Source organism: Musa acuminata, chromosome BXJ3-8, assembly GCF_036884655.1.
Source record: "Musa acuminata AAA Group cultivar baxijiao chromosome BXJ3-8, Cavendish_Baxijiao_AAA, whole genome shotgun sequence".
NCBI classification, from domain to species: domain Eukaryota; kingdom Viridiplantae; phylum Streptophyta; class Magnoliopsida; order Zingiberales; family Musaceae; genus Musa; species Musa acuminata.
The window spans coordinates 12,424,931-12,569,109 of record NC_088356.1 but is presented as its reverse complement, the minus strand read 5'-3'; the positions used below and the strand labels follow the sequence as shown (position 1 = coordinate 12,569,109).

Sequence of the window (144,179 nt, the reverse complement as noted above, 5' to 3'; positions counted from 1 at the left end):
TCAAGTGGTAGAAAAATGTATACATACATTTGGCGAAACATCAGCACGTTCGATGGTCTGGTCGGTTGCTAAGTTCAACAATCCTTTTCTTTTCCTTCTCCAAGTAGAAGATAAGTCCTAGATCTGCCATAAGAAATAACTTGTTGATGGATAAAATGATGTTTCCAAAATGAAATACAACCATCACAAGTCGCTTTCACAGAAGTTAAACAGAGTTAATGTATTTTAAGGAACTTAAAGAAAACTAAAAGTAATCTGTTAAATATATTTATCTTTCAGGATCATAGGCAAGTCCAGATTCTACAAGAAAACTCTAAGAGATGCTCGTTCGTCTGTTTTTGTATAAATGCAAGGATATCATACATTCTTCGTAAAAAGCAAGGAAGTATAAAAAATTGGTTCGGTGCATAAGGCACCCACTAATGCGTGATCTAGGAAGGGTTAATCTAACAGAATTATTCCTTCAAAAGAGATGTTGTTTCCATGATGCAAATCCTGATCGGCGAGATAGCAAAGGCGCAATCTGACCCTGGTACCAAGGCCCATCCTCTAACAAACTTATATATCTCAAATAAGTGCAGGTTGCAGTGAGATAAGCTGAAGGATCATATCGGTGAAAAATATGAATATCTAGAGGAAGAGAATCCAGAAAAATCCCCTCCAAAAGAAGCATCAAATTGAGGTTCATCCAAAAAGTTATTTGGTTGCTACCTGCTCAAGTTGATAATCATATGCCATGAAGAAAACCTGATAGACCTGATACAGGACAAGTTGTGAAAGAAAGGAATACCAATGCTTAACTCAGCCAATGCATCAAAAACTTTGTAGCTTGACGATAGTCAACACCATAAATCCAAGCTTGGGTGAGTTAAAAATTTGTGATCACACATGCAGAGATACTGGAAAAAATAATGTTGAACATGTGCAGACACCCTGAGTGATTGATAACCTCAAGCAAATAAAAAGGACCCTGGAGAGCTTCTAGATGCTTTGAGTGGTAATAAGATCAGTCTTTATCCCACTAGAGTGTGCACTCTAAAAGTAAAAATTCTTTCCGCAAACAGATTACAAATTGAAGGAATCTAACTTTGTAAACACAATATTTAGAAAACCTCCTCAGCACTCTGCTGAAACAACAAACAACTGTGAATTATCGACAAGTGCATTACTCGTCTATGTCATCATGTGATCAGTTATTAGAAACATCTAAAATGAATTTAAAATCAATATAAAGCCTCTACACACAATAGACATAATAAATCTGAAAAATCATATTGGAAACAAAGAATATGTGTATGGCTTTACAACAAAAAAAGAGACTAAATATGACACCTAATATGTAAAGCCATATTTGTTAGTACAAGCATCAGTCAAGTCTTCAGTATCGCAAGTGACCTGTATACTGCTTAATATGCAATAGAGTCAGTCCCAATAAATTCCCCAGAATTAAACATCACTTCATATAAAATATACAGATTATCTATCTATGAATATTTATCCCAGAGATGGCCGGAATCATATTGGCTGTACACAGAAATGAAAAAAATAATAATATTAAGAGGTCTTTAAATGTCAACAAAGATGTCTCGTACATATCTTTTGAAGCCTCCAAGTGCAAAAGGTGACAAACAAATATCTGAGTCTATTAAAAAATGAAAAGGCGTTTTCTGAAACCAATTCTCTTGATGTTTCCAAGTTCAAAAACAACAAAAAAAAAAGCCTAGAATTCAAGTGATGTTGTCATGGAATGGGCCAACCCATTAGAAATATAAGATTTAATACATAATTTTTAAAAATGATTATATTTTCTTTGCATTAAATCTGTTTTGAGTGAACTCCTTCCGAAAACTTCCAACAATGTTGTCCAGAGGCCTTATTTTAAAATAAGCTTCGTGGGTGGACATTCTTTAACAGTAATTCCTACTACCAGATCTTGATTTGCATCCATCAATTAGTCATATTGAATTGACTAGATGTTGAAAAATCTTTGGGGGCGATATCACATGCGCAACAGAAGAACAAAAATAAAATCCTCTATTCCCAAAGAGATGTTTGTTATCGTGCGAAGATTGGTGCACAAAATTCACAAAATAAAAAACTGTGTATAGTAAAGATTGTGTTACCTAGGGAGATCGTATATCCCTAAATCCTTGCAGATCTCTAGGAGAGGATGAAGGAGGTCAAGCGCCCTCCTCTCTAGCGATGATCCACACAGCAGAGCTGCGACGATGCTCCTCAAAACTCCAGGTCTGCTCTAAGGTGGAGAGGGGGAGAATAGGAGAGACAAGCAAAAGCTCTAGCCTATGAACCACTGAATCCCTCCTATTTATAGAGGTCCCCTATCAACTTAACCATAATGGATCCAACCCTATTGGGTATTGGATCTCCATCCAATTACCCAAGCCTCTTAGATTAGTGGATCTCTATCCAATAATCTCTCATCCGCTCTTATTGGATCTCATCCATAGGATCCAATAATTCTTGGGCTTATTGGATATCCAATAAGATTAGGGCTCCGGCGGATATCTCATATCCGAACCTCTACTCATCGCATATCCGAACCTCTACTCATCGCAACGCCTACCATATGTGTGTGACCCTCTAGGCCCAATATCGAGCTGACTGTGAGTCATACCTGTCAGAATTCCTTCTAGCTCAGTGAATTATGGGCTTATTGGATATCCAATAAGATAAGGGCTCCGGCGGATATCTCATATCCGAACCTCTACTCATCGCATATCCGAACCTCTACTCATCGCAACGCCTACCATATGTGTGTGACCCTCTAGGCCCAATATCGAGCTGGCTGTGAGTCATACCTGTCAGAACTCCTTCTGGCTCAGTGAATTATTATCTTCATAATAATTTACTCGACTCATCGATTGCGGACGTACTAAGCCACTACACCGCAGTCCCTAGGCGATATAGGGGAATCCAATCAATTGGACTTGTTTGTCCTCAATTACCATGTATCTATAGTCTCTCATCCATCTAATATCCCAAAGACCGTATACCGGACATGGTGCTGTCAGACCCATACGATTTCTACTCGAGTCTTGCTCTAATCGGATTCTCCGAAGAACTCTTTCTCTCTCAATCTGAATGACCCTGGCCATAGATTTGTCTGAGCAAGAACACATAGGACATTCCTCTCATGACACCGAGAGTGGATGACCCTCTATCGACACTCAATAGCCCTCGTAAGGTTGGCTACCACTCCCAAAGACCGACTGTACTAGATCTGGGACATCCAAACATATAAGTCTGGTACCAATCAAAGAGTAGAGCACTTATACAGGATATCCTTGGTGTCTTAAGTCTAAGGACTAAGTACACCACTAGGACTACAGAATTATTGTTTGACAATAAGACATCATCAACCATCTAGCATTCCGTAAGCGAATCAATCAGTGAACTCATTCCCCAATGAGCACTTGTATTGTATCCCTAGAGTCCTCACACAAGCAGCTATGAGACCAGCTCCATCCATCATATGGACGGGTATACAACACACCAGTCTATCCGGTTATCTCGATGTCCATCTCGAGTAACCTAGGATCAGGATTATTTAGGATCCGTATTTAAATGCGAATCGGTCTCATTATCATGATTTCATTACGATCCGATTCTCATTACACAGATCCAAAAACATCACTATATATATATATATATATATATATATATATATATATATATATATATATATATATATATATATATATGTAATAGTCAATATAAAGTGATAAAATGTCAAATATAATAAGCAAAAAAGACTGCATGTCAAGTCATACGTGCCATCACTCACGTGATTGGCTTGCTGGGCACATATGACTAGCATAGCAGCTCAAATATTTATCAAGGATCAAGATGACAGTTCCTAATTTAATGATAACACCAAAACTATAATATTTGCTACAGTAGGATTTATTCAAGTAGGCCTTATACAATAAAATAAGAAAATTTCATGAGATGTGGCAACCATAGCAGGTACAGCACGACCTGAAATCTAGAAATTCTCTCTAAAAAATTAAATAAAAAAAAAAGACATCAGAAGCATTGATATTTCAGCTGTTGCTCAAGAACCATGTTGCTAGAAATATAAATGTCAACAATGACACAGTTACATTCTATAAAGGGTGCATGCTGTTCATTAAATAATCCAGGTAGCAAGCAAGGATACAAGTATTTCCAAAACACTACTGGAAAGCATATGATTAGGTAGGTTCTCGCTAGTGAAAAGATGTAATGGATCGGTATACAAATGTATGCCAAGACCTAACCTGTTGCATAAACAACACCATCAGGGTTATTAGATGCCGAAGAGCAAACCATCACCAAACAAGGCATCCAGTTACCTTCCTTTAAGAAATCCTGCAAGTTGTATTTAACAAGGAAAAGGGACGAATTATGCACAGAATCATTTCTTTAAACCCATCTGTCGATGCAGTCCACAGCTCTGCCTTAAACTTGATTGGGTTGTTCCACATGAAGTTTTTGGAAAATGGTCCGCAGAATCTACATCGCAATAAATCATAGTGATAAGCTCTACTCCACGTCCCACCCACAGTCTCCCACAGGCACTCGATTCTTCTTCCTCCGTTGCCATAAACTAGACTCCAACCAACCACCTACTAAAGGCAATCTGTGGGGATAAAGCTATAGGTGAAGTGCACAGGGATCACCTCAAGATGGCATCTTTATGATTCAAGAAGGGAATTCGATGACGCCGATCATCGAAGGGAAAGATGGCATCTTTCTCGAATGACCCTTTTGAGCAGCTTTTTGGCGTCCTCAGTCGAGATGGAAGGCTGCTAAAGGGAGACGGGATGGCAGCTCATCTGAGAGGAGATGCTGGGAATCAGGATGCGGTGCAGCGTGTAGGTATTTACAGGACGTCCCCGCGGAAGTTGTTCTCGACCTCCTCTAAGGTCGCCGAGGTCGATGCCCGTCCAGAGGGCGGAGGGGAAGGTGCCTGCGGCCCTTTCTCGACCACCGTGAAGGATTCGAGGAGGAGGTGGCGGCGCGGCTGTGGAGGAGCAAGTCGGAAGATGTTAGCGGCGGTGCGACGAAAACGAATGGAGCTGATGCCATTCCGGGCGCGACGAGAGCGCCGACCATCTTCTCGTTCGAAATTCGAGGAGGTAATACAGAAAAAATAAGATTTACAGACGCTAAAACGCAAAAAGAAATTATCACAAACATTATAACATCCGTTATATCGGTTCCCACCATTAGAGACAACATCATAACAGCCATTATATCGGTTCCCATTAAATAACGAGACAGTCACGTGCTTTCCATCATAGCGTAGACTCCGATCGCTTCTAAGGCTTCCAAGAAACCCAGTAGTCATTCAACGCCCCTTGGTCTCGCTCGCGGCGTCGTCGTCTCCCGAGCAAGTCGGAAGAGGTCAGGTCTTTGCCCTCATCCCCTCCATCTTTCTAATCCAATCGAACGTGCTTCGGATTCTCTTTAGCCGAATTCAATCTTTGTCGACCCTAATTATACCCCAATTTCATGACGATTCTGTTTTTAGATGTAATAAGCATACTACCCATGAGCCCTTTTTGTTCTTCAGCTGTCTCACTGAGGATTAATGTTGGTCGTCTTGTTTTTGTGTCATCTCTTTTCCTGTCTCACTTAGGATTGGTTTCGGAATCTTTCACCTTTGCCATTCGTTTATATCCACGGAGATCTGTAGCCTTTGGATGAATCTATCTGATAACTGCGCAAAGCAGGTTAGAAGAAAGCAACACATAGAAGGAAACAACAACAGCGTGTTGCTTCGTAGATTTTTTTTGTCTCCGGTAGTCCCTGATTGTTGTACGAAAATTAAGACTCGCCAAGTTTCATACTGTTTTGGGAAGTAGATTTACGAGGGGGAAAACGATCTCTACAAATATAATAATGACTTTCGCAATAATCCTACATGTAATCACAAGATTTTTTAAAGTGACTTTGGCATGGGTTTGATGTTCTCTGTGGCATTTCAATCTTGTGATTTGACTTTTGAAGTGGGTGTCCCTGATGAGCAAACTTTGTTGTCATCATTAGTTCGAGAGCTTACTCCAGCTGGATATTATGGTTATACCTGCTCCTTTATGTCAAGAAGAAAAGAAGTTGCTAAGCTCCCTTAGTGCTTAAGCTTGCAAATAGGACCACATAACAACCAACGAGGTTCCTGATATATGCATATATATTCTACCAGTTGGTTGGATTTTTTTCAATATATTTACTAAGATGTAAGGTTTTCTAGGGTCTCCTTTGGAAGAAATTCTAGAACTCCAAATTGGTAAGATGTTAGCCTTGTCAGGATTTGAACCCCGCAATGGAAGAATTAATTCATTAACTTGATAAGTCTGAAACCATGTGATCTAGAATGCTTGAGTACAAACTAATGGTAATAGTCTTATCCATCCCTATCAATCAACTTAGTTATCTTGTGGAATTACAATATCTCCCACTTAAGGCTTGACATTTCATCATAGCACATGGCCCAACCGTGAGGCTCGCCATGTAATGTTTTCAGATTGTGATGTGCTCTACTTTTGTGGATAGTTTTTTTTCCTACTTAGGCCCTCTCAACATTCTTGTTACTATCCACTTTGATACTAATTATCACAATGCAATCCAATGGGAGAATCAACTCATTAATTGGATAAACTTGAACCACTAGACCATTAAGCCCAAGTTATTGATAGTAGAATCTTCTAGTTTTATGAACCAACCTAATTCTCCTTCCATTTCTAGTGTTGGATGAAACTGGGATATCATGATCTTCCTCATTTGAGACTTGACATCATCGTTGAAGAACAAGATCCAATCCATAGTTTAAAATCATGTATAGGTGAGGACATACAAGACTCAACCTAATAGTGGTCTCATGTCGTAATGTGCCACCAATTTTATCCATGGGTAATTCTTTTTTCACTTGAGCCCTGATCATGCCTAGTTCTAGGTTCTCTCGAATACTATCTGTCATATTCCATCCCAATGATAAACTTGACTTCATTAACTTATTGAGCAGAAAATCACGTGGCCATAAGACTAAGTTAGTGATACTCTTAGTTTTAACTCGCATGGAATAATCTCTACATTTAATTGTTACTCTCGGGACTAACTTGTGTGTGTAACCTCTACACTTAGGGCTTGACATTCTCGTCAAATCCTAAGGCCTAACTCATAACTCAAAGTAACATGTGAGGCTTAGCTTGGCTCTACATCCCATGGATACCTCATTATTACTCGAGCCCTCTCATTATGCTTGGTATTAGGACCGCTCTGGTACCAATTTTTAAAGACCGAATCTTATGGACAAACCAACACCCAAATTGATGAGCCTGAACTGTTGATCCGAAGTACTTATAAGTTAAACTCATCTAAGGTTTAACTATTGTGTCACAAGATTCCTCTTTTACTAGTAACTGATAAGTACCACCATTGCATCAATTTTCATGGAGAAATTTATTCAGTGTGTGCCAAGCTGATGTGTTGATTAACTGATTGGAGAATGGTTATAACTTATAATCCTTAATTATTCTGTAAGGAAAATTTTGAGGTTAAGATACTGACTATTAGAAGTTTTGGTTACTAGATATGATGTGTAGGGAATAAGCCAACACATGATAGCTTATATAACCCATGATTAATTCAGAAGATTGTGAGAGCTAGCTTGTGTGACAACATTACAATTGTTCCACATATTGGAGATGGCTAGTAGTTTATACATGCATGTGATATCAAATCACTCATTCCGTTGGGCTTTGCACTTAGCCGAACTATACCTGTTGTGCACGTTTGAATTGCTCATGTTTATGACATTTCCAGACCTAACTGGTTATGGGCATTTGGTTAGGTGATAAACAACTTCTGAATTGCCATTGTGCAAGGCTAAACCATATGTGTGCACATATGCAATCATTATGTTCCTATATATGAATATACATTAATATATGATATAGAAATAAATCTGCAAGTGCAGTATATTCTCTTACAAGGTGCTTGATTTGAGTTAATATTCTTCCATACAAACTTGTATATATTAATTATTTGAGTTAAAAACATTTTTTGCAACATGTCATATATTTTTCATTAGTTGCATATACTTAAGTTTCATTCTTTGATGTATACCAAAATGTTCACTTTCCAATAATAGTACAACTATTAACTAGGTCAGTTATGCTTCATTGTCCCCCTCATTCGATTGTCCCCCTTGTGTGACCGAACTTCTCCGGCCCCTGAAACCCTATTCTCCATGCACCTGACGCCTTGAGCGTTTTGGAATGTCTTAGCACCTAGTGCCCGTGGCAACACTTACGGCCTCATGCCGATACAATATTGGCATAAAAAATCATATGTACTCCTTGATTATAACATATTGTGAACTTAACAGCAAGTATTCCAAACTGTTGATATGACTTAGCAGCATCGTGGCTGCCTGATGAATAGTAGCAGTAGGCCCTGATGAATAGCAGCAGTAGGCACGAGATATTACCAAATATGCATTTTTATCTTCCCAAAATTAGTTGCTTGAAATTTTGCAAGGCTTCCAGGATCTAACAGTTCATGAAGACTTTTGTGCCAAGGTTCCAAGTCTTTCGTGTATCTTGTCTAATTTATTCAAGTTGTTGCCACTACAAACATAGAATTTTAACTGCTGATATAAAATCAAAAAAGAATATGGGAGCTAATACCTAGGTTAGGACTGAGCTGACAGATCAATTGGGAAAAACAGGAATTTTGATGACCTGAATTGCACAGGCACAGCCATGTGCCATTTGAGAGAGAAACAGGAAACTGCATGTTATGTATTCACTAACCTTCTTGTTATTAAAGAAAGAAATTCAGTTTGTCTCATCCCACTAGCGACCTTGAAAGGGTGCTAAGTTTACTGATAGAAAGTAAAATTGTTTCTGCAAGTTTTATGTTGGTTGTAATTGTTACAATCTTACAGTGTTTGTCCCCTGCCTCCTCAACCCATCAGTCTGGCCAAACTTGGAGGCCCAACTGGACCAAACCATGACAGTTTCTTGATATATAATTTTAGTTATGCTGTTTATTCTTGGTAGAGTTGACATTGAGCTTTATCCTTTTCTGCTTTTACCCTTTCAGGTTGGAGAAGAAGCCTAGTAGTCAAAAACTATATGATAAAAGCTTAAGATGGCAGCATCAAAGATTCAAGCTCTATGGAATCACCCAGCGGGCCCTAAAACCAGTTTGTTTCTTTTTCTTCCTTTCTTTTGCTGTGTCATGACTTGAGTTTGTAATAAACTCATTTGTGTTAACCGATGGCCTGAGATGAACAATACTTGACTCTTGTATATTGTGTGTATATTGATCTTGGTAGATAAGCTTCTTGAAAAATCAACAGAAAAATTCATGTGAAGTTTCATAACCAATTGACCCAGCTTTTTCATATGAACCACGCATGCTTGCTTCATGTACTTAATTGTTTATTTCTCATGAAGAATAACATGTTCCTTAACTGCAGTCCATTTTTGGGCCCCAACATTTAAGTGGGGAATTAGTATCGCAAATGTTGCAGACTTCGCTAAGCCACCTGAAAAGATTTCTTATCCTCAGCAAGTTGGTATGTTCCTACGGTTGTCAATTTTTATTGATAATATTTGTTTCAACATTTTGCCCATTGTTTGTTGACAACTTGACATATGAGACTCATCATTGTTTTTTGTCTGCAGCTGTTGCTTGCACTGGTCTCATCTGGTCACGTTACAGCACAGTTATTACACCTGTAAGTCCTTCATAAGAGATCATGTTAAATTTCTTGATCATTTTTATATATTTCTCTATGTTAATGCTTCATAGTTGCATATAGAAGACAATTGTCATATTTCTCATTGAACTCAAAATTTAAAAGTTATGTACAAATTAACCAGGAAGAGGTAAATGGAGAGATTGAGAAAGGTTGAGACTTAGCCAAGGAGTTTATGATTGCTTTATAAAAACATTGTTTGTACTGGGAGTTATATTCTCTTTAGTCACATATTAAAATAGTGTGATATATGTACAGTGCACATGATGTTCTGATGTGACAGATTTCATCCACGCATACTTGACCAACCATATAGCTAGTTAGCTGTATATAAACCAAAAAATTGCCTTGGCTATTTGATGAGGTCACTGTTTCTGGCAGTTGTGGTGTATTCTTTAGGTTTTTATGAACTTCTTACGATACAAAAGCAATATTTTGAAGTTTTTGGGCATCCTTGTTAAGCATATTCATGGTATCCCTGCAAAGTATTTCTTGTTAGCTAAACATAAATGCTAGTTTCTGTTGATAGATACAAAATCCTGGGTTAACCCATATAAGTAACACTTAAAACTGTATCAACCAATTAAACTTTAGGTGATAGAAATGTGACTTTGCAATGGTAAAATAGGAGTTTCAATTAGTGTCTGCAAGTTTTGTTTCCTCGTATCTTGGAAATGCAAATGTTGCACCCCACAGTGATGCCTGATCCTTTTCTCTGGTGTTTGTGATATCACAGAAAAACTGGAACCTCTTTAGCGTGAATGTTGCGATGGCTGGAACAGGCATTTATCAACTATCTCGCAAGATTCGGTATGCCAGAATTTGATTACTGACAGCTTTTTCAACTATAAATTACTAAAGTGGATCTTCTTTACAAAGACACTGGTGCATATTTATACTATCACATGCATGCTCATTCTACAAGTACTCATAGTTTGATCCAGATGTGGAGACTCATATCTCTAAATGCAACATCAAATTTTCAGGCACGATTACTTCTCTGAGGTAGAAGAAGTACCAGCAAAAGAATGAAGAAGGTTCAAATTGACAATGCCCATGTGGGAGCGTCGGCGATGATGGATCCTGTCTTATGATTTCTGTTCAAATAATATGTCCTCTTTGCATCTCAAGCACTGGGGCATAAAACCCTGGCATAATTCTATGGTGGCAACCTCTCTTTTTGTCCCAATCTTGTTTTTTTTTTAAATTTGGATCTGGTTTTTCTTCCCATCTGACAACTGCTGAATTTTTAGCTTCTATAACTTGACGATACTCCTACAAACAATAAAAATAAATTTGATCGCTGTTGGTTTGACTATAAATACTACCTTATATAGTGCTCCATAGTGTGAAAAATACTCGTGTATACAACAACCCCAAGTAAAATGCCTCAATAGAAACATAAAAGATTTATCTTATGTTTTGCATGGTGATTTTGTCCAAGCGAGTGTTATAGTGGATGACTTTTCAAGGGATGCTCCGATGTTCTCTACGTGTTTATATATTTGTCTCTACTCCAAATTTGATTCGTGCGGAAAGAAACGGGCTATCGCTTTGGTTTGCGAGTTCAAAGAAGTTGAATCAAAATGTAAGTCACTTCACAGTTTTCGCGAAAGAAAAAGGGACCACTCACAAGTAAGTCACTTCAAAGTTAATGTTGTTCCTTTTTTAAAAGCATAGCTATTAAACTCCAATCTCGAAATAATAGATATCATCCACCACAAGCTTCAGAAAACTCATCACGTGCTCGTCGTTTCGCTTACGAACCACTCCAAACGATTAGCATCAAAAGAGGCGTTGGGATGCCTTCACTGCCGCTAGTAGAACCAGCCGAGGAAGAGACTACTGTGTCTCGGTAGCCCAACACGCGTCTCTCCACAGAATCCTCGCGACCGTCGAGACACTTGCTCTACTTTAAGAGGACATGAACGGAGAGATTCCAATCATGTGGAGTGTCGTCAAAGGCAAAAAAAGCCTCGCCACCTCCGACCACCACGTCTCGATGCTATGACTGGTACAAGTACTTTTCCCTTTCTCTACGTTCATTTGTGAGTGAGCGAGGGTAAACCGAGCGTATCTACACATGCTGGATCCCCGGGGAACAGCACGTGGGGCCCACGAATCTGACTCACGTGCCGGTGTTAGCAAATAAATGTGTTGCTACGTAATGCCTATAATAATTATGTTGTTGAGAAATTTCGAAGAGAATCACGTTTGCAACAAAAAAATAAAAATAAAAATTAATTTCTTAAAATAATTTTATCGAATCATCGTACGAAAATCGAAAACATAAAACTTTGAAAAATCAAAAACTGTATAAAGGGTGTAAGACATTCTCACTGTTAGGAAACTCGTATATCCTTTTAAGATCACATATTCTAATCTAATAAAGGAGCTTTTGCAAACTTCTCTCTAGCGGTGATCCACACAACGAACGTAACAATAACATATCTTATTACGCAGCATGTTCTTTATTCGCGATCGCGCATCACCACGCAGCAACACACAATGAGGGATCGATCTCTCTTGTTATCCTCTCGCACCAGAGAGAGGGCAATCAGTTGAAAGAAGAAAATGGGGGCGAGGGTATGAGGAGGGTGACGATAATAGGGATCCAACTTATAACCTTTTTAGTCCCAACTCCTATTTATGGAGAGCCTCTTTTAACTAACCATAATGGATCCTTCTTGGTGGGTATTGGATCCCCATATAATAATCACTAATTTAATGGATATTGAGTCCTTATCCAATAACCACTCTGAGCTCTATTGGGTTTCTCCTAATAATCCATTAAAACAAAGGCTTATTAGATATCTCATATTTCATCTTCTATTTATTGCGTTGTCCAACATATGTGTATGACCCTCTAGTCCCAATACCGAGCTGGTTGTGAGTTATACCTGTCAGAACTCCTTCTGACTTAGTGAATTATTATTCTCATAATAATTCACTTAAGTTATCGAATATGGATATACTATATTACTATGTTATAGTCTCAATTTGGTATAGAGGAATCTAATCTATTGAACTTGTCTATCCTCAGTTACCGTATATATATAGTCTTTCATCTATCTAATATCTCAAATATCATATATCGAGTATTATGTTGTCAGGTTTATGCGGAATCCATCCGAGTCTTACTTTAATTGGATTCTCCTAAAGAATTCCTTCTCTCAATCCGAATCTTACGTTTATCAGATTCATCACGATTTAATTGACCCTAGCTAAGAATTTACCTAAATGAAAACATATGAAATATTTTTTTTATGATCTCGAGATTGGATGATTATCTATTGATATCCAATTGCCTTCGTAAGGTTGGCTGTCATTCCCAATTACCTCTGTATTAGATCTAGAATTTCTAAACCTATAAGTTTGGTATGAATAAATGTAGTACTCAAACAAGACATCCTTAGTGTCTTAAGTCTAAGGATCAGATACACAATTGAGACTACGAAATTATTGTCTAATGATAAGGTATCATTAACCATCAAGTATTTTATAAGCGAATCATTTAGCAAACTCATTCTCCAATAAGCACATGTACTATATCCCTAGTGTCATCACATAAGCAACTATCATATCAATTATCGCAATATGGATGAATATATAATACATCGATCTATTCGATTATTTTGATTCCCTCTCGAGTAACCTATGATGAAAAATATTTAAAGTTTATGTTTAAAGACGAATCGATTATTATCATGATATCACTATGACCTAATTTCTATTGTACAGATCTAAGAATATCACAATATATTCATCATTCAATATAAAATAAAAAATATAATAATAATAATAAAAGATTGTATAACGTATCATTCATGTCATTAGCGTGTGTGCCTATAATATATATATATATATATATATATATATATATATATATATATGTATATATATGTATCTATATTTATATATATGTATGTATACATACATACATATGTATACATACATACTCATGAAGGATTCGAATCACGTATCGAGAGGAAAAATCAAAATTTTAGATCGACCTATGAGTTGAATTTTTTGCATGTATTCATCTAACGCCAAATCCAATTATTTCTATTTCCACCATATATTTGTTTAAATTAGTGCCTTCCACGCATGAACGTCGACCATTCCGATTGTACAATGCTTGTTTCACGAAAAGAAAAAATAATAATAATAAGTAATTTGATATGCATGTATGTACGGTAGATCACGAAATTTCTTACTCTTTATTCTGCTTTCTTACGACATGGTTGTGTCTGCTCACAGAAAGAGCGCAGCTTGGGACCGCCCTCCCTCCCAACACCTGTAGGCTCCATGGAACAGTCACACCCCGCAGCGATGGTGGAGTCACGAGAGCAACATGCGGAAGAGAGGGTGACCTGTACACGTCACTGAAACACGAGTAAACCTCTCGCGTTTCTCGACGTCTATTAACCCATTCAAGTCGAATTAGGATACATAATAATCGGATTTGAACATCCCGTGACAAATAAGCCATGTGCTCTTACCATTAAACTATGCTTCCCCACATGCCCCGAAAGATTTGTCATGGGATTCTGATTCCCTCGGAGCCCTTCGATTATGGCCCCATCGAATCCGGGAGACCTTGAAAGAATCAAACTTTGTGGCTCCATCGCGCATTATACTAAGCAGAACGGCGAGGAATAAAAAGTATGGGCAGAGCTTTACAACTCGGTGCACGCACCAACCGGTAGGCGACGCCTCTACGATGATCTCAGCTGCTGCTCTTCTTCCCCTCTGATCTTTTTTCTTTATTTCCCCTCTATGATTTGAGCTCGTTGTGCCGGCGAAAGAGCAGCATACTGCTCGAGAACGATAAAGCAAAAGGAAGAGGGACGCATGTTCGATGCAGAGGGGACACACGCGTGCCAGCATGCTCTTGGACGTGTACGTGTCAGCTGTGGTCCCGACGAGCTGCCGAGGAAGACATGAACGGAGCTGTCTCGTGAATTAACCTCTTTCGTTTCTTTCTTCCTTCCCTTATTTTATCTGCAAATAGAGCCAGGGGGGACATCCCATCCCACTGATGATGTTGAGATTGTAGTCAATGAACGTAACCTCTCTCTCTCGCTTGCTGTGACAGACGACGAAAGCGTACGAACAAGAGTGGGAAAATAGGCAATTGGACGCTCATGTCACATCTCCATCGTCGAAACGATGGCTCCGGCGACCGAGGATTTTATCGGATTTAAAAACATTTTATCGACTAAAGCGTGATTCTGGTGTTGCCTTTGCCATCATATTTGTCCTAAAGGAGGAGGGGGACCCACCATTCGATAGTTGCTTGCAGCTGGACTGCAACAGCCAGGGGACCGATTCACACCTCATCGCAGGGGTTGGGTTTCCTTTTATACTGAGACCCGACGACTCAAGAGGATAAATAGTAAGACGATAATTTTTTTATACTGTTTTAATTGCGATAATTAGTCGTCAGTCACGAAAGTGGCCCACCCACACATCGTTTTCTTATTTTTTTTCTATTACTAAATATCAAGCGGGCACCAAAGGTAGTGGACCGTTTCCTGCGCCTGTCATCATCCACCCTGTTTCGCTTTTATCTCATACGAACTGGGTCTCGGCAATCCAATTTAAATTCGCATCCAACTCCAAATCTACCTCAAACATCAAATTACACATATAAATTCGCCCTGACATCGATTTCCTCGATGAGACGAGAATACCTCGGCTCATCGTCCACAGGCGGTGGTCCAGCCCTCGCATCTCGGTCACGGGTCGAACGGGACTGGCGTCTCCATCGCTCGTGCCAGCGACCGAGATATTGGGCTCGCCACAACCCCCATTCGATCACATCCATCGGGTTCGGGACAGCTCATCGAAAGGACCAGCGTTTGGATCCTGGACGCCCAATTACTCAACCGTGTCGTCCCATTAATTCCTGTACCCGTCGCATCTCCACCTGTCATTAATCTCGTGGGCCCCGCGTGCCACTTACTCGCCGTGGGAGCTTTCGCTGAAGCCGACCCCTCCTTGGCGCCACACTGGTGGTGCGTAACGAGACGTTTCGCCGGACGTGGACCATGTGCGCGTGCCCATTCCCATGCCCAAACCCTGCGGAGCTAACTGCACCGTTACCTTGGTAATACGTCCATCCATGGCCAATGCACCGTTTCGCCGAAAGCCGCGGGTAGAGGAACCCACCTCTCGTGTTCGTGCCACGGCAACTGTACGGTTAATTACGCCGAATGATGTGGTAACTATCTCGCTCGACCACTTAAAAAGCATTATTAACCAACACCGACACGGTTTTACCGGTTAATCGCAGCCGTACACTGGAATCTATAAGGGCAGCTCGGATCGCGCGCCACGTTCGTCCTGCGTAACGCGAGCTGTCAGTCGACGAAGGCATCCGCGTAACGGGAATAGGCCAACGGGAGTGACCAGCCTAGGGTGTAGCGCAGGGCGCTTTCGATATTATGAGCTCGGGGCCCACGTCCCACTTGCCGCGCTCCTCACAGGTGGGTGGTGGACCCACGTGGAAAGTTTCTGGGAGAGAAAAAGTAGAAGGCCAGTACCGGACAACCCCACCCGGCGAAGGGAACGGAGACGGTGACGTCAAGGAGGTGCGGGCTACCGGGACACCTGCGGGCCGTACATCTGGATGAACCGGCTAGAGGCGGTGCGGTGCGGAGCGTGACGTAACAGGCACGGGAAGTTTCTTCGGGTGCCGGGGAGAAGGGGCCCTGCTCTCGTTTCAATTACCAGCATGCCACGACGCCACCGTCCCTCGGGAACGTTCCCGTTATGGCCTCATCGCTGGCGAGGGACCAATTAATGGTTCGATTCTATTGATCCTTAATGACTCTGGCGAGCGGTTTCTCCACGGAGGGGGACAAGTCATCAATTATTGCCCCTGAAGATGTCCTGGCCTCCTCAATTTTGTTTTGGCTGCCTACAAGATTGTGGCAATCTAGGATCGTAGCTCCGGACGGAGAACGAGTCACAGGTGACTAAAGTTTTGGACCTAAAATTCCTATGATGATGCACGGACATAGACATTTTCAAATTAACCCGGAACATGGAACTCGTTGTCTGGTTCCAGAAAAAGAAGCGTCAAATCTAGTATGTATCCGGTGAAGAGTGACGTATTACTTGGTTCTTTTATTTTTTGTTTACTACAGTTTTTGAATTCGATGATATGCTATGTCTCGTTCTCGCATGTACGAAATATAGGAAGAAGCTCATCGACCGAGCGCATGGAACCTCGGCGGTGGCACGCTGACAAATAGGGGGTGTCAAGCGGTGGCATTTGGGAACTTGCAACCCAAACACGGATGCAGCGAGAGATACATGACGCCCAAAAGCCTGGCCAATGGGCTCGCAGCGCTCCCAGGCACCACCCGTGGTTTGAAGGCCACCTGTTGCTTCTCCTTCTTGTTCCTTCTTTCGATTTCTCGCTCCCTCTTTCTCTCAGCACGATTATTTATGAGCATTTGCATTTATTTAGTCCCCCCACTTCGCTTGCTCTTTATAACAGCCACCTCACTTGCGTCTCCCCGTCTCCTCCCCACAGCGCCCTCTGCGCCATCAAGAAACAAGGAAACAAACACCTGTACGGCGACAACAGGAGAGAAAGACCTCCGAACGCCTCAAGCTGATGGAGTCCTCTTCCTTCTCTTGTTCTTCTTCCTCCTCCGCCTCTTCTTCTTCTGCTTCTGATCTCGAGGCTGGACGCGCTGCTCCTTATAATTCCGCCGGAGCGGCAGCGGGATCTCGGTCGCCCAAGGCCAGGTTCTTCTGCGACGGCCTCGACCACGAGGAGCCGCACCACTTCTTGGACTCGTGCTTCCTCTGCGGCAAGCCCCTTGCCGGCAACCGCGACATCTTCATGTACAGGTTCGCCCTTCTTTCTCCCCCTCCTTTCTCCCGCGTCGTTTGTCACGCATGACGGTTGTTATAGTTATTTCGGATGATGCGCAGAGGGGATATGCCGTTCTGTAGCGAGGAGTGCCGGCAGGAGCAGATCGAGATGGATGAAAGCAAGGAGCAGAACCGGAAGGTCCCCCCCAAGGCTTCTTCTTCCAGCAAGGACTCGAGCAAGGGTGGCACTGCCACCGGCCCATCCAAGTCCCACAAGGTCCACGTTAGGGCCGGCACCGCCGTGGTTGCAGGCTAACGGCCAACCGTGAGATATAACACGCGACCAAGAAAGATAGAGAGAGAGAGTTGAAGCAAGATGGTTCATGTGGGTGCTGGGCAACAAAAGTAGATCGCGTCCGGGGATGCTGCCTTCTTTTAGGATCCTCCATTTTGTCCCCTTTTTCCACCACCCCCCCCTCGTTTGGCTGTTTCTTGAAATAAATGATATTTGATATGAGCCTTTTGAAGGAAGGCAGGTGATCAAGTTACATGTGAAGGATAATTTACTTTCCTCTCTTCCTTTCTCCCGAGGCAGTTCACAGGTAAAACTCCTATGTAAACCATAGGAAATGGGCAGTTCACAGTAAGAGTAGCCTTAAAAGGAGGGTGGAAATAGATAGTCTATGATTCTTATGCTTGTTTGATGCTTGCACGAAGGAATCGCCTGTCGATGTGATCAAAATCGACTTTCACACATCGGTCGGAGAATAAAATTAGACAAAACCATGTTTGATCTTTTCCGCCCGTGGATTCGATACAGGTTCCATCGAACCATCGTAAGAGTGTCGTCGTGGAACGCTCATACAACAAAACTCGACATGTATTATTATATTCTTTATTATATGGGGCCAAATCATGACGATGCTTTGTGCACAACAGCGTATGTCGCCACCGTCGGCACCAACGTATCCTTCAGATGACACGGGTCGGGCCGCTTTTACCACCGCATCCATCCGAAGTAGGAAATAAGTACTCGAGTTGGACTTCAAATATGTTCCCGTAGGATGAAAAATACCCCACCATTATATCGTTTCTTAACGATTGCAGGTTTGGTGTGTTTTCTTTTTACTATGTATGTCCGATATCTTTAAGTCGGATCGCCTATTAATTAATGTTGTTAATCCATTATTATCCTAGTGAATTTCCATTTGACATGGCGACTGTCCCCATCTGATCAATGGTACGAGCGTTACCTCTCGACTCTCTTTCTGTTTGAATGAATGCGAGAAAGAAGCATCCATGGAATGGGGGCATGTTGATCCCTATGGTCGTGTTCTGCATCAATCTCGTATCCAAACCACACGCTCTTTCTGTTTTTGTGGACGAGAAAGAGAAGGTTGGAGGAGCATGAGTTGACCTAAGTGTTGGAAATGTTATAAATTATTCAAATTAAAAAGAAATTTTTTTTTTAAGATTTATTTGAAAAGGTGATTTCTTTTCTAGTTATTTTCGTAGTTATTTTTTAAGATCGTGTCTTTTGAGAAAAATATCTATAAATAAGTATTTGAGGGTAAATAATGAAGACATCTCTTTCATACTCTTCTTCTTTACTCTCCAAGTGATTGAATTAGACATTCTCTAATTCCTCTTTGAAGATTCTTTATTGTTTGCTCAATACAGATCTTCTAAAGGTTTGTCATATCCACTAAAACTATTTGCATTAAACTCATAGCAATCTTATTGAGAAGAAGGTGCAAATATCATTTTTAGGAAAGTATTTATACACGTTTCAAGCCTAAATATATTTCGTAAAGTATTCTTGATCTTGTGTTTGTTATTTATTACCATAGTGTTTTCATCGTCTTCTTTGTCGAATTTTTTCAACAATCTAAAAACGATATTTTGTGAGTTTATACAAATTCATCATGGAGGCTACAAATACCATCAAATTATTGAATCAAGATTTTGTTCGTTTGGATCGTTTTGATGGAACGAATTTTACCCGTTGGCAAGACATGAACTTGTTGACTGCTTTGAAGATCTTCTATGTGTTTGATCCAAATCTTCAACCAATTCCTGATCCAACTGATGATGACACCGATTAAGTCAAGGCTGAACAAAAGAAGAGAAATGAAGATGAAGTCATGTGTAGAGGACACATTCTCAATTCTCTTTCGAACCAGCTTTATGATCTTCATATGGTGGAACCATCTGCAAAAGTAATTTTGAATGCTTTGGAATTCAAGTATCATGTCGAGGAAGAAGGTACAAATAAATTTTTAATTTCTAAATATTTTGATTACAAGTTTGTGGATGACAAGCCAATCTTGGCATAAGTGCATAAGTTGTAGGTCATTGTTAATCAATTGAAGGCTGAAAAAATTAAACTTCCTAAACCTTTTCAAGTAGGGACTGTAATAGCCAAGTTGTCTTTATCTTCGAAAGGGTATAGGAAGAAGATTTTGCATGACTCCAACGATATCACTTTGGAGCAAATTCAAAAACATCTTTGAATCGAGGAGGAATCGAGGATGAGAGACAAGAGTGAAAACTCTTTTGGTAATATAAAAGCAAATGTTGTGAATCAGCCTAAGAATTCCAACGAAGGCAAATAAAATAAGGAGAATCATTTTGACCCCAAAAGGGATCAAAGAAAATTTAAGAAGCCAAATAGTAGAGGTTGTTTTATTTGTGAATAACTTGGTCATTTTGCTAGGGATTGTAGATTTAAAAAGGGCCAGAAACCGGAAGTCAACTCAGTTGAGGGAGATGATAATATAAGCGCTACAGTGAGCGAAGTGAATGCTATATTTGGCAAGGTTTCTGGTTGGTGGTATGATACTTGTGCTAACATCCATGTTTGCTATGATAAGACACTCTTTAAGACTTACAAAGAAGTCACAAAAGGGTAAGAAATTCAAATGGGAAATGAAGTTCGTTCTAAGGTGATTGGCAAAGGAAATGTGGAACTTACTTTCACTTCGGGTAAGAAAGTCACTCTTACTAATGTTCTTCATGTACTAGATATAAGTAGAAATTTAGTGAGTGAGAATCTCCTTGGCAAACTTGGAATTAAATTTGTATTTGAATCCGGGAAGTTAATTTTATTCCGTAATGGAACTTTTGTTGGAAAAGGCTATTCCGCTGAGAGAATTGTCAAATTCTCTATTGTTGACAATGATTCTAAATTTAATAAAGATGTTGCTTCTATTTATATTGTTGATTCTTATTCATTATGGCATGATATATTAGTGCATATTAGAACTAGCACGATTAGAAGAATAGTTAAGTGTGGCTTAATAAATTTTCATTTTGATGATCTTAATAAATGTGAAATTTATGTTAAATTAAAGATGATGAATAAACTCTTCAAAAGTGTTAGAAAGATATACTAATTTGTTAAACTTAATACATTCTGATATATGTGAATTAAATGACATATTAACGAGAGGAGGTAATAGATATTTCATTACTTTTATAGATGATATGTCTAGATTCACATATGTGTACTTATTGAAACATAAAAATGATGCTTTTAATGCTTTTAAGGCATATAAAATAGAAGTTATAAATCAAAAAATTAAAGCTGTAAGAAGTGATAGAGGAGGAGAATACTTTCCTAATGAATTTAACTTGTTTTGTGATCAACATGGCATAATTCATGAATGTTTATCACCTAGAACACTTGAGCAAAATGGATTAGCAGAAAGAAAAAATAGAACTTATCTAGAGATGATTAATGCTATGTTGTTGCATGCTAAATTATCTTATAATTTGTGGGGAGAAGATTTATTGGCTGCATGTAATATTTTAAATAGAATTCCCTTTAAAAAGAATAAGATCTCTCCATATGAGTTATGGAAAGGAAGACAACCAAACATTGGTTATTTTAAAGTATGGGGGTGTCTTGTATATTGTAAGAATAATGATCTTCAAAGGATAAAATGGGAACCTAGAGGAATTAAATATGCATTTATAGGCTATGTCTCAAATAGCAAAGCATATAGATTTCTTAATTTGAAGTCTAATATCATAATAGAATCTCGAGATGTGGAGTTCTTTGAACATTTAATGACTTCAAGTAATAATGTTCATCCTCCAACTAGTGAAGAGTCATCAGTGGAAAAATCTCAAAAGGTTGGTGAGCAACCTAATATTCCTTTGATTGGACATCAATCAAGTTCACAAGAGATTGGAGAGCAATCTTATGAATTAAGGAGAAGCCCTCGTGTACAAAAAGTAAAAACATTAAGATCGGATGAGATTGATTCTCAAAGTATTTCTTTTTACCTTGTAGAAGGAACTAATGAGGGAGTCTTAAAAACAATTCCTCTTGTTTTACAAGTGGAAGATGATCCTAAAATGTTTAAAGAAGTTATGGCCTCTCGTGATGCTGCTTTTTGGAAAGATGCTATTAATGATGAGATGGATTCTATTATGTTAAACCACACTTGGAAACTTGTCGATTTATATTTTGCCTCTAAACCTATTAGTTGTAGATGGGCATTTTGTAGGAAGTATCATACAAATGGTACTCTCCAAACGTTCAAAGCAAGATTAGTTACTAAAAGATTTTGACAAAAGAAAGGAATAGATTATTTTGACACATATGCTCATGTGGCTAGGATCACATCTATTAGAATTATTTTTACTTTAACATCAATTTTTGATCTTTATGTTCATCGTGGATGTCAAAACGGTATTTCTAAATGGAGACCTCAATGAGAAGGTATATATAGAACAACCCAAAGGTTTTGTTCTACCGGAAAATGAACATAAAGTGTGTAAACTTATTAAGTCATTGTATAATTTAAAGCAGGCTCTAAAATAGTGGAATGAGAAATTTGATGCAATAATTCTTTCTAATGAATTTATTCATAATATTGTAGATAAATGTGTTTACCTCAAAACTTGTGATGACTAAATGGTGATAGTTTGCCTTTATGTTGATGATATGCTAATAGTGAGCAACGACATAAAAGGTATTGTAGAAACAAAGAGGTTTCTATCTTCAACATTTAAGATGAAAGATATTAGGCAAGTTGATACTATACTAGTGGGGGATATGTTTTGAGTCAAACTCATTACATAGAGAAAGTATTGGAGAAATTCAGTCACTTAAAAATCAAAGAAGTAAATACCCTGTTTGACCCAAGTATCAAATTAGCCAAGAATGTTGGAAGAACAGTGGCTCAATTAGAATATTCAAGTGCTATAGAAAGTCTTGTGTATGCAACGCAGTGCATAAGACCTGATATAGCATTTGTAGTTAGTAAATTGAGTAAATTTACCAGCAATCCAAATGTAGAGCATTGGAAGGCTATTGAAAGAGTTCTTGGGTACCTTAAATGAACCAAAGATTATGACCTACAATACTCAAAATTTTTTGCTATTTTAGAAGGATATATTGATGCAAGTTGGATATCAAGTTTTGGAGATAACAAATCCACTACTAGTTGGGTGTTCACCTTGGGAGGTGGCGCTGTTTCTTGGAAGAGCAAGAAACAAACATGTATAACTCACTCAACTATGAAATCAGAATTTGTTGCTGTAGCAGATGTAGGAAAGGAAGCTGAATGGTTGAGGGACTTTCTATTAGAAATTTCATTGACTTCTAAGAGTGTGAATTCAATTTCTATACTTTGTGATAGTCAAGCCACTTTAGCTCATGCATATAGTGAATGATATAATAGAAAGTCAAGACATATAAGTCTTAGACATGATTATGTGAAGAAATTAATCAAGAGTGGGATTATTTCACTCACATTTGTGAAAACAAATGAGAATTTGACTGATCCATTCACCAAACCTATTATAAGAGAAGTTATAAGATCAACATCAAAATGGATGGGGCTAAAACTCCTTGAATAAAAGATCCACCAATGATAGCAACCCTACTCAACAATATAAAATGAGTAATGAAGAGTTCAAAGGATAAGAACAAGTTATTAACATGTAGAGTGGTTTAGCACTTTGAAATATTTTATGAGTCACATCTAAAGATGTTAATGTGCTGGTTGTCATCGAATGAGGGTTGAGTTAATTATACTCTTAATGAAGTTCAGTAAGTTAGGACAAGCATCTTAAAGAGTGACAAAGATACTATAAGAACTTCACCTATATAAACTTAGAAGTGGTGCCGCTTCGATTGAGAGTTGGAGTTTTCTCTCATAAAAGTTCATGAACTTGGATGAGCCCAAGGCTATATTAGGGCTGAACGAGATTTTATGAGGAATACAAGGATGTTGTATTTATGTGTGTGGTATCACTGGTGTTGCCATTAGGAATAATAAATTCAAAGCATTTATGCTATTTGGGATTTCGACTTCACTTTATGATGCTTAGATAATATTCAAATCGAAAGATATATTATTTTATTTATAAATACTATTTAATCGCTTGGAGAAAATTTTAAATTTGAACAAGTGGGGGGATTGTTATAAATTGTTCAAATTAAAAAGAAAAAAAGAATTTTTTTTAATGATTTATTTTAAAAGGTGATTTCTTTTGTAGTTATTTTGATAGTTATTTTTCAAAGGTTATATCCTTTAAGAAAAATATTTATAAATAAGTATTTGAGGGTAAATAATGAAGACATCTCTTTCATACTTTCTTCTTTACTCTCCAAGTGATTGAATTAGACATTCTCTAATTTCTCTTTGAAGATTTTTTATTATTTGCTAAATACAGATCTTCTACAGGCTTGCTATATCTACTAAAACTATTTGCATTAAACCCATAGCAATCTTATCGAGAAAAGGATGCAAATATCATTTTTGGAAAAGTGTTTATACACGTTTCAAGCCTAAATATATTTCGTAAAGTATTCTTGATCTTGTATTTATTATTTATTTCCATAGTATTTTCATCATCTTCTTTATCGAATTTTTCCAACCGCAAATGTACGTGAAGTTCGATCCATATCGTGTCCATTTATCGATCAACCACGTACCAGACTTTTGGTTTCCTCGAAACGATCAGGGAAGGTCGTTTGTGGTTTAACGGGCCAGATTTGTCATTGGATCCAAAATTTCGGCCTATAGATGATTCGGGCCGGTCCATCTGGATGCGACAACGGATACCAACAGTGTGGACCCATCTGTAGCCCACCACGTCGCGCCCAGATAACTGACTCAAGTGCTTTGCGTGCTGACGGATGATAATGTGGAGTGCAACGTCCCCCTCCCCATCACTCTAAATCACCACAGTACCCCTCATATATATATATATATATATATATATATATATATATATATATATATATATATATATATATATATATATATAACACTATTAAATACAATTATTAGTTATCAAATTAGATTTTTTTTAAAAAATAATATATTTATTTATATATTTGGAATTGTTATATAAACATCACGTCAATGAAATACATGCAAGTGTTAAAACACAGAATCTTTGTTCTCCAAGGTTTTGAAGATTAAGTCATAAATTTTAGCACCAGGAATTGATCAGGTTCAATAACGCATCGAGTAATAATGCATCGAACGTGTGATATAATACGATTTAAATGGTGACGTGATGTATTCGTATTTTTTTATAAAATAAAAAATATATTGATAATTATCGAGATAACACAAGATGCTATCAGTAGCAATAGTTTCTTAAGATCATCAAACATTATTCGGAAGAGAAAAGTCGATCTAATTGGTGACACGAGGTACTTGGTTGGCATATTAATTATAATCATCGGATAATATAATTAATATTTTTATACATCGTATCGACCACATAAGATTAATCGATAGTATCCTGACGGTCGCTTATTCACCAGTTTTACCTTAATAATAATAAAAAAAATATAGTTTTGATACAAAACTTATCATCACGTGAATAGATCGTTGAATATATCCAAACTGCTCATCCCCAAAACCTGCAACATGGATGTCACGTGTTTCCAAATCGCTTGGTACGACATGCACGTGAAACCAACTGTTGACTTGATTGGTAGATGGGATCATAGGGGCAGCCACATTGATAAGTGAGTTCAGTTTAATTGGGCGGGCCCGTTCACGTGATTCACAGATGTATATTCTTCATCCCCATTCGTTCAGAGGTACATCCATGAACGTTTCGTCTCTCATCTCCTACGTATATGAACAGGTGCTGCTGTCCTGAGAGGGAAACGAGATCACTCTTTTACTGTAGAGAGATATGGCTTCTCACCCTCGCACATGAGTTTTGGTCGGACATAATAAGCTTAGGCAATGGCGATCATCTTTTTTTCCTTATCCAAAGAAAAAGTAAAGAAGATTCAGCGTAGCAATCATCGCAATATAAAAGCTCGTCTGATATCCACCGATCTAACCCACAAAACTAGGGGAGACGCCAACAAATTAGCTACAAAAAGAGGGGTCTTCGAAACAAATTGAAGTCAACCTACGATAAGGCTGAATTCTTGATCTGCACAGGACCCAAAACTTGTCACTTATTAATCTGAATTTGGAGTACTGAAATTGGACATGCATTATGGATTCGGAACCCAATCGTAATCCGAATTAGCGAAGTAATTTGTCGACCTCAACTGAGGCATCCTTTCAAATTACGCCAAAATAAAAATGATTGTAGGAGCGGATAAAAAGAAAATAAAATACGTTACCAATAAGCACATCACAGGGGTATTTTCGACACTTAATACGCGCATGACGTCGGCGCCAGCCCTCCGCTTCTCCTCGCAATGTATAAGGCGGTCGCTAGTCGCAGGCCCTCTCGTCAAGCAAACTCTAAAATCTTCTCGTCTCTTCGAACCCGATCCTTCTCTCCCTTTTCCACCCTCCCATTCGTCGACGATCGCGTCGCAGTTCTCGAATTATGCGGCGGTCGGCGGGAAGTCGATGATCGACCGATCGATCGAGCGGAGTAGTAGCAGTGGAAGAAGAAGAAGAAGAAGATGTTGGAGGACAAGGTCGCCTTCTTGCTTCAGAAGTACCTCGGCAACTACGTACGCGGCCTCAGCAAGGAGGCCCTCAAGATCAGCGTTTGGCAAGGTAAATTAAATCACGAAACCTGGAAAAAAAAATGCCCTACTGTACTGGAATCAGGTTCTCGATCGCTGTTCTTTTCCTTCTTGTGCTCGTTTCTTGATGTATCATGCCCTAGAGAGAACGATTTGGTAGGGAGTAATTTGTCCCTCAATGCGTAATAAATCGAGAAAGAATAGAAACCGTACCACTTTGCGGGGATTAGGTTCTTTATTGCTTTTCTTCTCTTTCATTACTGTCTCTCCGATGTCTGATAACGATTTGCTGGGGAATAGTTGGTTGTTGCTCTCTTTCTGGAGAATTCTGCACCGCGAGTGGATTTCAAGATTGTAATTATGGGAATTATGGTTAATCTACTCTGGAGTTGTATTTGCGTTTTGATTGGGGAATTATTTCGCTGGTGGTACCAATGGCATTTGGGGTTCCAGTTCTTCGATTCATTTGTCTGTTGGTAATTGCACGTGCATTGTGTTCACCACCTTGACTTCTCTGTTTTTCAGCTTCACTAGGCCACTGTTCTGATAAAGAATTTGTTGTGCAACAAGTAAAATGTGGATTGTACCACGTTTTGCTTATCCTTTTCTTTTGAATATTAACTATTTGGCAGTCGATGAAGGCATGGTTTGTTGCCTTCATTACATCAACATCAGATAACGACATGTCAAGGATTAGATAAAAGCGAAATGCAAAATGTTAGGGTACATGTTAGTGCAAAATGTTCATTTCTTGCTTGTGATCATTGAAATTAGTTCACGTGCTTTTGCATTTCAAGCGCCATTGAATTGAGGTTTTGATGTTGAGGCTTGATCAGTCACTCAAGGATATCACCATGATACTTAAATGCACTCGAGGATGCAACCATCTACATGAACAGATCTACTGCAGCACCACCTTTTATGAGGGAAGATCTTCATGATAGATGGGTTAGACCTACTTCATGTAATTCAGCTTTGGATCTATCCATCTAGAGGATGAGACTGTCCATTGTGAGATAGAGTTTTTGGAGGATGGTTGCGGGATATGCTTCCTGGGTTTGGAAGAAATCACACAAGGCTAGATGCGATGTTAATTTAGGCAGAGAAAGGGATTGGTTGTGGCAGTTCTTTTGTTATTTTCTGTTCTTTCACATGCCGGAGGGAAACAAGTTGAGCTTCGGAACAGCTATTTGAGGCAAAAAAAAAAAAAAAAAAAAACAGTCTTATTGTTGCTTAGATGGGCACTTTTGTTGAATAATACAATTTCTAATGGTTAGCTGCAAATGCATCTTGTGAACGATGATAATATAAGGACATTAAGTTTGAACACTGGGTAATGGAGCTATTTGTGCTCCTATCACATGGTAATTTCCATTATTTCTAAAGGAGGCTGTGACAATATGACATGCATTTAAGGTACTATCAATGGATATACATGTGGCATCATAGGATGTTCAAAATGTTAATAAAGAACATTTGGAAAGGATGAACCCAGCGCACAAGGTTGTCACCGATGTGGGGTCTGGGAGGGAAAAGATATGTAGCTTTTACTAAATCAGGTAAAAGTTTGGGATGATATAACCTCAAGTGATTAGTAGAAAATCCTAATTGGAGCTAAAGGACCTATTTAGTGTTTAATATTTATTTAGCTTTTCTAGCAGCTTTATTTTCTTTCTTTATTAGAGATCTTGTATCTAGTGTCCAGCAAGTACTATTAATTTTCTTCTTTTTTAATTTGGAATGCAGGGGATGTGGAACTATCAAACATGCAATTGAGGCCAGAGGCCCTTAATGCTTTGAAGCTGCCTGTTAAAGTTAAAGCAGGTTTTCTTGGATCTGTGAAGCTGAAGGTTAGCAAAAAGAAAGTTCTCGTAGCCATTTCATTATTTTCATTTTCCTAGCTACAAAATAGACTTCTCATTTAGTGTAAGAAAGATTCGACTTCTAATGTGGATGCCTCTTTATTATTCTTCATTCAGGTTCCATGGAGTCGATTGGGACAAGAACCAGTTCTGGTTTATCTTGATCGAATCCTTTTATTAGCTGAACCTGCAACACAAATTGAAGGTTGTAGTGAAGATGCTGTCCAAGAAGCCAAGAAGAATCAAGTGAAGGTAAAAATCAGCCTATCGTCTTCATTCTTGTCAACTATGAGTTAGAAGTTCCATATGATATTTTGATTAATTATATTATCTTCTTAACTAGGAACTGGAAATGAAGCTGTTGGAGAGTGAGCAGCAGCTCAAATCTGAAATGGTGTGTTCCACTAATTTTTTTGATTTTTTGAATTTTTTTGTTCATTTTGAGATGATAAATATGTATGCCTGAATATGCACGCGCGCGCGCGCACACACACACACATATATAATATTTACTATTTATGTATGTGTATTATCAAACTTGTCACTAGTCAACCTGTTATGGAATCACTTCTCAAAGTCTCCAAGATCTTCAATAGAAGATTGAAAATCATAGTTCCAAACCATTGAAGTTAATTTAGATCCACTACAATATCTTTCTACCAAAGATTATGATCTGTGAAGTTGATTGCATTGTATATCCATTAACTTGTGAAGAACTAAATTTTCTCTATGCTATGTCACCTAGTTTGTGCTTCACTTGGTGAATGGGTAAATGAATTGGAGATCCTTGGTTATTGATATGGGAACAACTTAGAGGGGGTAAAAATCACACTAGAAGTCTGGGTTGTTTGTTTGCAAATTGATGTTCGGTCTTGATTTGAATGGAAAAATCATTTTGCTGGTCAGCCTGAGAGAAACAATGTTTATCTATATGTGTATATGGAGTAGGAGGTTCCTACAGGCAGTCTCTTGTTTAATTTGAATTTATTTCGTTCATACAATGTTTGGTAAATCATTTACATAATTGGTAGTTGAGACTTGAGACCTTACAGGTTGTTGTTACTTCTACTTTTGTATATTTTTATGATCTATGGTTGTCTGGTTTTCTATATTTTGAGAATAGATAGGCTAGGGCAGATCTCTTGAAACTGTCATATATATATATGTATGCATATACATATATGTATGCATACATATATATATATATATATATATATATATATATAGTGTGTGTGTGTATATATACATACATGCATACATATATATATGTGTATATATATATATATATATATATATGTATGCCTTGGCAACCTAGACTATTTACATGTATGCTATGTCAATCCAGTTGTGGATGATGTTATTCATGGCAACTGCTCAATTTTTTCACTAAATTAGGTTTAACTTTATAGGAAATTAGGAATTACGTCTGATGCTCTGTTGCTGGTTTGTATGGTATTCCAAATTTACCTCATTGAAAACTTATATAAAGTTTTTCAGATACAAAAAAAATATTAATGTTTTTTTTCATTGAAAATTTATGGCACATGCCATGCTGCTGCTGATGCTCACAACTTAGCATAATGATTTTTTGGATAGATCACAATTTGCGAAAAGTAAGATAAGTATGCAGTAATGTAAAATCTAAATTTCATCTTGAAAAAGACTGCTTTTGTAGTTATTATATTATTTAGGGGGCAATTTTTTTGTCAACTTGCATAGAAGTAAAAAATACTTGGTGTCCTTCGATAATATAAACTTCACATTCCAACTGTTTGTTTTTTTTAAGGAATCTAATGCAAAAAAGCTTTCATAAATGGACTTGAAATATATGTAAGTTTTTAAATTTTTATAGGGATATCCTACATATCTTCTTTTCGATTGGCAATTCTGAACAGAAAATTTTGTTTGGCGTATGTCTGAAAATTTGCTTCTGTGATAATTACGACTTTTGCATTAAAACTGGGTTTGATTGGCAAATTATTTGTTAACCACTTTGCTTGTCTATGGTACAATTAACATTGTAAGTTCATACCAAACAGTTCAAGGCATTATTGCATTATTCAATTTCAGAATTAGTGGATTTTGCTCCATCATTTGCTTTTGTAACTGACATTCGTTTTTAAAGAATACATCATGGCTAGGATCATTGATTAACACTATCATCGGAAATCTCAAGCTCTCCATTACCAATATACATATAAGATATGAAGACACAGAAAGGTACACTTTCTCGTCTTGTGATTGCTGATTTTTCAATGTATTGAGGTCTTATTGTTTATTTCCACAGCAATCCTGGCCATCCATTTGCAGCAGCTTTGAAACTTGCAAGGCTTTCTGCAGTGACCATAGATGATTTTGGTAAGGAAACCTTTGCTACTGGTGGTGCTCTGGATCGAATTCAAAAGGTAATTTGTTTGTCTTATGCTCCTGCTGCAAAATTTAATTTTCTTATCAATTAATTTTTTTATGCTCGTTAGTTGATTCTTATTCATATTAGGGTTCTTAATTTTGATGTGTACTGCTCGGTAAGTGCAGTACGTACCAGTCCGAGAGGATACTAGTACGTGGACCACCCTCTACCAAGCGATACCAGTGTTTTGACCGTTACAAGGTATGTACCGGGTGCTATCGAGCGATACAAGGTATGTACCGGGTGGTAATGGTCGAAATCCGACCGTTACCAAGGTGTACCGGCCGGTACGTCCTAAATTTCGATAATTACCGAAGTGTACCGGTTGGTACACCTTAGATTTCAATCGTTACCGATGTGTACCGATCGGTATTATTGGGAAACCTGGACAAAGCATCATATGTGCAGCGGAAGAACAAAAAAGCAAAATCCCAGATTTCTTAAAGAAAAAAGTTTCTTATCATCGTGCAAAGAATGGTGCGTAAAACAAAACGCAAAACTGAAACCGCGTGTATCAAGTGAGATTTGTTATCTAGGGAGATTGTTTATCTTTATAAAATCCTAGATCTGTAGGAGTGGATGAAGGAGGTCAATTGTCCTCCTCTCCAGCGGTGATCCACACAGTAGATGCGGCGAAGGCGGTCCTCAAATTGCTGCACGATCTTCCTCTCCACGTGCACTATGTGATCAAGAAGGGGCCGGCTCTTCTTGTTGTCAACACGCCCCAAATTGGGGCTATCGGTTAGGGAGGAGAATAGGAGGTAGCAGCAAAAAATGGTTTAATCTATGCCCCTTTGGTTCCCTCCTATTTATAGAGGTCCCAGTCAACTTAACCCTAATGGATCCTGCCCAATTAGGTATTTGATTTCCATCAAACTATCTAAACCTATTAGATTAGTGGATTTCTACCTAAGAAACTCTCATTAGCTTTTATTGGATCTTATCCACAAGATCTAATAATTCAGGGGCTTATTGGATATCCAATAAGTTAGGGGCTCCAGCGAATATCTCATATCCGAACCTCTACTCGCCGCGACACCTACCATATGTGTGTAACCCTTTATGCCCAATATCGAGCTGGCCATGAGTCATACTTGTCAGAACTCCTTCTGACTCAGTGAATTATTATCTTTTATAATAATTCACTCGACTTATCAACTATGGACGTACCAAGCGACTACGCCGCGGTCCCCAGACGATACAGGGGAATCCAATCCATTGGACCTGTCTGTCCTCAGTTACCGTGTATCTATAGTCCCTCATTCATCTAATATCCCAAAGACTGTACACCGAGTATGGTGTTGTCAGGCCCATACGGAATCTACTTGAGTCTCGCTCTAATCAGATTCTCTCGGAGAACTCTTTCTATTTCAATCCGAATGACCTTGGCCAGGGATTTTCCTGAGCAAGAACATATTGGATATTCCTCTCATAATATCGAGAGCGGATGGTTCTCTGTCGACACTCAATTGCCCTCGTAAGGTTGGCTACCACTCTCGATAATCGATTGTGCTAGATCTGGAACCTCCAGACCTATAAGTTCGGTATCAAAGAACAAAGTACTTAAACGGGACATCATTTGTGTCTCAAGTCTAAGGACCAAACATACAATTGAGACTACGAAATCGCTGTCTGAGAATGAGGCAAGGTATGCAATACCGTACTATATCGGTGTTTCGAGGTTGGCTCGGTACGGTATGGTATCGTGTACCGAGCGGTACGCTAGGGCGTACCGTGTGGTACACCTAATTTAGGTGTAAAACCCTATGAAAATACCTGAAAAAAAAAAGTTAGGATAGGTTTTTTAAGTTAGAAATAAATATAGTAATAGCATAAGTTTAGCAAAATCAATGTAAATTAGGTAAGAATAGTATCACATTCCGATCTACGTCCACTCCTGATTCCTCTTCACTTGAGGCCACTGACTTTCACTACCGATCTTCTTTCTAATGGGCGAAGATCAATTACCCTTACACCTCTTTCTCCTTTTCACAGGCTCAGGAGAAAACCTTTACACTTCTCTCTTTTGGACATCACTCCTTCCTTAGAAACTTTCTAACTCTAGGAGGAAGAGACTCACTAACTGTAGAGAGATTATAACACTTTTTTCCTCAAGTATATATTTCCCTTTTTTTACTTAATTTCGTGCTCTTGCAAGCAGAAATAACTAGGGTATTTATAGACCCCAAATGACTTAAAAAATAGAGCTAAAAAAGGTCTCATCCTAGGTTTCTTGAGTCTCTTGGGTCCTGGCGGTACCACCGCCTACAACACTGACACTGGGTGGTATCACCGCCTAGTCTGGCGGTACCACTGCCTGACAAAGTCTGGAAGACTATGTCTGGGTGGTACCACCGCCCAGACTGTCGGTACCATCGCCTGACACAGTTTGGGAGATTGTCTGAACGGTACCATCGCCCAGTCTGTCGGTGCCATCGCCTGGCCCTTTTATGAGTGATCAAATGTGCCTTCCACTTGGCCCAAAATAATCCTAACTTGGGCCTAATTGGCCTATAATTGAGTTGGCATAGTTACACCCCAAAACCGACTCAATTAGCTTTCTAAACTACTTCGATCTAGACAAATGATTATAAAGCATGAATCATTTGTTGTCCGACATGTTATTGAGTCATCCGATGCTTCGTCCGATCCTTTGACGCATCGTCCTCTCCTTCGGCGTATTGCCCAATTGACATGTTGACCTCTGCAACATTTGATCTCCTTGGCGTAATGTCTGATCTTCGGTTTGATGCTCGAACTCATGGCACGAAGTCCTTCTGTCGGTACGTTGACCGATCATCCAGCTCGACGTCCAATCTCCTGACATGTTTCACTCCGGCCTAATGTTCGATTCCTCCTGCTTTAATCGATTTGCTTTTTCTAATCGAAGTTAGTCCTGCGTCACTTAAAACACAGATTAGATTGTAAACTCATCAATTGATTGTATCATCAAAATCCGAGATTCAACATGGGCATCACTATGTCAAGGACATACGCGATTTTCTCCACCGTGAGAACGATTCTCAAGTTGTGGAGCCAATCCGTGTAGTTGGGACCAGTGAGACAGTTGACATCAAGTATACCACGTAAGAGATTTGAAAGCGAGATGTTTTTGACAAACAAAAGATGTAGCAGAAATAAATAATATATAGATTTTACATAAAGGTAAACAATCAAGATAACTAGATAAGGACTTCTATCTTAATTTACTCCCACTATTTTTTCGTGAAACACATAACCTCTGGTATGTGAATCGAAGACCCTCAGCCAGTGATTTAAAAAGCGCTAGGCGCCAAGATCCAAAAACGCCCGAGGCGCTCGCCCGAGCGAAGCGAGACGCTAAAATATAAAAATATATAATATAATTAATAAATATAATTATTTAAAATTTTAAATTAAAATATGCTATTAAATTAAGAAAATCTATTAATAGTATTGAAAATTAATAATTTCAAATAAACCTAACAATATTAACAGTATATAGTATACTGTTAACAGTATACTATATACTGTTAACAGTATACTATATACTGTTAATAGAAAAAGAAGGAAGTGTAAGGGGGTGCTGAGCCTGCTGACTGAGAAAAGAGGAAGCGGTAGCAACAGCGGAGTGTAAGGAGGCAGCGACAACGATAGCGGCGAGCAGCGGGAGCGGGAGCAGGAGCGACGAGCAGCGGGAGGCGCGAGCGGCGACAGCGGCAGTGTTTGCGAGCAACGATAGCGGCGATAGCGGCAGCATTTGCGAGCAGCGACAACGGCGAGCAACGGGATCGGGATCGGGAGCGGCAGCGGCGAGGGTTAGGGTTTGGTTGTCACTTATAGCAGTTTTAGTTGGTTCGATTGAGCTAACTAACCATCGGAGACCGAACCAGGACCGAACCAGACCTAAAATCCTGGTTCGATCGCCTTGGTTAACCCAGGCGCTCGCCCGAAGCGCCAAGCGCCTGGGCTCGGGCGAGCGTCCAGGCGGCGCCTGTTTGAAGCGCGTCGCCTATGAGATTAGCAAGGCGCTCGGGCCTTGCCTTTTTAAATCGCTGCCCTCAGTGGATCTCTAGTGGGGATCAGGATCCAATCAGAGTCTCAGTATAACCTCGAGGGACTCAACCACTTACACTAAGCCCGAAAAGATGGGCAACTCTTGTCGATCATAATTCCTTGTGATTCCCGTTCTGTTCGACCTTCGAACCATCATGGCTTCGAGGGACTCGACCAACCATGATGTTCGGTTAAGTCATCACCATCGTTATAAGATGAGTCTGATTCGATGATATGCCCTCGAGGGACTTGACCAAGCATACAACGTCCTCTGGTTACTGGTGACATCTCTATATCGTAGGTAAGATCTCAAATCGCAACATAGGTGAGCCTCGAGGGACTTGACCAACTTAACCTATGTCGAGAATCGATTCCTCCATATCACGATGGAAGGCCATGTGAGTCAATCTAATTGCCTTACACTTTCCAACAATATTATCGTGAGAGGAGATTTTGATTCGGTCTTTTAATATGACGTGTCACATACATACATATTTAATATATATCTACATCACATGTAAATATATATATATATATATATATACACGTATCTAGTAGGTGTATAAGCAATCACATATCACATGAGCAATCACACAAGATGATCATGGACCACAGCCTAATGTGATTTAGCCTGAGTCGTAGGCCCAATCATTTACATAATGATCTATGTGTGCATCAGCGCATCTCCATGCCCTATGATCGTCCATCTCGTCTTCATCGGTTCCGTCGGCATCTCTGCCCATCTCCATGCGTCGCGATCGTTCGTCTTGGCCTCGTGGGTCTTGTTGTCACCTCCACGCTCTCGTTGCGCCTCATCGTGTAATTACAACGTAATCACAAGCACGCATGCCCGATAATAAACGAGAAAAATGAAGGCTCGCAGGCCTCAATAATAATAATCACATCACAGGAAACCCTTTCCTTGAGCTGCCAAGAAACCTTGACCATTAGCTTGGTACATGCGACCAAGAATCCCTGGTCGCAGGGTCTCTTAGTCGGTTAGGAAACCATAGCCGCTAGGGGTCCCACTTGCAACCAGGAATCCTTGGCTGTAGGGTCTTTGTTCTGCCTTGCTGAGAGTAGCATGGCTGCTCTCGTTTACTGTAGGTGGCTAGGTCGAGAGCCTCTTCTAGGGCTCTCGGTCGAGGCTCTCGGCCAAGGCTGCAAGCATCCCTTTCTTCCTCTTTTGTTTCAACAATTTTGACGTCAAAAGTGTTTTTTAAAACACCTTTTAACAGCGAGAAAAGGGTGCAGTCCAGATTTGAAAACTACGACAAAAAATCACAGCAATCGCGCAAAAACAATTCTACGCGATTCATCAACACACGCAGCTTAAAAACCAATCGATCGCATGAGCAATCTGGCTCTGATACCACTGTTGGGAAACCTGGACAGAGCATCACGTGCGTAGCGGAAGAAGAGAAAAGCAAAATCCCAGATTTCCCAAAGAAAAAGGTTCTTGTTGCCGTGCAAAGATTGATGCGTAAAACAAAATGCAAAATCGAAATCGCGCGTATCAAGTGTGATTCGTTATCTGGGGAGATCGTATATCCCTGTAAAATGCAAGATCTGTAGGAGTGGATGAAGGAGGTAAACTGTCCTCCTCTCTAGTGGTGATCCACACGGTAGATGCGGCGAAGACGCTCCTCAAATCGCTGAACGATCTTCCTCTTCACGTGCACCACGTGATCAAGAAGGGGTTGACCCTTCTTGTTGTTTACCTGCCCCAAACTTAACCCTATTTTTGGTTGCTACCTCCTATTCTCCTTCCCCTCCTCGTCAGCCAATAGCTCCTTTGGTTCTCTCCTATTTATAGAGGTCCCTGTCAACTTTAACCTTATTGGATCTTGTCCTATTGAGTACTAGATCTTCATCCAACTACCCAAGTCTCTTATATTAGTGGATCTCTACCCAATAATCTCTCATTGACTCTTATTGGATCTTATCCACAAGATCTAATAATTCATGAGTTTATTAGATATTCAATAAGATAGAGGCTCCAACGGATATCTTATATCCGAACCTCTACTCGTCACAACACCTACTATATGTATGTGACCCTCTAGGCTTATTATCGAGCTGGCCGTGAGTCATACCTGTTAGAACTCCTTTTGACTTAGTGAATTATCATCTCTTATAATAATTCACTCGACTCATCGACTACGAACGTACTAGGCCATTACGCTGTAGTCCCCAAATGATACAGGGGAATTCAATCCGTTGGACCTGCTTGTCCTTTGTTACTGTGTATCTATAGTCCATCATCCATCTAATATCCCAGAGATCGTATGCCAGGCATGGTGCTATTAGGCTCATACAGAATCTACTCGAGTCTCGCTCTAATCGGATTATCCCGGAGAGCTCTTTATTTTTTTAATCCGAATGACCCTGGCCAGGGATTTGCTTGAGTAATAACACATAGGATATTTCTCTCATGACATCGTAAGGTTGACTACCACTCCCGATGATCGGATGTGCTAGATCTGGAACCTCCAGACCTATAAGTTTGGTATCATAGAATAGAGTACTCATAAAGGGCATCCTTCGTGTCTCATGTCTAAGGGCCAGATACGCAACTGAGATTACGGAATCACTGTCTGACAATGAGGTATCATTAACTATCCAGCATTCAGTGAGCGGATCAATCAATGAACTCATTCTCCAATGAGCACCTGAACTATCTCCCTAGTGTCCCCACACGAGCAACTATGAGACCAGCTTCCTCCATCATATGGACGGGTATACAACACACCAGTATATTCGGTTATCTCGATGTCCCTCTTGAGTAACCTACGATCGAGATTATTTAGGGTCTGTGTTTAAAGGTGCATCGGTCTTATTATCGTGATTTCATCACGATCCGACTCCCATCGCACAGATCTATGGACATCACATTATATGCAACATGTGATATAAAGTGAAAAAATATCAATAATAATAATAAGCAAAAAGACTACATAGCATGTCATACGTGCCATCACTTACGTGATTGGCTTGTAGGGCACCGATGACTAATAGGTATGCCCCAGTATTTTTGGACCGTTACCTCTAGGTATTTTTGGAGGTTTTTCAGCTCTTTTTGGGGATATCGCTGGTATGGCCCTGTGTACCATACCAAGCATAGCTCGGTACACTAGTATAGATTGAAATTGAGAACCTTGATTCATATCAGTGATTTCAATTGGCGCTTGGGTGCTCGCCTAGGCGCTCGGGCTAGGCGAGGCCCGAGCGCCTCGCTTCATGTCTAGGCGCCTCGCTTCAAAGAGGCGTCGCTTGGGCGCTCGCCCGAGCCTAGGCATCGTGTGCTTCGGGCGAGCGCCTGGGTTAAACCAGGCGACCGAACCAGAATTTTAGGTCTGGTTGGTCTCCGGTGCTTTAGTTGGTTCAATCGAACCAACTAAATCACCGATATCAAGCTCCCTCTCATGATTTCCCTGACTTCCCCAACCCTAACACTTGCGATTTTGTCGTTGAGATTTCTTCTCCCCTATCGTAGCTCTCTGTTGCCGTTGCCACTGTCGCTGCTCGTCGCTATTGTCGCTACTCGCCGCTGCCACAATCACTGCTCGTCGCTGCTGTCGTCGCACGCCGCTGCTGTCGTCGCACGCCGCTGTTGTCGTCGCTCCCGTTGTCACTTGCCGATCTTGTTGGCGCTCGCAGCTCCCGCTTCCACTCTCGCTGTCGCCGTCGCTCGCCGCTCCCGCTGTCGCCGTCGCTCGCCCCTCCCACTCCCACTCCAGCTACGACCGTCGTCTGCTACCGCTGTCGTTGCCTCAGCAGCCTCAGTCTTCTCACACTCTTCTCACTATACTATTAACAGTATATTAACAGTATACTGCTAACTGTATACTAATAATAGTATTTTTATTTATTAGATTAATAATATATTATTTTGATTTTAATACTATTAATTTTTATTTATTTAATTTTATATTTTTTTTAAAAAATAAAAACTATACTATGATAATTTATTTATTTATTATGATTTTGTGCCCAATTTTCTTAATTTAATAGCATATTTTTATTTAAATAATTATATTTATTGATTATATTATATATTTTTATATTTTAGCATCTCACTTCGCTCGGACGAGCGCCTGGGCAAGTGCCTAGCGGCTCGGGTATTTTTGGACCTTGGTGCCTTTTGGCTCATAGCGCTTTTTAAATCACTGATTCATATAATAACTTTTTGCCTTGCTTTGTGACATGGTTTCAAATATCATGGAGTGTCAACTATATTTGATTTGTTACTGGTGTGCTGACTTACTTAAGGTGTCAAGTAACCTATTTGGCTTTTACTATTTTGTATATTGGCGTATCAAGGAATATTTGGTGCAGTTACCAGTATGGGTATCAAAGCTTTGTGATTAATGCTGCTTGCTTGAAGAGTTCTTATCATAAACTTCCCTTCTTCATGATGATCTATTGTATGCTAGAACTCATGGTATAGAGCTCACTGACCATCGTACTATTTCTTTCTTTTGCAGTCTGTTGAACTTGAAAGTCTGGCCTTTTATTTTGATTCAGATGTTATTCCATGGTCTATTGACAAGCCATGGGAGGATTTACTTCCTTCAGAGTGGAGTAAGGTATATTTTGACAAGACCACTTAAACTACTGAACAATGCACTGAGTCATTTATTCTATGTGCTTTAGATCTTTGAACTTGAGAGAGAGAATATGAAAGAGCACAATTATATGTTAGAACCAGTAACAGGGAATGCAAAATACACTAAGCTACGACTAGATGAATCCAGAAGTACAGGGCAAGCGCTACAAAAAGCAGTCGTCAATTTGGATAGTGTTACATTATCTTTATCAAAGGTATGTATATTCATGCTCTCTTGGTTTTGGAACAAATACCCTATTAACGTTGAGTAAGTTCTGGCATTATGAATGTAGGATGGGTACAGGGACATTTTGAAGATGGCTGAAAATTTTGCTGCCTTTAACCAGCGTTTGAGATATGCTCATTATCGTCCATCTGTATCGGTCAAATCAGATCCTATATCTTGGTGGAAGTATGCTTACAAAGTGGTAACGGATGAGACAAAGAAGGCAAGGTAAAAAATTAACTTCGTTCATGTTATGTTTCTCTCTCTTTCTGAAAGGAGATTTGGGTGATTAAACGAGATATTCCTAGTCCTTTGGTAGAAATTGTATGAGTTGAGTAAATCTATCTCCATGGATTGTTATCTCTGTACTGCCACATGCCAATCTAGAACCAGCATTCTCTGGTCACATGAGTGCCACATGACTCATTGGCTAAACAAGTGAAGGATCTACACAGTGCGCATGAAGAATAATAATTATGTATACCCTTCCTTGCAGCATGTTTACTGTCCACCCTTGCTTTGAGATGCATGCAATCACCAGTTTGATGCCATTAAATAGATGTGGAGCCTTTTGGACTTCTGTCCTAGAGGAGCCAAATCTTAAAATAGCACTACAGAAAATAAAAAGATAGCTAAAATAAAGATAGGTTATCAGTACACAGAGCAATGTAAATCGGATGGTATGCCTGATTGCCTGTGCCAAACCTGTTCTGCCCTGTAGGACAGAATCTTTGCTAGGCAATCTCTTTATTATTTTTCTTCTTTTTCAGTTTTTTAAAGTGTTTCTTGAAACTTAGTAAGTATGACTGTATTAGTGTTATATGATACTGATCCGAGCTTGACCAATACAAGTACATAAAATTATGAACCTTGATTAAAGGAATGTAACATCTTCACTTGAACTTTAAATTGGTAATGGTATCTTAATGTGCCTTTATGACAATTTATGAAATGAATTCTTGAGCAGAAACTAAGGTGAAATTTGAGTTTACCTTATTTCTATTGGATTTTATATATATATATATATATATATATATATATATATATATATATATATATATATATATATATATATAATGTGCTGGAACTTAACTTCAAAAAATATATGGTAATATTGCAGTGACATCAGGTAGGAACTTGGTTCTGTATCAGCATAATATTATAGGAAACTACTGATTTTTGACTTCTAGATCTTTAATATGTTACCTTTTGTGATGATATACTGTGTATCAGCATAATATTATACTTTGGCTGCAAATCTAACAAAATTCTATTTATAGATCATGAAAGTTTGGTTATTCTTTGACCTAGTATTTTGCAAATTACTTTTTCTGACAATCTGTTATGTTTTTCCTGTATCTGCTGATACACTTGGAGCATGTTTTTGCAGTGGAAAATTTTCATGGGAGCATGTTTTGAAATATGCAAAGCTACGTAAGAGATACATCTCTCTTTATGCTTCGCTTTTGAAGTCTGATCTAAGCCATATGGTAGCGGATGACAACAAGGAAATTGAGGAACTAGATCGTGAGCTTGATATTGATGTAATTCTTCAGTGGAGGTATCGTGTGGTTTCATGTGTTAATTATGGTAATACTTTAGTAGCTATTAAAGTGTTTAAATGGTTATTCACTTATCTTTAAGGCCAATTTCTAGCATAAAAGCATAATAAAGAGGATATTTTGATTCTATTTCTGTTGGAGCGGATACTTTCAGATCATATCAAGTTATCAACCATTCATGAGAGCATGAGATGCATTTTCTTTTTGCATGTTAGAGTGGCATCATTGTTTTAGTCCTAAATGTTTGCTTTTGCTTTGATATTTTTTGTTCACATTATTCTTCAGATTCAGAGAAGCTTATGCATATATTCCAATTGATGGTGTATTTGAGGAACTCTACTTGGCTTCTAGAACTTTTATCTCTCATGTTGTCCTATGCCTCTCTTTTCATATAGGATGTTGGCACACAAGTTTGTGGAGCAGATGGCAGAATCAGATCTCTCACTTAATAAAGAGAAAGCTAAACGGTCATGGTGGTCGTTTGGATGGTTGTCAACTTTTACATTTTTTTTGGATCAACTGAATCACTACTACTTGTATAGTAAGAAATATAACTTATTTTTCCAGGACTGGTTCTACCAAGGATGACAGTGAACATAGAGGCTTCACTGAGGAAGACTGGGAGCAACTAAATAAACTTATTGGCTATAAGGAAGGTTCTAATGATTACCAATTGGCTGCAGAGGAGGAAGATTTCATTCATCTTTATTTGGAAATCCACATGAAGCACAATGCTTCAAAGCTTGTTGCTGATGACCAAAAGTGTCTCGCGGAGCTATCTTGTGAAGGGCTAGATTGTAACATAAAAACTTATCCAGAAGCAAAAGTTTTTGACCTTAAATTAGGCTCCTACAAGCTCTCATCACCTTACGGTCTCCTTGCTGAGGTCTGAATTGCCCAAGCATGCTTCCAGATAGCTGTCATTCTGGTTATTTTCACCAGTAGAAATTAAATCTGATTTTGTTCGTCTGTTGATAATATTGTACAGAGTGCTACTGCTGCTGATTCATTAGTTGGCGTCTTTTCATACAAGCCTTTTGATGTTCAAGTAGACTGGAGCTTTGTTGCTAAATCTTCTCCTTGTTATATAACGGTATGTTATTCACTAGTTAATGTTTGTATTCTAGATTGTCTGATTGGCATTGCTCATTATATCTATTTTGTTAATAGTATATAAAGGAATCTGTCGACCAAGTTGTTGCATTCTTCAAGAGCAGTTCGTCTATTAGTCAGACCCTAGCTTTGGAGACTGCAGCTGCTGTGCAGGTGCTATTGTCTTATCATCAAAAAGTTTATCATTAATTTTCAGAACCTTTATGTTGACTGGGACCCTTTTCTATTTCACAAAGATGACAATTGATGGAGTCAAGCGCACTGCTCAAGAACAGATGTCACGGGTATTAAAGGAGCAGTCGAGGTTTGTTTATGTTTCAACTGTCAAGCAAACGATAAGATTTTTTTTCTTAGGTTTGACCAACAGATTGATAATCAAGAGTTTGATGATTGATTGCAGCTTGATGATTGTCAATTTAAGGATATGCTATCTGTAATACATTTTTTATTGGAAAATTATGTGCAGTTGATATGTCATGAAAATGTTTTTTAGATTCTCTTGCTTATATATCCATCGATGATATTGTCTTGATCCAATCTAATTTGGTGGTAACTGGGTAATAGAGAATTGTTTTGCTGAGTTTTTCATTTATGACATTTTAGTTTTGCTTATATTCTTGTAGGTTTTTGCTGGATCTGGATATCGCTGCTCCTAAAGTTACCATTCCCACCAAATTCTATCCAGATGATTTACATGCAACTCAACTTCTACTTGATTTGGGAAATTTGACGCTCACCACAGATGTAAACTAGGAAATTCTAATTTTTATAAGGAAATTTAGGCAACTTTGATGTTAAATTACTTATATATTTTTTCATTACCCTGACAAACAGGATTACTGGGAGTGTGACACTTCAGAAGAAAAGGATTTATACTTGCAGTTCAATTTGGTGCTAAGTGATGTATCTGCATTCTTAGTTGATGGTGATTATCATTGGAGCAAAACTTCTCTTGATGTAGCTGCTGGTCAAACTAAGAATGATAGTTTCTTGCAAGTTATTGAGAAGTGTGGAATTGTCGTAAACTTTCAGCAGGTTTTCATCAATAGGTGCTTTATTTCAAAATTGAAAAAAAAGATCATTCTTGATTTTTTTTTTAATTCTTACCTCTCCCATATAGATTAAACTGGAAAATCCCTCCTATCCATCGACAAGACTTGCTGTGCGCTTGCCTTCATTGGGGTTTCATTTTTCTCCTGCTCGGTACCACCGCCTAATGCAAGTTATGAAGATCTTTCAGGAGGATAGAATGGAAGTGGATGTTCAACCATGGACTCAGGCTGATTTTGAAGGATGGTTGTCTCTTTTAACATGGAAGGTTCTTGTTCTCTTTGGAATGCTTTTTTTTGCATACCATGGATGTTACCATCAGCTTTATTTTAATATTGAAAAGTTATTAGGTTGACTGATGATTAATTAATGGCAACAAGGAATTTGTATGGTACTAGGTTGTCATGTTCATTTGTGTACCTATATAGTTTTTGATAGTTTATCCTACTATTGGGGCATGTTCTAGTGACATAAATTTTACTTTAAAAGATTACTTATTCAAAGGTATACCTTCTATCATACAGATTATATTGTCATGTGCTACTTATCACAAGTTTTTAAAAGAAAGAAGGAAATATTAATTGTTTGATCATGTTAAATAGACTTACAAGATGATTTTTGTATGTCCAAAATCAAGGTTCGTCATACCATGGCATACTGCTTGGTACTGGTGGTACATATCGATCCGACGGGATCGGTATGGATGATACATATTGGTATGTCGATACGCTCCACCATACAATGTGTTGGTGTGTACCATACCAACGACCGATCGGTACATTGGTACGGACTGATACCACGAACCATGTCCTAAATATAACTTTTTAGTGCACATCCTTGGGATTGTGACACTTTTAGTTTTCTTTGAAGAAAGTTGACTGGCTTCTTTATCGTATGAATAAATTTTGTTTGAAACCTTTATTTTGCAATATTAGATTCAAATATTGCACTTTTGATCATTACACATACCCTTGAATTTTCTGATACAGTTACTTCCTAACTTGTGTGATATACTATTGTCAGCTTAAAAGGGAACATGCTTATAGTTGTTTTAATGGTTAGGCATTAGCCATTCAATTAAAAAGAAAGAGCTGGCTCTCATGTTCAAACAGAAACCTTCTTCTCCGTGCTTCCTCCTTTTTCACAAGGTTCCAAGCACCCTCTTTTCCACTTTTCCTCCTCAATCAATCACCATCTCTTTTCTCTCTACTTCCCATTATGATGTTGAGTCAATTATTTCACATTAATGTGCATCTTTTTTGTTCAATCGTCACAGTGTAGACAAAGGACTTTTTTGTTCTTTTCTATCAAGCTCTATTGAATCTTGGTGAAGATTGGCTCTTGGACCTAAGATCAAGATTAGCTTAACCTACTGGATTAGATTAACAGATAGGAAAATGAAGAAACAAAAGGGTCATATATGTACTTATACGATTTATTTATATAAAACAATTTTGTTTGAGTGAGAATATTATAAAATTTATATATTAGAATGTAATAAATGGTTCCTATAGGTAAATGGTTATGACAAGAATTACTATATTTTAATTAGGAGTACAATTGAAGAGGATCTTGACCCAACAGCGAGATTTGCAATTTCGGGTTGGCCCAGCAGCGAGATTTGCAATTTTGGGTACTGGACCCATACTGGTTTGGCCCATTCTGACGTACTGTGTGTTAATTTGTTGGAATGTACCATGATATTGTTGGGGGAAGGAGAGGAGGGGAGTAAGAAGGAAGAAGAAAGAACAAGAGGAAGAAGGAAGAAGAGAAAGAGGGAAAGAGGAAGAGACGGAGGAGGCAGTGGAGGAGGAGGTGTACCGGAGTGGGTGATGCGCGTGTGAGCAGCAACGGGTGAAGACAACTAGCTACTCCTTGCTACGACTCACGTCATGAGTCAAGCCCTAGCATGGGGTTAGAAGGAAAAAGATGTTTTACATATATATATATACTCAATAGGGCGGTATGAGGAATTGCGTAGTGAGTTGAGCCCTGGTATGGGCTCAGAAGAGAAAAATGATATATATATACACACACACACACACACACATAGTGAACTAGATCTGATTGTTCAGTTTGGGCTGCTTTAAATATCAATCAATGTTTCAACCAGTCAAAACTGACATGACCATACAACAGGAAATCGGCAATTGATTTCTTGTTTCCAAAGCTGGAGTGAGGAGTCGTGTTGTGAGCCAAGCTCTAGTACAGACTTAGAGGAAAATAGTTTGATATATATAGTGAACACAACCAAGGATTGAAATTTCGTACTGTACCAGAGTTTCGAGCTTCGCTCGGTACGGTACAGTATTGTGTACCGAGCGGTACACCTAATTTAGGCGTAAAATCCTCCGAAAATACCTAAAAAAAAAGTTAGGATAGAGTTTTTAAGTTAGAAATAAATATAGTAATAGTATAAGTTTAGTAGAATCAATGTAAATTTGGTAAGAATAGAATCGAATATCTTTTTCGGACGTTGAGGAATAGCCTTGTGTAAGGTTCGTATTTTGGTTTGTTACGGATTGCTCTTTTGTAAATATTGAAATATTTACAGAAAAATTATTTGAATTATTAATTCATAAATCGTTGGTTTGTAGAGTTTAGGAGAGAGTAAATATGAGAAAAAATGAGTTTTGAGATAGTTTAAGAGTGTGTGAGAGTGAAATGAAGTGAAATAGGGGAGAAGATAAGTTTAAAAACCCATGAGAAAGAGCTCCAATGGTTATTTTTACTGTTGGAGTACTATTACAGATCGGTAACGGTCGAAATCGACTGTTATCAAGCCGTGCCGAGCGGTAACGATTGAAATCGACCGTTACCGAGCTGTGCCGGGCGGTTACGGTCGAAATTTCGATCGTTACTATCCGATACGGGGCGATATTGAGCATTCTACTAAGTAGCGGACGGTCTATGTATCGGTATGTTGTCGGACCGGTAGGTACCGCCCGTACCGGACGGTATTATTTGAAATTAAAAACCTTGAACATAATAGTCTGAGGAGTTGCTTTGTGAGCAGAGCCCTAGCATGAGCACTAGAACAAAATATGTTATATATACAGTGAACCAAATCAAACCATTTAATTTGGGCTGCTCCACGTGCAGGTTGACGGTCGAACTGATAAAAATGAACCAAACCATACCAACAGGTCGGTTTTGCCATCCCTGCCCAACACTACTTTTTTCTCCAACCACTCTGTTCCGTCTTTCTCGCTCTCTCCGTGATCTTAGATTTCTGGTGAGCTGTGACGAGGGTGGACTTACAACGAGGTAAGTTCCTTGTCTCCTGCTGCCCCCTGTTTTCTATTCTCTATTTCTTCTTCTATTTCTTTCTTCTCGGATGACCTTTTCTAGAGTGCCAACAGTGGCGGACAGGTTTCTGTTCTCATCCGATCATCTTCATCTTCTATTTGATGGAACCATCAAAATCACTCGGAATCTGTGAATTTTGTCCTGGGTTGACTTATTTGACAGATTCCTGAGTTTGGTCAATTTCTTGTACAAATCATTCTATTTTATGAACTTGATATTAATACTTGATAATATTTGTTTTTGAAAAAGGTCTAAATTTTGGTGTTAGCCAGGAACTAATTTAGTTCATGCTCGGTCCATCTTTGCATCTGGCATTAATTGTGCATCTTGCTTCGTGTGAAATGAGCTGATTGTATAAACCATTAGTAAGAATATATTCAGATACTGTTTCTTTCCAACCAGTTATTTTATCATTTACTTGATGCTTCTTGATAGGGTGTGGGGAACAGAGAAGCTACATGGCAGCGCAAGTACTTCTGTCTAGTTGGTCCATTTCTTTACATATTGGAGAATCCTACATCAAAAACATATAAACAATATCTCAGGTAGTGCATACTTCATATTATTTTTATTTTTTATTAATGTCAAAATCTGGAAATTTTTAATGTGCATACTTCATATTATTTTAATTTTTTAGTAATGTCAAAATCTGGAAATTCTTTAAAAATTTTGTACTTATTCTTGATCTTTTTGCCAGCTAATAAAAGGTTGAAGTAATGCAAGAAGTTCCAGAACAAATTGATTCACCATGTATGAATGAAATGGATAACAAGATTAAGTGGAATAGATGAAGTTGAAATAATCTACCTAGTGAGATTGTTGCTTGATATTTTTGTTCAAAGCTTTGTCTGATCAATGTAGCCATTAAAATTAATTTTCTAAGTTAAGAAATTTTAATTTGGATTTGCTTTTGTTTCTTTTCTTTCGCTAAGGAAAGCTAGATTTTTTTATTTCTATAATTTACATGTGTCCCATGCATGAGATTCTTGCCTATGTAGGGTCTAGGCAGGGTCAATATATACAACTTTACCTCTGCATAGAGAGATGCTACTTTCCGTTATTCAATATTTGAACAATGTGACCATATTACTAGGACCTGCCCTTAATTTATCTAGTTTACAGTGGTGCATGCTATCATGTCCCAGGGTTTTAAGTATAGATGGAAATTGTAGTGCAATTGGAATAAAGGTTTTAAGTATTTTCTCCTATTCACCAATGGTTGGTATTATACATGCCATCACACAACAAATAAGCTGCTGTGAGAACATAGGGTTTGCCAGTGGAAGTTAAAATGAAAGAAGGTGAAGGAGAAATGGAATGGAGAGGAAAATATAAAGACAATAAAAGGGTAGGGCATGAGCTCACCTAGGCTTTTGTTTTGATGAAATATTCGTCTCCCTTGTCTCCTCTCGTCCTTCATTAGATCAACTTTCCGTTTACACTGTGCCTTCCCAAACCCTAACCACTATCTCTATTCTAATGAGTCATATCCTCCAGCTATTATGTCTTATAGCTGATGCATCTCAAAGACATACCACCTTTTCAAAGCCTTGAAGGGAAATGGAACAATGGGTTCAAATAATCCCTAAACCCTTTCAAAGATTGGTGGTAGTTTGTTCTATTTTGTTCTGTATTCACACTGGTTAGTCCCAAACTAGACATCTTGGTGATGTAAACTAAACATCTTGGTGATGTATGCACTTTAGCTGGTTTCAATCGAGACCTCCACGAGCCAGCACTGACTTTGAGTTGGAATATGGATCATCATTGGTTGAAACCTCCAATGCTGGTTGGCTTATTCTATTTGATATGCCAGCTGTGTCCATATAAGATATAGTGGTATGTTGACAACTTAAGGAAAACTTTAAACAGTGAGAAACTATAATCCACTTGAAGCCAAGGTTAGATTCCAGTAATCAAGCGAAGGAGGGATAGATCTGATGAGATCTGCTTATTATTGAAGCAGAAAAAGAAAGCAAATGCTACTTTTCGCATTGTTGGAAAAAAAACTTGTTCCTGGTGATGTACACTCGCAATTGCTTTCTCGCAGCTGGGTGGTTGGTGACGGCCATTTGGTCTTGACCAGAATGAGTCATGTTGGTCGTGGGGCTTTGTTCAACGAGTGAAAACAATTGCAATTATCTACGGTCACACTTGTTTGTACATGAATGAACCATCTCAATTAAATAGTTACAGATGGTTGAGGCTAATTCTATTTAGTTACAACTAGGGTTTGACTTATTGTTCCTATTGGGTGTGCTAGTCGACCGATGGCATGACATGTGCCTCTCTGTATGGGTGTGTCGAGTGTCGGTACGATGGGGTGTGCTGACGACATACAAAGATAGGATTTGAATTGTTAGATTATAAGTGAAACTTTAAGATTCAAATGAATCAAGTAATAAATGGATGGATTGATGGATATACTTGTTCTACCATCAAAATGAATGACGAGACTCCATGGGTGGTGGATGAGAGTCCTTGATCTTATGTATTTGTTTATTAATATAGTATGTTTGTTGGATCCAATCCTGAAATTGCTCCCATGACATATCATACTGATACATCGTATACCATTAGTGCATCAATGTGATGATGGTTTATTGGTTTTAACTTGATTGTCGTGAATCACACATGTCTAAGGGAGGCAAGTATGATTGTGGTATATATTGGTGCGAAGGTCAGAGAACGCTAGAACTTCTACGTTTGTCTCTGATTTGTTACTCTATATCATAAGACCAACAAGCCTCGGAAAAAAATGACCAACTATCACCATGCTGTTATTGGCTTTTATTAATAGACATTAAATACATAGATGACATAACGTGTGTCTAATTTCGATGAAATCAATATTAAACCCACTAATCACAATATTAAAAACCTTAATTACTATCTAATTAGTCCACTTTTACCACTATAAACCATGGATTGAAATATCGTACCGTGCCGGAGTTTCGACATTCGCTCGGTACGGTACGATACTTTATACCAAGCTATCACGGACAAAATTGTAAATGAGGTGTTTGACGTAATGCTTATGTATGTCCGTGTCTTTTAGTTTGTTCATGCTTTGCATAGCATGTAAAGGGCTGGCAGTAGGCTTAGTAGCCCTATTTTCTTTCAGTCTGTAGTGGACCATTTTGGACCCTTTGTTGTGCAACCATTCAGAGCTTGTAAAGTTTGTTTGTAATTTGCATTAGCTATGAAGTGTTTTCTGAAATGATTGCTTGTGGATCCCGAGTGAGACGCTTTCTTTAACCCGTTTTCTCTTTTGTTGGTCCTAAGGGACCATTAGAAGGTTTCGGGTAGGCTGACCTTTGCGGACGGATACGCAAGGGTGCTGCACGACTTAGGCAAAATCAGCTAAGTCCGTGACAGATGGTATCAGAGCGGGACAAGCACTCATAGAAACACTTGGCATGGAAACGTGTGGGACCTAGTAGGGTTGCGTTGAGGGTAGCCAGCACGTGTGAACGTTTGGGGGAAAGCGGGCATGAAGATGTAGGGAAAAGGAGTCGCGTAGAGGAGCGGACATTTGAGATTAGTATTCAAAGGAATGACCAACTCTTCACGCAAGAGGCACCACATGGACAAGCAAGCTTGGAAGAATTCGTAGTGCATAAAGGTTGGGATGGCTGAGTTCGAGCTACAGCTTGATGTTGACAACCATATATGATGGTGCTCAAGGCAAGCGAGGCGCTTGGTAAAGGATGAGACCATGCAAGGTGGAATGAGTTGCTCAGCGACCGAAAGAGTTATACAAAGCTCACAGAGGTGAGGGGAATTGCTAACTCGAATAATTCGGTACTTATGCAAGGGCTTGTATGCGTACGATGAAATGTTTACGGCTATCCCAAGGCGACCGAAACTCGGCGCCATGGAGCATTGAAACTTTCTCTTCGGCATGAGAAGGATACGTTCCTGGGAGGCTGAAGTGTGCAACGAGTTCAACATGTTGTTAGGCCTTGACTGTATTGACGTAAAGTCGCAATCTAACAAGTGCGTTTGCGGGAGGCAGAACAATGCACAGTTTGTTCAGCAAGGCAGAGTAGTTCAAGGGGATGGTGGTCTCCGAAACTTTCAAAGAGAAGGAAGCGAAGAGAGAAGTTGCTCCAACGGGACAGATATCTAGAAGGGATAAGTCCCGACTCTCCAGAGGGAGAACTATGTGTAACGAACCGTACATGTTGAGGAGGAGTACCTCAAAACAACTCCATAAACACAAAGCTCAACAAACCAAGCGATCGGCAAGGAGTCGTCGTATGATCTCGCTTGAGATAATGCGTTGGGGGAATGCATTACGAGATCAAGTGGGGGAGCAACCCAAGGCAACACAAATGAAGGCACACTTGGAGTTGAGATAGAGATCAGACTCAATGGAGGCCTGACCTGTGGAATGGTGGGCGCGAGGGCCACCATCAACTCGATGCAAAACGAGGAGCAGAGCAACTTGGGTGTAACTTGGCGAAGTACCCAAGCTGCATGAAGGGAGCTGAGGCACAGAGCTTTCCTTGGATAGAGGTCAAGGACATGAATTCTTGTAGAGGCAAGAGCGGGATCATGTCGTTCTATGGGTCCTTCATTCCGATGGAGCGGACTCAGCTTGCATGGTGCCAACGACAAAGGGAGCTTCTAGGCATATGCACCTTATCTCGGAGAAGCATTTGATGGAGGAACTAAGGCGACTTAACTTGCGGAGGCAAAGTTGGATTCCACGGGGCAAGAAGACGCGGAGGCGGGTACTCTTTTAGAATATGCCATAGTACTGCCATTCAAGTTGCAATAAAGGAAGCCGTGTGCCGCGGAGATTGTGCTAGTAGGGGCAAAGGCCCAGGATCTAGACAATGTTGCACTAATTTCAGCGAAGTCGGTGGACTTCGAGACCTACTAGGCGACAGACTATCTTAGAGCGGTGCTTCGCTTAGGTGTGACCCGAGAGCAAGTGGATGAAGGTCGATTGCCAAAGGAGCGGACACGATCGAAGGTGGAAGAGGCCCTGCGATGTGTTGGCAGAGGATCATAAACCGAGTTTATCCCACAAGGATCATAATGCAATGGAGATATCACCAGGAGGTGACATGGTGCACCGGTTCGTGGTGGAACAGTTTGTGGCAATGTGATACGCATGAATATTGTCCTATGAGGGACTATATTATACAGAGGTATGATCGAGAGCTACTGTGAGCTCCACTTCGGTGAACAACACGACAACAAGAAGGGCTACAGATTCAAGGAGTGAAGGCTGTGGTACTGCAGAGGTGGGTCTTCCGTGCGTGCATCAAATTTTGCATCGGTTGAAAACTTTGGTCATCAGTATATGGGGGCTGCGTACTACCGAGGGAACAGTTCGAATGCAAGTACCAGTGAGTCCCATGGGAGGGACTTGATCATGCAGAGGTATGATCGGAGCGGTTAGACAGTTGGACTGCTCTAGAGCTCATATTCGCTTAAGGGAGCCCGACAAGTCAGAGGACAAGGTCGAGTAAGCGAACGTTGCTACCAAGGAAGCTAAGGAGAACATAATCGGTGTGAACCCTGCAACGTGATGGTAGAGACCATGCATGGGAGTTGCAGTCTGTCTTTCCATCGACCGAGGGGAACTACTTGGAGAACACAGAGGTGTTGAAGTAGAGGGTCGAAAGGGGCGAGGAAGCGACGATGAGTCCAGAGGGACTTAACTACCCAAAAACCAAGTATCGGTTAGAATAAAGGTGGACTCGAAGGAGTGCCACAGTGCCGCAGAGGCAGATCTACCGATCGTGAAGAAAGGGATGTAGATGTGAGGCGACGGATAGTAGGGCCATAGGCATGGCAGCGCCATGGTACCGCAGAGGCGAGACTTCCGTGAAGTCATCGATCCCTTGCTCTTATGGAGGGAGAGCGCTTGGTGGTGAAAGGGGCTGAGAAGGTGGAGCATACGGAGGTAAACTCCAAGTACCAAGACAAGGCTGAAGGGCAGAGGCCAATGAAATTCATAAGATCGGTGTCATTCGGGTCGTGCAAGAGCAACCAAGGAACGAAGCAGGCAGTACGCGGTACTGTACCTTTGCTACTCTGTGGAGTCGGTAGCAGGGTTGATGGAGAAGACGGTACAATCCAAAAGGTGACCAAAACTATTAAAGACTTAGTCCAAGTTGGGGTGAAAACTTCCTGCATTCCAGAAGTTCGATGGCATTGAGAAGGTGAATTACAGTAGCTAACTCAACTCAAGGAGTGTAAACACTTCGAGCGCTTCAGAAGTGTGAGCAAAGAGCAGGCGAGGGCCAGTAACCAACTCCATGCATGGAGTACAACCCTCGAGGAGGCAAGCGAAATCAAATAACCTTTGCCTTCTCAACTCTTAAGAGAATGGGCGAAACCGAGTACCCAAATTCTCTTATCTATATAGCAGAGGAGCTCTGCACATGTTCAAAGACCCTTCGAAGAAATCAAATGGAAGACAATAGTTATCAAATCATCACCAATAGTGATCAGTGCTACTGAGTAGATTATTCGCTTCATTTCCCAACAAAATACCAATCGAAAGCGGAAGTGATGCGAATCTACTTGGAAGTGACAACTAAGTGAAAGAAGAGTCGATGGGCAAATTTTGTAGAGGAAGGATCCAAAAACTTTAAAAGTTTGCGAGGCGATGCTTGATAAAGCAACAACAAGCATCCACCCAGTTCAAGCAGCATGAGACATTTGAGAGACTGATGCATAGTAAGGATGGTCTTTTCCTTCATCTGAAGGATCCGTAGGAACCAACATGGATCAACACAACTTAGCCAACCCCACACAAGAGTCAGAGTCATTGGCGAGTTGAAACAGCATGGCGGATCAAAAGTTCGACTCTTCAACAATAGCAGCGGAGAGTAGTTGAGAGTCAAGAGGCGCATTGTAGCTGGAGCAGAAGATTGAAGACTTAACAAAGGCAAGGAGTTGTAGTGTCGGCAAAGGCTTCGATGAGGACGTCGAAGGAATAAGGGGGGGAGAATGTCGCAGATAAAATTGTAAATGAGGTATTCGACGTAATGCTTATGTATGCTCGTGTCTTTTGGTTTGTTAATGTTTTCCACAGCATGTAAAGGGCTGGCAGTAGGCTTAGCAACCCTATTTTCGTTCGATCTGTAGTGGACCATTTTAGACCCTTTGTTGTGCAACCGTTCAGAGCTTGTAAAGTATGTTTGTAATTTGCATTGGCTATGAAGTGTTTTCTGAAATGATTGCTTGTGGATCCCGAGTGAGGCGCTTTCTCTAACTCGGTTTCTCTTTTGTAGGTCCTAACGGACTATAGGAGGTTTCGGGGAGGCTGACTATTGCGGACGGACACGTAAGGGTGCCGCATGACTTAGGCAAAACCAGCTAAGTCCGTGACAGAGCGGTATAACATTTGGTATACTGCTCAGTATATATATATATATATATATATATATATATATAAATTAATAAATATATATTTATATATAAAATATTATATATATATATTTATATATAAATATTTTTATAAAAGGCGATGTCGCGTCGCCTCGACGACGTCGTCGGAAAAGGTGACGTCGCATCGCCTCGACGATGTCGCCTTTTCCTTCTCCCACGTGGGGCGACATTGCCTTTTATAAAAATATTTATATATATATATATATATATATATATATATATATATATATATATATATATATATATCGTTTGGTAACGGGCGATCCGTGTACCGGTCAGCTGACGGATCGGTACGTACCACCCAGTACGGGTGGTATTATTCGAAACTGTGTACCTTGCTATAAACATATCAAACAACCTAATAGACATTAACCACATGAAATAGGACTAATCATGTCATAAATTAACAAAGATCTAGAAACGGATCACTACTTGATTAGAGTGATCTTCCACTAATTGTAGTGTTAAACCTCTCAAATGAGTCTCTTAAATTTGATCCAATCCACAAATCGTAATTTATTTTAGTTGAAGAGGGTGAAAATGTGAGTATGAGAGAGAGATGTGAGAATGAGTTAGAGAGTTGAAGAGTGTGAGAGTGAGAGAGATTGAAAGAGGGGCAAGGAAAGGGTTTAAAAGCCCTTTTAAATGGTTCCAGTGGTGAAATTGACCATTGGAATAAATCAAATCATAGTCATCCATTGAAAATGGTCAAAATCTGATCATTACCGATCCTGTCGCTCGGTACAACCTCGTATCATCCGCTATGGGGTACCTAACTATAAATCGCCCAACACAAGGCCGTCCATGTTTTAGTCGCGTATCGGATCAATACATACTGCCCAAACCGTACCTTATTAGGTGGCACAACAAAGCCTAGTTAGAACGAAATTAGAATATACTAGCTTAATTTTGTTGGTTCATTATGCACATCTCATTTGGTATTCTGATGGGATGAGATGCATCGTGTGGTATGGGTGAGACATTCTGAAGCTTCAATCCTTGATACATACTACATAATATACCTGTGAATAAGGGTGAGACATTCTGAAGCTTAACTTTACATTATGCACCATGATGCTCATGAGTGGATTATCTAGTGTTCATGAGTATAATTTATCTGATGAAGAAGTATGGAATTATGGTCCATATACTTATTTTTTTAAAAACGCAGGGCACAATAGGTTAGGCCTATCAAAGGTCTGAAATTTAGTAAATATTTAGCAAATTGGTTTTGTTCAAGCCAATTTATCAAAGTGATCTTATTTCTTTTACGTATATTTGGGGAGGGCATTTTGTTCTTGTTTATGTATAATAGATTAGAAAGGTAAATATGTTTGAGGTTAATATATATTTGAGCCAAATTAAAGTCAAGTTGGTATGAAAAAGAGTTTGTTAGGTGATAAAGTTGAATAGAAAAACATAAGCCAGGCTTTTTAACCATTTCCTTCAGACTTATCTAGTTAGGACTGATGATGTTATCTATAGATAAGATAGTATTGTTGTCTGAGAAAGGCTATTCATCATTTGATTTTATGAACTAAAGTTATTTATCTGGGGCTGACCTTTGGTGTCTCCTGTTCTATACTTTCTCCTTTTTATTTTCTTTGTTGTTTCTTTTTTTCCTCCTCTATTGGACAGCAGATCAGATTGTATTTTTCTGTATTCTTTAATGTAATTCAAGAGCTGCTACCTCTCTGTCAGCAGCTGCATCTCTTGCAACATTCAATTTGACAGTCTCCAGCAATCCAGATCATGTCTGCCTTCTGTTTCTTGGGTGTTACCTGGAATAGGCACCACGTTCCATGACATGGTACATGCAATTCCATCCCATGCCAGAAGGCTCCTGTATGGTGTACATAAATCTTGTTATTTCAATAAAAGGCTAGGAGATCAATGATTGCACACTTAACAATCTCAACTCTTTCTGATTTGTAGTAAAATAAAATTGTTAATTTGTGCACCAGTGATTGAAAAAGGCGCTCGGGCGCTCGCCTAGGCGCTCGGGCGAGGCGAGGCGAGGCCCGAGCGCCTCGCTAATGTCCCAGGCGGCGCGCTGCAAACAGGCGCCGCCTGGGCGCTCGCCCGAGCCCAGGCGCTGGGCGCTTCGGGCGACCGCATGGGTAAACTAAGGCGACCGAACCAGAATTTTAGGTCTGGTTCGGTCCTGGTTCGGTTGTTAGTTGGTTCAATCGAACCAACTAAACCGATATAACCCCAACCCTAACCCTTACCCAACCCTAACCTGCTGCCGCTGCCGATCCCGATCCCGATCGCGATCTCGCTGCTCGTCGCTCCTGCTCCCGCTGCCGCTGCTCGCCGCTGTCGCTGCTCGCGCCTCCCGCGAGCCTTCCCGCTGCTCGCGCCTCCCGCTGCTCGTGCCTCCCGCGAGCCCTCCCGCGAGCCTTCCCGTTGCTCGCGCCTCCCTCGAGCCCTCCCGCTGCTTGCGCCTCCCGCGAGCCCTCCCGCTGCTCGTGCCTTCCGCTCCCTTTCCCTTTCCCGCTGTCGCTGTCGCCGCTCGCCGCTGCTGTTGCCGTCGCTCGCCGCTGCTGCTGCCGCCTCTCGCCGCTGCTTCCTCGTTTCTCCATCAGGCTCAGTATACAGTATACTCTTAATATTAAGTTTATTAGAATTTTGAAATGATTAATTTTCTGTTAATAGATTAATAATATATTATTTTGATTTTAATGTTGTTAATTTTTATTTATTTGAAATTATTAATTATATTATATATTTTTATATTTTAGCGCCTCGCTTCGCTCGGGCGAGCGCCTGGGCGAGCGCCTAGCGCCTCGGGCGTTTGTGGACCTTGGCGCCTTTTGGCGCCTAGCGTTTTTTAAATCACTGTTGTGCACAATGATGTTACAGTTTATTAGACTTTGCCAATAGTTTTTTTATGGATATTTTGGCCACTCTGACTGGCACACTTTATATATCATACCTTGTGAATGGGAACATATTATTCTGACAGGAAAGCATCTTGGCTCAGTGCCCTGCAACCTAAATTTACAAGGCAGACCAAGTCTCCCGATATTGGTCCAACATCTATTTTGAGAGCCCATCGAATCAGTATCGTACTATCATTGTCGTGTGTATACCACCTAGTACTGCCTGATATTAGTAGAACACAATAGGAAAAAAAGAGAACTTGCATGTTAGAAGCATCTTCTTCCTCTCGTTTTCCATGTAAGACAGATGCACCAAGGGAGATAAAATTTCCTCTTCTTATCTTCTTGTTTTCGTACTCTGTCTTTTTCTTTTTCTTTCTCTTTTCTACTTGCATGAAAGCACCACTATTCTGCCCAAGGGTTTTTTTAGCCCTAATGGTATAAACTGTGAGCAGTCTGGGTCTTTTATGGTCAGGTTCGATTGGCCCAACTTAAAGCCTAAAAAAGAAAAGGGTCTGGACATGGTATGACATTTGTGCCAGTCTGGATCTGGTCTCTTACTGGATCTTGGTTGGACCGAAAACCATGGTATTCAGATCCTTCAGGCAGACCTTGTTTGAATTTCTTTTATTTAGCTGTATTGTCTTGGTTTGCTTTAGGAACCCCACACATCTGATCTCTGAAAATGCACATTTGTGTGAGTTTCATTAAGTATTTTTTTCCTTTAAGAAAAAAAAAATGCTTGGTTCTGGAAGGTTAATATTTCTGTTGCTTTACCTTGGTTGACTTTCTTTCTCCAAGTGTCATTTTTTTTAGAAAAAAATTTAATTCTCATATACCTCTATGCTTCGTTGCTCCCTTGTCTTGGGGCCATAACATGCTTGTTTAGTATATTATCTTATATTTGCTCAAGGCACATGCAAATATTTTAAGCAGATGATTATTTGTATTTCATAGTTGATATGCACCTGGTTCAACTTATCACACACTCAGTGGCCTTGTAGGAAGCTGCTAGCCTTTTGTTAATATTGTTATCTTCAATATTGATGGTTGTCATAGTTTCATGGATTTTTCCCACAATTATCTGACAATCTTTCTGGCAGTTTACGGGGGAAACAGGTACATCAAGTTCCTACAGAGTTCACCGGTGGCGTGCAGAATGTGCTAGCAGTGTATGATGCTGGACAATACAATTCCAAGGTGTGGTTATCTGGAAGTATACGGAAAGGATTACATCAACTTCTACCACCTGGATTACTGATATGTGTAGAAGTCTTAAATTGCTTTCCCATTGTTGCAGGTGGTGGAAGATACTAACGCATTAATCTTACTATGTGATGATAATGAAGATTTGAGAACATGGCAGAAACGTCTTCAGGGAGCAATTTATCGTGCATCTGTATGTTTTTGGCCTTAAAAAATACAACCCACATCATGTACACTTATATTCTTTAGTCATGTTCTGCAAATTGTTCATGTTGTGACAGGTTCCTTCATACACTAAGGATAAACAGATTTATTATTTCACCTATTGCTTTGTCACTTCCAAATGACTTCAATGTGCTTATTTTCTTTGATGTTTTAGCTTGTAAAACGTCTTCAGGGAGTAAATGATCAAATCTTAAAGACTGTCATTTGTTTCTACCTGTCTTATGTGTCAGTACAGAAGGTAAAAACCGAAAGAGTTGCAATTTTAAATAATTCCTTTGCACCTGCTCTTAATTTGATGTTATTGCACCAAACATACTGAACGAGTTCAATGTTTGCATAAAATTATGTATTTTTTCCCATATTTTTTAATTTAAACATGCTCTTATTACCCTATGAGATGCATAAGATGTTAGCTTGTCGAAACGCTATCGGAAATCTAAGTATCGTCTGTTTTTGTTATTTTTAGTGCTAATGCCTCTCTTCTTGGGTAACATTCTATAGATATTCTGTAGCACATCTGAATGAATCCAAGTTCTTGCTTAGGATGATTTTTTATTGATAATATTATCTTTAATAGGCAGTGTGCCACTAATTACCGGTGTCACTGAATTGGCCACTGTTTGAGTGCACAATAAGAACCTTGATTACATGGATAATCTTGTAATATCATGTTTCTTTTGATGTTTAAGCTGACAAGAGTTGTTGTTTCTGATATAACTTGATAATTCACCTGTTCATTTGTGTTCATGGAAAGGCAGTTAGTGGTATTTTTGTTAGAGCATATCTCAAACTCTTCATGCTTTATGTTGTGTCACCTTAGTTCTACATCATCTAGTATCATGTCATTCTGAAGTTACTCAATTCAGTTCTCTCAAGTATATTAGTGGCTTTAGTGTTCTTTACATGGCTTAGAGATAACTGATAAGAACCACATATAGGGACTGCAATATAAAATTTTGGGTCCTCGCGACTTGCCAAATATTTTTTGGTAAGCCCTTTTGAAGTGCTTATCTTCCAACATCTGATACCTGTGTCCATGTGAACAGCAAACAATATGCTGAGTTTTCTTAATTATTCTAAAGTGTACCACCCAGCAATATGTTAAAGTGTGTACTCTCATTAAATTTTTTTTTGTAAACAGTAAATAATGGTGTTGTTAAGTGAAACCATTGAATTTTGTTTTCTCACTTATTAGGTTAAGCAGTTCTATAACATTAACCGAATCATAATTTAGCTGTTTTGCATGGTTCTGCTGCTATAATTGGCTGTTATTGAACATAATTTATCTTCTTATGCAGGGCCCTGCTACAATAAGCAGCATATCTGAAATTTCTTCTCCAGCTGAAACTACTAAAGGCAAATCTTATGATATTGCTCCAACGTTAGATGTAGTGTATATGGAAAGATTGTTCGTAACTGGTGTTCTGGATGAACTAAGGGTCTGTTTTAGCTGTAGTTTTCAAGTAAGATTCTTAGTCTATTAGTGGCTTTGCTAAAAGTTTCTTATATATACACTCAAGTGATACAACTGTTTATCTCATAGAGCAATCAAAGTTTAAAGAAAATGCTGGTCAGCCATGAAAACCGTCTATTTGAGTTTCGAGCAATTGGTGGCCAAGTAACTTTGTCTTGTGATTTAGATTTTTTTTTCTCTTCTTTGTTGTGTGTATGTTTTCATTTCTTTTAACATAATTTCCTAAAATCAGGTGGAGCTTTCCATGAGGGAGAAAAATATTTTTATTGGAACTGTCTTAAAGTCACTGGAAATTGAAGATCAATTTTGCTATGAGGGAGGAAGAACACCCAGATATATTGCAAGATCATTTATCAATAGTGAAGAAGCCACAGCATTGCATAACTTGTCATCCTTTACCGATATTGGTGCAGATAAAGTAAAAAACAACTCTTTTAAGAAAAGTGACAGTGAAAAGTTTTTCGAAGCATTGGATGATCTGGATGATCTTGTTGACAATTTCAGTGGCCAAGATTCCTTTCCGTCTCCAAAACTTTCCTTAAAACCTCCTAGTTTTTGTAGAATCCCTGGTTTAACACCTGATGCTGAGAACTGGAGCTTGAACTTGAATAGAAATGATATATTGGATAGTTTTGTGAAAGCTCAGATAATAATATATGATCAAAGTTCTTCTCACTATAATAATTTGGATAACAAGGTGAGTTTCTCTTCTTAAATAGCTTGGCAACTTATGTCAAGTAATTGTTAGATTTAATTTGTTCACTTCAAATGCATTATCAGGTAATGGTTACTCTTGCCACACTGTCCTTTTTCTTTCATCGGCCGACTATACTGGCGACTTTGGAGTTTTTTAATGCTATAAACATTTCGGAGGAAAATGACAATGCCGACGAAATCATTCAGAAGACACCTCTAGACAGGTCATCACAAAGTGTTCTCCCTAATGAGGCCAATACAACTATTTTTGAAGAGTCTAAAGCTAAAGGATTACTTGGTAGTGGTAAAACCAGAATTATTTTTCATCTAACATTAAATATGGCCATGGCACAAATTTTCTTGATGAATGAGGATGGGACTTCATTTGCTACATTATCGCAGAATAATTTGCTCACTGATATTAAGGTTCGTTTTTAACTGTATGATTAATCCCCAAGTAAAAGTTGGACCTTCGTGCTAACTTTGTTCTTTAATTCCCCTAAGGTGTTCCCTTCTTCATTTAGTATAAAAGCTGCACTTGGAAACCTGAAAATTAGTGATGACAGTGTTCCTAGCAATCATCCCTACTTCTGGGTTTGTGATATGAGAGATCCGGGAGGGAGTTCATTTGTTGAGGTACAGTTCGCCTGGCTTTATCTTGCAATTTCAATTTGCAAACCTGGTGTATTTCTAAAATGAATTTTTCTACACATCTTCACTTGTATTAGCAAATATAGGTTGTTCATGTTAATATCATTATCTCCTGAGGTACACCCTTGAAAGGAATGATGTTTTTATGGTTGACATCTTACTCTTTTTCTCTTTGCATGGCATTCTTACTTGATGTATGCTTGGAAGATGTAAGTGAAAAATTTAGTTTATCAGGTAATAGAGTAGCATTCCTCAATTATTTATATATGTAAGATGCATGTTCAATGTTAACTTCTTGACACGGGATATCTGTTAAAGCTATTTTGTCATAAATCTAAGATTTTGCCTCATGCATAGTGTTGACTTCTTTTTAAAATTGAGATCAAGACAACATAGAACTAGTTTGGATACCATTTAGCATAGATTCTCTTTTATGAGGATATAATGGAACAGTGAACTTTGTTTTGATTGCGGTTTTGACTTCAAAAGGCTGATTGGAATGCCATTGCGGTTACATCAAATTATTAGATTTTGTTGGTAATGGTAGTTCATGATAGTTCATTGCCCTTTTTGGCAGGGAACTGCACATGCAGACTTGGTCAACATCCGATAAAAAACCCAATCATGCAATGAATAATTGGTGGGTACTGTTTGTTTTTTGGGGAGGTTGTTGAGAGATCAATCATTACACACCATTTCGTCTGGGTGTATGAAAGTGGATATTCACTTTTTTTTGCATTCATATGTGAGCTAACTGTTCATTGCTTTGAACTGAGGAGCGATATCTGTATTAGATTTTTAACCATTCCATGTAAATTTGAACAATTAAATACTAGTAGAGTCTATTTATTTTGGAGTTGGGAATATATCTGTACAAGAGTATTTCTGATTATTGCTCATTCTGTTTCAGTACATGCTATATGGATTTTGGAGAGGGTCAGGTGTGAAGGTCAAAGTGGCCCTCCTTTTTTATTTATCTTTTATTCTGAGGAACATGGTCTGGGATGTAATAGATCTTTGACTTTATGAAGTTTCTTTTTAGGAAAAAATACTAGTCCTGTAAGGTTGTTGGAATAAATATGCTGGTGACCATAACTCCTGGTTACTTTTAGTAAATTAGATTTCTACATGCTGTTTACAGATATGATCTTTTACATGTATGATTCTTTTGTGCTTCTTACATTATGACCCTTTGTGCAGTTATTCCCTCTCAGAATATTATGTTATCCAATTGTGTAAACAGTTGGAAACATTTTATTTTGAGATTTGATTTTTGACATTTTAGAATGAAAAATCAGGTGTTAAGCTTTATATTCTCTATACTTTTTTAATTCAGCTCAATTGGAATTGTCTTTGGTGGTCCAGCAATTTACATAACAGTTAATCCAGAAAGATACACATGGTTGATAACTTGTGGTCGTATATGTCTGTGTTCTCCTTTCTTTATTTGATTATTCAAATGGATCTCCTTTTGTACAACTTCTAACCTGCTTTGGGCTGCTGCATTATGGTCGCAATTATGCTAGTTGATGTTTTGTTTCAATTCCACAAGTGATGTTGTACTCTGTTATCTTCTGATCCTTGTCTTCTTGCAGCTATTTCCATGTTGCTTTCTGTTGTTTCTTCACCTTGATAGTTAGCGATTATTGGAACTGGAATAACATAATCTTTGATGTCATCCTATGCAGCTTAATTTTAGTTCATTCAGCACAGATGATGATGACTACATGGGTTATGACTACAGTCTAACAGGACAGTTTTCTGAAGTACGGATTGTTTACTTGAACCGTTTTGTGCAGGAGGTAAGCTGTTGATGAATCCACTTAATTGTTGTAGTTCAGTCAATGAAGTTACAAACTAATTTGTGCAGGTTATTAGTTACTTTATGGGGCTACTACCTAGCAATGCAGAGGGTGTTGTTAAGCTGAAAGATCAAGTAACTAACTCCGAAAAGTGGGTTAGCAAGAGTGAAATTGAAGGATCTTCAGCTATTAAGTTGGATCTGTCACTCAGTAGACCAATAATTTTGATGCCACGTCATACAAAAAGCTTGGAGTAAGTCCTCTGAGACATGTTTCATGTCATGGTTAAGCATTTTATGGCACATGTAGTCTCTTAACAATACATTTACTTGGGCCTCAGAATATTTACTTTTTGTTGCAGCTACTTGGAGCTTGATGTGCTTCAAATTACTGTCCACAACTCATTTCAATGGCTTGGTGAAGATAAGACTGAGATGAGTGCTGTCCACCAGGAGACAATGTTTATCAAAGTATGCTTCATTAGTAGTTTAGGTTCTGTGCTTTTGATTTTGTTTTTCGTTGGGTGAAAAGCTGTTGTGTTATCTCAGCCTCCTTTTGCAAGCATGCAAAGTACATGTTAAAAGGTTTTCACCATCAATATTTATTTGACATTTTAAAAGGCTGCCAATCTTCTAAACTGTTTTCCTTTTCTTTTTAGCTGGAGCTGAACGTGCATGTACATTTAGGCTTTTACATTCAAATGTATATGTTGATTGTAAAATCATCCCATGTTCTATTTCTTAGTCTAGATTCTTTTAGGGCTATTGACCTGAAAGCCATGTGCTCTGTGCAGATGGTTACCTGCTGTTCTTAAACTGTATAGTTTGATACATCTAATGAAGAGAGATGAATGTCCTCCTATTGCATGGAAACTTTTGGTGCATGAGAAACGATCCATGAAATAACAAAAAAGCACTTGGGCCTTGTCATAGAGATGTTTATAGGATGTGATTGTTTGTTTCAAGATGTTATTTGACTATGGATGTGGCTGGTTTAGGATTTGCAATAACAAAAAAGCACTGGGCCCTTGTCATAGAGATGATTGTTAGGATGTGATTGTTTGTTTCGAGATGTTATTTGAGTATGGATGTGGCTAGTTTAGGAGTTGCAGTTTAAGCCGAGGATTGTCATTTTGGTCATCATGTGTTGGCATGTCTCAAGCTATAAAGGTGTTGGCTTGTTGAGCCATGGTTGACATTCTGAGAGTGTTGATATTTGGCTAGGACAATTTTTGGTTTCCATTGTTCGACACAGGAGTGTGCATTATTGTACCTTGTCAGACTGGTATTGACATATCTCCACAGCTAGGAAATGACAATCTTTAACTTGAGCAATGATGAACCTTTTCTTTTTAGGCTTTGCTAAACCAATAAAAGCCGTGGTTGGAACAAAAACCCCAAAGAGTGGTGGATTCATGCTTTCAAATTCTAGTAGTTGTGGTGCTCACTGATCAATATTTATTGGTGTCATACCATATTTTCCAGTGGAGGTCGGTATTTCAGGTGATACTGGATGTATAGATTGCTATTCTGCTTGGTATATCAGTGCCACACCAGTTTCGTAGATTGCCAAAGCCGGTATTGGACCGAGATTAGAACTTTTAGGTGGACTGAAACAAAAAGGATATTACCAAACTAAAGCAGCTTGTCATGTTTGTATACTCATTGTGAAACTACATTTTTCTGTGTGCACTGATGTCTTTCTCAGAATGACCTTTAAAATGTTTTTTATCTGGTAATGACAAGGGTGCATCAGTATCAAAGTATTTAGCCATTAATAGTCTACTGATGCCTTATAGCATTTAATAAAATCATGAAATGACAATAGTTTGTAACATTTATTTATATTACATCACAAGTGGATGCTTCTATAAACTTGTAATAGTTATCTGCTGATCATGCATTGTTAGTTTTACTAATATAGTATTAGATGAATGACCCATTAAATTTTAATAACTTCTGAACATTTGAATATAATATCTTTAGTGCTAGAAATGCTCTTAATTAAGACATATTGTTCATACTTTACTGTACCGACATTTGACATGCCAACATGGAGATTGCCAACAAAAAGATGATCCTTGGTCCAGACTCTAACAGCCACCATGTGGCCTAAGCTGAGTGTAAACTGCCAGGCCTGTTGAGTTAGCAAGTCGGATGTGCCTATTGGAAACTTGTTTTTCTTTTTCCTCTAGACAATGGTACCATTTGCCTTCCTAACCAAGGTATGCAAATACCGTACCGTATCGATGTTTCGAGGTAGGCTCGGTACGGTATGTTACGGTGTACCGAGCGGTACACCAAGCGTACTGAGCGGTATACCTAATTTAGGGTGTAAAACCCTCCGAAAATATCTGGAAAAAAAAAAGTTTAAGATAGGGTTTTTAAGTTAGAAATAAATATAGTAATAGTATAAGTTTAGCAAAATCAATATAAATTAGGTAAAAATAATATCACATATCTTTTTAGGACATTGAGGAAGTCTTGTTCAAGGTTCGTATTTCAATCCGTTATGGATTGTCCTTCTGTAAATATTGAAATATCTACAGAAAAATCATTTGAATTGTTAGACTATTTTGTTACAATATAAACTCTAAAATTCAAATGAATTAAATAATCATATATGTAGATATGCCTGATTGTTGATTCTACCATCAAAATGAACGATGGGCCTCCACGGGTGGTGGATCGGTATCCTTGATCCTATACATCTGCATATCAATATGATATGTTTATTGGACCCAATCATAAAATTGATCCCATGACATAGTGTATTGATACACTGTATGTCATTGATGCATCAATGTGGTGCTGATCGTAGGCTGATTGTCATGAATCATATTTGTCCGAGGCAGCTCTTGAGGCATATATTGATAAATGTCAGAGCTTCTACTTTTGCTACTGATTTGCTGCTCTGTATCATACTGTTGCTCAGAGAAGGATGACCAACTATCACCATACTGTTGTTGCCTGTATGATTCTCTATAATACGATGAGTTTTTTTCTGTGTCTATATCATGTGGGCTCTGTTGCATCTGCTCAAATTCATCCACTGCCTTCCCCTTCCCCTTCCGCGCATAAACTTGATCAGTTCCTTATCGAGTTCCATGATCTGAATCTTGGGTGGCATATGTAAAATATTGCTCCTCAGTCCATGCACCACCCTCAACTTGCCACGGACAAACTTCTAAATAGGATGTTTGATTTAATGCTTATGTATGTCCGTGTCTTTTGGTATGTTCATGCTTTGCACAACATGTAGAGGGACGGCCGAAGACTTAATAGTCCCATTTTAATTGGGTTTGGTGGTCGCTTTAGTCTTGTAAATAAGGGTTGTGTCATGTGGACACTTGTGAGAGATTTTCGGTCTGTAATGGACCATTTTGACCCTTTGTTGTGCAACTGTTCAGAGATTGTAAAATCTGTTTGTAATTTGCATTGTCTATGAAGTGTTTCGGAAATGTTTCCTTGTGGATCCCGAATGAGGCGTGTTCTCTAACCCGTTCTCTTTTTTATGGGTCCTAAGGGACCATGGGAGGCTTCGGGGAGGCTGACCTTTGCGGACGGGCATGTAAGGGTGCCGCACGACTTAGGCAAAACCAACTAAGTCCGTGACAGATGGTATCAGAGCGAGACAAGCACTCATAGAAACACTTGGCATGCAAACGTGGGGGACTTAGCGGAGCTACGTTGAGGGCAGTCTGCACATGCGTGACCGTTTGGGGGAAAACGGGCATGAAGATGTAGGGAAAAGGAGTCGTTCGGAGGAGTGGGCATCTGAGATTGACATTCAGAGGAATGGCCAACCCTTCGCGCAAGAGGCACCACGAGAACAAGCAAGCTTGGAAGAATGCGGAGCGTACAAAGGTTGGGATGGCTGAGTTTGAGCTACGGCTCAATGTTGACAACTATACTTGATGGTGCTCAAAGCAAGCGAGACGCTTGGTAAAGGATGAGACCATGCAAGGTGGAATGAGTTGCTCAGCGACCGAAAGAGTTATGCAAAGCTGACAAAGGTGAGGGGAATTGCTAACTCGAAGAATTTGATACTCATGCATGGGCTTGTAAGCAGACGATGGAATGTTCATGGCCATCCCAAGGTGATCCAAACTCGGCGTCATAGAGCATTGAAACTTTCTCTTCGGCATGTGAAGGATACGTCCATAGGAGGCTGAAGTGTGCAGCGAGTTCAGCATGTTGCTAGGCCCTGAGGCTGAAGGAGGGCATTGAGCGCCTCCTTTTGTTGCGAGAATTCAATCATTGAATGCTTTCCATTGCACAAGACATTTATCTGACTCTGGGATGTTCCATATAGATCCATGTCCTGTCAGAGCATCTTTCTTCTTTGAGTCTTTGCATTTGGAAGCTTTTAGAGATCCCTTCTCCGATCAGTACTTCTTTCTCTCTCTTATCTTTAAATAGAAATCTGGGAGCCATTCTACTTCAATGATTGCATTTGCTAGCTTGCGAATATTTCGACAATACAACTACTGAGCCCACGGTTTTAGACTTTAAAGGAAGCAGAAAAGTTTGTCTTTCTCGAACATCTTTGGGATGTATAGCATCAGTGCAGAAACTTCTTTACATAATCCTTAATTGTTGAGGTTTGGCGAAGTTACTGCAAATTCTGTCGTGCTATGAACTTTGTGTTCTTGGCATGAATTAAGTTTGCAATTCCCCCTTGAATACATCCTAAGTGTCGATGTTACAGCGACCTTGCTGTATTTCTTCCTAATGTGTGTGCCACCATAGTTTTGCATCACCAATTAGATACCTTATTGCTAACGGCACTATGAAATCTTCTGATTTAGGTTGGGTCGCTCTAAAGTACTGTTCCATATTGATGAGAAGTTTTTTAGCTCATTGGCATCCCGAGCACCCCCGTAACTCTGTAGTTCGGGAGCCTTTACTCTCAATGAGAGGTGGCCGTAAGACATTCCTTCACTTGTATGCATAACTTGTATGAGTACCGACACGCAAGGATTGGAATACCATATCGTACCGGTGTTTCGAGCTTGGCTCGGTACGGTACGGTACGGTATCGTGTACCGAGCGGTATGCCAGGGCGTACCGAGCAGTACACCTAATTTAGGTGTAAAATCCTTCGAAAATACCTAAAAATTTAAAAAAAGTTAGGATAGGGTTTTTAAGTTTAGTAAAATCAATGTAAATTAGGTAAGAATAGTATCATATATCTTTTTCGGGCTTTGAGGAATAGTCTTGTGTAAGGTTCATATTTTAATCCGTCACAGATTGTCCTTCTGTAAATATTGAAATATTTACAGAAAAATCATTTGAATTGTTAGACTATTTTGTTACAATATAAACTCTAAAATTCAAGTGAATTAAATAATCATATATGCAGATATACCTTATTGCTGATTCTACTACCAAAACGAACGACGGGCCTCCACGGTCCACGTATTGGTATGCTATCGGACAAGTACGTATCGCCCGTTATTCGAAACTGTATACCTTGTCGACATGTGAGTCGACAATTTCCTTGTTCTTGTAAGCATGGTTCGCATTACCGGTCCATACTGATGTATTGACCAGCTATCGGTACGGTACGTTCCGAGCTATACCAAGCGTACGGACATTTGGTACACTGGGGTGTATTGATGTACCGCCCATACCGGTCCGTTGTTGGATCGATATGTACCACCCATATCGAGCGGTACACTTCGGTACGTCAAACCTTGCTTGTAAGTATTGCATAGACTCTCTCATGTCGTTTGTCAACTTTTTAACTTGGATCTTTAGTTGATCTAGGCCGGATTTTAACCCTTCTTGCATGGACTCAACCACCTTGAAGCACTCCCGGTTTCCATAGACCTCTACCAACTTTTGGTTGACAATATCTAGTCGTAGTTCCAACTCGACCATTCTTTCTTTGGTTCTTCTATGTCGTTCAGGTTGCCTTTTAACTTGTGCCACTTTTGCATGAGAGAACACTTTCTCCATGGGAACATCACTTCAAGTGCCATGCTCCTCTTGAGCGGCTTTGCTAATTTTCGCACGAGTGCTTATTTCTCTAGTATGTTCGCGCATTGTTGCTGCCCATCTTGTGCAATAGTGCTAATTTTGCCATGTTGCCCTGCCATAGCAATTCAATGTTTGCTTCATGGTTTGCATTACCGGTCCATACCAGTATACTGATTAGCTATCGGTACAGTACGTACTGAGCTGTACAGATGTATTGCCTATATCGATCCTCTGTCGGACCGGTACGTACTGCTCGTACTGAGCAGTTTGCTTCAGTGCGTCAAACCTTGGTTTGCTTGACCCACTGTGATACCATTTTGTCATGTCCTTAGTTGGGATTGCCTAAGACGGGCAACACCCAAGAGATATTTATCCGTAAGAGTCAGCCTAGACCTTAATCTTGTGTAGTCCACAAAGGACCTACATAGAGAAGAAAAGGTTAGAAAGGCGAATGTGTGAAATTATCACCATCGCAACACGAAAAGGCAAGATAATCGGGATTGCAAACAACATAAAGCAATTGACTTTTGTTAGGCACAAAAGGCTATCGAAAATGGGCTAAACAATTACACAAAGGGATTCCGAAGGCAGATTTAGACCTAATCTTCACCTATCACTTTCGTCGAATAGAAAGCGGGCACACTAAAGACATTGCATCACCCCTTAGACATATAACCAAGTCCTCGTTTGTCTCAGTGCCTCCCAGGGGATTCCAAGGTGTTGAGACGACTGATGTTTTGTACCGCAAGGTCATTAGCTAGAAGTCAACCCATGGCACATGATAATAGGGCTGTTTTGGCTATTTTCCCTTTTGTGTGGCACCACATAGCCATAATCGTTTTTGAGTTTTACATGATAGAAACACAAAACAAAAATGGGGCTGATGGCAGTACTTTTTGCCCTGTACGTGCTGCCTTAAAGAAAACACTCGAAAACACCGAAAACCAACAGAAAACAAGAAAGGAAAAGTGCTATGGACAAGCATCGAACACCTTGATTGCATTGCTCCATGACAAAGTGGTGTGCTGATGTGGGGTTGATGTGGATAAGTTGCCCTTTGCTTCAACGGTGAGATTGGTGCTTCAACAGTTGATATTTGGCTTGGTTTGGATGAGCCGCATCTTTCTTCAATGATTGAGATTGAGTTTGACTTCACTTGACGATATTGTCCCTGATCAAATATTAATTCTTTCTTTCAACGGCTGAGATTGGTGCTTCAACGGTTAATGGAGTTAATACAATATATTCTCTTGCATTATTAACTGATATCTTGAGAAATACATTTAAATTGTTCAATTTTTAGCTTCTAACAATATTAAATACATCCTAAATCCCGTCACTGCTAAACAATTTACTTGATTTCACATTTTACTTGTTCTTTAAAATGAAACTGTCTGAATGAAGGTAAAGGACATCAACTTGACAGTTGGTATTGGGATGAAGTCTGGTGAAACTATCATCCAAGATGTTGAAGGACTATCTGTAGTAATCCAGAGATCCCTGCGTGATTTGTTGCATCAAATTCCAAGCACAGAAGCTCTTATTAAGGTAATGTTGTGCGAATCCATTTAATGGTTTCAGTTACATTTCTTGAAAGCTCCCTTTTATTTGGTATGCTAACAACATCCTCTATTTTTTTTATCATTTTTTCAGATACAAGTTCTAAAAGCTGCTTTGTCTAACCGAGAGTACGATGTAATTACAGAATGTGCATCATCTAACTTCTCTGAGACTCCACATGTTGTGCCTTCTCTGGAAAAAATATTTGGAACATCTGAAAATGATGTTTTGCTAACTTCAGCATCACCTTCAAGTGCTGTTGGGTTTCTCCAAGAACCCCAGCATAAAGGAACATGGATAACAATGAAAGTTTCAGTTGCCATAGATCTAGTTGAGCTCTTGTTGCATTCAGGGATGTCAAGAGATTCGCCTTTAGCAAGTATACAGGTGCTTTTTTTAATGAGGATGTTCTTATTGCTGATATTATTTTACTTAGCAATGTCTATTATTATTATCGCTATTATTGTTATGAAAGTGGACGTACCAGATTTGTCAGCCTCCTTCTCCCCCATGGTTGAATATCTCCTTTTGATTGTGAGACATGAACTAAACAGAGATTTATGGGGGAAAGTAAAAAAGATTTTGTCATCTTTGTTCTTCTGTGCTGAGCTTTTAATTGTTGTAAGTGTATTTCTCTTTGGAATTATCAGCCATGGTCCAAATTTTCTAGTTATATTGGTGAAACAGAATGTACTTATGCAGCAAGGTACCAGCATGCTGTCTCCATAGTATATCTAACAACCTCAACTTTGAACAAACTTTTCTATATGTCTTGGGATGTACAACTGATATGCACTGGCTCGATGGGATTCTGATATCATTATTGATTAAGATTTTAGAACTTTTTATTAATACTAATAAGCAAGGCCTATTGTCTTGTATCGACCTCCCATATCACTCCCTGGCTGAACTATCAGCCATGGTCCAAATTTTCTAGTTATATTGGTGAAACAGAATGTACTTATGCAGCAAGGTACCAGCATGTTGTCTCCACAGTATATCTAACAACCTCAACTTTGAACAAACTTTTCTGTATGTCTTGGGATGTCCAACTGATATGCACTGGCTCGATGGGATTCTGATAATATCATTATTGATTAAGATTTTAGAACTTTTTATTAATACTAATAAGCAAGGCCTATTGTCTTGTATCGACCTCCCATATCACTCCCTGGCTGAACTGGTATGTATCAGTCGGTAGCCATGTATTGACTCAAAGAGGAAGGAGAAGAGGAAGAAACAACTGGTGGTGGAAGAAGAGGAGGAAGGAGGGAAGTGGAGGAATGAAGAGCAAGAAAGTGGAAGTGGGGGAGGAAGATAAGGAAAATGGAGGAAGAGAAAGAAGGAAGAGGAAGGATGAAGAGGAGGCAATAAGGAAGACAAGAGGAGGAAGTGTATCTACAATTGATGGTAGATGGCGGACTGCAACAATCGACAGGAGGTGATCGTGGATGATGAGGGCGAACCATTTAGTAAGCAGTTTTTTTAATAAGTCAGATTGAAATGACGATCCATGTTGTATTGGTGTGTGTACTGGTACACGCTTGGACTGGGACATACCGCACACTTTGTATCGGTCTGGTCGGAATGATGTTTCATGCTAACAAGTGTGTGACATAGGGATCGTGTCTTTAAAGTATATATATATATATATATATATAGTGTAAAATGACATGGATTGGCATATACTACTGTGTTGTGTCGATCCCTATTAGCACATGGCTAGTCCAATTTTTAGCTTATATCTGCCATCATTTGTTAATTTTTAGCCCATGGCTATTAGGTGTGACATTTCTTGATTTCTTCTCTTTGGAATACAATCCATATAAGATTTATGAGGAAATTGGGGAGCAATTCATCTCTCTTTGGAGGGGAATTTGGCGATATGAAACAGATGGCGTTGAAGGATGGGGAGGAAGGAAGAAGAGGAAGCAGTGGAGGAAGATGGGGAGAGGACAAAGAGGAAGGAAGAAGGAGGTGGTGGTGGAAGAGGAAGGAAAGAATGGAGGAAGAGGAAGGAGGAAGAGTAAGGAGGTAGAGGAAGAGGAAGAGGAAGGAAGATGAGAAAATGGAGGAAGAAGGGGAGATAATGTACTCAAAATTGACTGTCGGTGATAAGTAGCGGGCAGTGACCAATTGCAGCAATGGTTGAGGCTTGTGTTGGGGAAGAGGGCTAGCAAATGCGAACCCTAAGCTTGAAATATGTTTCAACCATTAGGGTTAGGGCTAGCAAACCCTAACCCTTAAAGGCACTAGACCAAATGGTTCAACCATTATACCTAGTGTACCACCCGATTTACCCTGGTCTGCGTACTGGTAGGCTATTAGGTTGGTAAATCAAGCAGTATTGCAAACCTTGGTTTTCGTTACTATCTATTGTTGGATGTTGTATGACACATCCACCTTCGAAAAATGATTTTGATTTAGAAGCTGTGCATAGAGCTTTCCAAGCCTTCAAAGATCTTGGTTTTGAAGGCTTGTGATGATTGCAGAAGATTAACATTTTGGTTTTGAGCTGTTTCTTTTTTTCTCTTCTATGTTTTTGGGAAGTGGAGGGGAGTTCATATGGCATGCTAGGCAATATCAATGACAACATGCAGTACTGTGATACTGTCTTATCTCATTGGAGACAGCTACATGGATCTTTTTCGCTAGCAGGCTTTGTTTAGTGCAATCCTGAGATAAATTATTATTTGTCATATCTGTTCTCTAAATGTATATAGTAAAATTTTCTTAGATTTTTTATAGTTCTCGGAGTAGACACACTTGGGGCATGTATAGATTTTCTTTAAGCAACTCCCAACCATCTTACATGGTTTTCCTCATTTTATGTTCTATTGGAGCTATACCTAATTATTCATGACTGAATACATTTCTTATCTCTTTCTAGTCACCATACTTATCTAGCTCAATTTTCTATCATGCATCTCTTTTGCACATATTATTTTCTAATTGCATACCACTTTAAAAGTTTTAAACCACTAAAGTATAATCTATAGCAAATATTGCAATCTCATATTGGGGTACTATACGATCCATGGTTGAACTAGTACGTAGCGACCAATATTGATGTACCGACACATGATAAACCGGTATGTATCAAAGACTCGAAGAGGAAGAGTTTGGATTGGACAAAGAGAAAGAATAGGAAGAAGGGGAGGAAGAGGAGGTGAGTAACATATCAATTCGGTAGTTTGCAGTGCACCGCGGGGAGGTAGGTGACAGCGGATGATGGCAGCGAGTTCCTTGCTCGTGGATAGGCTGGCACATTGTCACGTATAGTTTGTAGGGAAGATGTCTGATGCAATGTTCATGCTCTCCGGTATGTTCATGCCTTGGGTAGCATGTAAGGGGCTTGTAGTAGGCTTGGCAGTCCTATTTTAGTTGGGTTTTATGGCCTTTTTGGCTTGTAAGCGTAGCTTATGTGCGATCATTGTACAAAGGGAAAACTGTCAAAAATAGAGCTTCCAACCTGTAGTGTTTTTCATAAGTGGAAAGCAACCAAAAATGCCAATCATCTCCATACCTTGGAGTTGCATGGGTGGCACGTGGCTGGATATGTCTTCAGGGTAATGTCTTGGGTTGATTTGTCACATTGTTCTGTAGTGATGCTGCATGCACACTTGTTCGTGGAGACTCTTTCACTTTGCGGATTGCGTTGCACCCTTACTTGCACAATCGTTTAGAGTTTGCAAAATCCATCTTTGTATTTGTATTCCCAAGTGTTTGCTAAAATTTCTAATTGTTGGATCATGAGTGCACACTTCTACTATCCTGATTTCTCTTTTGTAGGTCCTTAAGGACCTTACGAGGTTATGAAGAGGTTGACCCTTTGTAGATGAACACACAAGGGTGCCATATGGCTTAGACAAAACTAGTTAAGCCCGTAACCATGCCTATGACTCACGATTAGGGTTATGGGTTTTTTTTTAATTCGGACTGAACCGGAACACTTGAAATGGGTCAGTTTCGCAAACAGATTCACGTCCATAGTGGTAATTGACCTATAGTATACACAACAATTACACTACTTATAATGTTGCCCGTCTTCACTGTAAATATATTTCTTTTACCATGTAAAGTAAGTCTTTGCAGTTTGCAGAGGGCAAAAAGCTTTATTCTAAATGCTTGAAAGTACCTTTTTCTCCTTATGCTTGTGGATTTCTTTTGTGTGTCTAAGATTGGATTTTATAGTCAATTTATCTACCTGTAGGCTCTTGGATATGTTTACTTGTAGCACCAAGGTGTTTTATTTGGTTGTGCCATTTTTGGATAATTTTCTCTTTACTTTGGGCATTATTTTTGAATCAAATTTGGGGTTCTTTTTACTCTGTTAATGGGAGCTAATTGGCTTCACATGGCATTTGAAAGAACACTGGCTTATACTGTAGTCATGTGCAAGCTGTATCTGTAGCTATATAATTTAGGAGTGTCCGATTCTTTTAGCTACTGCCTTTTGATTATCAGAATAATCTGACCATTGCAGGCAAGTGGAGCTTGGCTTCTGTACAAATCTAATGCATCAGAAGAGAGTTTTATTTTTGCAACCCTTAAAGGGTTCTCTGTCACTGATGAGCGTGAGGGAGTCAAGGAAGAATTCAGGCTTGCCATAGGAAAGTCTCGGACAATTGAATACACATCTTTTGACAATGGTGATGATGATGATATTCGGTCATTGGTTGATAATGGAGGAGAAAAAGTAAAAGAGAGAGATGATTTAGAACCAGTGCCTTCTATGCTTATTTTTGATGCCACCTTAATGAAGTCCTCAACAAGTGTATCTTTCTATATCCAGAGACCAAAGCTTCTTGTCACTCTTGACTTCTTACTAGCTGTTACTGAGTTCTTTGCTCCTTCAGTTCGCAACATGCTGTCAAATGAGGAAGATGCAGGTCCTTTAAATATGGCAGGAACTATTATTCTTGATCATCTGATTTATACTCAACCATTACATTCATATTCCTTGTCACCTCAGAAACCCTTGATTGTTGATGATGAAAGGTTTGACCATTTCATCTATGATGGAAAAGGTGGCAACTTATTTTTAAATGATAGAGCAGGGAAAGTTCTCTCATACCCTAGCCCTGAAGTTATCATTTTTGTGGGATGTGGCAAGAGACTACAATTCAAAAATGTCACTATAATGGTACTCTCATCCTCCAATTAGAGGTTTCCTATTTTATATATTTCTCTTTTGTCTAGGTATGGATCTAATTGATTTGTTTTGCAATAGAATGGTGAGTATTTGGATTCTTCTATATGCCTTGGAGCCAATAGCAGCTATTCAGCTTCGTCAGATGACAGTGTCTTCCTTGAAAGATGGAATGAAGGTGATTCTATAGATTCTCACGAGGAAACGGTGGTCAGTGAAGTTCTTAAACCTGTTGCCAGTGGGTCAACAGAAATCATCATTGACCTCCAGGTAAACACCTTCGCATATATCTCCCCTTGATATTAAGAATATTCTATCTTAACATACAATTATTTCTATGTATGGATTTTTTTATTTGTAAGAATTACGTCTGTAATTCATTTGAGTTTCTTTGTACATGGCCATTCTTTATCATTTTCCATAACTTGCCTCTTCTTCCTATTATGTTTGGCTTCTCGGTGAAAGTTGTGTTAAAAGAAGTACAACTGCTTGCAACACAAACTTCAGTTATTCAAATTTAACTACTTTAATAGTTGCTCTTCAACTGCCAAGCAGCTGCAGAATGCTGAAGTCAATATAGTTTTCCTTGAATGTAATACTGTGTATATTTTCTACCTGATCCGGAGATTGAAATCTTGATTTTCATTGAAACAGATTCATTTATGTGAATGTAGAATATTTCTTAATTGATTTCATATTTTAAAGTGTTTTTTTCTGCAACAGATCTTTGATTGTCCAAGAACTAAAAGTACATAGGTGAATACTCTGTTTGCTAAATTTGTCATTGGATTTGTTGATGACACCGAGAAATTGAAACATTCTGGTGCTTGGATATGAATTTCAGATGCAAAATATCCCTATATGCTTTTTTTGGACATATCCTGATCCCTTGTAATGAAAAATATTTTTTCCCCTAGGCTATTGGGCCAGAACTCACATTCTATAGCACCTCAAAAGATGTTGGTGAATCATTGATCCTGTCAAAGAAAGTTATTCATGCCAATTTGGATATACTTTGCAGGTATGCCATTCAGATGTATATATATGATATATCTATTGTTGAATATAGTTCTCGATTAAACTTTAACAGATGTTACCCATTGTCGCCTTTACTGTGTTGCTAGATATCCAGATCAAATAATGAGACTTCTTCAGCAAGTGCTAAATGTGTACTTTTTTTAACCTAATGGGACAATTATTACTACAAAACAAAAGAAATTCATAGTTTAGCCTTTATATAGGATCTACTAAGTGCAGAAAATGTGAAAGTGTGATTATGCTATTGTGACTATGGAATTTTGCAATGTATTCTCCCTGGTAACTGTCCTATGATTCTTTCCTACTAGTCTTGATGTTACTACCTTCACATGACACTTATGTAGCATGCGTCCAGTTTATGCTTTGGATGGACCAGTTCATTACTAAAATACTGGGGCATATTGTTGTGTCAGTACACCCCTGTACCAATTGATACAGAATGGCCAAACCCAATAAAAATAGTTCTTTAATGTGTTTCACACTAAATTTAAGGTTAACAATTTGTAAATAAACAAAAAATTGGTTTAAAATTTCACTGAGTAATGAATCCGTACATGTTTTAATCATTTATTGTAAATTGTATATGAAGAAAACATGTATGGAATGGTTTTAAGTTCTATACATGTGCAAATTAATGTCATATTTAAAAAGTGCATACTACCATAAAAATGACCTCCTTGAGTCTATGGGATGATGATTCAAGATTCTCGATGCAACTCAATTGTAGATTAAGATTATAATTTTAAAGGATTATTCATGAAATTGTTCCCACAGGCATATGATACCAGTATATGGTGTTATTGATAAATAACATGGTTGTAGTTGTAGTCTCATTATCAACAGTAACCACTGTGGTAGTATGCATTGAGGCAAATATGATTGTGGCATGTGCAGCTACACTGTTTATAATATACTGAAATTGCAGTTGTCATCACATTACTGGTGGTGAGCTGTACGAATATTATATTTCTGAAGACCAACCATCACCATGATGTTCTTGACCATGGGATCTGTGTTTGTAAGAAGGCTGTGACAATGAGGAATCCTGTCTAGTTCAATATTTTGGAAGCATTCTTTCATCTCCTCAAAGTCATTGATTTCCATCTCTTTACCCCTATCCTTGTGAACATAAACAATTATCGTGGATCCACATGCATCATGATCTTCAACCTAGTAGCATGTTTGAAATACCGTTCCTCTATATACGCTTCATCTATTTGTTTGTATAGTGGGAATGTAATACCCTTGGCCACCGTCACTAATAGAAGCACGGTATCCATGGCATTGCCATCTTCGTGGACCTCGAGAAGTGCATAGCCCAAGGTAAGGAAAATGTCTTGTTATACCGTTGGCTACCATCACTAATTGAAGCACTGCTATCCTGACTAAACTTTTTTCTTATGGATTGCTTCCAACATATTAATGACTGTCATGAATTACCTTTTCCCTTATCACGATTGCTGGATTACTAACTTTGATGTAATCTGAATCCTTGATCTCATCGATGGAGGATTGATTGACAATGGTCATATCACATCTTAATATTAGACTCTCTCTTTCTCATAGCAAGCAACTTCGTCTTGTGACCTCTTCGATCCTCTGCCTCAATTGCTACTGATTTGGAAGGAGATGGAAGTGGTGGATCCCTTGCTTCATCCAAAAGTTGCTCACTTGGTTTTTTTTCTTTATGTCAATAGCCAATCTTTCACTGGATTGGATTCATCGTGATAAAATTTCAAATCAAATGGATATAACTTGGGCTCCACTTTTTGCTTAAATAACTCATGATAATGCAACGTCAGATGCATGTTATAATGAACATATATAAGTTTCTCCAAGCATCTTTATAAAATCCGATTGCAAACTTTAGTATGGATCAAGGAGAATATGGATTAATAATACTTGTATTTGTTGGATGAAATGGTCTATGATAGAACCCTTTATGATATCTTCCTTAAGTGCAATGCAAATCTTCCATATTTTAGCCTCCACTTAACTACAAAAGGACTATTAAACAATCTTCTTTGATTGTTTATGATCTTTGTTATATAGACATAAAACAATGATATTTTTGCTAAATGTATTGAAATCATCTTGAAATAGACAATCCTAAATTAACATACATAAATAAGTAATTGATCATTAATAAATGTTAATAATATCATTGCACTTGATTCATTTGTTTCCACCTTTTATTATCACTTACAAAGTGGGTGCAAAAGTTCATCATTAGCGGCAAGGTTGTTTTGGTATTGGTACGCTGGATTGTATAATAATTTACATGATGAATACAACACATTTATTGGCTTAAAATGTGCATATACTAATTCTTAGTTCAAAAACAATGCAATCAAAATATTTTTTAGTAACCATATGAAGATCTATGGACATTTGAGCATTCCATCTTTGAGCAGTGGAATGGAAATATGATGTATATTTCATATACATAGCTCATTTTGGCCTCTGTCTGTATTAAATCGTCGCAAGACTACATACAATGGCTCCATAGAGGATCTTTCTTAGATCTATGTAAATTTTACCTAGATCTATGGATTCTATGCATCAGTGATTTAAAAAGGCGCTCGGGCACTCGCCTAGGCGCTCAGGTGAGGCGAGGTGAGGCGAGGCCCGAGCGCCTCGCTTCATTTCCAGGTAGTGCGCTTTAAAGAGGCGCTGCCTAAGCACTCGCCCGAGCCCAGGCGCCGAGCGCTTCAGGCGAGCGCCTGGGTTAAACCAGGCAACCGAACCAGCGGTTTAGGTCTGGTTCGGTCTCCGATGCGATTGAACCAACTAAATCACCGATATCAGTGCGACTTCCCCAACCCTAACCTTACTCGTCGTTCACGCTACTCGCTGTCGTTGTTGCTCCCGCTCCCGCTGCTCGTTGCTGCCACTGCCACTGTTGCCGCTCGCCGCTCTCGCTACCGCTATTGCTGCTCACTTTTACCGCTGTCGCTGCCACTATCGCCGCTCGTCGCTCCCGCTGCTGCTGCTCGCTGCTGTCGTCGCTCGCCACTCTCGTTGCTCGCTGCTACCGCTGCCGCTGCCACTATCGTCGCTCGCTGTTGCCGCTACTGCTGTCGCTCCCGCTTTTCTCAGCGCCCTCGGTCTTCCCTTACACTCTTCTCTTCTCTTTCGCTTCTCCTCTTTCGAAATCGAAAGTATATTGTTAACAGTATACAGTATACTGTTATACTATATACTGTTAACAGTATACAGTATACTGTTATACTATATACTGTTAACAGTATACAGTATACTGTTAATTGTATACAATATAATATTATTATTTTGATTTTAATACTATTAATTTTTATTTATTTGAAATTATTATTAGGTTTCAGGATAAATTACAAGTGTACAGAGCAACTCAATAGAGTCTCTAATGGCATCAAAAAAATATCCTGCATGGAAGTATAGTTATCTGAAGGATCCGAAAGATCCTAATGCAGTGACTTGCATGTTCTGTGATAAGACTACTAGAGGTGGTATTTTTCGTGCAAAACAACATCTGGTAGGAAATTTTAAGAATGCAGCAGCTTGCAAAAAAGTGTTCACCTGAGATAAAAGAAGACTTGCTGAGTTATATGAATGAAAAAAATACGCAAAAAAATAAATCTTACTGGAATTTACCAGAAGACAATGTTGAACATCTCAGGGATGAAGAAGAAGATTATTCTATAAGTATTAACCCAAGTGGGAAAAAAGCATACGACAAAAAAGGAAAAGAAGTTATGAGTACTAAAAAGGGTAAAAAATGACCGATGGATCTATATATGTTTTAAGGATCACAGAAGCAACAAGGGCAAGTGGAGGCTCAAAATTTAGACAAACAAATATAAGTGATTCTTGTGATAAAGAAATAAGAGGAAGAACAATTCAGCACATTGCTCACTTCTTCTATCAGGCTGGTCTTCCCCTTTGTACAACTCGTTTAGATAGTTTTAAGGAAATGATTGAAGCTATTGGAAGATATGGTGCGGGATTAAAACCTCCAAGTTATTATGAGATGCGAGTTCCATTATTGTAAAAAGAGCTGAATTATACAAATGACTTACTAAAGGGTCATAAAGAATCATGGACAATACATGGTTGCTCTATTATGGCAGATATTTGGACTGACAGGAGGCACAGGAGTATAATTAATTTTATGGTTAACTGTTCTTTAGGGACTATGTTTATGAAGTCAATAGATACTTTATCTTTTATAAAATCTGGAGACGATTTATGATTTACTTGATAAGTTCGTGGAAAAAATTGGAGAACAAAATGTCGATCAAATCATAACCGACAATTGAAGCAACTATGTATTAGCTGGTAATATTCATCTTTTGAATTTTTAATTATTTTATCTTCAATTAAATGTGTTAAAACTCTTAAATCTTATCATTTTTGTTATCTTTTGTCTCAGGTAGATTGCTTGAAACAAAAAGACAACACTTATATTGGACTCCATGTGCGGCACATTATATTGATTTAATGTTGGAGGATATTGGAAAGAACTTAGACATTAAGAAAACCTTCGAAAGGGCACTTTTTGTTGTTGGATTTCTTTATAATCATATTAGGGTTTTGAATATGATGAGAGAATTCACAAAGAATGATGGAGTCTATAGTATATTACTATGTCTTTATGTATTAATAATTTGATATAATTAATTTCATCTATAGTATATTACTATGTTATTGCTAATAATAACATAAATTTTGCAGCTGAATGGTGGAGTCTATTTGAAAATTTCACTCCGAACTTACAACAATTTGCTATCAAAGTATTTAGTTTGACATGTAGTGCTTCGGGTTATGAGCTAAACTGGAATGTCTTTGAGCATGTAAGGATCACTAAATATTTTTATTTTAATTAATTAATTAATTTAGATATATGTATTAATATATTTTTAAATTATATGACATGACATATTCACTCAAAAAGAAGAAATCGGTTAGAACATCAATGATTACACGATCTTGTTTACATAAAGTATAATCAAGTTTTGAAGGCTCGTCATGATTTGCAAAATAGAATTGATTCATTCTCATTGCAAGATATTGATGATTCAAATAAGTGGTTGGTGGGAGAAATAGGTGCTAACTTGCAAGATGTCGAAGACGAGCTTATATTTGAAGATGATAGATTGAGATGGGGAGATGTAGCAAGAGCTTCAGGTGTTGGAGAATTATAAACATATACAAGACAGATGACAAAGAGAAAAATGAGTACAAAAGCATTAAGCTCGGCTCCTACTGTTGTTGAAGACATAGAGAATGAAACATATTTTGATGAATAAGAAGAGGTCGAAGGACAAGAGAAAGAGGACGAATTCAATAAACATGATTTTTGTGAAAATGATAATAATATTGATTATGATGAATGACTTTGATGTAAAATTTTATAGTTTTGAATTTTGAAACTTTTTGTTAATGTGACATTGTGATTTTGTATCTTAGGATTTCTTAATTTAATAACATATTTTTATTTAAAATTTTAAATAATTATATTTATTTATTATATTATATATTTTTATATTTTAGCACCTCACTTCGCTCGAGCGAGCGCTTGGGCGAGCGCCTAGCGCCTCAGGCGTTTTTGGACCGTGGCGCCTTTTGGCCCCTGGTACTTTTTAAATCATTGCTATACATATCTAGGCTCAACCTGCATGGATCTAGGTTAAATTTATGCAGATCCTACTTAGATCTATTTAAGTTTAAGGTGGATCCATATGTATCTTGGTCAAATCTCTGCAGACTGGGTTGGATTCAGCATAGATTTACGTAGACATTATCAAGATCCACAAAAATCCACATGAATGTAGATCAAATCTATGCAGATCCTACTTAGATCTATATAAATTAAGTTGGATCAATGTGAATCTAGGTTGGGTCCATGTAGATTTAGCGTCATTCGTTAGATTTACGTGAATCTTAGATATATGCATATCTTGACTAGATCTATGCAAATCCAGGTTGGATTTCTGTGGATCTATGATGGATCGTAACAGTGTTCTTATTTTGATCTAAACATCTTTTATCTAGATCTGAGTGGATCTTGGTCATATTCGAATGGCTCTGTCTCATTTTCTAAAGAAATGACACAACATTCATCCATGAACTTAGAGAGAAAGCTGAAATCTAATTCTAAATCCAGGAAATTATGACCTCACGGAGAAGAAATCATAAGAATATGAGTTTACTTAGCAAATAGAGTGAATAGGTTGCATTTGAGGATTGGACTTCTTTGGAGAACAACGAGATGATTTCTTGAGAATGAGCATGCTTGAGATCCACCTCGGGTTTGTGAAAGATCCAAGTCTGAACAGTGAGACAGAGTGTTTGATAGGGAAAAGAAGGGTATCGATAGTGTTTTAAATGGTTGGCACTGGAGGCTGTTGGATTTGGGAACTTGGTGGTATCTGCAATGATAAGCTTTGTATGAACTAAATCCGAGCGAAACCGATGGTCGGGTTCATGGTTGAACCATGCTTAGTGTTTCTAAATCATATACTTGAATGCTTGAGATCATCCCATCTTGTCCATCTAGTTTGGTAGAAATTTCTGGAGTACACATGTCCAACTTTAGGATCCTCTAGTCTTTCCTATCTGCAGGATACAGTTGAAAATAAGAGTATTTTTAAGTCACCAAACTTCTCGAATATTAAGTGGAGTCGTTTAATGCTAGAATATCTAGGAAGAAAGATATGTAAGAGTCTTCATCTTGGAATATTCTCTATCCCGGTGATATTTACAATTTTACCTTGATTAGTTTAGGGAGTGGATGTTAGTGTTAGGCAAAGTAAAGTGAAAAAAAAAATCTAATGATCGATAATGCCTTGATTTTGTTTTGCGACTCCTTTTCCCCCTCACAATAGGGGACTCTGGTATCCTTTTCGTTTAGTCAATGAATTATGGTTTATATATATATATATATATATATATATATATATATATATATATATATATATATATATATATATATATATATAAAGGCGAAGTTGTCGAGGCGACATCGCACAAATTTTTTTTAACTTTTTATATATAAATATATAAATAAATAGATATATAAATAGAAAATTATTTATATATATATATATATATATATATATATATATAAAGGCGATGTCGCTGAGGCGACGTCGCCTCGCTTGGGGAGAAGAGAGGCGATGTCAACTCGCATGGGGGAGAAGGGAGGCGACGTCATCAAAAATTTTTTTTTTTACTTATATATATATATATATATATATATATATATATAGAGCAGTATACTGCTCGGTATACAGTACCGTACCGTACCGAGAGAACATCGAACCTTCAGTATGGTACGATATTTTAATCCTTGCTGTAATATTGATCAATGAGACAATTTTTTTCTACTCACGTAAAACCAACTAACCAAGTGAAAGAAAAGGCAACTTAGGGCATGGGACTCTCCCAACAATGCGTGGTTTGGACTCTGGAGACGATTAGTGTATACAACCAAACCCTTCGTAGCAAAGTTATTGTTTCTCTAACTTAGAATTTTTGACAAGCATGACATGTTCAAAGGAACAACCTTGGTTTAACGTATTGCCCGAAATGGTATTGTACACGTGGTATGTACCAGTCTGACAGTTGATTGTAACATGGACCGCCCTATACCGAGCGGTATAACAATTGTACTAGACGACCTATACTAGTCGATAATGGTCGAATTTCGATCGAAATCAATCAAGGGCCTAGATTGAATTGGATCCAATTGTCAATTTGATCATTATACGCATTTGAATGCCTATTTAACCCCATTTCTCCCTCCTCTTTCACCCTATTTCAATTTCACATCTTCTAACACTTTTTCTCACTCAATCACTCTCTCTCTCACAAATTCTCACTCTTGTTCAATATCAACCGAAGAATCATTTGGAACACACTGCAAAGCTACGTATCAATGTCCGAAAAAGATAAATCTGTTAACCTTTCCTTATTTAGATTTTTTTTTATTGAAATAGAATTAAATGCTAATTTATTTCTAATTAAAATACTCTTAATTTAGGTTTTTATTCCTAATTTTTGTGTATTGTTGGAGATTTTCTGGGCATTCTTTTGGAACTGCTGGTACATTCCGGTGTACCATGTCAGTATGCTGGTACAGACCAGTACGTGCTGCACCGGCCCAAACCGACACAGCCGATCAGCACAAAATTGCAATCCTTGAGAACAACCATAGTAAATGTGCATACGAGAATTTCTTTTGTGAATCAACTTGTCGAAAAGGTGTTGCAGTATAAATCAATGGTAAAATCAGGCCTTGGTGTAAGTCTTCAACCTCTACATTCACTCCAAAGTGTTTTAGTTTCATAATTCTACGTTAAGGATTTAGTTTGTCTGCTTGAATAGTATTGTCGACCTTCTTTACATGGTCGTTCATCCGTAAACAATGTTTTTGCATTTAAGGTAATTTATCTTGCTGTGAATTTAGCTTGTAGTTCTCATTATCTTCCTTTAAGACATCAGCTTTATAAATTGTTTAGGTTTGCTCAAAAACCTCGTAGGTCCAGATGTTGCAAATGCACTTTTCCAACTCATGGTCTCTTGACCTGGTTGGTCATAGTCTTGTCATCTTGGCTCTTTTCTAGCTAGAACTAGGACAAGTCATACATAACCATCTGGTTTTGTTAGTAGTCATTAGGTAAACTATTTACAGATTTGTTTGTGTTTATCCTATTGTGATCACATTAAATAGTCTGATCTTATGTAGCCTGTAGCCTGTAGCCTGAACCGATATGGTAACGACAGGTCTGCCATTTAGGAAGTTGCACTCTAGATTGTCAAAGTTTGACTGCAGTTTAAATTCAAGGTAGCTATTTGATTATCTTCCTATGCAATTTCTTAAGTTTGGTCCTTGTGCTCTGTCATGTATTTTCTGGCCTGCAGTTTGTTTAAAATTTTGAATTGCTAAACTGAAAAGTTGCGACAAATATTCCAACGTTGAGGCATGCTTGAACATTCTTCAATGATTGCAGGCTTGTAACAAAGGGTGACAGCTTTGAAATGAGTGGAAATGTCCTTGGTCTTAAAGTGGAGAGTAATGGAATCACGGTGTTGGAGCCTTTTGATACCTGTTTGAAATTTTCAAATGCATCTGGGAAAACAAACATACATTTTGCTGTATCTGATATAGTTATGAATTTTTCCTTCAGCATCCTGAAACTTTTCTTAGCTGTCGAGGAAGATATTTTAGCATTTTTAAGGATGTCATCTAAGAAAGTGTTGGTCATCTGTTCTCAATTTGACAAGGTTGCTTCAGTAAATGGTATGCCAGAGTCACTTCTCCTTGTTTCTTGCTTTGCAATGCTTGTTTCAAGTAAGCAAAACTTTTTCGTTTGTGAACATCAATGTTTTCATCATAACTTCTTTCTACCAGGTTACAATCATACATATACTTTCTGGAGGCCACAGGCACCATCTGGATATGCTGTCCTTGGGGACTGCTTGACTCCCCGGTCTGTACACTGTTCTTTCATTTTATCTTAGATTTTAAGTTCTATGAATCTGATATCTAATGTTTCTTTATACATAGGAATCAACCACCTTCAAAGGGAGTTGTTGCTTTGAACACCAGCTTTGTGAGAGTGAAGAGGCCTTTGTCCTATAAGTTAGTATGGAGAAGTGGTCCTCATTGTACTGATATAGGCCAATATGATGGTACAAGCCATTTATTGAATAATGGAGATGGTGGGCAGAATGGTGGTTTCTCTGTTTGGTTCCCTGTAGCTCCTAGAGGCTATGTTGCAGTGGGTTGTGTAGTTTCATCTGGAAGTGCAGAACCACCACTATCCGCTGGTTTGTGTGTTTTGGCTTCTTTGGTTTCTCCATCCTCCTTCAAGGACTGTATTGCACTCAATTTAAATAATCCGTATGCCTCATTGTTCTCATATCTTCTCTTTGTTCTTCGACATAGAACTGTAACAATTTCGGTTGCTAATTCATATGCTTTCTTTGTTGCATTACATCAAAATTTCAGGAATAATGCAGATATTGCATTTTGGCGAGTGGAGAATTCTTTTGGTTCCTTTTTACCTGCAAATCCGAACAGCACGAATTTGATCGGTAAAGCTTATGAGCTACGTCATGTGCTCTTTCGTAATTCAGATACTTTTATTGAAGATTCTAAAAGTTCCAGAGTCCAAACGACAATAAATGATGATGGTTCTCGGCTGGAAAGAGCTGAATTATTGACATCTGGTCGCTTATTTGAAGCTGTGGCAAATTTTAAATTGATATGGTGGAACCAAGGCACATCCTTCCGGAAAAAACTCTCAATATGGCGACCAGTCGTTTCGCCTGGAATGGTTTTCCTTGGTGACATTGCTGTTCAAGGGTACATATCTTATTTTACACCATGGTGTTCTATTTTTAATAATTTTCTCTTGTACAGATTTTTACAATTACTCCTGGAATGCAGCTATGAGAAACCAAATTCAGCTGTTGTTCTTCATGATCCTGGAGATGAATCTTTTCTGAAAGCCCCTCAAGATTTTCAACTCATTGGCCGCATCAAGAAGCAAAAGGGTGCTGAAAGTATCACTTTCTGGTTACCTATACCTCCTCCAGGTTTTGTTGCGTTAGGATGTGTTGCATCTAGGGGATCACCTAAGACTGATGACATTGGCTCTTTAAGATGCATTCGCAGTGATATGGTAGCAGGAGACCAGTTTGCTGATGAAAGCATATGGGATACTTCCGAAACAAGGATGTCAGAACATTTTAGCTTGTGGAGTATAGGCAATGATCTGGGCACGTTCCTCGTAAGAAATGGATATAGAAAGCCCCCAAGAAGATTTGCATTAAAACTTGCAGGATCAACTGTATCCAGTGGCTCAGATAACACCGTGATCGATGCAGAAATAAAAACTATATCTGCAGCAGTATTTGATGATTATGGAGGACTGGTAAGATTTTCTGCTAATTTAAACTTTATCATTCTTTGTCAAAGATGGTGCTGACTGTGGATTAGAGTCTCTGGGTAGTGACTGCCAGTGTCACATGCTGTCCATCAGCTTGCTCCATGTCTACACTGATGCTGTGGATGCAAATGTATGTGTTTGTCACAGAGAGAGAGAGAGAGAGAGAGAGAGAGAGAGAGAGAGAGAGAGAGAGAGAGAGGAGGAGGAGGAGGATGTAAACCAGGATTTAAATTTTAAATACAAGTTGGACTGCTGCATACCAATCTATCAGTGAGACCCAGCATGTTAACCGACCATACCAGCTTGGTACCACTTAGTATACCACTCAAGTTTCAAACCCGGTGTTTGATCAATATTTTACATGTTTTCATCATAAATGGTAATTGGTGGAATTTCTTTGTCCTTTAGCTGAGGTGAGGGAGGGGTTGGGGGCAAATAGACATGCATATTCATAGGAGATCAAATGATCAATAATCTTACCCTTCGTTTCTTCAAAAGCTGAAAATGGATAATTTAAAAAAGTAAATAAGGGCAGAATTAGAAAAAAAATGGTATCAAATATCAACACTGCGTACCCTATACCCATGGTTATTGCTGACTTTGTGCCAGCATGAGAAGATTGATCCATGCTGGTGTTGATATTTACATGACATGTCAGCTGAGTATATTTATATGACCTTTCAGCTTAGCATGAGTATGGTAATATTATTAGGAACATTTTTTGCTGTGTTGAACGTTTTCAGTCTTTTAAAGCATCCCATGTATTTGGAGAGGGCAACCGATGTGCTCGTTGGTTAGTTACTCGTGCTAAGCCTCTACTCATGCTAAGCATCCCATGTTTTTGGTCTATGATGAGCAAAGTGTTGGATGTATTAGACTCTTAATGTAATTTAGATTTTTATCTTTTGAACAAAAAACATTGAGTACTATCCTTCTCTCATGCATATGCTGATTTAGTTTATCTGTCTTCATTTAGATTGATGTTTGCTTGATAGAAGACTAGAAGATACTAATTTGAGTTTTTATATGAAACCTTTTTGGGTGCACGCAGATGGTTCCACTGTTCAATGTTTGCTTGGATAAAGTTGCATTTAGCCTACATGGGAGACCAGATTATTTAAATTCGACCATGAGTTTCTTCTTGACTGCAAGATCATACAATGACAAATATGATGTATGGGAGCCCTTCATTGAACCCATGGATGGGTTTATAAGGTGTGTTGCGAACCTAATTTCTTAGTAAGTCAGTTGATTTATAGGGCTCTGATTCTTCTCAAGGTGACTGCAATGTGCTGTAAACTTGTCTGTCACTCACTTTATATGCCATTCTCCACATAAGGTGAACCCACCTTCCAGAAAGGCCTGGAAATACTTGCCACTTGTTTAAATAAAGTCATATTGTCTATAGCTTTTGTCAAGGTGCATGGCAGCCTGTATTGATATGTACAATGTTTTTAACCAAATACAGTCCTCTGACATTTTGTTGTGAAATACATGATGTACAGGTATCAGTATGATCTAAATGCACCAGGTGCTGCCACACAGCTTCGTATGACATCTACACAGGATCTTAATCTGAACATCTCTGTTTCTAATGCAAATATGTTGATTCAAGCTTATTCAAGCTGGAATTATCTTAATCATATTGATGAATCGTATAAAAAGATAGTGAGTATTATCTCTCCCGTCTCTAATTTTCCAGGTTCTTGATTATTATTTCCAGGATGAGCTTTGGTCTCATAGTTAGGTTGCTTCTTTGCAACCTAGGCGACCATTGTTTATGTAAAAAAAATATAGCTTTTTTCTGCTGGGTTAAAACTGTGTACAATGACGCTTACTAGCGAACTGGGTCTCCTTCTTTATTAATTTTTTTTGCACATATCTGCAAGCAAACTTGCCTCTCAAGAAAAAACGGTATCTTTATTGCTAACTTTTGCTAGCTATCATCTATGTATTTAGGAATCAGTTCCTTCTGCTTTTGGTGAAAGTTCTATCATTGATATTCATCACAAAGGTGACTACTATATCATACCGCAAAACAAGCTTGGCCAAGACATATATATAAGAGGTACTGGACACATGAGGCCTTCAAGCATCATCAAAATGCCATCAAGAGACAATAAACCTGTAAAAGTTCCAGCACCTAAAAATATGCTGAATTCTCATTTGAAAGGGAAGACGAGTACAATATCTAGGTCATTGGTGACCATAATTATTGCTGATGCTGAGGTGAGATCTGTTCAAGATTTGTAAAAAAAAGAAATAATTGCAATTTCTACATGATGAATTTGGTATTTCATTATCGAGCAACTGTTTACAGCAATTATTGATTGGCAGCGGATATCCAGCGGCATGTGTACCTTGCTCTGGCCATTCTTATTACATGCCAATTAGGTGTTGGCAATTGATATGGGCATGGATTTGTTCTGGCGACCTCCCTAATGCCAATACCCTAATAACACGGTTTGGCATAGAAGGGCAGAACATGTGATCCATGTCACTGACACTAATAAAATTTTCGTACATTTACATTTAATGATGAACATTTACATGTAATGATGAATTTGAAATTGGATATTGTCAATTCTTATTACCAAAGATCAAGTTGAATATGTTCTGTGTATTCAACATTTTCAACTTCTTTACTATTATCTAGCAACTGACCATTTGACCTGGTAGTTGGTACCATGATATGGTTGCTGCTCTACAATCTAGTTGACAAGGCTTAAGAGTCATAGAATCAACCTCTGCTTACAAGTATATGTCTGAATACATTCGTAGACCTCACGTTAGTGGGAGTCTTGTTAATTAGGACTTCATATGATGATTTAATAGGGTGGTATACTGGTATCTAAATTGAGAAATTTGATTATTATGTTTTATGACTTTTGGACTTAAATTTTTTTTGGAATACATGATTTAATCAGTAAATTTTAGCTAACATTGGATGACAACAAAATAGTCTGTCATTAAATGACACAGAATTAGCTAACATATGATGACAACACAATAGCCTTTTTCATATGGTTTGACTATGTCAACTCAACACATTTTTGGTCCATGTGTGCCACACAACTTGTAGATCATCTTCAATTACATGTCTCCTGTGACCCGTTAAAGCATAGGAGATAATATTCCAAACGTTTTGTCATTGCTTGTAGTGTAAGTTGCTGTGGTAGATTTTGACAGGGAGATTGCTCTCTTTAGATAACCTCCTTATGCATAACCTAACTATGATTTGTTACATCAATTTTTTGTCATCTAAAGTTCTAAATTGTATTTCACTCTTTCTTTTTTTTAATTTAATTGTAGAATAACTATAATTTGTTATTTAACTGCCAAAGTTTAGAAGAAGCCTTGTGCACCAGCCACCCTTCTTTAATGGAATAACACCAATGTTGATTTTCTTACTCATTTAGATTTTGCGGATTTTCCTTTTCCTAAAGTAAAATTCATTATTCATTTGACATGCAGTTAACAACACCCGAGGGGATAGGTACTGGTGAGTACATGATAGCCGTTCGCCTTTATATAGATCATCCTGCTGTGTCACCTCTACGACAACAAAGTGCCCGTACATCTGGTGTTTTGACCAAGCATTCTTCCTCAAGCATTACCACAGTGAATTGGCATGAAATATTTTCCTTCAAAATTGATTCCACGGTATTAATCACATTAAGGTTTTGCAGTGTCTACTTGCAAAGAGTAGTACTTTAGTACTTAGTAACTTACAGCGTCTTCTATAGTATTATCCACTTATTTTTTTGCCATTAGTCTCAATTGGATTTGAGATCATGTTGAATTGTTTTTCTGATCATTTCTAGTAGTAAACCCTAACTAATTCGGGGTCAATTATTTGACTGTGGACTTTTGCAGTGAACATATTGGTGCTGCTTTATCATAGTGAAGCAATATGGTACAGAAAATATACTTTTGATGGGCATTCATATATGGTTTTGTCATGTTCTCTATCAGAGGCATAATTCTGGCTTTTATTTGTTTAGTTCATTACGTCAAACAAGTATCAGGTTTGCAAACTTAAAAGTTAAATCTATTTCTAATCATGCTCTAAAGGTCATCTAGAGTGCTTCTTGTTTGGTTCAGTTTCTGAAAAAAAGGAAAAATTGTAATTATTGCATTTTAGAAACTTTAAATTCAAACCAAACAAACATGATATGACAATGCAGTGCAACATATAGAATTAGAACTTTGTAAAAGTTATCTGAGAGGTAAATGAATATACATATTAATGTGGGTATAGAAGAGAATTAAAATACAGAATCAAAATATATGGACTTGCTAAAATGTTTGGGATATTGTTTAAATTTTTGTTCTACTAGAACTTGGTAGTAAATATTTCAAATTCCAGTTAGCATGTTTTAGTATAATTCATGACATTATTACAAATTGCATTGGCATGCATTTTGCTGACTTGTGTTGAAGATACCAACGTATTGGTTTATGTTGGCCAGCTCAGTGTGTTCTTGAAACACCCTAGCACTAAGAAATGGCAATCCTTGCTTGGAAGTATGACGTAGCAGTTAAACAACCAACTGCTGAGAATGATTTTGTAGTGACTACTAATTTCATCATTCATTTAGAAGCTCATAAATCTGAAAACATATAAAACGTTTCTTGGAATGGTCCCTACAAGGGAAGTTAGATGAACACTGAAGTTATGATCAGGAGAAGGCAGTTTATGCTGACAGTACATTCAAAATGTGAAAAATTACAATGTATCTATGTTTCTTTAGTTGAGTAGCATTGATAGTTGTTCTGAAAATGGTCTAAGCATATGTCCAAAAAAGTGTAATTGTTACTTTATTACAAGGTTTGCCTTATTGGTCTAAATCGGTGTACAAGCTGGCTGACAGTATGGTACGTACCACCCTCTACCGGTGTACCATGTGTTGCCATGGCGAGGCGTGTTGACGGCATACGAAAATGGCAAAAAATAGCTCCAAAAATTCGTAAAAAATAGGAAAAAAAAATATTAGGGTTTTTAAGTTGAAAATAAATATAAATTTAGCAAAAATAATAAAAATTAGGAAAAAATAGTGACACATTTTTTTTGGGCTTTGAGGTGCAAATCACATATGTTAATCCTACGAGTTCTTCCTCTTTAACTTTGTGGAGTTTAAGAGAATAATCTAAAGTTAGAGAGTTCTTCCTCTAACTTAGGTGTTAGTCCCACCTAATTAGCCTCTCAAGCTTGATCCAATCCATAAATCGTAGTTTTATGGAGTTTAAGAGAGTGAAAATAAAAGAATGAGAGAAATATGTGAGTGAGAAAGTGATTGAGAGAGTAGATGAGTTAGAGAGTGAAAGAAGAGAGAATGATGGGGTAAAAAGGGTTTAAAAATCCTTTCTATTGGTTCAAATGGTTAAATGGACCATTTAAATCAAATCAATCCTAACTCTTGATCGGTATTGGTCGAAATCTGACCGGTACCGACTAATACAAGTCGGTAGTCGGATTTCGATCGTTCCGACTGGTACAAATCTCGTATCGGTGATATGGGGTCATATTACAGAAACGACTCAGTACAGGGTGGTCCACATACCGGTCCCCTATTGGACCAGTCCGTACTGCCCACATATTGGGTGGTATGCTGCAGCATGACAGACCTAGCTTTATTAAGTACAAGATCAAAGAGATTTTATCTCTTAAAATATGGTAAAGTTTTAATATGTTTTGGTGCAAACTCAACTTGTTACCATGCCTTTATTTATTTATTTTTTTTTTTTGTAATGCCTGCTTAGTCTTCATGATGCATCATTTTCTTTGGGTCTTACACCATGCAAAGAATATCTCAACCCAATACTCTGTGCTAGTTTGGTTAGTGGCCACAAGTTGCATCCCAAGCTCTTTCTCATGCTTTTGTAATGTGTCCTCTCTAAACAGGAAAATTACATTCTGGAGTTTATTGTAGTTGACCTGGGAAGAGGTACTTATTCCGTTGTTCTGTACTTCTTTGTATTTAACTTTTATTATTTGTGAATTTCATCAGATATATCTTAAGACCTGGAGCTTACTTTGACAGGAGAGCCAGTAGGAATCCATACAGCCTGTTTAAAGCAAATGGCACATGAACTCCCGCCTGGTTTAAGTTCATATGATTCTAAATGTCATTTTTCCTGGAAGGAACTTTCATCAGCCAAAACATTAGTAATTTTCTTTTTCATCTTAGTTTGCAGTGGGTTTTTTTTCCTCTTTTTTCTCTCAGGAACACCCAATATATGAAAGTCAGCAAGGACCTTCAAGTTTCTCCTTTCTGATACTGTAGCATATTGTCAAATTAGTAATGTTATATTACCTTTACTTGATCATGAACCAGGATTGTCAAAGTGACAGACAGAGTAAATTCCAGGGGAGAATAAGATGTGCCATACTACTGCCCATGGAACCTGAAAGTAAAAATGACGACCATGACAGCGCCATTACCAACAAAGCTGGATTTATTCAAATCAGTCCAACAAGGGAAGGACCTTGGACAATTATGAGGTTGAATTATGCTGCTCCTGCAGCATGTTGGAGGTTTGGTAATGATGTTGTTGCTAGTGAAGTATCTGTCAAAAATGGTAACAGATATGTTGAAATTCGGTCTCTGGTATCAGTCACTAATAATACTGACTTCTTCATTGACCTGTGCTTAAAATCCAACTCTTCTTCTGAATATTCAAGATCAGCAGATGAAGAAATTAACATTCCTGATAGAGGATTTGATGTCAACAAATTTGAAATGGAAGAGTTCTTTGAGATAGAGAAGAATGATCCATTAGTTGGTTGGATAAGTTGTTCTTCACGCATTCCATTTGCCAGTCATCCTAAGCAATTCTCTTCAGATGGTGAAAATCAGGTGAGGAAAATAAATCAGTTTCTTTTGGTCCTTTTAAGGCCTTAAGCATTTAATTTGACTTGTGAGATTGAGAACTGATTTTATAAATGCTGTCACATATCTTCTTTGTTAGTAGCATTAGGATGCTTCTTTTGCCAAAAATAATACTCACTTGAACTTACGCTAGTGTACAGGCGCCTCACTTCATGTCCAGGCGCCTCGCTTCAAAGAAGCGCCACCTGGGCGCTCGTCCGAGCCCAGGCGCCGGGCGCTTCGGGCGAGCGCTTGGGTTAAACTAGGTGACCGAACCAGATTTTTAAGTCTGGTTGGTCTCCGGTGCTTTAGTTGGTTCAATCGAACCAACTAAATTATCGATATCAGGCTCGCTCTCGTGATTTCCCCAACCCTAACACTCGTGATTTTGCTGCTGAGATTTCTTCTCCGCTGTCGCTGCTCTCTGCTGCCACTGCTACTGTCGCTGCTCGTCGCTACTGTCCTACTCGTCGCTGCCACAATCGTTGCTCGCCGCTGCTGTCGTCGCTCGCCACAGCTGTCGCCGCTCCCGTTGTCGCTTGCCGCTACTGCTCACAACTCCCGCTGTCACTCGCCGCTCCCGTTGTCGCCGCCGCCCGTCGCTCCAGCTACGGCTATCGCCTGCTACCGTTGTCGTTGCCTCAACAGCCTCGGTCTTCTCACACTTTTCTCACTATACTATTCAAGGTTCGTCGTACCGTACCATACCGGCATTTCGACCCGGGCTCGGTACCGGTACGGTACGGTATACCGCTCGGTACACCCAGGTGTACCGAGCAGTGCTACAGTGCTACAGTGCACTGCTACAGTGCTCGGTACGGGCGGACCGGTACAGGGCGGTCCGCGTACCGCTAGCCTGTCGGACCGGTACGTACCGCCCATACCGGGCGGTACAGTCCGGTACGGCAAACCTTGATACTATTAACAGTATATTAATAGTATACTGCTAACTGTATATTAATAATAGTATTTTTATTTATTAGATTAATAATATATTATTATGATTTTAATACTATTAATTTTTATTTATTTAGTAGTATATTTTTTATTTAAAAATAAAAAATATACTATTATGATTTATTTATTTATTATGATTTTGTACCCAATTTTCTTAATTTAATTACATATTTTTTATTTAAATAATTATATTTATTAATTATATTATATATTTTTATATTTTAGCGTCTCGTTTCACTTAGGCGAGTGCCTAGACGAGCGCCTAGCACCTCGTTTTTGGACCTTGGCGCCTAACGCTTTTTAAATCATTGAGTTACACACTATTACAGGTATCAGATGAATATTGGACTTGTCTGTATGAGCATTTAGGAGTTAGGCCATACTTCATCAGCTTATCTGCACTCATTTTTTTAGTATTGCATGTGGGTGATGGCTAAAGTACCTTTCTTTTTTACTGAGTTATTGACATTGGATACCTTGCCATACTAAATTGGTTATACTTCTTTTACTATTTTCATGAAGTGTTCACCAGACAAGTCATGGTTTTCAACTTCGATGTGTACTAACCAGTACTGGGCGGTATGTATTGGTCCGAGAGCCTCGCGGCACGTGGACCGCCCGTTATCAAATTTTTGGCCCGATATTTCAATCGTTGCTGACCTGTACCGGGTAGTAACGATCGATTTCAACCGTTACCAACCTTTTAGCTATTTTAGTTAAAATAGTTGAAAACACTAATATAATATGTATTAGTGTTTTCAGTTATTTTTAGGCATACCGCTCGATATGCCCTGGCCTACCATCGGTACGTATCATATCGAGCAAGGCTCGACACATCAGTACAGACCGAAATTACGAATCTTGCATATAGTTCTACTCTCTTACTACATTTGAACTGTAATCTTAGGTTCCTGAAATGAAAATAGAAAAAGAAAGTTGTTTGTTTGATTTTGACTTTGTTTACTTGTGATATTTGACTATTCCTTGAAAGAATTATCTTAAAACAACATTTCAATTTGGTGACATACTCAAACCATATTATCAGCTACTTCAAACCTGCGTTCGTAATTTCGTCCATGTACTGGTTTGCTGGCGGACCGGCATGTACCGTCCGGTACGGGTGATATTATTCGAAATTAAAATTCTTGCTTCAAACAGTTCATTGGTATCCTAGTCATAACTTAATGGTGTTTTTCTTTTGTCATATGGTAATTTCATTGCTACAAAGCTAGTGAATTGGAGCTTTAGTGAGTTTAATGGAGAATTGTTCTAGTTCCTTTGGAGCTAACTTAAGTGTGTCATATGACAGTACTTGACGTATATACCCACATGCCAGACAATATTATAGTAGGTCTGTGATGGGTTTAGAGATAGATGTGCCTTAGGTCATTCTTTTAGTTGGATCTGACATGCATGAAGTAAATCCGATCAAAATACAGTAACATTATGTTCCATCGGCCCTAGTATGGAAAAAACCCACAATTTGCTTCCTTCACTTGCATGCCTTCTGGGTAGAGCTTTGCTTTCAATAATTTACATTTGGTATAATTCTGCTTTCGGAAAATATCTTTAGCTCAAAGCAAGAAATATTATGTGGTTGGCTGAATTTCAATAGAATATTATCAAGAAATGCATAAATTTTGATGGCTTTGCAAGTTAGTTTGCAGATTTAATTATTTAAAACGGAGTTCTGAGCTATTCTGCCTGTCGGATAGAATGTGTATCATCATATTATATTTTATCAAAATTTGAGGAAAGGATTAGTAGCTATCATGAGATGATGAACCAAGGATTGAAATATCATACTATACCGGAGTTTCGACATTCGCTCGGTACGATACGGTACTGTATACCGAGCGGTATATATATATATATAATAAAAATTCGGCGACGTCGCCTCAACAATGTCGCCAAAATCTTATATATATATATACATATATATACATACATACATACATATATATATATATTTATCTATAAATATATATATGTATATATGTATGTATATACATATATATATTTATAGATAAATATATATATGTATATACATACATATATACATATATATATTGTTGGTGTAGGTAGAATGTGCATTTTTTTTTTGTCAAAAACAATCCCCAAAAGGGTTGGAACTAAAATAAGAAATTCTAAAGTGGATTGTCTAGGTAAACAAACATATGTGGTAGTCTTATTTTTATAATGTGATTGACTTGATATTGGAGTCGATGAAATAACCCAGACAATCAGACAAATTTTTATTTTGTCTATCATTTACATAGCTCTGCCAATTCTGTAGAAATGTTGTGACATGTTGAAATCGGTTATTTACAAAAAGTTAGTGTAGCAATTGAGTCATTTAGAACTGGCTGAGTGTCTGGTTGGATTTGGATTGGATCCACCCAGAATCTATATTTGTACTTGGTAAGCTCATGGATTCACAATACAAATTTTGATTCAGATATATCCCAGGTATCAGATTTGTGCTCACTGTCTGGTTAGAACTAGGATCTGACATAATTTATTAATGTCAAAGGATCCAAAATGAGGATCAATACTTGAAATGTTGGGTTAGGTTTGGACCGATTTCAGGTTATTGAGCACCATTGTTGGATCTTTTTCTCCTTGACAATTGTCAAATTTAAATTACCATAATCAACAAGACAGTATGAAGACGGATGCAAAGATTCCTGCAATTAACATTAATGGAAGGAAAGTATCCACCTGGGGCAGTTAAGGGTATCTTTGCAGATCTAAAAACTATTATTGGAAAATTTACAGCCTTCTCTTGTGTGCACTATTTTGGGGAATATAATAAAGCAGCCTGCTAGACATGGTAGGATAGAACATAGATAACATATCCTCTTTATGGAAGGAGAATATCCATTCTCCTCTGGCTGAGATTTTGTGGAATGATCTTATCTTTCTTTTTATAGGACCTTAAACTAATTTAGTTTTTATTTAAAAAAAAAAAAAACAAGACAGTATGAAAGAATTACAACATAAAATAATCCCAATATTAAAGGCATCTGTTCTGTTGTGCAGGGACAATCTGTTGTTGAACTGCCAGATGACTGGGAGTGGACTGACGATTGGCATGTGGATACAAGTTCTGTAGTCACGGCTGATGGTTGGGTTTACGCTTCAGATATTGAACATTTGAAGTGGCCTGAATCATCAAAAGAATTGAATTCTGATAATTATGCAAGGCAAAGAAAGTGGATCAGGCATAGGAAATATGTGCCATTCAAGGAAAATAAAGAAATATCTGTTGGGTTATTAAAAGCAGGTGATACTATTCCACTTCCATTACCAGGCTTGTCAAATCCTGTTGTGTCATATATCATGCAGTTAAGACCACAGAATTCTAAAGATGAGAAGGAATACAGTTGGAGCATTGTTCTGGACAAACATTATCAAACTGAGATTTCTGGGGGACATGAGGATTCGCCTGAGATATGTGTATCAGCTCTTAATGAGTGTGATGTGCTCTTGTTTTGCTCTCAAAAGGCAGGGACTTCTTCAGATCATTCTGAAGGTTTGTGGTTTTGTGTGAGTATCAAGGCCAAAGAGATTGGCAAAGATATCAACTCAGTTCCCATAAATGACTGGAATCTTATTATCAATTCTCCTATATCCTTAGCCAATTACCTTCCCCTTTCTGCTAAATATACAGTAACTGCTAATAAGTTGAGTGGTGAACAAATAACTTGCTCTCAAGGCAATCTTGGACCAGGTGAAACTATCAAGATTCACAGTGCTGATCTGCGAGATCCACTGTACATGTCACTACTTCCAGAAGGAGAATGGCAATCTGAACATGTATGTTAAATTCTTGGTTGATAAATAGTCATGGTCATGCAATTTCTTATCTTTCCATTATTGACACTTTTTGTTTTCAAGGAACCTGTGCCTATATCACATCCAAGCAAATTGCCATCAAAGGTGATAAATCTAAAAAATTCTTTATCAGAAAGGTATTTTTATGAGAATACGCTCTTAAATTCTTTAGGTTTGCTCAAGTTTTTAGGGTCAATACTTTGGTCAGATCAATGTGTGTTCTCTGTGCAGGATTGTTCAGGTCATTCTTGAGCAGAACTATGGCAAGGAATGTCTGGTAGCTAGAGTAATTAGAATATATGCTCCTTATTGGATTTCAAGTGCACGATGTCCGCCACTTAATTTGAGGTTTATGGCCCTGCCAGGGACAAGAGATGGAACACATTTTCTTGTTTCATTTCGTTCTTATGTGAAAACGGAGAAACTACTTTGGGAAATTACTGAGGAAGAAATGGTTGGTGGATACACAATAGCTTCTTTTCTAAACTTCAAACTATTAGGATTATCTGCATCAATAAGTGGACCTGGCAAGGAGTGCTTCGGACCAGTTAAAGATCTGTCCCCACTTGGTGACATGGTAATTTCTCTTATCTTATTTCTAATTATCACTTCTCATAGTTAAAGATCTAATTAACTTCTTTCCTGTAAATGTCAGGATGGATTAATTGATCTTTACGCTTATGACACTGATGGTAAATGCATGAGGATGCTTATTTCCTCAAAACCATCCCCTTATCAATCTGTTCCGACAAAGGTAATCAATCATATTCTATATGAGGAATTGAGGGTGGAAGTTATCTTAATCAAATTTGTGCTTAGTTTGTTTATATTTTCCAGGTTATTTTTATTCGTCCATACATGACATTCACAAACAGGATTGGAGAAGATATATTCCTTAAGTTCAACATTGCAGATCAGCCTAAGATTTTACATGCATCCGATTCAAGAGTGTCCTTTCTTTATTCTGAAGCAGGAGGACCAGATAAGCTCCTAGTAATTTGCTGCCTTTGTATTATTCTTTTGTTGTTGATATAAGGAAGAAAACTTCAAGCATTTGGGTGTTGGGACAAGTATGGTGATCATGTTTATTGATGTTCTGTGGAAACATATCATGCCTGTTATTTATCTGCTTATAATAAATTATGTCACTTCAATCATTTTGCTTTGTTACGTAGTCAATCAGTATAAACTATAAACTAGGTTTGCTGTTTGGTGTACCTGACCCATGTCGGTCCTTAGCCAGACTGGTACATGCCAGTTGGTACCAGTGTTCCGACACATGATACACCAGTATGTACCAGTGACTCAAAGACGAAGAAGAATAGAAAGAAGGAAGAGGAAGGAGAGGAGGCAGTGGAGGAAGGAGGAAAAGGAAGGGGAGGAAGCGTACCCATGAGTGGTGCATGCCGGGAAGCAGGTGGCTGCACAGGCGAAAGGGCTTGCGTCTGGGGCGAAGAAGTCTCATAAACACAAGCCCTAGAGTATGTTTATTATTATTATTTTTAATGGTTTGGACCGGACCGCTGAAACGGGGGCTGTTCACATGAATGTTCCATCCTGGTCTAAGCAAAACGCCGAACATTGCTGTAAAATGCATGTTTTTTCAGAATAGACTTGATACATCGAATGATTTTAGAAGGCTTATTTTGAACCTAGATCTGTGAAGATCTCTTTCAGATAGATAGAAGACAATTTAAGATTTGTAGATATAACTACAGGAAATAATTTACCAACCACCCACAAGAACTGATGGAATTATGAGCTGTGAAACTTTAGACATCTCTTACATTCCTACATAATGATTAATGAGAGTGTTCAAAAGCTTGAGAAAATCTATGACCTGATTGAACAAATGTATATTTGAAGGTGACACTTTGTTTACCTTAATTATCGTTGAAGGTTTTTCTGTGATATTTGTTATCAAAAACTCCTTTCTTAGGTTTGCTATTCATTTTTTTTATTAATTTGGATTGTACAAAATTTTGCATCCTAGAAAAAACTTGGAGAGATGTTTAATTCATTTTCTGTCCAAGTTTTGTATGGTTAAATGTCAAGTTATGTTAGATTTTTTCTGGTTGTAATTGAATTTTCTTGTTTCCCATTTAGCATAATTCTTCTTCTCATGTCTTCTAATATTTCTCTAGGTCCAACTGGAAGACACAGATTGGTCCTTTCCATTGGAAATTGTAAAAGAAGAAAGCATCACTGTTGTGCTGAGGAAGCATCATGGTGGTAGGAGTTTTATAAGGGCTGAAATTCGTGGTTATGAAGAAGGTTCACGTTTTTTGGTTGTTTTTCGTCTAGGATCGTCATATGGCCCTCTTAGGTAATTTCTTCTTCACATATTTCTGTTGGTTATAATAATAGAGATTGTTTGTTGTTTTCAATTTGCAAATTTCTTATGGAGGTTTATTATTTTACAGAATGGAAAATAGGACGGCTAGTACAAAAATTAAAATTCGGCAGTCCGGCTTAGATGAGAATGGCTGGATCTTCTTGGAACCACTTTCAACTGCAAAGTTCTCATGGGATGATCCATACGGGCAGAAATTTATTGATGTCTGTGTCATTAGTCATCAGGAAACTTACATCCAAAATGTCAGCTTGGAAATGGAAACGAATAGTTCTAAAGATTTGCAAGCACTGGGTATTCAGATTATTGTCGTTGAAATGGGAGATTATAAGATTGTGCGATTAATTGATTGCAAAACAATGACAACAGATTCACGGGAAAGGACAGATTCTGTACTATTTATGAGATGGGGTACTTCCTCTCTTCAGAAAGAGCCTCATAATGGCACAGCTCCATTGGAACTTATAATGGAACTGGGGGTTGTGGGGGTCTCACTTATAGATCATAGACCAAAAGAGTTGTTATATTTTTACTTGGAGAGGGTATATATGTCATATTTGTCAGGATTTGATGCTGGAACAACAAGCAGGTAAATATTGTTCTTGAAATCCTTTGGTTTCAGTCATGGTAATGTGCAATTTGATATTTTAAATTAAGTTATTTATTTTATGATCATGTTGTGTGTTTCTTGCAAAAAAAACAGTAACACTAGAATTGTCTACTGGTTAGCTTGAACTTCTCAATTTTCCTTATCCGTGACCAACTTCTGACATCCTTTAGGTTTCCTTTGTCAGATAGATGTATGTTCTAAATTCTAGGATTCAGTCTTTCTTAATAAAATACAAGTGTATATTCCTTCTATGGCATTGAAATGAATTAGTGATTATTGATTGGGGCAACATGGTAGTTCCTCATGTATTAATGGACTCTAAATGGCTGAATACAAGTGTATATTCCGCTGAAACCTTCAGGAGACTCCTTTAGAGTTGACACTTTAGAATTACCACTTGTGGAGTTCACAAGAGTCCAAATATTGTGTTATGATGAAAAAAATTGGAATGCTGAACTAATGGAAGTCTGAGGAATGCCTGAAAAGTGTAACTAGAGGAAGTTTAGGGATCAGTTTCAATCCTTCTGCTAATTTGCAAGTTTCTGTTGGATTTATTTGACAGTAACTTGAGGAAGAATCTAAGGTGTAAAATGGATTTTAGAGGGGGCTATGTGGAGAGAGTGGAAGGAAAATAAAAAAGAAAAGAGGTGTTAGTCTAAAACAAATATTTAGCTAAATGACTAAACAATCAAAATCATCAGCCAACCTCTCTTTTATATGTGTCTGGTAATATGACTTCATGATGGACAAGTTGAAAGTCAGAGGCCATCAGTTTCTTTAATTAAGAGGTTTAAGTATTTTCTTCAATATTTTTTTGAAAAAGCTGAATGCAGAATAAATTGTGGCTTCATTTGAACGAGTGTGTCACCGACTCACCATCACTTGGATCTATTCCTACCCAAGCTACTGAATATTGCAATGTCTACCCATCTAAAATCACAGATTTGATGTTCAGGGCTTTATTTCTGCGCCAAGGCTTCTGGCATTTTACATTCTCTTTTCTAAGTACAGTTACATAGGCAGACAGAAAGTAGTTTCTCTGTTAACCATTTTCAAGTTTTGGGTAATTAACATGCTCATCCAGTCTATTCTATGGTTAGAAACTTAGAAAGACAGGTTTCTTGAAGCAATGCACCATATATGCATATTTAAGATTATATGCCTACATTTTACATAGATATATGCTGTTTTCACTGACCCTAATTCCATTACTTCTTTCTCATTAAGGTTTTAAACACCAGTTCAAGACAAGTTTCAGCAACTAATTGAACAGTATGTGGTACCAATATGTCAAGTGGTATGCCAACCCATCCCACCCGATATCATTGAACGAAGTAATAAAAATAAGAATGAATTATACATGTACTAGTATCGAGCTATATGTTTGAATTTTTGTCCTAATTTAACTGATATGTACCTAGCTATACATACCAGTTTGATCAGTAATTAAGACCAAGTAATTTTTCCTAGTTTGGTATGTTACCGATCAGTATTTGCTGGTCTCATCGCCGACCAAGATGCGGATTAATGTAAACCAGATGTTGAAGCTTGGTATCAGGCATACTGCTTGGTATTGGGCCTGTAGCAGATGATAAGCCTATCTGTCAGGTGGCGCTAGCCAACTAGCCGAGCTTTGTGGGTGGCTATACCCCACGGATTAGTTTAGGGCTCTACATATTCAAAAATTAAAAGCCTAGATTCTTGTAGATCTAAGTTAGTTTCATGAGGATCAAGGCTTGAGCTTTGTTTTTTTTGTTTTGGACCCTAAAATATATAATGTTTGATTTTAATATATGCCATTTATCTGAAATACAAAGTTATCAAATATAACATCTGGATCATTTTGTCTTTGTTATTGCTGCCTCTTTTCTCTTAACCAATTTGAGTTATTGCCTCTACTTTTCTCAGGTTCAAGCTTATTTTTGGTTATTTACAACTTGATAATCAGCTCCCACTAACAGTGATGCCCGTTCTTTTGGCCCCTGAGGATATGCCTGACAGAAAGCATCCAGTCTTTAAAACAACCATTATGAAAAGCAACGAGGCTTCAGATGGCACTCAAGTCTATCCATATGTTTACATCCGGGTAAACTTTCATTTAAATGTCATGGTCATGCACAAAACTAAGGACAGCCACCATTTTTGCACTACCTACCACTTCCTTTTTATGTACTAGGTAACAGAAAAACTCTGGAGATTGAATATTCATGAGCCAATTATATGGGCATTGGCAAATTTTTACAAGAGTATCCGTGTAGATAGTATTCCTGGAAGCTCCGGCACTGCACAAGTTGATCCAGAGATTCAACTAGAGTAAGAACTTCATTCAATATTAGTTCTAGCTAATATTCCTTCTAGACGGGATTCCTCTAAAGTAGTTTAGATGGTTTGGTTAAACTTTTGCTGCGTTGTATTTCAATTGCTTACGTGCATTCTTTTATTATAAACTTTGTGATACTTTAGATAATTGATCAGTGAATACAAAGTTGCCTAACATAGGAAAACTTTCAGATAGAAGCTCAAGCCATTCTCAAAATATACTTGATATTCCTATCTTATGTGCATAGATCATGTATCCTATTAGTTTAACCTTAAATCTTCAAATTTCATCCAAGTTATTAGGAAGGGCCACTATGTAACTGTTACTAATGTTATGTAGCTGTGATAACCAAGGTTCGCAATACCGTACCGTATCGGAGTTTCGATCTGGGCTCGGTACCGGTACGGTATGGTATACCGCTCGGTACACCCAGGTGTACCGAGCGGTATATTCAGGCGTGCCGAGCACTGTAGCAGTGCTACAGTTCTACAGTACTGATACAGTAATGCTATAGTGTCGGAACGGTAACATATGGTCCGCGTACCGAAAGTCTGTCGGACCGGTACGTACCGCCCGTACCGGGCGGTACGGACCGGTACTGCAAACTATGGTGATAACTAATACTCTAGTTCACATTAGTTCTCTGATTTATATACCACTAGTACATATGTGTATTCACCCCATCGAGAACATAATGGGTTATGTGCCTTCGATATAAAATACCTTCCATGTCCTCAAGTCAAATGATCCTCTATATCCTTAAAGTTAATCAGATGGACCCAGTGATTTTAAAAGTACTAGGCGCCAAGGTCCAAAAACGCCCGAGGCATTAAAATATAACAATATATAATATAATTAATAAATATAATTATTTAAATAAAAATATGAGATTAAATTAAAAAATATTACAAAATCACAATATCACATTAACAAAAAAATCTCAAAATTCAAAACAATAACAATAATTTTAAATAAATAAAAATTAGCAGTATTAAAATCAAAATAATATATTATTAATCTAATAAATAAAAAAATATTGTTACTAGTATACAGTTAACAGTATACTATTAATATACTGTTAACAGTATACTATTGAGTCCATGTGAGAAGAGGTAGCAATGAGCAATAGCAGCGGGAGCGGGAGAGGCGAGCAACGGCAACGGTAGTAGCGAGAAGTGGCAGCGGGAGCGGTGAGTGACGACAATGGCAGCGACAGCGGTAGCGATAGCAGCGAGCAGCGGGAGAGGGAGAGGGAGCGGGAGCGACGAGCGGTGATAGTGGCAGCGATAGCGGTAGCGGTGAGCAACGGCAGCGACAGTGGGAGCGGGAGCGGCGAGCGACAATAGTGGCAGCGGCAACGGTAACGGTGAGCAACGGGAGCGGGAGCAACGACAACGGCGAGTGGCGACAGTGGCAGCAGCAACGGGGGCGACAGTGACGAACAGGGTTAGGGTTGGGAAGTCGCAAGAGGAAGACTGATATCGGTGCTTTAGTTGGTTCGATTGAACCAACTAAAGCACCGGAGACCGAACTAGACCTAAAACGCTGGTTCGGTCGCCTGGTTTAACTCGGGTGCTCGCCCGAAGCGCCCAGGCGACGCCTCTTTGAAGCGCGCCGCCTGGAAATAAAGTGAGGCGCTCGGGCCTCGCCTCGCCCGAGCACCTATTGAAATCACTGGATGGATCTCATTATTCCCAATTGGGCTTTTCTTGCTTGTTTTAAAATTGATTATAAAAGAAGGATGGAACTAAAGCAAGGGATAGAAAATAAACAAATTATCAGGTTTCTTTCTCACAGGAAATAATGAAGTTAGTGGATTGTGCATGATTTAATAACAGGTAAAGCGCTTGACATTCAGTTTCTGTACTGTTATTATCTTTACTTCCACCTCCATAAAAGAAAAGTCAAAAGTCTGACTTGCTTTAAGCAGACTTTATAGTTGAGCTTTCTTGTAATGTTCAAAAGGCTAAATTGTAGTTTACACACCTGTGTCTTGGATGGTAGGACCATTATTTTAAAAATGTTTTTTTTCCATCAGCATCTCAAGCTTTCCATTACCCAACCCATGTGAATGAATAATGTAACAACAAACTTTATTATATGAATAACTAAGTTCATTTATGTGTTGGTACATACATGATATTTACATGATATGGACACAAGTTGTGTGACATTGCAAATGATGCCATGTTGATGCCTTGTAGGCATCATGGCTATGCGACATCATTCAAATAGTTATAGGGTCTCTAGTGAGTCCCACATGGATGTAACCTATTTTCCATGTCATGCCACAATCAGCACATGTTAGGCATCTTAGAATCGCGTTGACACTATATAATAGTCTGATGCACCGCACCCTTACGAGTCCCATAACTGCATCATATCACTAATATGTTGAGCCTTATTATCACCAAGACAATACACAATTTTTAATGTGAAGTGGGTAATGGGAGGCTTGTGACTGATGGATGAAAAATCAGACAGTTCAATTGATACTTAAAAGTTCAAACACAAGTGACAAAGTGCAAATGAACCAAAATATAGTTGTGCTATATGCTAGCAATTTCCCCTGTTCATTAGATCAGAAGACTTCTTTTATTTCCAACTTTCTCAAGTACATGAACTTGGAGCAAAAATGATTCTGAACTTAAACATACCATGTTTTATTACCAAGGAGTTAAAAAATTGACTTTGAACTTCCCATGTCTTGTTTTATGTTGATGGATGAAAACTCAGATAGGTAAACAGATTGACACAAACATGAGTGGCAAAGTGCAAATGAGCCTAGACCTACTTCTTAAAAATGCTAGCAATTTCCTCTATGCAAATTAGATGGGCAAACTTTTTTTCTTTTCCCCAAGTTTCTTAAGTAAATGAGTTTGGTGTGAATATGATACTAAACTTATAATGTCCTGTTTTACAAGTTTAAGGATAAAAAAAATGAACTTATCGTGTCTTGTTTTATGTGGTAAGACCTACCATCTCAATGAAGATGGGTGTGTTGGTTAAGACATAATACTTTTACCCAAGTTTCGTAATTTCATGTAACGGTAGTGTATCGATCAGAGCTCAGACCAGTATTGTATCAGTCTATATTGGTGTGCCGAATCTCGGGATGTTGGTACATACCAAGCCTTGAAAAAAAGTATAAAAAAAAAAAAAAAGAAATTATCCCATGTGGGCCTTGTATCAAGCATACCATACACCAAGAGGATTGTAAATGTTGCACATGCTGAACTGGGTGGTATCACAAACCTTGCTTTGTATATGGATTTTGTTCCTTTTATCCCAAATGTCAACGAGATACAGATGATTTGAAATTTAAACCAGTAATTATATTTTAAGTTTTTAACAACCTTAATTTTTTTCTAGAGAAAAAGGAGTGGTGTATGTTTCTAACACAATTCAGACGACAGGGATAACTTGATTTCAGTGGAATTCATGACAAGGTGGTTCGTGAGTCTGAAATTTATCTGCCTGTGTGCCACATGTTTTCTCAATGAGTAGGATATGTTGCTATTTAAAAATTAGTTTGAGAAATGTGGACTGATTGACACAATCATAAGGCATGTGCCGGCATCTCATACAAGCACAGCAAAGCACTCAAGACGCCATGCCAGCATTTCTCTGGCATAGTATACACCCAAAGTAAAGCACCCGCACCCAAAATGGCATGCCAGCTGTTGGCTGGCACTGGCCTGAATGCAGGCTCTAGCATAACAAAATTAATAGGTGATTAGTTTGATGTGATTTTCTTTATTTCAGATTGATAGACGTTTCGGAGATAAAGTTGAAGTTATCTTTGGAGACTGCACCATCTCAACGACCACCAGGTGTCCTGGGCGTGTGGAGCCCCATACTGTCTGCTGTGGGGAATGCATTTAAAATTCAGGTAAGTAGTTGCAACTAATTGTTCTCAAGTATTGCAACCACTGCTAAGAGGTATCCAAATGGATGCATGGGATCTGGTTTTTTGTATAAAACCATAATTATCATGGTTCTTTGAAACCAATTATTTGGTCTATTGATCCTTTCGACACAGTTATTGTTGATTTTGTTGGTGTGGCTGTAGCCTTTACCAGTTAACATTTCAACAAAAAATACTTTTTATTTAATTCTGCATAGATTTGTTATAGTAGTGTTCAACAACTTAAGTAGGTTATTTGTCTATATATTTTTTAGTAAGACATTGTGGATTTTTCCATGCTGTTTTGATATCAGATAACTTTTTTATAATTAACTGCTTTTCCGAAAGTCTTATACCAGGCCCAAGGTACCTTTTTTTTGTGGAATGACATTTATAGCACTTCCATTCTCGCAAATATTAATTTTAAGCTTCTTCATCCTCAAGTCTCTTATTACAGTTTTGATTGATTAGTTTCGATAAATCTGAGGTATGACTTTTTCTTGAAGTCCAATTCTTTTTTTTTTAATGTGACATATATGTTTTCTCTTTGTTGGCTACATCTACTTGTGTGGATCTCAATCAACAAAATTATTGAAGCCCTAAAAATAGCATAGATTAATGTTTTATTGGATATACACGAAGATCCTTAAAACTATTCTATTTGTGAATTATTATTCCTTTTTTCATTGTATGATTTGCCTCAGGTGCACCTTAGGAAAGTTGTCCATAGGAGCAGATACATGAGAAAGAGTTCCATCATTCCTGCTATTGCTAATCGCATAAAAAGAGATCTTATCCACAATCCTCTACATCTGATCTTTTCCGTCGATGTGCTTGGTATGACAAAATCAACTTTGGCATCACTTAGTAAAGGTTTTGCAGAGCTTTCAACTGATGGACAGTTCCTTCAACTGCGATCAAAGCAGGTAACTTCCTATTTACATTCTTCTTCCCGTCTTTATCGATGAACTTAACTGCACAATTTTACAGGTGTCATCAAGGAGAATTACTAGTGTACGTGATGGAATTCTTCAAGGAACAGAAGCTCTTGCACAAGGTGTAGCTTTTGGAGTGTCTGGTGTGTTGAGAAAACCTGTTGAGAGTGCTAGGCAACATGGTCTCCTTGGTCTTGCTCATGGACTTGGGCATGCTTTCCTTGGGTTTGTTGTTCAACCATTGAGTGGAGCACTGGATTTTGTCTCGTTAACAGTTGATGGCATTGGTGCCAGCTTTAGTAGATGTTTAGAGATCTTAAACAACAAGGCAATAGTTCAGAGGGTAAGAAATCCTCGTGCCATTCATGCAGATGGTGTTATCAGAGAGTACAGTGAACGAGAAGCTATCGGACAGGTACCTTTTACTGTGTGGCTGGACTCAAATTTTTGTTAGTCTAGAGCTCCTGATGTCATGCAGAAAAGAATACATGTTTGATTGAAATTCTTTGCAGCCAAGTCTGAGTCTAGTTATAATGTTTACCATGCCACCTATGAAACATTTTTTTGTAAATAATGTCTCCACTTTCCAACTTGAGTTCACAGTTTTCTTCTTGTTGCTTGGTTACTTCTCTGGTCCATTCAAATTTATTGTTATTAAGTACCCTAAGTCATACTTATATGAATTTGCATGGAGGGTAAATAATGTCTCCAACTTAAGTGCACAGTTTCTTCTTGTTGCTTGGTTACTTTTTGAGTCCATTGATATTTAATGTTTTTGAATTCCCTGAGTTACACTTGCATGAATTTGCATGGTGGGCTTAACTTCTGTATGAACCTTCGCAATTTAAATGATGTTTGGTATTTGACTTCATTGAAGTAATAAAATAGTGAAGCAACTAGTCACTGATTCGAAAGGCTAACTATATTTATCATCAGACATCAAGATCCTGGGTAGATGGAGAAAAAATTATCGAAAGTAAAAGTTTTGGGTATACACGGAGAGATTGATAAAAAATATTCTAAATATAACAAAAGTGAGTTGGTTAAATTGGAAAAGAGCATTAGACATTTGTATGAATCTTGTATGTCATTTAAATCAAAAGAAAAATCTTATAAGGAAGTTATAAATCAGCCATGTTCTATGAATCTCCTCTTATTAGATAGTTAAGAAGTGTGTACAAAAGGTTTATGTATCAGAAATATGAATGTTGATGTGGATGTGAGGTGTTACTGAAAATAGAGGGAATAAGAAATGTTTTCATCCACAGTTAGTTATTTCTCCAATGGACAAATGCTATGAGGAATATTTGTTTAGGTTGTTACTAACATATGTAGATGTAGATGTGCTTATTAGACGAGAGAGATGATGAGGAAGGCCTAAGAAAATTTACCAAAAACAGTTAAGAACATTTTTTACTACTTTTAGTTTAACTAGTAAATAGTAATATTGCTTTACGTAGAGCTCAATAGTAAGAAAAGAGCTATGTAGCTCATCCAAAATAGTTGGAATATTATGACTCATTGTAGACATCAAGTTGCTGATGTTTATTTTAGAGTTAAATCATGGTGGTCCTTAGTGTGAAGGTTTAGTGGACATTTATTGTGAATGTTATTTGGTTCTTTGAATATGCATTAATATACTTGTTTGCAGATGATCCTCTATTTGGCAGAAGCTAGTAGGCACCTGGGCTGCACTGATCTTTTCAAAGAACCTTCAAAGTATGCGTGGTCTGATTTCTATGTAGACAATTACATTGTTCCATACCAAAGGATTGTTCTAATAACAAATAAACGCATCATGCTGCTCCAGGTTGGAAGAATTGGTACTGTTTGTTCATGTCTGTCTCTTTTTTCTTTTACTTATTTGCTTTTGGTCCCTTTGGACCCCAGTGTTTGTCTTTAGATAAACTAGACAAAAGACCGTGCAAGATACTTTGGGATGTTCCCTGGGATGATCTCCTTGCAATAGAATTGGCAAAGGCAGGATATGATAAACCTTCTCACTTGATCATTCATCTCAAAAACTTTAGGCGGTCAGAAAGTTTTGCACGACTCATAAGGTGCAACATTGGGGAAGATGAAGAGCAAGAACCTCAGGCAGTCATTATATGTTCCACTCTTCGAAGGACATGGAAAGCACACCAAACAAATAAAAAGATTTTAGTTCTAAAGGTTAGTGTTCACATGTAGGTTAAATAAAAATTTATCCTAAATTTTGTGATAAATAACATGCTTTTGTTGTTTCAAATTGTGATGAGCAGGTTCCTTCGAGCCAACGGCGTGTACAGTTTGCTTGGGATGAATCAGAAGGGCGGGAGTCTCGTAGCCTGATCAGGCCTTTTATAAAACCAAGAGGAAGTTCAATATCTGACGAGAGGAGATTCATAAAGCATAGTGTTAATTTTAGACAGATCTGGAGCAGCGAACAAGAAAGTAAAAGTCGATGCAGTTTGTTCCCAAAGCAGGTTATTATTTAGGAAAATTACCTTCTCTTTCACATAGTTTTACAATTTGCTGCAGTCTCATTTTCTGTAATATTTTCATATCCCATTTGTTTGCTAGGTTGTTGATGATGGCACAATCTGTAGCATTTGGAGGCCCCTTTGTCCTGATGGGTAATAACAAACTCAGTACCCAACTTTTACGTGCTTTAATGATGCCAGAAATCTCTTTCATGCACTGGTTTTTCTTATTCACACTTGCTCTCCCGTTATGTACCTTCTTTCTTTTTCTTTTTTCTCTTTCTTTTCCGGATATCCATTTGTTTTGCTTGGAGCATATTTGTTCTTGCATCTCGGTCAGTAGTGGAACTGTTTTGATATAGGTAATTTATTCATTTTCTAGGTGTTGATTGGAATAAAACCTGATCATTAGATTAAACTTTAGTTGTTTGTCCTAACTCTTCGGCTTCTACTCGATTATTGGTACTTGATAACTGCATCAAAACATCATTTTATGAACCTTATAACGAAGTATGAATATCCTGTCGTAGATATGTTTCCGTTGGGGACATAGCCCATGTCGGCGGTCATCCACCAACTGTTGCTGCTGTCTACCGTGACTCTGATCGGAATTTTGCACTTCCTGTGGGCTATGACCTGGTAAGTCTTCTATCATATCCAGAATTGACTCTTGCATATGTTCATCATCATATTAGGGCATGCTACTCATTTATGTATATACACACAGGTATGGAGGAACTGTGCTGAGGACTATGCTGCTCCTCTGACAATTTGGCTACCACGAGCACCGGAGGGATATGTTGCCGTTGGATGTGTGGCGGTGGCTGCGTACGAAGAACCACTGCTTAATTCCGCATACTGTGTGAGTGAAGGGATAGCTGAGGAGGCACTATTCGAGGAGCAAATTGTGTGGATGGCTCCAGATTCTTATCCGTGGTCTTGTTACATATACCAAGTCCAAAGTGCGGCCCTTCAGTTAATGGCGTTGCGACAGCCAAAAGAAGAGTCTGAATGGACGCCTATGAGAGTCTGTGACTATCATCAGTCTTCGCGAGCATTGGAAATTGCACAGGATGAAACTTTGAGTTCGAGAGGGAAAATAGTAAAGGAGGTTGGCTGATTGAACAGTGTCAAGAGGTAAGAATATATATATAATTGTAAGCGGCATGTGATTTGGAGAAATTTCTTTCAGCCAACACTGAGTGTAACACAAAACCCGTGATAAAAGCATTGTGGCGATCGCGTGGTGTTGGTTCTCCCTGCCCTCCTACGAGCGTAACACGGTACCCGCTGCCCCTGCTAGCCAGCATAACTTTGTACGCTAGTAGTGTCAGCCAATCAGCCTTTGTACTCTTTTTTTTTTTTTTTTTTGTATAGTAGAATTTGGCACCAGCTTTACAGGATTGATGTCAAATCGAGAACTTGCTCATCCTGGATTAATGTGGGTGGACTGACGCTTTAATTTCGATGTTTTATATTTAATTTTATTTTCTTGAATTTGTAGATTTCTTCTAAAGCTAATCAGGCAGTGCAAACGGGGCGCCCCCATTTGTGTTTTCTCTTAAGTCTTACATGGGTGTTTACCATCTTCAGAAATGTTTGTAGCAACTCCTCGACGGTGGATCCCTTAATTCTTTCGAGAAACCAACACCCACGCGATCGCCACGTACGTGGGTTTCGTTACTGCTGCTTCCGAGTCCAAGTTCTCAGTGTACGTGTGTGTGGTCATCTGACTCTTACTTCGTACCGAAGCTATAGCGGTGCATTCAGATCGACCATCTTCGAACAGTGCTTGGGAAGAAGCTGTTTGCATGGCTTGATTGTTCATCCGGCACACGTTCAAACTACGCAGACTCTAGCCGAGACAGCTCATCGGTTCTACTGCACTTTCGTGTCGCTCAAAATATATGAACCACAAGCAGAAAGATAAGGCTTGTTTAGCTCCACACGCACACTCTTGGTGGGAGTCGTCGGTCAGCTTTGTTGTCATCACCAATTACCAGCTGAGAGCCACAAGGCTCCTCTTCTCCGAACCATGTGTTCTTGGTGATGTAGACTCGTTTGTCACGCTCGATCATTCTGGTCCGTTGCAGGATCCTATAGCAAGATGCGAGTTCCACATATCATCTCTTCCCTTGTCGCATGATTGGCATCGTCACATACTTAATTCGCGATGAATTCGGTACCTTCGTCGTTTGTCATCATCTCGAGGCCAGCAGACTGCTTTCCGACGGACGAAGCTGTGAAACCGAGCGGTCGATCCCCGCCCCCTGACAACCCTGTAACGAAAAAGAGAAACAGATGGGTTGTACCCTTGGTCAAATTTGACACCTCGTCAGTAGGCGTAAACAAGCTTTGGTTCTTATAGTAACAACAACAATCGGGAAGGGTCAAATCAAAGACTGAGTCATCCAAACATATGGTGAAGGGCAACGTACCGAAAGAAAAGAGTGCCGAGAATGATTACTCCAGTGCACTTTTCCCCCCTTTTTTCCCGTCTGAGAGATACCCACCACATCGGCGCTCTTGGAACAGTCCTCATCTCTTTCTATATGTGCACGCCCCTTCGCCCTTCTCCTCCCCCCACACCCCCCACTAGATACTGTCATGGCGCTAACTCTACGCTCATCGACCTCATTTATGGCCCCTGTGGATTCCAAGACCCACAGGGCCTCCGACGAGTTACCCGGCAGGCTGGCTTTCGACGTCCGCAAGCCCGCAGGCCGTCTCCGAACTTTGAAGGCCTCGAGGCAGGACGTGATCGAGCGAGGAACGCTGCTGCAACATACGGAGCAGGCGGCTGAGCTGCTCCACGGCCCCCCTACAGCTCATGGAGATCCAGGAGCGGGCACCTCCCGGGTGCCGGTTTACGTGATGCTGCCGCTGGACACGGTGTCGCTCGCGGGCGGGCTGACCCGGGCGCGGGCCCTGAACGCGAGTCTCGTGGCGCTGCGCAGTGCCGGAGTGGAGGGCGTCATGGTGGACGTGTGGTGGGGGTTGGCGGAGAAGGATGGGCCTCTGCGCTATAACTGGAAGGCCTATGCCGAACTGGTGCAGATGGTGGAGAGGAACGGGCTCAAGCTTCAGATGGTCATGTCCTTCCACCAGTGTGGCGGCAACGTCGGAGACAACTGCAGGTTCGATTCCTACCACTTTTACCTGTTCTTGACGGTGGCTTTCTCTGTATGTATGTGTGTGTATATATATATATATATGTGTATATATATATATATATGTGTGTATATATATATATATATATATATATATATATATATATATATATATATGAGAGAGAGAGAGAGAGAGTGTTTGCGCGCATGTCAAGAAATGATTGCACTTACATATAGCGAGGGAGGGATAGGTGTTTGAAGAAATGACTGCAGTACTAACTCTGTGGAATGAATGGTTTGGCAGCATACCGCTACCACCGTGGGTGCAGGAAGAAAGGAGCAGGAACCCGGACATCGTGTACGCCGACAGATCAGGGAGGAGGAATCCAGAGTACATCTCCTTGGGCTGCGACATGCTGCCGGTGCTGAGGGGCCGAACTCCCATCCAAGTCTACTCTGATTACATGAGAAGCTTCCGCGACAGATTCCGCGACCATCTCGGCAGGGTCATCGTCGTAAGCCACCGATCGCTTCATCATCTGAAATCCATATATAACATCAAGCTCTGCCGGCACGTACACCCAGCATAATCCATCGAATGAAATCATCGTCGTTGTGTTTCAGGAGATTCAGGTAGGAATGGGACCCTGCGGGGAGCTGCGGTATCCGTCTTACCCGGCGAACAATGCAACCTGGAGATTCCCTGGAATCGGCGAGTTCCAGTGCTACGACAAGGTAGAAAGATGATCTTAGATCACAATAGATTGGATTAGAGCGTTGCCAGATTCTCATTTTTGGTGCATCCTTGCTTCGTCGCAGTATATGAAAGCTTCTCTGCAAGCAGCTGCAGTTTCCGTCGGCCGCGAGGAATGGGGAAACGGCGGGCCGCACGACGCTGGCCACTACAACCAATTCCCCGACGACACCGGCTTCTTCCGAAGAGAAGGAACATGGAACACCGATTACGGCAAATTTTTCCTGGAATGGTACTCGAGCAAGCTATTAGAGCACGGCGACCACGTCCTCGCTGCTGCTCATGCGATCTTCCATGGCACGGGTGCTAAATTATCAGGGAAGGTTGCGGGGATCCATTGGCACTACCGAACTCGATCCCATGCGGCGGAGCTGACCGCAGGGTATTACAACACACGACACAGAGACGGATACCTTCCCGTAGCTAAAATGATGGCCATGAGGGGGGTGATCCTCAACTTCACCTGCATGGAGATGAAAGACGAGCAGCAGCCCGGTCATGCCGGCTGCTCCCCGGAGCTTCTGGTCCGGCAGGTCAAGCAAGCGACGGCGGCGGCGGGAGCAGAGCTTGCGGGGGAGAACGCGTTGGAGAGGTACGATGGGTCGGCGTACTCGCAGGTCTTGGCGACGAGCAGGGGCGGCGACGGCATGGGTTTGACCGCATTCACGTACTTGAGGATGACCAAGAAGCTGTTCGAAGGCGAGAATTGGCGGCAGTTGGTGGCGTTCGTGAAAAGCATGTCGGAAGGTGGAAGGAGGGTTGTGCTACCTAAGAGTGACACCGCCCGCTCCGACCTCTATGTTGGCTTCGTCGCCGGTGCCAACAGGAAGCCAAAGGTTGTTGACGCAGCTGTTCGTCGGTGAACGGAGGAACAGATGTCGATCCACGTGCAGGTGAGGTGTTCTTGGTACTGCCTATTGCATCAGTGTGCCGAGATATGAAGCCAAAGGTTTGAGAGAGAAGGCGTTCCCTTGCACATCTTGCTGTTCGTCTCTGTTCTCTGTTTTGTGACCGATGAACACATTCGTCATCACTTTTTTATGATTTTATTAGGTATTTTACCGATGAATTCTACGAAATCTATCACTGTATTGTGCGAGGGGTTGGTTCTAAAGAAGAGAAACATGAGGGCATGCACGTAATTCTGACCCAAAAACAAATAGAGTTCCGCGGCTCCCATGCCGACCCCCCTCCCCCAATGCTCCCTGCCGCGTTCCGACGCGCCCGCCACCGGCCTCCTCCGCGACCGCTGCCCCAAGCTCCCGCTCCCTCCTTCCCCCCTCCAAGCCCACTGCCCACCAACTTCTCGACTCCCTACGCCGTCTGCGCCTCCCAAGGCTTCGATCCTATCGATCAATTCCTCCCTCCCCGAACCCTCCCTCGTTCGCCGAGCCGCCGCCACCTCTACCGCGAAACCCTACTATCCCTCGCTTACGTCCTCAAGACTGCGCCCGGCCGCCTCCACGACCTTAAATCCCTCGCCTTGGACGGTCTCCGCGCCGCCCCCCTCGCCCGCCTCCTCTGCTCCTTCCCCCGCCACCAGCCTGCCCTTGCCTTCTTTGACGCCGCCCTCCCCGATCTCTCCGCCGACACCGTCAGCTCCTGCTGCGAAGCCGCCCACCTCGTCGCCACCATCGGCGACCCCGCCCTAAAGCCTCTCGCGCAGGACCTCCTTGCCTCCCTCCTCCGGCGAATCGGACCCGGTCGTGCCGCCGAGATTATTCATTGGATCGACCGCCACCAGTCCCACTACCCCGCCCTACACTTGGTCCTCCACGGCTTCCTCGATGCTGGAATGGCTTCGGAAGCTGTGGACGTCTTGGCGCGGATCAGGAAACAGGGGGAGATTCCGAGCCTCACGGCATTGGCGATCCTCTTACGGTTGCTATTTCGAGGGGGTGATTCGAGAAAAGCTTGGAAACTGTTCAAGGATATGATCGGAAGAGGCCCCCGCCCAAGCTTCAGGACTTTCAATGCCATGATTCTTGGGTCGTGCCAGAAAGGGCACGTCCGTGTGGGTGAGGGGCTTCTACAAGTGATGCCAAGGTTGCATTGTGAGCCAGATGCTTGTAGCTACAACATCTTGCTCAAGGCACATTGTATTTACCGTCGGACTTCATACGCCTTTGACTTGTTTGATTCAATGCTCAGTTCAGGATGTGCTCCTACAGTTGTGACATATAGTATACTGATCGATGCCTTGTGCCATGAAGGGAGGATGGAGGAAGCAAGAAAACTTTTTGAGGATATGCAGAAAGAGGGCATCCAGTCTAATACGATTACTTACAATGTTCTCATCGATGGGCATGTAAAGGCCGGGCAGATTGATAAAGCAAAAATGGTTTATCGACAGATGAGGGAGAAAGGATTCATGCCCGATTGCTACACATTCAACATATTAGTTGCAGGCTTCTATAAGTTCCACAGGGATTGGGAGGATGAGGTCACGCTCTTGTGTGATGATTTGTTTAAACCAGAGTTGTGTTCTGATGGGTCGATGTTGGATGTATTGGTTTCAAGGTTTTGTTGGGATGGACGGTTGGATGATGCCCGAGAGCTTCTGCAGAGTGCGGTTGAGCAGGGCGTGGCCATCAGTGTTGCTGGATTTAACTCAGTTATCACAGGCTTTAGCAAGGAGGGTCTTGAAGAAGAAGCTTTTTGTTTGTATCAGACTATGATGGACCTCGGCCTCTCTCCCTCGGTTTCCACTTGCAATGCCTTGATCATTGGCTTGTGCAATAGGGGAAGATTGCAGGAAGCCAGGGAATTAATAAATAAGATGACAGAGAAGGGTTTTTTTGTGAATGTATCTGCTTTCACAATCTATATAGATGGTTGTTTTAGAGTAGGTGATGTCACGGCCGCTTTGAGGTGCTGGAATGAAATGGAGAGACAAGGGATACATGCAGATGTGGTTGGCTTTTCGGCATACATCAACGGCCTTTGTAGGGCTAATTACATTGATGAAGCACAAAAGGCTTTCTACGAAATGTCTAGGAGAGGACTAGTCCCTAATAATTTCACCTATAATTCTTTGATATCTGGATTTTGTAGAGTTGGTAATGTAGCTGAGGCATTGAAACTTGAGAGGGAGATGAGACAGAATGGCCTTTTCCCTGATATCTTCACAAGCAACATAATTATTGATGGATTATGTAGACAAGGCAGGATGAAAATGGCAAACAACATGTTGATAGGAATGTACACTAACGGCTTAGCCCCAGATGTTGTAACTTACAATACTTTCATAAATGCATACTGTAGGGCTTTTGATATGGTTAATGCAGTCAGATTTGTCAACAAGATGTCTTCCGATGGTTTTGAACCAGATATTTTCACATACAATATATGGATCCACAGCCTCAGCACCAACCGTATGATGAATCGAGCCATGAAGATGCTAGATGAGCTTGTCTCAACAGGTTTTGTTCCAAACACAATTACCTATAACACTTTCATGAATGGTATTTGCTGTGACATACTTGATCGTGCTATGATTTTGACTGGAAAATTGCTTAAGATGGCCTTTGTTCCCAATGTTGTTACTGTTAACCTGTTACTTTCTCATCTCTGCAAGCAAGGGCTGGCAAAGAGGGCCCTAATGTGGGGAGAAAGACTTTGTAATGTCTCCTTCACCTTTGATGATGCCACACAGAATATATTAGACAGGGCCTGCAGAGATGTGCAAGAGGGTGCAGAAATTCCTGTGGAGTCAGGAAAAGGCTTATTTTTGGAATTTCTTATGCGGATTACTTATGATTTCTTATGCAAGAGCAGACATTTAGAATGTAAACCATCAATGATCACAAGACGTCCAAGATGACGGACGCCAGATAGTATTTTGGTATATGCAGCCTATGTGGAACCTCACAAAAAAAGGTCTGTCTGGAACGTGCTATGGCATTTGTACCACTCTGGATCTGGTCTGCTACTGGATCTTGGTTGGACCGAAAACCATGGTATTCAAATCATTTAGGCAGACCTTATTTAAATTTCTTGTATTTAGCTGTATTGTCTTGGTTTGCTATAGTAACCCCACACATCTGATTATCTGAAAATGTGCATTTGTGTGAGTCTTCATGAAGTATTTTTTTCTCTTTACTAAGTTAAAAAATTGCTTGGTTCTGGAAGACTAACGTTTCTGTTGCTTTACCTGGGATCGGACTTTCTTTCTCCATGTGCCATTTTTTTAGAAAAATTTTCAATTATCATACACCTCTATGCTTCATTACTCCCTCGTCTTGGGGCCCTTACATGTTTGCTTAGGATATGATCTTCTTACGTGTGCTCTAGACACATGCAAATACTTTAAGCGGATGCTTATTTGTATTTCCTGGTTGATGTGCACCTCGTTCTTTAACATATAACATGCTCAGCAGCCTTGTTGGAAGCTGCTAGCGTTACATTAATAATGTTATCTTCAATATTGATGATTGTCATAGTTTCATGGCTTTCTCCTACAATTGTATGACAATATTTCTGGCAGTTTATGGGGGAAAAAGGTTCATCAGGTTCCTACAGAGTTCACTGGTGGCATGCAGAATATTCTAGCAGTGTATGATGCTGTGCAATACAATTCTGAAGTGTGGCTGTGTGGAAAAGTGGAAGTATATAGAAAGGATTACATCAAATTCTACTACCTGGATTACTGATATGTGTAGAAGTCTTAAATTGCTTTCTCATTGTTGTGGGTGGTGGAAAATACCAATGATAATCTTTCCATGTGATAACAATGAAGATTTGAGAACATGGCAAGAAATGTCTTCAGGGAGCAATTATCGTGTATCTGTATGTTTATAACCTTAAAAATTACAAATTAAATTCATCTACACCTATATCCTTTATAGTCATGTGTTGCATATTACTAATGTTGTGACAGGTTCTTTCATAAACTAAGGAGAAATAGATTTATTATTTCACCTATTGCTTTGTCATTTCCAAATGACTTCAAGCTGCTTATTTTTCTTTACTGTTCTAGCTTGTAAAATGGGTATAAGTTATTATGTTCTCAACATCATAAAGTATTACAGCTTTTCATAAGTAATTTAAGAAACAAATCTTGAGATGACAAATTGATGACTATCATTTGTTGCTACTTGTCTTATGTGGGTTACAATTTTAATTAATTCCTTTGCACCTGTTTTTTGAAGTTTGATGTCATTGCACCTAATATACTGAACCAGTTCGATGTTTGTGTAAAATTATGCATTTTTCCCTTCTTTGTTTAATTTAAATAAGCTTTTGTTACCATATGAGATGCATAAGATGTTAGCCTGTCGAAATGCTATCAGAACTCAAAGTATCATCTGCCATTTTTTTGGTTATTTGTGGTGTAAATGTAATGCCTTTTTTCTTGGGAAACATTCTATAGGTATTATGTAGCACATCTGAATGAATACCAGCTCTTTCTTAGGATGATTTTTTGCATAAAATAGACAATGATAATATCATTTGTAATAATCATTGTGCCCCCGAGTATCAGTGTCACTGAATTGGCCACCGTCTTGAGTGCACACTAAAAACTTTGATGACATGGACAATCGTGGATATCATGCTTCTTTTGATGTTTAAGCTGACAAGACTGACCAGTTGTTGGTGCTGATATAACCTGATAATTCACCTATTCATTTGTGTTCATGGAAATGCTGTTAATGGTATTTTTGTTAGAGCATATATCAAGCTCTTCATGCTTTATGTTCCGCATCATCACCTTAGTTCTACATCATCTAGTATCATGCCATTCTGAAGTAACTTAATTAAGTTGTCTCAAGGTTACTAGTGGCTTTAGTGTTCTTTACATGATTGAAAAGGTACGAACCATATATAGGGGCCGCAATATAAATGGGCCCTGAAGACTTGCCAAATACTTTTTGGTAACTTAAGCCTCCTGAATTTGCTTATACTCCCGCATCAGATACTTGCGTCCATGTGAACAGCAAACAATAGGCTGACCTTTCTTGATGATTCTGAAGTGTACCACCCAGCAATACACTAAAGTGTCTACTCTCAGAAGTAACTTAGTTAAGTTTTTTTTTGTAAAAAATAAATAATTGTGTTGTTAAGTGAAACCATTACTGAGCAGCATATCTGAATTTTTTTCCCCAGCTGAAACTACTAAAGGAAAATCTTATGATATCGCTCCAATGTTGGATGTAGCGTATATCGAAAGATTGTTCGTAACTGGTGCTCTGGATGAATTAAGGGTCTGTTTTAGTTGTAGTTTTCAAGTAAGATTCTAAGTCTATTAGTGGTTTTGCTAAAAGTTTCCTATATATAAACTCAAAGTGATATAACTTTGATTTCTCTTAGAGCAATCAAAGTTTGAAGAAAATGCGGATCAGCCACAAAAACCATCTATTTGAGTTTCGAGCAATTGGTGGCCAGTTAACTTTGTCTAGTGATTTAGCTTGTATGTTTTCATTTCTTTTTACATAAATTCCTAAAATCAGGTGGAGCTTTCCATGAGGGAGAAAATTGGAAATTGAAGATCTAGTTTGCTATGAGGGAGGGAAAATACCCAGATATACTGCAAGATCATTTATATAGATGGCTGTATTGGAGTAGTTGATGCCATAGCGACGTTGAGATGCTGGAACGAAATGGAGAGACAAGGGATACAAGCGGATGTGATTGGCATTTCAGCATATATCAATGGCCTTTGTAGGGCTAATTCCATTGATGAAGAACAAAAGGCTTTCTACAAAATGTCTAGGTGAGGATTAGTCCCTGATCATTTCACCTATAATTCTTTGGTATCTGGATTTTGTAGAGATACATAATGGCCTTTTGCCTGATATTTTCACAGGCAACATAATTATTGATGGATTCTGTAGACAAGGTAGGATGAAAATGGAAAACAATATATTCATGGAAATGTACACCAATGGTGTAGCACCGGATGTCATAACTTACAGTACTTTTATAAGTGCATACTGTAGGGCTCTGGTTTTGAACCAGATATTTTCATATACAATATATGGATCCACAGCCTCTGCACCAGCCTTATGATGAATCGAGCCATGAAGATGCTAGATTAGCTTGTCTCAACAGGTTTTGTTCCGGACACAATTACCTATAACACTTTCATGAATGGTTTTTGCTGTGATGTACTTGAGATCGTGCTATGATTTTGACTGGAAAATTGCTTAAGATGGCCTTTGTTCCCAATGTTGTTACTGTTAACCTGTTCCTTTCTCATTTCTGCAAGCAAGGGCTAGCAAGGAGGGCCCTAACGTGGGGAGAAAGACTTCGTGAGGTGTCCTTCACATTTGATGATGCCACGCAGAATATATTAGATTGGGCCGACAGACATGTGCAAGAGGACACAGAAATTCCTTTGGAGTCTGGAATTTCTTATGTGTGTTGCTTATGATTTCTTATGCAAGGGTAGACATTTGGAATGTAGCCGTTGATGATCACGAGCCTCTTTGTTGATGGAATTGACAAGATTTCAAGATGACAGATGTCACATAAGTATTATGTGGTAGATGCAGTCTATGTGGCGCAATGGTCGTATTATGTGATCAAGGTGTTCTATGTGGCACGCTGGTCATATATTCTGGATGGAAATGCCTACCAGCCACCCACCACCTTAGCTGCTTCATACGGTGCAAAAGACCCACTGCTTCAAACACATGAAACACATTCAACTGCAGGTCAGGTGCTCTTTTTCCTTGAAAATTTTACGGTGGCTTCATGGGAAATTAGCTGTTAAGAAGTTATGTGGAACCAAGTGCAGCTTAAACCTGAAGGTTATGATGCTTTCTGATCACACTTATTGCGACGGACATCACAGAAAGAAGATTTTGATTTTAGGATCAAGTAATACTTTCATCTGGGATGAGGCAGGATGTTTTTGGTTTCTACTTTCCAACAAATGTGAACCATCAAAAGATGGTAACTGATCACAATTTTTTTTTTCTCTTTATTAATTGGTTTAGGACACTTTGGACATTAAATTCTTGCAAAATTTTCTGATGGATCCTTGCCTCGCTTTGAGTTTTTCCTGTGCCTTTGCCAAGTGGAATCTAGAAAGATATGGCAGATGGATGGGCACTATTGATTATGAAGTCTTTGAAAACTGCTACATAAAGTTCTGATAAATGCATGTTTATCTGAGGAAAAGCTTTGATAAATGCTTCAGACAATCTATGTGTTCAGTTCACCGATTGATATGTTGTGACTGCAAGGACAAACTTATTCTTGTCAAGTGTACGATACCGAAAAATGCCAGTTATGGATCTGCAAATTCAAAAAGATTCATCTGTCTAAACTATCCTCCTCATGTCTTGATCACCTAATTTGGTTATCAAGGATGAACTCTTTTATCTCTCAGGTTGGATGTCAATTTCTGGTTTGCCTAACAGGTTTTGGCATGTGGTGTCCCTCATGCGCCTTGGATACAAACTTCGTTAACATGCTTGACATGATCTCATTTTGCTCAGACCAGGTTAATTAATATGGTGCAGAATTTGTGCTACCCTAAGGTAGGTGTCAATCAAGCTTAAAATAGCAACCAGCTTGAAGGAGAAGTTTGGCCAGTTGGAATACAGACTTCCATCAACATCTCTCTCTCTCTCTCTCTCTATATATATATATATAGAGAGAGAGAGAGAGATAATTTTATTTCAGTGATTCAAACAGCGATCTCCTGAATGAATCGAAAATAAATAATCGACCACCTTGTCTGAGGCTTCTTTATGGGTAAAAGGAAAAAATAGTATGTGGGGATATCTAAAGAAAAAGAACAGCAGCACTTATCCACCAGTCTTAAAAAGCATACCGCCGCTTCCGATGGCAGCAACTCGGTGTGAGGTCTCACCAATTCCCAATTCAGCTGCACATCCGTCGCCATCATTCCCCTCTGCTGCTTTTCCAATTGCATCGTTTCCTTGCAGCGTAAGAAAGCCTAAGCAGTCCCAACAAAGTTTGAATGCTCCAAATGGTGAGTAGTGAGTGCTTCTTCTTTAAATCACCATCGCAGCCTTCCTACATGTCTTTGACTATCGATTCCGTTGATCTATTATTATTAGTACACCATATGATACGGCTATCCGCATCATGATTGATGATGTATTATCAATATCAAGTAAGATAAGAAACAGTCTATACATATATAAATATTTTAATTAGAAGATATAGTATGATTACTATCAATCAACGGTCTCTAATCGAGATCCAAAAAATTTATAAATAATAATTTAAATACTTTAAGCTTAATTAAAGATGAAACTTTAGAAGGATGCACGTAATCTTGATTTTTATGATTTGATTGTTATTATCGTATCTGTCTGACTGGGTTTGAACTTGGAAATATGTTCTTCATGCGTCGTCGGGTTGCAGAGCGAGGTTCATGTTATTGGGCTTCGTAAGGCCCAAAACCAAATGCGCCCCCTTTTATAGTCTTATAACACGAAAAGGCCATCCCATCGACGTTGGGTCGGACACGCGTCCTATTCGAACATGATGCTTCGTCGATTTTGGTTAGCTTTGATCGTCTTCCCTTCTCGCTCCGTTTAATCTTTTCTTGTCATTATTTCTAATGCCTTCTTTTCTCCTCTTTCATTTCCCAATTTACCCACATCTCTCTCCCTTTCTTAAATCTCTCTCTCTCTCTCTCTCTCTCTCTCTCTCTCTTCCCGTCCCCTCTCTCTCTCTCTCTCTCTCCAGTGATGTGCTGTTGATGATTCCCGCTTCGTTCGCATCCCACTGAGGGGGAGCCCTAATCTCCCTAAATCGCCCGCTTTCTTCGCTCTCGAACTCTAAGGTAAACGGAAGGCCGTGATCTCCCTAAATCGCCCGCTTTCTTTGCACTCCAACTGCGATTGGGTCTCCTGCACTGTTCCCCTGTCACTTTCATCTAGGTTACACTTCGCTTGAGAAAAAAGGTTGCTTCTTTTTTGTTCTTTCTTGATCAGATTGCTCGCGGCATCTGTAGCACAGTGGATTCTTTAGGGTTCGATCTAGTGTGATCGATCGTTTGGTTTTTGATCTTTTCTTTCGTTTCGGTGGTTGTGCTTCTGGTTTAGATTTGGAGGAGCAAGTGCCGCCGGTATTTATGTCCGTCAATCAATCCAGGGCTGAGAGGACCCAGGGTCAGCTTAGGAAACCCAGTCGATCGGGCAGCTCCGGCCAGCAAAGGGGTTCCATTGGCAGCGGCGCTCTCGGGAAGGGCGGCAGTTCCGCCCCTTCTCCTATCTCCTCGTCTGCTTCCTCTGCTGCTCCTTCGTCGATCTCCCCATCGTTGTCGACGAACCGCAGGTGCCAACCTTTCTCTCTCTTTTTGATCGAGACCCTCTTTTTGCTTATGGTGGTTTATGCATTATGATGTCCGAAAAGATAGGGTTCCTAAGGTACGTCTTTTGATGTCGGTCTCTGTAGTATCAAGAAATCTGGTAATGGACACGGCGGTCAATCTAGAATAATTCCAGCAAGCACGACTTCTGAAGCGAGTGGTGCTGCTCCCTCTACCACCGCCCATCGTGCTGTTCAGAATGGTGCTCAGGCCCCCCAGCCTTCTCCTGGTATCACGTTCAAAATAACCGTCTTTATATTTTGTATTTTTGTATGTAATGTGCTTCTTGAAAGATTTATTGCTAGCCCTAGAAATAGCAGACAGAAGCCGGACTTAGTTTACGTTAATTCCTTCCCTGTTCGAGAGTGATGATCTGTTAGTATTTATCTCATCCTCTAACTGGGCATGCTGTTGATGCTGGTTCTTTGTAGGATTTTCAGATGCATCAGTCCCCAGCGGTGCAAAACTTATTGATATGCCGACCCCTAGAAATGCATCCCGAGGTATCCCTAAGTCGCCATATTCTCAATCTGCTACTGGAGCTTCAAGTTCTTCAACAACCTCGGCACCGCCCAAAGGTTCGGTGTTGTTCCTTTTAAATTAACTGTGTTCATTTTCACATAAGACTTCGCTGTAGTAATCTTGAACTTTTGCAAGCTTTACTGATGTACTGTTGAGAGCCAATTCTGTGATGAAAGAAAGATTGTTCTATACTACTCATTTCGTGGTGCTCTCCTCAGGGGATACATCTAGGACTTTTCCCCTTCAGTTTGGCTCGATAAACCCTGGCATCGTGAATGGATTGCAGGTAAAATTTTTTTGGGAACCTGTAATTTTCGTGTTTGTCTTGTTTCCTGTGTCGCTTGTGATGTTTTGCTCATACTTGGTAAATGCATTATGGCTATGAAAGATCCCTGCTCGGACAAGCTCCGCGCCACCAAATCTGGATGAGCAGAAATGTGACCAGGTTTGTGGATATTTTGGCACTACTAAATATGTTTTCTATTTCGTCAATTTTTTTTTCACAAGAATAAAACTATCTACTTCATAATCCATATCTAGATCAGTTTTCCTTTCATTGGTGTATGGCCTTTTTGTACCTCGTAATTTTACTTACTCTACTTTGACACTCTTTACTTGCTTCTATGATACCGTGGCTTCAATAACACACCTGGCTGCTTTGAGTTTAATTATCACACTGATGTTTAACTTTGTTAACCTTTCAGGCTCGCATTGAGTCGTTTGGAGCTGCTCCAACATTGCCTGTGGCCTCTATCCCAAAACAGCAGCAGCAACAGCAAGCCAGAAAGGATGTCAGTGGTGCTCAGCAATCTAATAGTGTGGAGACCCATCCTCTACCACAATCAAAGAGGGATGTAAGCATCCCAGTCCCATCTGCCTCAGTCACATCCATGCCAAAATCATCTGTTCTTCCAATTCCTGGAATGCCTCCTATGCCTATGCCTATGCCATTTCAACCTCACCAACCACAAATTCCTCCTCAGCTTGGTGGCCCTAGTCCCCAAATGCAATCACCAGGCCTTGCAGCCAATTCACTTCAAATGACCATGACATTACCTGTGGGCAATGTTCCCCAAGTTGCACAGCAGATTTATGTTCCTGGCATCCAATCTCATTTTGTACAACAACAGGCAATGATGCACCAGGGCCAGGGTTTAGGGTTTGCCCCTCCAATTAGTCATCAATTGTCCCAGCAGTTAGGAAATATGGGAATGGGCATTTCTTCACAATTCCCTCAACAGCATATGGGTAAATTTAGTGGCCCTCGTAAGACTATAGTGAAAATAACTCATCCAGAGACTCATGAAGTGTTGAGGCTTGACAAAAGAATGGATTCTTCTAAGGATGGTGTTTCCTCTGGGCAAAGGTCACTTTCTAATGTAATCCCACAAGCTCAGCCTATTCCAACATATTCTGCAGCTCATCAGATGAACTACTACGCCCCCATGCAGCAGAATTCTTATAGCCCTTCTCCACTTATTTTTACCACCACTACTGTTCCTCTGACCAGTGGGCAGGTACCTCTGAGCTCACAGGCTCCAAAGTATAGCTATCCTGTGAGTCAAAGTGGACAAAACTTGTCCTTCATGAAGTCATCCATGGCCAATGCTGTTCCAGGTGGCAAACCTGCACTTTCCATGCCTGAAGCGGTCAACTTGGAAGGGTTACCAGTTTCCACCTCCCTCCCTTATGCAGTCCAGATAAATGTGAAAGGTTTACAAAGTGAAATAGTTGGTGCATCTTCCGGGACACCTCCAGTGGTAATTAGCATGCCTCTTACTGAGGCAGAACCAGTTAAGTCGGTGAAGACTGTGGCAGATGCTACCGTTTCCTGTCATAAAAATAATGAGACCAGTCCAGATGGACCTGCTCAGCAGCTCAAGTCAGGCTCCGAGCCACTACTTACATTGCCTGTCTTGGACAAAAGCTCAGCTGCTGCTCCTCCTGTGCTCTCATCACAGAGAATGCTCTCTGAAGCTTCATCCACCCCTGAATCACGAACTGGAGATTCTGGATCAGTTCAATCTGGAAGTGATATTAGGAAAAGAGAACCTCTTCGAAGATCTGATTCTTTAAAGGATAACCAGAAAAAGCAAAATAGAAAGGATCTTAGAAACTCCCAACAAGAACATCAGGTTTGTGGTTCTAGTTTACTCCTTTCTTGTTTGTTCCTTATTTAACATGCCAATGTGTCTGAATCTTTGCAGTTAGATGTGTCTTCTCCTGAAGGAGCAAAACTGTCTTCACCAAAACCAACCAAGAGTAGTTATGCGGGAGAGCTAATTTCTCAAGAAGGATGCACTAACACTGAGAATACTGAAGCTGTTTTGGCGTCTGATCTGGCCACTCCTTCAGCATGGTCTTGTAATAAAGCTGAAAACATGATTCTTTCGGAAGTAGGAGCAACTGAGCCATTTAAAGGTGAAATAATGCCTGCTGCTTCTGGCTTATCTGGATCGATATTGGAGAAGGAAGCATCTCAAGGTACTTCACTGTTTCATGCTGATTCATTTGGTTCAGCACCTGATGGCGTTTCTATCAAAGAGGATGTCCCTTCTGAGGTTACAACTTCTTTGAGTCCTATGATGGATGGAACTAATTCCAGGAGTTTGTGTACTAGCTCATGTTTGGTCAATGAAGTTTTGGACGTTATGAGAGATGAAATGCTTGATGTAACAAAGCATGAGAAGTCTGAAGTGTCAGATGCTTCATTGCAAGATTCTAGTGACAATAACGTGCATCAACCTTCTACAACCAAGAAGTCTTACAAACTTTTTGATCCAGTTATGTTGCTAAAACAAGATGATGGCGGAGGAAATGATGGGAAAGTGAAATTTAGTGATTACCATGAAGCAGACAACAAACAGTTTAGTAGCTTTGTTGTTGGAACTAAAGAGGGGGAAAGTAGAATAGCCAATGAAGAAAATAAGACAATTGATGCATCTCTGGACCCTGCTGATTCTGGAACTGCACCTAGCAATGATATTCGATCTGCCAATGATGACAAAGATAAGGTTGACATTTTTACAACCAAATGTGAAATAAAATACAGTGAGGATATTGGTTTAACTGATTCCGGTGTCATTGAGACAGCCCCTGTTCCTAGTCCATCTTTATCTGAGGTGACACAGAAGTCGGAATCTGAAGTTGTGGGTTTGCATAGTGGACTGGTTTCTGCAACAAGCTTGAGGCAGAAGGAGAAGCCTTCGTTGGAAACATTGAAGCCTAAGATTACTACCACAAGAAAAAAGAAGAGAAAGGAAATACTTTCCAAAGCAGATGCTGCAGGGACTTCTGACCTTTACAATGCATACACAGGCCCAGAGGAAATGCATGAGACTGTTAGCAACCCAGAAAGCATAGATAATTCTATGACTGACACAAAGAGTGCACATGTAGATTTTACTAATAAGGAAGTGGCTGCAAGCGAGGAAGATGGGCAGAACAAAGCTGAGCTGGATGATTGGGAAGATGCAGCTGATATATCAACTCCAAAACTGAAAACATCAGAGCATGGGCATTCAGCTGATGGGCATGATTATGATGGTGATGAAGCTACTACTCAAAAGAAATACTCGAGGGACTTTCTAATGACCCTCTCGCAGCAGTTTACTGAGCTTCCTGTGGGTTTTGAGATTGGTTCTGACATATCAGATGCACTGATGAGCACTCCACTAGGGAAATCACCATGTCCAAGTCCTGGGAGGATCATAGATCGACCATCAGGTGCTTCTCGAGTAGACCGCCGTATGGTTGGCAATCTGGATGATGAAAAATGGACAAAATCTCCATCTTTCGGCCTTGGACGTGACAGGTTGGATATCGGGCATGGAGCTGCAATTGTCAGTCTTCGACCTGGGCAAGGTGTCAGTCATGGGGTTTTGAGAAATCCACGTGGGCAGGCATCCAATCAATTTGGAGGAATTCTATCGGGGCCAACACAGTCAGTGGCATCTCAGGGAGGCATGCCTCGTGATGCAGATAGGTGGCAGCGTGCAAGAGGTTTAATGCCCTCTCCTCAAACACCTTTGCAGGTAATGCACAAAGCTGAGAGAAAATATGAAGTGGGCAAAGCTGTTGATCAGGAAGAGGGAAAGCAAAGACAGCTAAAAGCTATCCTTAACAAATTGACCCCTCAAAATTTTGAAAAATTCTGTGCCCAGGTCAAGGAGGTTAACATTGACAGTGCAGCTACTCTTACTGGTGTCATCTCACAGATCTTTGACAAAGCTTTGATGGAACCTACCTTTTGCGAAATGTATGCTAACTTTTGTTTTCATCTCTCTGGTGCACTACCTGATTTCAATGAAGACAATGAAAGAATAACTTTTAAAAGACTGCTTCTGAACAAATGTCAAGAAGAATTTGAAAGAGGGGAGAGAGAACAAGCTGAAGCTAACAAAGTCGAGGAGGAGGGTGAGATCAAGCAGTCCGAAGAGGAGAGGGAAAAGAAAAGGCTCCGGGCCCGCAGGCGCATGCTGGGTAATATTAGGTTGATTGGGGAATTGTACAAAAAGAAAATGTTGACTGAGAGAATTATGCATGAGTGCATCAAGAAGTTGCTAGGCCAGTATCAGAATCCTGATGAGGAAGATGTTGAAGCGCTGTGCAAATTGATGAGTACAATTGGGGAGATGATAGATCACCCCAAGGCAAAAGAGCACATGGATGCATATTTTGATATGATGACAAATCTATCAACAAATCAAAAGTTATCTTCACGTGTTAGATTTATGCTGAGAGATGCAATTGACCTTAGAAAAAATAAATGGCAACAGAGAAGGAAAGTTGAGGGGCCAAAGAAGATCGAGGAGGTTCACAGAGATGCAGCTCAAGAAAGGCAAGCTCAATCAAGTAGGTTGGCTCGTGGTCCTGTCATTAGTAATTTCCCAAGACGTGGTCAAGTAGTTGACTATGGTTCCCGTGGATCCACACCGTTAACTTCTCCAAATTCCCAGCAGGTTGGCAGTCTTCGTGGATTGCCAACTCAGGCTCGTGGGTATGGCACCCAGGATGTACGCTTGGATGATAGGCATCATTTTGAAACAAGAACCGTGTCGCTTCCTCTACCGCAAAGGTCTACTGATGATGATTCTATTACCCTTGGTCCTCAAGGTGGCCTGGCTAGGGGAATGTCTACAAGAGGACACCCATCAATATCAATATCTAATGTTCTGGCTTCTGAATCTCCAGCTGTTGGAGAACATCGTAGATTGACATCAGGTCCAAATGGTACTAGTTATATGGCAGATAGGTTTTCTGGAACAGCACATGATCAAGTAAAACCTCATGATCGTACTAGTTACTATGGAAGCAGAGACTTCAAGATTTCAGATCATACTTCTGATAGATCAGTTATGTCTATTCTACCTGCTGGGCGAACTCATGGTACTTCAGACAGCAGCCTAACTTCAGCTTCTGAAATAAGAACATTACCAGAAGAAGTTCTGCGAGAAAAATCAATTTTAGCAATAAGAGAGTTCTATAGGTATTTTTCTCAATCATGTGTTTTCTGTCTTGCCAGTTGTGCTTGTGATGACTGGTTCTAATCTCTGTTCTGACTGGTTCTAATCCTATTGTTTTATCCTTGTTCGTTTGCATGATGGAAATAATCAATTTATTTTTTTCTTATTTATGATATTTTCTTTGAAATCATTTTCCTTATATTTTAACATTAAGATTTCAACAAATAACTGTAAACATGTAAAAATCTTATTACCATATAAATCTCTAATCTCCTTCTGCTATGTTCGTACTGATATCAATATGCATTTTCCGTTATATTTATTTATTCTTTAAACAAAACAGATATATGGTTCTTTGCCATGCATTTAAAAGTTGCATGAGTCCAATAAAGAGCTGTTATCGGCATGTGTGTAGATACTTCTCTTTCTTTTTATTTTTAACTTGAACTAGGTTGTAAAGGACTTGTAGAGCAATATAACAACTTCCTCGAGACAAAATGGTTCTTCTAATCCCATTAGAAGTGCTTAGGAAATTGCAAAAATAATGACCCTGAGCCTTTATTTGTGTAAATCCTTGAGGTGGAGACACTGAACTTCTCTTTTGTCTTAAGCTGAAGTATAGAATCCATGCTTATGAGCATAATGATAAAACTTTGGCATTAAGAACAGTCTTGGATGAAAGTAACTAGTGTTGACAGTAATATGATTTTAACATGGATGCTTTGAGATTCTTCCAATAATATCTAAGTTCTAAAATAGATGAACTAGTGGATAGGATTCCTAATATGAAAAAAATATTAAAGATTAACCAAGTGACTAAGAACCTAAACTTTACTCCAGAAATTGCAGATTTGTTGAATGAATGAGAGGTAAAGTAGGTTGCTGGAATTTATTTTGGAAGATTATGCTTTGGTTTAACAACGTCTTCATACCACATTATAAATCAGCATTTAGAATTGATATTAAAGAAGTCACGAAACTGGAGGATTATTATTCCCAAAGGGAATGCAAGTTGAGATGGTGGCAAAGAAATTCATGGAATGAGAAAGGAAACAGAAACAGAAGAGCATAGGTTACAAAAGGAATTGTGCAGGAAAAGGGAAAGATGGACCATATACTTGGTTGCTTTGGAACCAAAAATTAGGTTATGATGCAAGTTGCAGAAACATCATGAGAATCTCGGGTGGAACTGTAAACTGTTAATTACAGCAAATGACAATGTACAATTTTTTCTATGTATTAGGCATTATAAGGATACTGCTGGTTACATTTTGTCGCTGATTTGAGAGACATCTATTGCATGCCAGTGTATACCGTGCTCTCAACTTCCTTGCCTTGCAGCCAAATTACAAGAGGGTCATGAGCAAATGACTTGGGGTTGTTTTCTATAACAGACCCAAAATCAAAAGCATTATTAGCATTCTCTTTTTTTCACTTCTTTGGTAATTAATATCCTTGACTCTTGATAAGTGAACATCTGTAACCAAAAGAACATATGTAGATCTCTTCCTTTGGTTCTTGGTATCTGTACACAAGAGTTTTAGACTGCATTCCTTCTTTATTTTTATTGAACCCTAATTCCTTGGATGTAAAATATCATTTCGCTGTCGGAAAGTACATAATGCTATCTGTAGTCTATTATGTTATGGAGGCTGCTAGAACAATGTAAAATTTTGCTGGAGTCTGCCTACTTTTAGGACTTTACAAATATTAACACTTTTCAGATGTGGCAAATCCTTCAAATTGTAATGGTACGACAAATCATCCTTACTAAATGAAGTTCCATGAGTTAAGTGTAACTCCAGTATTGGTTTTATAAAACAAAATGTTACTGTTTTTCTTATGCTACTTTGTAGTGTACCTATGCTTCTACATTTTCATTTTTTCTGTGCAAGTCCTTTGGACTTTTGATGATCTGAATTGCCATTACAAAGTAAAGTTACCATGAGACTACGAGTTACACCTGAAGTTGCTGTTAAAGAAACAGTTTTTCTGCTTTCCTCTTCTTTTCTTATAGTACTTTGTACTGCAATTGCGTTCATGCTTTTTTTTTTCCTCTGTAGTTGTTATGCCAATGCTGTTTGATTCTCTGCTTAGGAAGTTGATTTTTTGTTATGGTGCATTTTTTAGATGCATATTATTTCAGTTAATGATTTAATAGGAAAAAGTTGCTGAAGCCAGACAAAGGTGAGATCATAGTTTTAGCATTGTCTTAGGAGAAACAATAATATTGCAATTGCTCACACTTTATCAATAGGTTTACCAGATGGAATCAAATGAAGCTTTGGAAGATACGGAGAAAATTCAAGAAGCATAAAGAATAGCTTATTAGTGGAGAGCCTTGATGTCTATGTTGAAAAGAAACATGGGAACTTTTGCCTGGTCCATGGATGCTGTGTATATGGAGAAAACATCAAACATGTGAAATAATTTTAGATATATGTGATTTTAGGCTTGATATAGGTCAGAAATTAGTTTTGCATAAAAAATGGAATAATGTGACTTTTTTCCCATTAGGATAATATATTAAATAGCCTGCATAAATTGTAGAATAAAAATTTGGAAGAGAAAGTGGAGTAGAAAACAAAATCTTGGCGTTCCCCAAATTTCCATACGTTAAAACTCCTTAGTGGCTTGAGGACTTATCCAGCCCTGTTTATTATTTAAAATTGGACTTTTAGCTTCAACAGGACTCAGTCTAATACTGTTAAGACACCATAAAATAATAAAAATGAAACAATAATGAAATTTATCATCAAAAGGTGTATAAAATTAAAAATTCCAGCCAGAGGCCGTTAGGGGCTGGCCAACTTGGGGTTCTCATGGACGGTGGTTTGAGCATGGCTGCTTCCCAACTTGGTGCGAACTGGTACATCCATCCTGATAGAAATGACTGCTTCCCAACAACCTGGTACGGACTAATACGTTCGTTCTGATAATCAACATAAGATTATATTTTCTCCAAGGTCAACTAGATGATATGTTTGCTTGTGTGTTTAATTGAATGTCTAATATGAAGAAAAGCTGAAAAGGACAAATAGCAGAATCACTACTCACATGAGTTGCTACATTGGTAGACAACCATGCATGCCATTAATATTTTGCTGAGGGAGAGTTGGGCCAGGATTTCCTTATATTTTGATGCTTTTGAGGGTTTTGTTTGTTTGTAGTATATGTGTTGGAAATATATTCCTAAATTAATTTCATGGGCCCTATGAGAAGCAGGTATGGGGTGTGTTTCTTGGGTTGGACTAGATTTTACCACGAGCTTTCTTTCGCTGTTTTCACAATCTCTCAGTAGCTTTTTTTCTTTGATACTTCTACATTAAATTGTCTAATAATTAAAAGGTTGACATCCATTCGATTAGTGTTGAATGGGACCTTGCCATTCCAACAAGAAAACCACCCATTGAGAATGTGCCCCATCCATCTATTTGTTGTTTATTTCTTTGGTTTAGAATAATCTGCCATCATCCAAGCCTTTGAGGGATAACCTTTGAGGTCAGCTGTGGAGCATTGGTCAAAGCTAAGATTGTTCTCCAGAGGCCAGCCAACATAGAACATAGGTCAAAGCTGAGAAGGCTAAACAGGATATTAAATGTAATTTTAGATCACTCTTATCAGCCTAACTCAACTTCTCTAGCATCGGTTTTCTAATTTATATGACCAAGGAGCAACCAACTTTGAGATAGAGTTTTCCATGTGTCATTTAACAAAAAGGTCCTTTTCTTTATTACTTCCTGCTTTTCATCTGTCGTCGTTGTATATAATCATTGTAATCCGTGGTTAAGGTTGCTGTTTTTATTTACTAAAATTATTTTGATCTTAGTTTGGAACTGATACAAAACCTGGTTTCTCTTCAGCGCCAAGGATGAGAACGAGGTTGCATTGTGCATCAAGGAGCTAAATGCTCCAAGTTTTTATCCTTCTGTCATCTCACTGTGGGTCACCGACTCATTTGAGAGAAAAGATGCCGAAAGAGATCACTTGACAGAGCTTATTATCAACCTTTGCAAATCAAGGGATAGCTTGCTTAATCAAGTACAGCTACTCCAGGGGTATGACTGGTGAAGAGAGAGATTGTCGATGCCCTTTTTTCTATTATTGATGATAGCTTTACTGATCATTTGATTAATGTCAGGTTTGAATCTGTTCTTTCTTCATTGGAGGATTCTATGAACGATGCACCAAGAGCAGCAGAGTTTCTTGGTCGCATTTTTGCCAAATTTGTTATGGAAGATATGGTTACCTTGAGAGAGATTGGAAGATTGTTGTACGAGGGAGGTGAAGAACCAGGCCGTTTAAGAGAGACTGGGATAGCAGCGGACGTGCTCAGTAACATTTTCGAGACCATACGGTCAGAAAAAGGAGGGACCATTTTGAATGAGATCCGGGCTAGCTCCAACCTACCATTCGAAGATTTCCAACCGCATCCTAAACAATCAAAGATGGATGCATTTCTTTGATATAAGGCATGATATTCATGGTTTTGTAGGATGTTCCATCCAGAAAAAAATTGCTCTCCTTTCTCTCCTCGTTTTGTGTTCTTAACATATTGGTTTTTGTTTCTGCATGCCTTCATAATCGTCCCGTTGTTTGGTGCAGTCAATAACGGGATTTGAGATGAACAGTTTGTGAGTTTATGTCAGCAGCGGGAATCATCAAGGCAAGCCTTTTTGATCTGTTGGTATGTTCTACATCGGAATTCTAACCATCGTGTCCAAGCAACGTGGTGATAAGGAATAGAGAATGCAGTGTCTTGGCGTTCGTATTGATGTCTGGCACCCACTATCGCCTGTATATATATATATATATGTGTGTGTGTGTGTGTGTGTGTGGTGATTTATTTGGAAAAGCTTCTCGTTCTTGGCTTTCTTAGGAAGGTGCCTTCTGTTTTTATTTTTTTCCTCCATTGATGCCTTCTTTCTCTTGTAATCTCATACATATTTCTAGTAGTTGCTCCTGCCTTGTTGCCTTTCCTCCATTGATGCCTTCTGTCTCTAGTAATCTCATACATATTTCTTGTAGTTGCCCCTGCCTTGTTGCCTTTCGCTATGTTTGCCTCTTTTGTCATATCCTCGCATCTCGTAGTTGCCCTCGCTCACAAAGGTCATCACGTTTTTGCTGTCATCGCTATCCATCTTATCCGAGTGTTGAGCTTGCCCTCCATCATTATCATTGCCCTCACTTAAACACCCTCTAACTTCATGGCACTTGAGTGCAAAGGAGACATCGGGACCAAGAGGTGTAAGGGCTTGCGGTAGGAGGCGGCGACAAAGAATGAGGTGTAAGGGCTTGCGGTAGGAGGCGGCGACAAAGAATGAACAACAACAGAGGCATAAGATGTCATCTAAAACAAATAAAAACATGACACCTTCAAGAAAAGTTATACAGGACATTGGGAGCAAGAGGCGTGGGATGGAAGCATCGAACAACAGACAACTATGGAGGCATTTATAAAATCACAAAATATAGGGGATGCAATCTACAAAAGTAAAAACGTGACATCTTCAGGGGAAGTTGAGTAATATGATCCATGTCCGAAGACCCGCCTTGCACTAAAGAGCCTCTCCTGATAAATGGTAACATCGTAGTAGTGAAACACAACTGCAGCCAGAATGTACAGCTTTTCTGGTCAACCACAAAAAATATTAGAATTGCGCACAGTGGTTGTAGCTATACTTCATCAAAATCGGTCAGCCCAATTACAGATGTTGCTCCAGCTTTAAGTTGAGCAATCACCCTCTTAGCAGTTCCTCGATACACCCCTTTCGGCACAAAGCGAACCATACGCTCAACTCAGACGTCATGGTTTGTGAACTTTGTAACCGAATACTCGGGGTACGTACTTCTGTGATGGCCTTTGTGGTTTAAGGTGCCCATATGCCATCAGAAACAAGTGTGGGAACGTTGTCCCAAAGTATGCTCCATCAACATCTAAGAAAAGTCAAGAAAAATATCAACATAGAGATCTCTAATTGAAACTGAGAATTTAACAATGGGTCCTAAAATAAGAGCTTTTTATATGTCCTTTTTAAAACCCGATGACAATCTATAGCTCATGAACAACTGTTAGAGCAAAATTACACAACCAAATTTCTGTGCAAGCTTTTCTTTACGTTAAGAATTAGTAAACATTATGCTATGAATGTACTGATAGATCAAAGCAAAATTGCTAAAGGATACTGGCTTGGTACTTCGATCTTGGATAATATATATCTTCACATTTGGGACAATAGATCTTCACAGTACTGGATCGAGGAATGTCTGATTGACCAACAGGAAAACAGGGCTGACCGCAGCAGTAAACACGTGGGCATCTGCCAAAATCATAATTCTTGAACTTATCAAGCTGCAGAAATTGTCATTCAGAAGTTGGAAATGGTTAGCAACCAGTAAAAAAAAAAGTAAAATCCAAGAAACAAGGGACGAATACAGAATTTCACCATTGCAGCCATCCCTCTACTGGTTAATATGTATCTAACATGTATCAAACCATAAAGCATCTCTGCTGCTGATTCAACCAACTCATTTTGTTCCTCAGTAAACATATCGCCTGTGCATCAAACCAAACAGCAGTTGGTATTATCCAGCTTCATTTTCCAAATAACAGAAAATTTATACTACTAAGCACAATTAGCTTGTGTTTTTCATGATATACATTGTTCTCCATCATCTAAAATAATGAGCTAAAGAAAGAAATGGAATTCTTAACCCCAACCCCCATCCTCCAAATAGGAAAAGGGATCAGAGAACACTAATTATTATACTCCTCATATGTGCATCAGATAAACAAAATTAACCAACAACATCTCTAGTTTAATTTACAGTGAACTGGAAACAAGTTCACTTTGGGTCCAAGTCCATATAAATAATACTCATATCAAGGCAAACAAACAACCTAGATTCTTAACAAAGTTTTCACCATGTGCTCATCAGCCTCTGATGCATCAATAACTTCAGTTTCTATTACTTCAGAAAGATACTTGTTTAGCAGGATGGATGTTCAATGTGGTGGACCTTCCACTGAATTCTAAAGCTGTAAGAACAAGTTCCCATCCTACCCGAGCATAGAAGCTCATCCTGCATACAAGCAAATTATTATTCGTCTATTTTTTTTTCTTCCTTCAAGCTCATGTTATCCTTCCCAATTTCTGAAAAATAAAGAATTTACAAACAGAAATTACAAAGTTTGTTCTGCATGAGAAATATCCATCAATCTAGGAACATAATTTTGATTTCAGACTCAACATTCCTGCCATTCTAGAAATTCTTGAGCAGAACAGGAACAATAATTCGTTGTTAACTAAACATACTTCTTCCATGAAATTGCTTTCCTTTTATGCTAACTCAAAAATGCAAAAAAAAAAAAAAAAACAAATCAAAAGCAACCTTCTAAATTAATTGGTTATTATGTTTTTGAAATACCTTACATTTTCAGCACAAAACACCATGTTCAAAACCAAATTCTCCAAAAAATATATTAGAATAAATATTTAATATATTTAAAATGGGAGACATTTCTTGGCATTTCCTTTCCAAAGTCTCCTATTTTGTCCACCAAAACACCAATGCCCTAGAAGAAACAACACAAAAAATAAACTCAGCAAACCCTAGTGAAACCAAATATTATAATTTGAGTGCCAAACTCAGCATCGAAGGCTCAATACTACATCTTAATAAGTCCATCTCAGCATTATTTCTTATAATAAAATAGATATCAAAAGCTATTCAAGTAGATAAAAAATATATGATAAATTATCAATGTAACTTTCAATATAGAACTATATTTCAGTGAACACGAACAAATTGAAAGAAAACAAAAGTGTTCATAGAAGAATAATCAAACTTACCATGAGAAGACTCCAAATCAAGAATTAGATCGAGAGCACAGTCAAAGTATGGGACTTGACTGCTTAACCCACAGAGGTTGAACTCATCTTGTATGTACTCATCATCAACTTCACAAAAGAACTCATTCCCTCTTAGGTTACAAAACCATGATATCCAAGATGTGTCCCCATCTGATCCACTAACATCTGACTCTTCACTGTCAGTTTCAGGCTCGTCTATAGCACCAGAAGTTGAAAAAGAGAACATGGTCATAACATGGCTAAACTCTAACAGGAATACTAATAGCATACAGTAGATTGCAGTAACCTTCAACATGGAATTGTGCTACATTTGCAAATGAAATGAAAGAACAAAAAATGGCCCGGTGTAAAAAAGGCCCACCGATGTGAACCCTATAAGTTTACTGTGGCACCAAGGACTGCATATGGTTATGACATGGCTCAAAATCTTATATAATACTGATAATATATGATATACTGAAGTAATCTTAAAGCTTGAATTGTCCTGTATTTGCAAATGTAATAAAGAATAAAAAAGATAGTCTGGGACCTGGTGAACGAGGCGCATGTCGATGTGACCCCTACGAAGTTACTATGGAGCCAAGGAGTACCCTCTACTTGCATTAGGATTGCCTTAGGTCATATGATACCTTGGCAAAGGAATCAAGGTTGTTTTCTCAATAACTTCAGTTTGTAGACTTTTGCAGAATGTAACAACAAATTATTGTACCCCTATCTATCAGTAAGCTAGATGTAATGCAACCAATAAGTGCTGAACCACAAGTTCAGTTGAACTTCCCTACTGAAACATCCTGCACTTTTTCAGTCTTACTCTCAAGCCCCTTCTTGACCCCAGTTTAACACTGGAAACAGGCTGAAGGACTACGAACAAACAAGTTATTGGTCAACTGTAGTACATTCTGGTTAACTTCCAAAAATAATACAGAATCCAGTAAGACTCCTGACTGGAAAGCAATCACATCGATGATGGCCTGGTTCTTCCTTCTCCCACTTAATAAGGTGATGGTGATTAGATACCCAACCAATCCTAAAGGATATGTAGATCTTAGCGCACAAGATGCTCCCGTTCCAAATTGATAAGATATAGATCAAGTCAATGAAAGTTACACTAGACAATTGCACAGCAATATACCACTTCCATCTAACACAAAAATGGTTTAGCTATGAAATTTAAGAATGAGCAGTAGAAAATGACTCTGAAAGAATAACTAACTCTTCACATTTGAAAAGGACTCAAAAACATAAGAAGGCTAGGAGCATTTGTTTTATGAAAAATCCAGATAGAACCCCTTGATGACTGAACATGATATTTGATAAGGCTAATAAACAAATTCTATGAGAGACAGTTTCATTCACAAGATTATAAACTGTGATGAAGTTTATCTAGCACTCGGCTCCAAAGAAATATACCAACAAATCCAGCAAACGACTTCAGATATATACAAGACAATTATCTCCGTCCTACGGTGCTGAAGAACTAAAGCAAATTACATTAGATTTCTTGATATGATATTGATGTCATTCATATGCTTATTTTATAAGGTAAAGTTCATTTAATCTACATGAATAGAGTCCTTTACATGACAAAGTCCTAAGAATCAATTGAGAGACTCATAGAACAAAGTCTTATTTCAAATTTTCATGCTCCTCTGTTTTGGTGACAAATGCATCTTTTCACTAATCGATGAAAATGGTAGACGCACTTCAAAATCCTAAATGCGACATAACATCTAAAATAGAAAAATCACAGTCCACAAACATGGAAAACAAGACTAAAAGAAGAGATCTTTAGATATTATACCGCGTACCAACAACACAAAGCAAAGAAACAGTCAGAGACAATAAAAAAACACCAAATAAATGAAAAGAAAAGATAAAATACTAGACCATCGGAGCACTTGTTCTTGGAAGGGGCCGCTGACCGATGCTGCCGGTGCTCCGGGTGCTTGCTAACGGAGGTGGGCGGCACATGTAACCAGTCCTTGGCTTTGCTGTTCAACCCCCTTGAGGTCGACGGCGAGGTCTTCTCGAGATGCTTGTCGAGGACATCACTGATCCGCTTCCGACCCACGGCTCCAGTCTCCGCTTTTGGCACGATGAATCCCCGATCCCGATACATTATCTCTTTCCTCAACGAATCTATCTCTGTCTCTTTCAAGAAAGCCCAAGCTCAATCGATTCACCTCGTCATGCAGCTAAACAAATCGAATGAGAACAAAGAAGAAAATCTAAAACCAGATGAATCCTCTTGTTCTCTGGGACGAGGGGAAAAGAGGAAGAAGCGGGAGCGAAAAAGAAAGGCGGCGTGGGGCAGATCGAAAGCGAGGGCAAGAAGAATGTGGAGGGGCAGCAGTCGTAATTAAAAGCAAGTTTGGGGGTCGAGGGATAGGGAAGCGGCGGTCGCATGACCTCGACTGCTCCGTTTTGTCGATGTGCCTTTACAAATATATATAATAAAATATATATTTTTTCTTATGTTCTATAAATTTATATGTAATTATTGGGAGACGAAATATTCTAATAATATAATAATTTATAATTTATATATATAATTAATAACTTTGGCATATGTCCACATGGAAAATGAGATGGGAAATCTACAAAATATCTTCATCGTGAATCAACAAAATATCTTTCAAAATATCTTTTAAACTATAAGCTTATTTAAATATCTTTTTTTAGCTAATATGGGAGATTTGGTAAGATGAGATCATATGGGCTCGATAATCTGAGTAAACGGTTGGGATCTTTCTAACGATAAAGTTCCCTCTCAAGGCTAGGTTGTTCAAGTGTTTCTGAGAAATGATTTGTCTTGTGGTTATATGGTTGTGTCTTGACAATAAGGTCACCTCCTAACCATCGATGAACTTGCATGATAGGTCAGCATTAGGGATTACCCGGTGCAACCCCTCTGATGCTTAAGTTAACAAAGGGGATAAGACAGTAGTGTAAACTATGCGACTAGGATAGTGTGTTGAGAGTTGTTATGAAATATAGGGTAGCATCACATGTTCAGCAAAAGTATAGAAAAGAAAGATCTCATATTTCCACAAAAAAATAGTTTCTTGTCATCATACGAAAATTGATACGCAAAAACTCACAAACAAGGAAAATCATATGTGTTAAAGGATGTGTATTACCTAGGGAGATCTCTCTATCTAATAATCTCTCATTGGCTCTTATTGAATCTCATCCATAGGATCTAATAATTCAGAGGCTTATTGGATATCTAATAAGATAGAGGCTCCAATGGATATCTCATATTCGAACCTCTACTCGTCGCAACACCATCCATATGTTGTGTGACCTTCTAGGTCAAATATCGAGCAGGCCGTGAGTTATACTTGTTAAAATTCCTTGTAGCTCGGTGAATTATTATATGTATAATAATTCACTTGACTCATCGATTGCGGATGTATTAGGCCACTACACCGTAGTCTCCAGATGATACAGGGGAGTCCAATCCATTGGACGTGTTTGTCCTTAATTATTGTGCATCTATAATCCCTCATTCATATAATATCCCAGTGACCATATTCTGGGCATGATATTGCTAGGCCCATATGATTTCTACTCGAGCCTCTGTTGGGAAATTTGGAGTGACATCACAGCGGAGGAATAGAAAATAAAATCCCATATTTTCATAAAAAAATTAGTCTCTTATCGTCGTGCAAAGATTGGTGTGCGAAAACCTACGAAACCGAAAAACTACGCATACAAGAAGATTATGTTACTTAGGGAGATCATATATCTCTGAATTCCTATAAATTCGTAGGAAAGAATGAAGGAGATCAACTATCCTCCTCTCTAACGGTGGTCCATACTACAGGGGTTGTGAAGACGCTCCTCAAATCACTACACAATCCTCCTCGCTATGCGCACTATACAATTAAGAAGGGACAAGCCTTCTTACTGTCCACATGCCCCAAATAGGGGCTACAGGTTGAGAAGGAGAGAGGAGAGGAGAATATAAAGTGGCAACCAAAAAGGCCTAACCTATGGCTCTTTGGTTCTCTCCTATTTATAAAGGTTCCCTATCAACTTAACCCTAATGGATCCTGCTCTATTGGGTATTGGATCTCCATCCAACTACTCAAGCCTCTTAGAATAATAGTTCTCTACC

The 144,179-nt window shown here is 39.0% G+C and overlaps 7 protein-coding genes across 14 annotated transcripts; 6 read left to right on the top strand and 1 right to left on the bottom strand.

Annotated features, from left to right (window-relative positions):
- Positions 1 to 5,292: 5,292 nt before the first annotated feature.
- Positions 5,293 to 11,074, top strand: LOC103994593 (mitochondrial pyruvate carrier 4). Of its 2 annotated transcripts, none has more exons than XM_009414974.3 (6): positions 5,293 to 5,409; positions 9,112 to 9,214; positions 9,491 to 9,589; positions 9,699 to 9,751; positions 10,509 to 10,582; positions 10,759 to 10,961. In XM_009414974.3, the coding sequence occupies exons 2-6, from the start codon at positions 9,160 to 9,162 to the stop codon at positions 10,802 to 10,804; spliced, it is 327 nt and encodes a 108-aa protein (XP_009413249.1). In that variant the 5' UTR covers positions 5,293 to 5,409; positions 9,112 to 9,159; the 3' UTR covers positions 10,805 to 10,961. The 2 variants fall into 2 exon arrangements, with proteins under 2 accessions (XP_009413249.1, XP_009413250.1); XM_009414975.3 differs by having other exon boundaries at positions 5,295 to 5,414; positions 10,759 to 11,074.
- Positions 11,075 to 16,971: 5,897 nt separating this feature from the next.
- On the top strand, positions 16,972 to 18,149 carry LOC135583692 (FCS-Like Zinc finger 2-like). 2 transcript variants are annotated; one of them, XM_065162716.1, is made up of 3 exons: positions 16,972 to 17,150; positions 17,283 to 17,641; positions 17,726 to 18,149. In XM_065162716.1, the coding sequence occupies exons 1-3, from the start codon at positions 17,118 to 17,120 to the stop codon at positions 17,919 to 17,921; spliced, it is 588 nt and encodes a 195-aa protein (XP_065018788.1). In that variant the 5' UTR covers positions 16,972 to 17,117; the 3' UTR covers positions 17,922 to 18,149. The 2 variants fall into 2 exon arrangements, with proteins under 2 accessions (XP_065018788.1, XP_065018789.1); XM_065162717.1 differs by having other exon boundaries at positions 16,973 to 17,150; positions 17,319 to 17,641.
- An 8,207-nt stretch (positions 18,150 to 26,356) lies between these two features.
- Positions 26,357 to 113,602, top strand: LOC135645334 (uncharacterized). Of its 4 annotated transcripts, XM_065163631.1 has the most exons (64): positions 26,357 to 26,613; positions 28,329 to 28,432; positions 28,562 to 28,696; positions 28,788 to 28,838; positions 30,570 to 30,664; positions 30,732 to 30,849; positions 39,377 to 39,478; positions 39,546 to 39,713; positions 39,792 to 39,952; positions 41,115 to 41,285; positions 41,682 to 41,774; positions 41,854 to 42,172; positions 42,275 to 42,379; positions 42,457 to 42,552; positions 42,636 to 42,703; positions 43,023 to 43,143; positions 43,234 to 43,434; positions 43,520 to 43,717; positions 47,194 to 47,303; positions 58,163 to 58,259; positions 58,360 to 58,458; positions 59,789 to 59,953; positions 60,034 to 60,108; positions 60,197 to 60,661; positions 60,745 to 61,086; positions 61,165 to 61,296; positions 63,000 to 63,113; positions 63,182 to 63,366; positions 63,475 to 63,583; positions 70,502 to 70,645; positions 70,751 to 71,044; positions 75,144 to 75,803; positions 75,891 to 76,079; positions 76,727 to 76,830; positions 85,841 to 86,130; positions 86,242 to 86,320; positions 86,398 to 86,733; positions 86,842 to 87,198; positions 87,283 to 87,769; positions 88,836 to 88,999; positions 89,290 to 89,452; positions 89,744 to 90,013; positions 91,259 to 91,447; positions 93,690 to 93,732; positions 93,829 to 93,953; positions 94,123 to 94,644; positions 98,656 to 99,432; positions 99,514 to 99,587; positions 99,682 to 100,027; positions 100,106 to 100,204; positions 100,288 to 100,443; positions 101,595 to 101,776; positions 101,874 to 102,392; positions 104,322 to 104,499; positions 104,590 to 104,726; positions 108,499 to 108,625; positions 109,345 to 109,566; positions 109,631 to 109,990; positions 111,227 to 111,385; positions 111,466 to 111,747; positions 111,837 to 112,040; positions 112,138 to 112,190; positions 112,568 to 112,676; positions 112,765 to 113,602. In XM_065163631.1, exons 1-64 carry the CDS (start codon positions 26,517 to 26,519, stop codon positions 113,155 to 113,157), a joined length of 13,089 nt encoding a protein of 4,362 aa, XP_065019703.1. In that variant the 5' UTR covers positions 26,357 to 26,516; the 3' UTR covers positions 113,158 to 113,602. The 4 variants fall into 4 exon arrangements, with proteins under 4 accessions (XP_065019703.1, XP_065019704.1, XP_065019705.1 ...); XM_065163632.1 differs by lacking the exon at positions 60,034 to 60,108 and having other exon boundaries at positions 26,379 to 26,613; XM_065163633.1 differs by lacking the exons at positions 26,357 to 26,613; positions 28,329 to 28,432; positions 28,562 to 28,696; ... (1 more) ...; positions 30,570 to 30,664; positions 30,732 to 30,849 and having other exon boundaries at positions 39,803 to 39,952.
- Positions 113,603 to 114,539: 937 nt separating this feature from the next.
- LOC103994597 (beta-amylase 3, chloroplastic) lies at positions 114,540 to 116,970 on the top strand. The gene is made up of 4 exons (XM_009414978.3): positions 114,540 to 115,174; positions 115,452 to 115,662; positions 115,772 to 115,882; positions 115,967 to 116,970. Exons 1-4 carry the CDS (start codon positions 114,645 to 114,647, stop codon positions 116,762 to 116,764), a joined length of 1,650 nt encoding a protein of 549 aa, XP_009413253.2. The 5' UTR covers positions 114,540 to 114,644; the 3' UTR covers positions 116,765 to 116,970.
- A 63-nt stretch (positions 116,971 to 117,033) lies between these two features.
- On the top strand, positions 117,034 to 119,724 carry LOC135644144 (pentatricopeptide repeat-containing protein At1g62914, mitochondrial-like). Its single transcript, XM_065161605.1, has one exon. It carries the CDS (start codon positions 117,034 to 117,036, stop codon positions 119,722 to 119,724), a length of 2,691 nt encoding a protein of 896 aa, XP_065017677.1.
- Positions 119,725 to 125,479: 5,755 nt separating this feature from the next.
- LOC103994599 (eukaryotic translation initiation factor 4G) lies at positions 125,480 to 136,864 on the top strand. Of its 3 annotated transcripts, XM_065164629.1 has the most exons (11): positions 125,480 to 125,667; positions 125,930 to 126,161; positions 126,282 to 126,424; positions 126,627 to 126,773; positions 126,936 to 127,003; positions 127,106 to 127,162; positions 127,422 to 128,852; positions 128,925 to 132,205; positions 136,046 to 136,240; positions 136,324 to 136,654; positions 136,788 to 136,864. In XM_065164629.1, the coding sequence occupies exons 2-10, from the start codon at positions 125,959 to 125,961 to the stop codon at positions 136,646 to 136,648; spliced, it is 5,850 nt and encodes a 1,949-aa protein (XP_065020701.1). In that variant the 5' UTR covers positions 125,480 to 125,667; positions 125,930 to 125,958; the 3' UTR covers positions 136,649 to 136,654; positions 136,788 to 136,864. The 3 variants fall into 3 exon arrangements, with proteins under 3 accessions (XP_065020701.1, XP_065020700.1, XP_018685844.2); XM_065164628.1 differs by having other exon boundaries at positions 136,324 to 136,864; XM_018830299.2 differs by lacking the exon at positions 125,480 to 125,667 and adding an exon at positions 125,669 to 125,788 and having other exon boundaries at positions 136,324 to 136,864.
- Positions 136,865 to 137,616: 752 nt separating this feature from the next.
- LOC135645832 (casein kinase II subunit beta-1-like) lies at positions 137,617 to 142,451 on the bottom strand. Its single transcript, XM_065164631.1, has 5 exons — positions 141,944 to 142,451; positions 140,036 to 140,251; positions 138,629 to 138,738; positions 138,369 to 138,534; positions 137,617 to 138,119 (listed from the first exon to the last, which is right to left on the bottom strand). The coding sequence occupies exons 1-5, from the start codon at positions 142,173 to 142,175 to the stop codon at positions 137,989 to 137,991; spliced, it is 855 nt and encodes a 284-aa protein (XP_065020703.1). The 5' UTR covers positions 142,176 to 142,451; the 3' UTR covers positions 137,617 to 137,988.
- Between the last annotated feature and the right edge of the window lie 1,728 nt (positions 142,452 to 144,179).

Bases quoted from the DNA above. Each gene is read 5' to 3' on its own strand.
- LOC103994593 (XM_009414975.3), top strand. From the start codon at position 9,160: ATGGCAGCATCAAAGATTCAAGCTCTATGGAATCACCCAGCGGGCCCT. The intron at 9,215-9,490 runs GTTTGTTTCTTT...CCTTAACTGCAG, and splicing joins CCCAGCGGGCCCTAAAACCA to TCCATTTTTGGGCCCCAACA. The intron at 9,752-10,508 runs GTAAGTCCTTCA...GTGATATCACAG, and splicing joins ACAGCACAGTTATTACACCT to AAAAACTGGAACCTCTTTAG.
- LOC135583692 (XM_065162716.1), top strand. From the start codon at position 17,118: ATGGGCTCGCAGCGCTCCCAGGCACCACCCGTG. The intron at 17,151-17,282 runs GTTTGAAGGCCA...TCTTTATAACAG, and splicing joins GCTCCCAGGCACCACCCGTG to CCACCTCACTTGCGTCTCCC. The intron at 17,642-17,725 runs GTTCGCCCTTCT...GATGATGCGCAG, and splicing joins CGCGACATCTTCATGTACAG to AGGGGATATGCCGTTCTGTA.
- LOC135645334 (XM_065163631.1), top strand. From the start codon at position 26,517: ATGTTGGAGGACAAGGTCGCCTTCTTGCTTCAGAAGTACCTCGGCAAC. The intron at 39,953-41,114 runs GTAAAAAATTAA...ATGTTTTTGCAG, and splicing joins GATGAGACAAAGAAGGCAAG to TGGAAAATTTTCATGGGAGC. The intron at 94,645-98,655 runs GTGAGGAAAATA...TCTGTTGTGCAG, and splicing joins CTTCAGATGGTGAAAATCAG to GGACAATCTGTTGTTGAACT.
- LOC103994597 (XM_009414978.3), top strand. From the start codon at position 114,645: ATGGCGCTAACTCTACGCTCATCGACCTCATTTATGGCCCCTGTGGAT. The intron at 115,175-115,451 runs GTTCGATTCCTA...ATGGTTTGGCAG, and splicing joins AACGTCGGAGACAACTGCAG to CATACCGCTACCACCGTGGG. The intron at 115,663-115,771 runs GTAAGCCACCGA...GTTGTGTTTCAG, and splicing joins ATCTCGGCAGGGTCATCGTC to GAGATTCAGGTAGGAATGGG.
- LOC135644144 (XM_065161605.1), top strand. From the start codon at position 117,034: ATGCACGTAATTCTGACCCAAAAACAAATAGAGTTCCGCGGCTCCCAT.
- LOC103994599 (XM_065164629.1), top strand. From the start codon at position 125,959: ATGTCCGTCAATCAATCCAGGGCTGAGAGGACCCAGGGTCAGCTTAGG. The intron at 128,853-128,924 runs GTTTGTGGTTCT...GAATCTTTGCAG, and splicing joins ACTCCCAACAAGAACATCAG to TTAGATGTGTCTTCTCCTGA. The intron at 136,241-136,323 runs GTATGACTGGTG...GATTAATGTCAG, and splicing joins CAAGTACAGCTACTCCAGGG to GTTTGAATCTGTTCTTTCTT.
- LOC135645832 (XM_065164631.1), bottom strand. From the start codon at position 142,175: ATGTATCGGGATCGGGGATTCATCGTGCCAAAAGCGGAGACTGGAGCC. The intron at 140,252-141,943 runs GTCTAGTATTTT...CTGGTGCTATAG, and splicing joins CAAGAACAAGTGCTCCGATG to ACGAGCCTGAAACTGACAGT. The intron at 138,739-140,035 runs GTAAGTTTGATT...TTTGATGCACAG, and splicing joins TGATTTGGAGTCTTCTCATG to GCGATATGTTTACTGAGGAA.